This window comes from Octopus bimaculoides, chromosome 11 (assembly GCF_046866305.1).
Source record: "Octopus bimaculoides isolate indiv1 chromosome 11, ASM4686630v1, whole genome shotgun sequence".
NCBI classification, from domain to species: domain Eukaryota; kingdom Metazoa; phylum Mollusca; class Cephalopoda; order Octopoda; family Octopodidae; genus Octopus; species Octopus bimaculoides.
The window spans coordinates 28,964,366-29,071,490 of record NC_142938.1 but is presented as its reverse complement, the minus strand read 5'-3'; the positions used below and the strand labels follow the sequence as shown (position 1 = coordinate 29,071,490).

The 107,125-nt window shown below is 37.5% G+C and overlaps 3 protein-coding genes and 1 non-coding gene across 8 annotated transcripts; 2 read left to right on the top strand and 2 right to left on the bottom strand.

Annotated features, from left to right (window-relative positions):
- The first annotated feature begins 11,424 nt into the window (after nucleotides 1-11,424).
- LOC106874254 (2-hydroxyacylsphingosine 1-beta-galactosyltransferase) lies at nucleotides 11,425-28,774 on the top strand. 2 transcript variants are annotated; one of them, XM_014921910.3, is made up of 2 exons: nucleotides 11,425-12,704; nucleotides 27,154-28,774. In XM_014921910.3, exon 2 carries the CDS (start codon nucleotides 27,177-27,179, stop codon nucleotides 28,704-28,706), a length of 1,530 nt encoding a protein of 509 aa, XP_014777396.1. In that variant the 5' UTR covers nucleotides 11,425-12,704; nucleotides 27,154-27,176; the 3' UTR covers nucleotides 28,707-28,774. The 2 variants fall into 2 exon arrangements, with proteins under 2 accessions (XP_014777396.1, XP_014777397.1); XM_014921911.3 differs by having other exon boundaries at nucleotides 12,306-12,628.
- Nucleotides 28,775-40,477: 11,703 nt separating this feature from the next.
- Nucleotides 40,478-65,923, bottom strand: LOC106874255 (uncharacterized). Of its 4 annotated transcripts, none has more exons than XR_016243627.1 (3): nucleotides 63,917-65,923; nucleotides 51,456-51,570; nucleotides 40,478-43,799 (listed from the first exon to the last, which is right to left on the bottom strand). XR_016243627.1 is itself a non-coding variant. In XM_052971662.2 (3 exons), the coding sequence occupies exon 3, from the start codon at nucleotides 49,375-49,377 to the stop codon at nucleotides 48,208-48,210; it is 1,170 nt and encodes a 389-aa protein (XP_052827622.1). In that variant the 5' UTR covers nucleotides 49,378-49,762; nucleotides 51,456-51,570; nucleotides 63,917-65,923; the 3' UTR covers nucleotides 44,775-48,207. The 4 variants fall into 4 exon arrangements, 3 of the variants coding, with proteins under 3 accessions (XP_052827622.1, XP_089215848.1, XP_089215847.1); XM_052971662.2 differs by lacking the exon at nucleotides 40,478-43,799 and adding an exon at nucleotides 44,775-49,762; XM_089359722.1 differs by lacking the exon at nucleotides 40,478-43,799 and adding an exon at nucleotides 44,775-49,762 and having other exon boundaries at nucleotides 51,456-51,529.
- A 3,611-nt stretch (nucleotides 65,924-69,534) lies between these two features.
- LOC106874258 (signal recognition particle subunit SRP54) lies at nucleotides 69,535-103,495 on the bottom strand. The gene is made up of 15 exons (XM_014921917.3): nucleotides 103,446-103,495; nucleotides 95,406-95,558; nucleotides 90,483-90,574; nucleotides 89,797-89,881; nucleotides 88,973-89,077; nucleotides 86,022-86,146; nucleotides 84,968-85,118; nucleotides 84,052-84,111; nucleotides 81,042-81,130; nucleotides 79,571-79,758; nucleotides 78,229-78,302; nucleotides 76,847-76,955; nucleotides 74,306-74,476; nucleotides 73,332-73,427; nucleotides 69,535-69,950 (listed from the first exon to the last, which is right to left on the bottom strand). Exons 2-15 carry the CDS (start codon nucleotides 95,481-95,483, stop codon nucleotides 69,859-69,861), a joined length of 1,515 nt encoding a protein of 504 aa, XP_014777403.1. The 5' UTR covers nucleotides 95,484-95,558; nucleotides 103,446-103,495; the 3' UTR covers nucleotides 69,535-69,858.
- A 596-nt stretch (nucleotides 103,496-104,091) lies between these two features.
- On the top strand, nucleotides 104,092-104,164 carry Trnav-uac (transfer RNA valine (anticodon UAC)). The gene has a single exon. It is a non-coding gene; the product is annotated as a tRNA-Val (tRNA).
- The last annotated feature ends 2,961 nt before the right edge of the window (nucleotides 104,165-107,125 follow it).

The following is a 107,125-nucleotide window of genomic DNA, read 5'->3' as shown; positions in this document are numbered from 1 at the left end:
GGCAGATCCAGCTGGCTTCCTTGAACATTTCTTAAGCTAAGATGAATGGTGGGTTCTTCAGTTTGAACCAGAGACAAAGAGACAAGCCATGCCTCCTCACCTGCTCCAAAAAAAAAGGCATCTGCAGGTAAGGTGGTGGCCTCAGTTTTTGGGGATGTAAAAGGCATCATGTTTATTGATTATCTTTGAAAAGGCTACACCATCAGCAATGGAGACTGTCATGCCAACTTGCTGAAGAAATTATGAAAGGCCATCATGACCAAATATCCAGGGAAACTAACGAGAGGGGTCTTGTTTCATCAAGACAATGCTTCAGCACACAAATCCTTGGTTTAAATGGCTGTTGTTCATGACTGTGACTTTGAACTGATGGTTGAACACCATCCCTATTCTCCTGACTTGACCCCATTTGACTATCATCTGTTCCCTAACATGAAAAAAGACTTGGTTGGGAACCAGTATTGCAGTGACAATGATGTTGTGTCTGCTATGATGACTTTTTTTTTTTAGCAACAGGGCAAAAGCTTCTTCACTAATGCACTCCAAGCACTGCAACACTGATGGGAGACGTATGTGGACTTCAAGGGGGGACTATGTTGAAAAATAAACGTCATTAGATCATATTCCATGAGAGTATCTTGGTCAGCCTATGAACTTTTCAGCTGACCCTTGTACTTTGCAGATCTGATTTCAAGTTGTTTTGTCATTAAGAACAGTGAGTATTTCAGTGGCAAGTAAATTCTCCTGCCACAGAAACACTCGATGTTTTCCATTCCTTTAAACATGGTTTGCTATTGCAAAATATTTTGTCAAAGTCTTACACAAGTTGAAGTTTGAAAAATAGATTGGAATTTTGAAAAAAATATCAATAAAGCAAGAATTTCAGTTGCTTTAATTGAAGTATAATGGGACCAAAAGGGCTCTTGCTACCACTTCTATCCATAAAACAAATGGCTGCAGCACCTTTTCTAACTAAAATGGTATATTTCTATCCGTTTTGTCAGTATATTTTCTAAATATTTCTTTCCTTGGCAAAGGGGATCATCATTCTCTAGCCTGTGAGTTGAAATACCTCAATGGAAAAAAAATTGTTCAAACTCAACATCACAGAAAACATACTGCCGAAACCAGGAAAGTCTTGTTTTTCCCTAAAACTTATTTAATTCCCATGCTAAACAGAAAAGTTTCTACAGGATGGTAAACATCTCTTTAAAATGTAAATCACAAATCTATCTATCAGAAGTGTTCCAAAATGTGGAATACAATAAAATGACAAAAGAAAAAAAATTTTTTTTAATTGTGGCAGATATTACAAAGGGGAAGTTAATGGGGAGTGTGTGTTTGTGTGGGAAGAGTTGAGATTAAGTCAAGTCATCATCATCATCATCACCATCGAGTATATATTTTATTTATTTCGATATTTTATTATATAGACATCTTTTGTTTAACAACATAAACATTAAAATTACCACAAAAATAATTATGAGTCATGAAGAAAGTTCTCTAACTTATCACTTGACCTGTTGGAAATAGCAGTGAAATCTCACTCAAATTACACTGAACAGCAGGCATATCAAGTAAAGTTCTATAACGTTGGAAATAGCACAAACACAAATGCGGCCCGCGGGTGGCGTAGCTAGGTTTGAAAATGAGGAAATAAAAAAAAATCTTAATAATAAAAACAGAATTATTGATGAACATATATAAGGTTTTAAATGAGGGTTGGGGGAAATGAGGAAATGGGGGTGGGGGGAATCGAAATTTTGAATTTGAGATTTTTGAAAAATTTTTTTCAGAATCGGAATCTCCATAGCCTAAAACGTGGGATTCCGTAAAAAAAAAATTAATAAGGTGGGGAAAGGTTCAGATTACATATAGTCCATCTGGACCGTCAAGGCGTTCAAGAAATGTGAAAATTCGAATGCCTTAGATGGTACAGAAGACGATTGTTTATGGGATGACATGGATAACGAAGAAGTGGATGATGTGCTACCTCGAGCTATGGACAACGAAGATGATGTGCGAGAGTAACAGTAATGCGGGGAAATAAGAAATAATTCGCTTACCGTCTCGTCGTTTTGCCGTCCAGCTGTACTCGATCCAAAACTTGCGCCCAGCCCGCGCACCTAACGATAGCAGTTGCTAGTACCTATCCCTATCAGCTTGCTCGCCTCACGTCTATTCGTCGTGAGCACCCAAGGTAAAAGAGTATGACCGTGGTCTTCCTTCTCTCACTTCCTCTTTCGCCCTTCCTGTTCCGGCCAAGCCCTTTGACCGTTGACGTCACAGCCCTTTCCTTCTGGCTTATCTCATTCCCACAGAAGATGAAGAGAATCCTTACGATGATATCATTCATCCTGATGATTAGGAAGCTTTATCCAGTGCTGAAGATGATGAACAGTGTGATTGTTTAGATTTTAATGAACTTTTGTGTGTAACATGTTTAAGATGTACCATTTACCGTAAAGCTGTATTACCGTAAATTTCTACTTCACTTTTCGTTTGCATAAATAAGAAGTTGATACTCTATTGGTTTTTATTGACATTATTAATCATTTTTGATATTTGTTTTATATTTTGGGCCTTAAACTTTACTGAATTTATAAAAAATAAAAACGCAACAAGGAAATTGGTACGGTAGTCTCTAATCTAGCCACGAGGGAAGTGGTGTTGTGCTTCTACTTCTTTTATCAATTTTGGTATTTAAAACATTAAGTTGCATTTAATTAATTAGAAATAAAAATGCACCCCTAATATACTGTGCCATAATACATTTGTGATGACATTAACCATGAATAGGAAAATAGTGTAATGTTATTGAAGAGTTATGATGTGAAACACGCCTCGTAGGTATCAGATGTATGAACTGTATTACGGTAGGTAGTGGCATGTCGGTACCGGGTAGATATGTTATCGGTGATAATCTATATATATAAAAATGAGAATGTGTGTCTGTCTGTATGTCTGTCTGTCTGTGTGAATCCCTAAAACTCGAGAACTACGCAACCAATTTCATTCAAATTTTACAGATGCCTTACTTAGGGTTCCAGTTGTGTTTTAGTCAAAAAAAATGTTTAACTTCTTGCAGAGTTCGAGCCCACAGCAACATAATATCTCCTCCACTATTTAAGTATTACGTGTCAAAAGTGAAACAAAAACAGTCATGTCAAATACTTTCACTTTAAAAATGAAACTATTCTACTAACTGAAACAATCACATTTCCATACTGTAATGACAGATACTTTCAGAGAGAGAGAGAGAAAGAGAGAAAGAGATGTATATGTATACATATACATGTATATGTACACGTATATGCATAGATATATATATATATAGATATAGATCTATATGCATACATGTATATGTATACACATGTGTAGATGTATATATATATATAGATAGATGTACATGTAATATGTACACATATATACATATATATACATGCATACAGATATCTATACATATATATATACACCCATCACACACAAACACATGCACACAAACACACACATTAGTCATTTGTTTTCTTATCCAAAACTACGTCAAAAGTACTGAACGGATCTTTATGAAATTTGGAAATTATATTCTATGTATAACGGCCATAACTCCCATGAAAATTCATATATTTTTGATGTTGATGAAATTTTAACCCGAACATAACAGATGAGCATTATTTGTAATTCAACGGTACAACAGTGTAAGACTACCCTTTCAGATATACTTTCATTGTGATTTCTGCAATGTAGTGCATAAATTGTCAAGTAAATGAGACGCATCTTTGCCTCCACTGATTCACTTGCAAAGTGTTGAGTAAAATTATTTCGTTGCAGACCTCCTTTGGGTCTTTTTATTATCACTACGACACACATAGTCCCCAGTTGGTAACATTGATTTCAAGGCCCTCCTAGATGAGAGACTGGCGTTCCACTTAATGTCTATGTTCCATGCTGGCATGGATTGGAGAGTTATTAATGTATAAATATGGTATCGTAGCTACTAACAGTTGAGGGTTGCGTAGTCTAGACGGCGTTTTTAGATTTCATTATTCTCTTTAACTCGGGCAAAGCCGGGTATTTCTGCTAGTATAACATAATTATGAGAAATAAACTGATTTCACTCAGCTAGTCTGTTAAGTTTGATGGATACAAATAAAAGAGAAAGTATAAATATTTATAAGAGCTACGCGGTCTATGTATTAGCTTTGTTATTTACTAGGACATGTGTTTTGATGCATAGAATTGGTAATATTACTGTCATACATTGCAAAGCGGCGAGCTGGCAGAAATGTTAGAACGCCGGGCGAAATGCTCAGTGGTATTTCGTCTGTCTTTACGTTCTGCGTTCAAATTCCGCCGCGGTCGACTTTGCTTTTCAGCATCGACAAATTAAGTACCAGTTGCGTACTGGAGTCGATTTAATCAACTGGCTCCTCCTCCCAAAGTTTCGGGCCGTGTGTTTAGAGCATAAAAGAATATTACTGTAGTTCATTATTTTTATTCGCTCAGCGATCAGAGTGGGCTTCTGCTGTTGTTATCGTACTTCGGATTCTAGCTTGAATTTCAGCCCCTCAAAACTAGTATCTATGTAATAGTCGACCCCATAAATTTGACCTTAAAAATGGTCTAAGAAATTCGACTTTTACACGAGTATATACGGTATTTCTGTCTTCATTTGTAAAACACACAGAAGCAAGGAAGATAATCATTGTTAGGGCAGTCCTAGAGTTCAATGAATTACAGAATTTTTTTTTCCGTATTTCTAATACATAAAAATCTATCGGGTTAAATCTCATTCCAATTTTTCGTTCTAAATTTACAACAGCAGAATCATTAGAGAGTTCGACAAATTGTGTCGTAGTACTTCTTCCAGCTCTTTACATTCTGATTTCAAATCACTCGGATCCGGTCTTGTATTTCATTCTTTCCAGGTCGATAAAATAAAGTACTAGTCAAGAACTGGGGACGATGGTATCGACTGTACTTCTCCACAAAATTTCCTTTGCCTTTGCTAGAAATGATAATTCTCTTAGAGATAAAGGTCATACCTTCTAGATCTTTTAATGTTAGGAATACGTGCTCTATAATAGACCAATCAATTTTATGGTTGCGTACATTGTAATCCTTTAAACTCTAGATATATTTGAAGAGTAGAGTGGTGAATTTTTTTTTTCTGAGAGTTATTTTACAAAGCTTTTCTACAAGCTCTATTTTGTTTCATTGGTATTTGGAAGAGAGACCTAAGCTCGAGAGAATAATGTTTTGGAAAGATTCAAGCAACTGCGCGAGAACTTTAATAGCGTTCAGAGAATTTGACATCCTATTACAGCCTTCTGCAGTTTTAAAAAAAGACTGGAACTGATGAATTTCTGAAGGCACTTGCATTGATATATATTGAAGATTTTCATATGCCAAATAAAATAATTTATTTTCCATTTAATGCATTTATCACAACCTGATAGATGCTTACATTTCAAAAAAAAAAAAAAAGAAAAAAAGTTATTAATGAACATTTCTTTCTACTATCGGCATAAGGCCTGAAATTTTGGGGGAAAGCGGTAGTCGATTACATCGAACCCAGTGCTCAAAGAGTACTTATTTTATCGATTCTGAGAGGTAAAGTCGGTGGAATTTGAACTCAGAATGTAAAGCCAGATGAAATGCCGATTAGTATTTTGCCCGGTACAATAACGATTCTGCCAGCCCGCTGCCTTACTTTTTAATGTAACATTAAGACTTCATTAACGATAGCCATTTTTCTTGCCTTTGAGTAATTTTGCATATATAAATATCACGTGTTTTTGCATGTGAATAGATTAATATATCATATGTTCTGTGTATATTCATTGGTGAATGTGCCGCGCATTCGTAACTGTGCTTCCAGTGCTCTATTAAATCTCGATGACTAGTCATATTTCGATGTGTTTATGCATATTTTGATTTCGGTTGTAGTTAAAGCAACGTTACTAAGCACCTACCGATAACCCAAACACTCTCCCTGAAGCAGCATGCGCTATATTTAACATTCATGATATTTTGGAAAGTTTGCCTTTTCGTTGTTTTTTCATCATTAGAGTGCAGAATTTTAAAGATATGTTAAGTCTGATGACTACTAAGAGCACTACATCGAGAGACATCGACTTCATTTAGTGCATTGGCACTCAAGAACTTTTTTCTTATATATATTGCTAGTGACCTTGTTCGGTACATAAATTATTTTAGTGGATTCTACGAAGAAGATACTAGTTGAAAGGAAAATAAATTTACCATATAAAATGGTATTTGTTGTAGATTATAAAGCCGACTATATATACGCAGATAAAATTAGGTTTTAGTAAAAACAAATGCGTAGTTAAAACAAGCTAAACGGATTTGCTAAAACTAAATTTTGTAAATGCGTAATTAATTTAAAGAAAATAAATGAATAAATAAAATGAAACAAAATAAACAAATGCATAGTCTTATGATTGTCACATTATCCAGCGTGAAACCTTGTGACTAGTACACACTCAAATAATTTTTTTAATATCTGTTTGCAGCATTGTTAGTGACTCTTAAGCTTTTGAAAGTGGAAAATTCAACCAGATAAAAACAGATTAAATAAGATAAGGAATATGCAAGTATTTTCATGTTTAGTATAGATACTGATGAAATTAGCTCAGAGTAAATATACAGATTATGATTGTGATTGTACGTGTATGAATTAAAATTTGTGTGGCTCCCCTCAGATACTTGTGGTTTTTCACAATCAGTCTGTAAAATCAGTCTGCGAATCCTCTAGCTGTCCTATTTCGCTTAAATTTGATTTAAATTTATCAGCACCTTATCAGATCTAAATTCAGCGATCTCATTGGAAATTATACGTGACAGATGTTCTCTCAGAAAAGCTTCGGTGGAAATGGCATAGCTTTGCGTGGTTCCGATGAAGTCAAACGCTACCACTTTGTTATAGTCCTTAGAATATTGGATTGTCATAACGCTCACTTCGGTATACAGTATACTTAGTAAAACCAGTAAAAACACAACTACCTCTGACCGCCTACTACGTATTATTTTCTTTATTGGTCACATAGGGCCGAACATAGAGGGTACGATACAGGACATTACATGTGGGGCCGAAAAAAGAAAATATCGAACGAGTAAATGTATGATTAATAAATGAAAAGATGGAACGATGGTCACCCGTGCCCCACAAATGAGGCAACATCATTGACCATTAAAAAAAAAACTGACATAAATTATTAGAGTTTTTCTTTTTCATTTTGCTTGGTGTAGTCACTCAGTTTTTTGTTTTTCTTTTTTTTTGTTCTTTTCGTTTGGTTCTGTTAAATGTTCATGTGTGTTCTTGTTTGTAAAGCCTTGTAATTTTTGACTTTTTTGGTTTGTGGGAGGGGATGGGAGTGGAAACGAGTAATTTTCATTTTTCTCATCCTCCCAGTCACCTACCACTCACCGTTACTTACTTCCGTCGTGCCTGTCTCTCTTCCCAAGTTATATGGGTAGAAGCACCACTTCATCCGTTTTCAAGGCTGTTGCCGAGTGCAGCTTAGCAGTAGCTACCTCCCGGAACTGCGGCTCCACCGTTCCAAACTTTCTTCCTCTGGCAAAGTAAGAAATCCCTTGCTAGATTGGTTTTAATGCCTTTTCGACTTGAGCGGTCATGATTTCAATTTTCCTTGTTCGCTTACTACGAACTCTGGTACTTTACGTACTTCTGTTTACTTATAGTGACTATGTTATTCCATTCGTTACGTGGGAGGGTTGTACCATTATTACTAATTCCCTACAACACTCTTTGGCAACATCTTGATTAGATTTTTAAACTCGGCTTAGAGCAATTTAAAGTTTTCTACCGTTACCTTCTTGTTTGAGTCCGTCCTTACCAGTACAATAACAAGATTTGAAACCGAATCGACGAATTGCCAAGTTAAAATCACAGTTAAGTAACAGTCTTTCAAGTGATCGGCCGAGTTATGGACAAGTGAGTAGCCAAATATCACGTGATGCATCTTTTTAGAAGCATCTAGAATATTCTCCAAACAAGGATTATAAATAGGTACGTTTTGAGCGCCGCCTGCAGCTAAGCTAACTGCATACTCATTTTGTTGCTTTTAACAGTCGTGATATAACGACACCCACTGAATTTAGACATGTAGCTACAGTTCGCTGACGGGATCCCAGTATATTTTCTCCTCTTTCTGTAGCTTAATTACAGAGCCTTTTTAATCAACTATTTGTAAAAGCTACATAAAATTCTTTCCAGTGTGTAAACTTTGTTGTCACAATTTTTTTATCCACGAATAAACATGAAAACATGAAAATTATTTGTGCAGTGAAAAAAAATTCTGTTAATTGTTCACGTGTGTTTTGTGCTCATTATACGCAGCCTGACTACAACTTGACTTTCATCACCTTATATCTTTCATCCTTTGTCTATCGTGGCAACCATCTAGTATACTCCGCTACTGTACCATCACTAACTGACCATTTATGCAACCAAGAACACTCCAAGTCTGTTGAGAATTTTAGTTCATTTTTGCTAAGACTTGGACTAACAAATCTAGAGATCAAACGAAAGAAATGACAGTCTTTTTGTCCCTGCAGTTTCCTCCTTTCATATGTATTCAGTGTGAAGGCGTGTGGCCCAGAGGTTAGGCTGTTGCACCCACGATCGCTAGATCGTGGGTTCGATTCTCAGACCGGGCGGCGCGTTGTGTTCTTGAGCAAAAACTTCATTTCACGTTGCTTCAGTCCCTTTTCGATCAAGGGGGAGCGTTAACCTGCTTGCTTAGCCAACAGGGTGGCGTCATTTGATGGCTAAAACAATGTAAAGCGCATTGTTACCAGCAATGTGTGACATTTGATAGTCTGGTCGGTTACGTGATCACGTGATATGTATCTAGTACTCCTTTTCGACTTTTACATAAGATCGACTATTACTCGAGTATATACGGTATATATTCTTGCATGTAAATACCTGAATACATCACGTGTTCTGCATACAATTGACTAGATGAAAGTACGACGTATTTTCAATTGGTTTCTTAGCAACTATTCATATATTGATGTAGTACTCTAGGCGAATCTAACTTTAACTGAGCAGAAGGAATTTACACTGTCATTATGTGTGAGAGGTTTTTGTTTTGACTCATCTAGGCTTAAATACCCGAATATCGGCTCCAGAGCACTTTTCGTTCCAGGTCGTTTGACCTCGTGATTAAACGAACCTGTTGTTTGTATTGGTCGGTTTCCAGCTGTCCAATCGTGTTGGCGCAATTTTCAAAAGACTGGCTTTACACATTTTCACATGTTTTCACTTTTCAGGACCCCTTTTTTTACATTGTTCCTGTTTCTGATTGTTAAATATTTTGTTCACACATTTTTGACTCAAATATTTTTTGCTTAAAGTTCATACATACATACATACACACATGCTTTCTGCCTTGTAATATCGACTCCAACACATCAATACTGAATTTTCCATTTGGTCCTGAAATGTTTATTTTGCTTTGCTTTTCTTCTGCTTCAACAGATTTTGGACAATTATTTTTTCAATTCTTTTCAACTGTTTATACATTTCTCTGTACCTTGGCAAATTCTCTCATCTGTTACCGATCTCTTTTGGCGTGTCGCACTTTTGTCTATGACAAATATTCTGGTAAGGGAATGACTGTAGCAGAAGTGATTTACACTGTCATTATGTGCGAGATGTTTTTGTTTTGATTTGTAGTGATGTCAGTATGTGACAACCTGCAATCTTATAATTGCATGCGAATTAAGAGGGGTCACCATCTTGTACGTAAAACGACAAGAAAAATAAGAACTTGTGAGACGTTCATAATAAGTCATAACATATTTATTACTGGATGTAATGCGTTAACATATAAGAATGGTTTGAAAGAAAAGGCTTGTAACATATTACATGAACATACTCTGCAACTAGCTGTCCAAACGCGTTTGCGAAACAGTTCATTTTTCCTTACACGGGGAAATTAATCACCAGCTCCTGGAAGCCTACTGATCTCTATAAGAACGGTAATTCTCAACTGCTCTAGGTCTTTGGCTCACGCCACTGACCACACGCAACTCGTCTCCGGCAACGATGTATCTGACACCAGCCAGTCTCCGCTTTCATCAACACCAGACACATCGTTGCTGTATGAAGACCACATGACCAGTAGACCAACGGCTGCCTCTACACACTACCAAACAATACGTCAACTATGTCTACAGATCAACAGTCCAACCTAACCACGAAGTTTCTCGCACATCCTTGTTGTAACCTGTTATATTATGTTAATTCATGTATGGCAATCATTGTATCTTATAACGGAGAATAAATCGTTGCTTAACAGTTCATTTCATCTCAAGTTATATATCCATTTTCCTCATTTACCAACCGTTATAACTATTGTTAGTGAAACTGATGTACATTTCTACTGTACGGCGTTTCAATTCTCTATATATTTGTTTCTGGTTTTAAATGAATGAGTGTACAGTGCGAAACACAGTTTTATGATATTTTAAGTTACATATATGTACATTTTTATTGAATGGTACATCGCTTTTATATGTACTTATTTCTGCATCTAAACGAATGAGTATTCTTTGTGAATTAGGCTTCAAAAGTGTACGTTTTGTACTGAGCGGTGTAACGATTCTTTGTATACTTATTTTTGGAAAATGTGTAATACCACCATGTTAACCAGTAATTCTCAACCTGGGTCGATATGGCCGTTGGTGGTCTAGATAAGATTTTGTTATCAAAATTTATCTACTATAAATTCTACAATACACAATATTTTAACAATTTTTTAACTATAATTTTTAATAATATTTAATTATGAAAATATAACAGGATGTTTTTATTATTATTCAATGGTTATGAGGGTCCACCGAGTAAAATAACAATCAAAGGGATCCATAGGTAAACAAAAAAAATGGTTGAGAACCACTGATATAAACGAATGAGTGTGCTGTGCGAAGTATGCATTAAAGGTGTTCTTGATTAAATAGATGTACATTTTTCTGTATACTGTGCCAATTCTACATCTAACCTGTATATTATTTTCATAGAAATTTTTTTTTTTTTAAATGGCCCCTTATCGTGTCACTACGATTGTATTCAGGTTTATTTGTGTGTCTGGTGTTTATAGATTTCGAGTTGTTGCTGCAGATTTATAATCCTATGTTAGCCATATAGCTGACCATAACAGGATTTTTGTCGGAGGTATAATATTTGTGCAGAGCAGGGAAGTTCATGCTATTAGTATCAAACGGAGATACACATAAATTTCGGTGAAAAATACACCTGATAATTGTTGTATCATTGAAGAGAGAAATATTTTTAAAATTTTGATTCTGACAACAATAGAACCCTATCAAGTAGAGATTTGAACAACAAGCTAAACTAGATTGGGCAAACCATAACAAATAACACCGGATGTAAAACAAACATTATCTTGTTTAACCTTTCCAATAACCCAGAAGGCGATTAATTATACAGACGCACACTCATACACACTTACAAACTCACATACACATCTACAATGCACATATATACGCTCACATATGCATACACATCCCCACCTTCATACGCATACCCTATTTATACACATAAGCAAACTCGTACACACCCACACATTTTGGTACTAAATGTTTATACATAAGAACTATCACAGTGTTGGGTAGAAAATTTCGCAATATTAGTTCTGACGAAGGCGGTGAGCTGTCAGAAACGTTAGCACGCCGGGCGAAATGCTTAGCAGTATTTCGTCTGTCTTTATGTTCTAAGTTCAAATTCTGCCGAGCTCGACTATGCCTTTCATCCTTTCGAAGTCGATAAATTAAGTACCAGTTGCGTATTGGAGTCAATCTAATCGACTGGCTCCCTCCCCAAAAATTTCTGGCTTTGTGCCTAGTGTAGAAATTAAATATTAGTTCCGACTCTTGATGTTCTGAGTTCAAATCTCGCCGAGGTTTACTTTGCCTTTCGTCCTGATGTGGGGAAGGATCGATAAAATGTACCAATCCATGACAGATTGGTGAAACTGAATATCTTGCAGTTTATATTTCAGTTCTAAATGTTCTGTCAGCAGCACCTGAGAAGGCACAGGTTCCGAACTGGATTGGCCCAAATCGGTAGTGTGGAGGGGCGATATTTGCATGTATGAGCAACTGCTAATCTTCCTCACAAACAGTCATACCCAGGCCAACAAATACATGCACAGATGCATGAGCAACTATGGCTGGCTGAAGCTCTAAAAATAAAGGTTCATGCATGTTTATAACCTAGATTCATTTTTCTTAGAGAGACTTGTTTTAATATTGCAACTGTACACCTGATGGCCTTTTCTTTATAGTTATAGGGCTCCTGAGCACTGTATACAACACTTTCCTCCTTCATTTTATAATGTGGATAATTGGAATGCACTCAAGTAAATATCTATTTCAGACTAATATAAATATATGAATGTGTGTTTACAAAAACTCCCAAACGTAAACACACGTGAGTGAGGAGGTGTATACACATAGTGTGCTGTATTGCATAGCAATGTTACCTCCCTTCGCGACCTCATATATATCAACAATTGCTAACATCTAATACAAAGAAAACGTTTATAAAGCTGAGGTATTTATCACTGCATTTCATTCTCGAGTTAAAACTTGCCAGAACAGTCCTCTTTTACGTCCTCCCTCTTTCTACTGTACGTATATATATTTTTTTTAACCATTCAACCTTTTTGATTCATGCCTCATCCTTGTTCATATTTTACAAACTTTTTTAAGTGATTTGTATTGAAAACTTCCATCAAAATATCATGTTAGTTTATTTCAAATACCAGCTTGATAACGACAAAATTATTTTATTAAATTCTTCAATACTTTAAAAATTAATTGAAGCAAAGATAGTGTTTTAAATGTTTAGCTGGTTGTTTAACTCCAGGTCATTTCAAGGCCAGCTGACCTGTAATCAAAGATATCTCTGTTGGCTATCGCTACCTCATTCTTTCTTTCGATCATTATCATCTATGACAACTCCTATCTGCTATTTACCTCTACACTCATTACTGTACGGGAGGCATGTCAGACTGCAGAGTCTCTATGGGCCGCACCTCTCACATACATGTTCTCATAGGGGTCGCATATTTTTAAATACTAGTTTACAACAATTCTTTATTTCTGAGTAAAAATCGGCGAAAGTACAGAATACGCACACCCGGTGTTTAGGGTTAGGGTTTTTGTTACGCTGAAAACGGGTTGTGTACGTATTCGTTACCTCCGCCTAAAAATCTTCTAAAACCTTATATATGTTCATCAATAATTCTGTTTTTATTATTAAGATTTTTTTTTATTTCCTCATTTTCAAACCTAGCTACGCCACCCGCGGGCCGCATTTGTGTTTGTGCTATTTCCAACGTTATAGAACTTTACTTGTTGATTCAGTTATCTTTTGTAATGATATAATGCTTATATTTAAAAGTTGTCCAAACAAGTTGTCTCTATAATAAAAGGCGGAGTTTCGGATCAGGACGCCCACATATGTTGGACTTTCTCCACTTTGCCGGAGGTTTTTCTAATTTTTCTGTATTTGTATACTGTATTGAAACTTCAGCGAATGATGGGAGAGGGGCATTTTTTATGGGGGAAAAATTTTTGAGAATTCGTGATTTTTTTTTTCTTTCCATTTCACCCTCCCCCGCCTCCGGACCGATTTTAGCCAATGTTTTTTTTGTTTTGTTTTTTTCTTGTGCTACACACTTAAAAACAATGGGAGAAGCCTTTTCGGTGAAGAAAATCATTAATTATCCAAAAATTTTTTCATAGAAAGATGCTCCACATCATTTCAAAGAAAAAAATATTGGAAAAATCTCCGTCAAAACGGAAAAATTCCAATTTATGCAGACGTCCTGATCCGAAACTCCACCACCTGAGGGCCGCATTTTTGTTTGGAAGAGCTGTGTGTTTGATATGCCTGCTGTTCAGTGTAATTTGAGTGAGATTTCACTGCTATTTCCAACAGGTCAAGTGATAAGTTAGAGAACTTTCTTCATGACTCATAATTATTTTTGTGGTAATTTTAATGTTTATGTTGTTAAACAAAAGATGTCTATATAATAAAATATCGAAATAAATAAAATATATACTCGATGGTGATGATGATGATGACTTGACTTAATCTCAACTCTTCCCACACAAACACACACTCCCCATTAACTTCCCCTTTGTAATATCTGCCACAATTAAAAAAAATTTTTTTTCTTTTGTCATTTTATTGTATTCCACATTTTGGAACACTTCTGATAGATAGATTTGTGATTTACATTTTAAAGAGATGTTTACCATCCTGTAGAAACTTTTCTGTTTAGCATGGGAATTAAATAAGTTTTAGGGAAAAACAAGACTTTCCTGGTTTCGGCAGTATGTTTTCTGTGATGTTGAGTTTGAACAATTTTTTTTCCATTGAGGTATTTCAACTCACAGGCTAGAGAATGATGATCCCCTTTGCCAAGGAAAGAAATATTTAGAAAATATACTGACAAAACGGATAGAAATATACCATTTTAGTTAGAAAAGGTGCTGCAGCCATTTGTTTTATGGATAGAAGTGGTAGCAAGAGCCCTTTTGGTCCCATTATACTTCAATTAAAGCAACTGAAATTCTTGCTTTATTGATATTTTTTTCAAAATTCCAATCTATTTTTCAAACTTCAACTTGTGTAAGACTTTGACAAAATATTTTGCAATAGCAAACCATGTTTAAAGGAATGGAAAACATCGAGTGTTTCTGTGGCAGGAGAATTTACTTGCCACTGAAATACTCACTGTTCTTAATGACAAAACAACTTGAAATCAGATCTGCAAAGTACAAGGGTCAGCTGAAAAGTTCATAGGCTGACCAAGATACTCTCATGGAATATGATCTAATGACGTTTATTTTTCAACATAGTCCCCCCTTGAAGTCCACATACGTCTCCCATCAGTGTTGCAGTGCTTGGAGTGCATTAGTGAAGAAGCTTTTGCCCTGTTGCTAAAAAAAAAAAGTCATCATAGCAGACACAACATCATTGTCACTGCAATACTGATTCCCAACCAAGTCTTTTTTCATGTTAGGGAACAGATGATAGTCAAATGGGGTCAAGTCAGGAGAATAGGGATGGTGTTCAACCATCAGTTCAAAGTCACAGTCATGAACAACAGCCATTTAAACCAAGGATTTGTGTGCTGAAGCATTGTCTTGATGAAACAAGACCCCTCTCGTTAGTTTCCCTGGATATTTGGTCATGATGGCCTTTCATAATTTCTTCAGCAAGTTGGCATGACAGTCTCCATTGCTGATGGTGTAGCCTTTTCAAAGATAATCAATAAACATGATGCCTTTTACATCCCCAAAAACTGAGGCCACCACCTTACCTGCAGATGCCTTTTTTTTTGGAGCAGGTGAGGAGGCATGGCTTGTCTCTTTGTCTCTGGTTCAAACTGAAGAACCCACCATTCATCTTAGCTTAAGAAATGTTCAAGGAAGCCAGCTGGATCTGCCTCAAACAATGTCAGATTTTCTTGTGATGTGATCAGCCTGGTGCAATTCTGATCAGGTGTCATAAAACTTGGCACCCATCTAGCAGAAACCTTTGTCATGTCAAATTCATAGTGCAGAATATTCTCAACTCGTTCGTGGGATATGCTGACAATATTGGCTATGTGATTTATTGCAAATCATCTGTTATCCATCACCATGTGGTGGACAATGTTTTCCTTAGTGGTATCAGTTGCAGGATGTCCAGATCTTGGGTCATCTTCAAGACTCTTCATTCCCCTCCTAAATTCAGCTGCCCACTTTTGCACTGTTGATGAAACTGAAGCATCACCCACTTATGCAGCAATCATGTCAGCATGAATATCCTTGGGGGCTAAACCCTTTTTTTCTGTAGGTACTTGTTAATACCATAATGTTAAATTTTGCCAATTTTCAAGAGAAGTTATTTCTAGTTACTTTTGAAGTTTTCTTTGAACAGTCAGATGTCAATTTACCCAGAAAGAAACAATGCAGTTATTAATCAGAAGAGTTGAAATTAATGTATGCAAGATGTCACAGCTCTAGCATCACTCCTTTATAGATGGCCTATGAACTTTTCAGCCCACCCTTATACTCTTCTGACAACAAAGTTTGATGGGAAGATGAATAGGTGAAATAACTGAAAAACAATATTTGCTTCATTGTTAATATTGTCATATATTAATCATCATCATCATCATCATTTAACAACCATTGTCTATGCTGGCATGGGCTGGACGGTTTGACCAGGGCTGGCAAGCTGGAAGGCTGTACCAGACTCCAGTCTGATTTGGCATGGTTTCTACAGCTGGATGCCCTTCCTAATGCCAACCACTCCAAAAGTGTAATGGGTGCTTTTATGTGCCACCAGCACAGGTGTCATTTGCATGACACCAGTATATGCCACAACTGCAATTTTACTTGGCTTGATGGGTCTTCTTCTCAAGCATGACATAATGCCAAAGGTCTCAGTCATTCGTTATTACCTCCGTGAAGCCCAACACTCAAAAGGTGATTTTCACATGCCACCGGCATCAGCCACTTTGCCTCCATGAGGCTCAATTCTCAAAAGGTGCCAGTTACATGACACCAACATTGGCCACAGCTATGATTTCGCTTGGCTTGGCGGGTCTTCTCAAGCACAGCGTATCACCAAAGCTCTCAGTCACCAGTCATTGCCTCTATGAGGCCTGAAGTTCAAAGATCATGCTTCATCACGTTGTCCCATATCTTCTTGGGTCTATCTCTACTACAGGTTTCCTCTACAGTTAGTGATCAGCACTTCTTTACACAGCTGTCCTCGTCCATACACATCACATGACCATACCAGCATAGTTATCTCTCTTGCACACCACATCTGATGCCTCTTATGCCCAACTTTTCTCTCAAGATGCTTACACTCTGTCGAACATGCACACTGACATTGCACATCCATTGAAGCATATTGGCTTCATTTCTTTCAAGCCTATGCATGTCCTCGGCTGTCACAGCTCATGTTTCACTCCTGTGTAGCATAGCTGTAAGCACACAATCATCTTCATTAAGTTGATGATTATAATATTAGTCATTACAATATATAAAATATACAACTTCATCAAGTTGTTTGTGTGTACACAGCTTGTTTAGATCTCCATTCTGTATGATAGTTAATTTCATCTCTGTGACTACTAGGGAGAAAGATTGAAAAGGGTTGTATGGAAACAGAAACAGTTAGAGGTCTATGCTCACATACATGGTGAATGTTGTATAGTGAAACTGTATACCCCTCCTGTGGTAAAAAGTGGTAGGAGGCAATTATTATAAATAGACCAGTAGCCAGTCATCAAGAGAGGGTTGAGAGTCGAAGAGTTGAGTCAACAGTTCTAGTCGATGTCTTGTGGAACTATCAGTGACAGTAAGACAGAAGAAGTTAGTGTATTATTATTCAGGTACGAAGAGATACAACAGTATCCAATCACTAGTAACTATTGTGGCTACTAGAGCAAAACTGCAACTATGGTATAACGTCAGTCACACAATCACACCAGTGGGAGGAACCCACTTTACAACAGTGGCAACGAGGAAAAACAAGTTTACACGGAGGGAAAAGCAAAACATTCACATAAAGAGTTTAAACTAATTCGTGTGGAAAATTAAATAATTCGACAAAAAAAAGAAACAAAAATCTTGTGCAAACTCATAAAAATCGTAAAATATGGAAGCTAGGATAGTTGAGTTGCAAGAACAACAACAACAAGGAAAGTAGCAAATGAAGTTGATAACCAAACTAGAGAATACATTTTCGCCTGACCATGTAACAAATTCCATAAGCAAATTCAAATATGACCCCAAAGAAGAAGTAACACTTGAGGCTTACTTTCAAAAATTTCAACAAATTTTTGAAAAAGAATGTCAGGATTGGACGGACGAAATGAAAACTCGTCTAGTTTTAAGAAAACTAGCGACTGCAGAGCATGAGAAGTATAGTAACTTTACATTGCCAAAAAATGTGTTCAACATAAATTTCACCGACACATTTGATATTTTGTGCAAAATGTTTAGTGAAAGAGCTCGCTATTTAATACGAGATGGAAATGTTTAAATATAGAAAAGAGTGAAGATGAAGACTTCATTACTTACACAGGCAGAATCAACAAAGAATATGAAAGATTTAGGCTGGATATGCTAACTCCAGATTCTTTCAAGTGTTTGATTTTGACACAGGGATAGACAGATAAAGAGGATGCAGAAATCCAAATGAAAATTCTAGCGAAACTGGAAATGAACCAGGATTTGACATTGCAGAAACTGTCAGAAGAGTGTGACATGATATTAGAATTAAGGTATGACACAGAAGAAATTCAACAGAAAGGGTGTTTTCACATAAGACCAGTGCAAAAATATTGGGATGTAAATCCATGTATAGCATGTAGTAGAATGCACCTGAAAAAAGATTATCCATATAAAAAAAGCAAAGTGTTTTTACTGCAGGTTTACATGACATATAAAATCACACTGCAAGACTAGAATGATAGGAAGATGGAACAAACAAGATAAAATAAATAGTTTATCAGCAGGAAAAACTGTAACTACAACAAACAGAAAATTCATGAATATGAAAATTGAAACCACTAGTGTCAGAATGTAATTAGACACGGGAAGTGACATCACAATCATAAATGAGAAAAGATGGGAACAAATGGGTAAACCAAAATTATGTAGTTCAAACAAAATAGCATATTGTGTTACAAGAAGAAAATTATATTTCACAGGCAAACACATTTGTAATATAATGTTCAAAGGTTGAACCAAAGAAGTGGATGTTTATATGTTGAAAATATCTATGAATTTATTTAGCACTGAATGTATGGAGAAATTTGATTTATGGGATACACCCATAAGTGCTTTGTGCAATAATGTAAATGGAGTAGGCAAACAATTGACTGAGGTTGATGAACTGAGACAAAAACTGAAAGAAACTTTCCCAAAAGTTTTTTTGAAAGGTTTAGACTGTTGCACAAAAACAAAAGCAAGGATTGCTATCAAAGAAAATTGAACACTTATTTTCAGGCCCAAATAGAACGTGGTGTTTGTGGTGGTAGACCAGATCAACAAAGAATTAGAAAGGTTGGAAACCTGAATATAATTGAAAAGATTGACCATGCAGACTGGGCAGCACTGGTGGTCTATGTAAAAAAAAAAAAAAGCTAAGAGTGTGTGCAGTCTTCTCAACCAGATTAAACGACTGTTTACCCACACACAATTACCCACTACCAAGCTCAGAAGAAGTATTTGCTAAACTGAACAGAGGGAAAATTTTCTCAAAGTTAGACCTCACAGAGGCGTACCTTCAAATTCAGTTAGAGGAAGATTGCACACATCTACTAACAATCAACATGCACTGTGGATTGTACAAGTTCAAACAACTTGTAAAAGTGGCACCCACCATATTCCAACAAATAATGAATGTGATGCTAAGTGACTGTGGCTTTGCCATAGCATACCTTGATGACATTTTGATAAAGAGCGAGACTCAGGTGCAACATATCGAACACATATAGAAAGTATTCGAGAGAATAAGTGAATATGGGCTAAAACTGACAGAAGAAAAATGCGAATTTTTGATGGGAAAAAAACCTAGGTCAAATAATCGACGAAAGTAGGCACAGACCAGACCCCATCAAGGGCAACAGCAATACAAAATATACCACCCCCGACAAACTTGACAATGCTACAAGCATTCCTAGGCTTGATAAATTATTACCAAGTGCATATACCAAATTATTAGCAAGTGTATAGGCTTGGTAAATTATTACCAAGTGTATATCCCACTTAATGAATTACTTTAAAAAAATGCCAAATGGGTTTGGACAGAAATGCCAGAAAGCATTTAATGAGTTAAAAGATGTGTTAACTTCAGACTTGTATCTTACACATTTCAACCCAAAGTTGGAGATAATACTAGCTACAGATGCCAGCAAGTATGGGATAGGAGTTGTGCTCCTACACAAGGATAATGATCAAAAATTTTATATCCACATTGTGTTTCATCAAGCAATATGGAAAAAAGTATTAAGGTTAAACAAAAGAGGAGTAGTGATAGAGAGTTACCCTGGATAATGCCGCATGAAATTCTTACATCCCTGCTTTCAAAGATTCATTCTCACTTTCAAAGTCTGTGTAGTTTTCCATGATTTCATACTTACAGATAAGAATAAGTACCAGTGAAACACTAGGGTCCCCTCCCCCAAAACTTTGGGCCTTGTGCTTATAGTAGAAAAGATTATTATTATTATTATTATTATTATTATTATTATTATTATTATTATTATTGTTATTATTATTGTTATTATTATTATTATTATTATTATTGTGGCAAACAGGCAGAATCATTACCACACCAGACAAAATGTGTAGCAGTATAAAGTCAAATTCTCTAGGGATTGATAAGTACCAGTTGAGTACTGAGGTCTATGTGATTGACTAGTCCCCTCCCCCAGAATTTCAGGCTTTGTGCTTATAGTAGAAAGGATGATTACTATTATTAAAAAGGCAGCGAGATGGCAGAATTATTAGCACACCAAACAAAATGCTAGCCACGGTCAGTTTTGCCTTTCATCCTTTCAGAGTCAATAAGACAAGTACCAGTTGAATATAATTGACTATCCTCCTCCTCAAAACTTCCAGACATTATGCCTACACTAGATGGGATTATTATTAATAATCATAATTATGATTATGATTATTAAGGTGGTGAGCTAGCAGAATCATTGGTATGCTGGGTAAAATGCTTAGTGGCATTTCATCTGTCTTTACATTCTTGAATTCAAATTCTGCCACGGTTGACTTTCCTTTTACCCTTTTAGGGTTTATAAGATAAGTACCAGTTCAGTGCTAGGGTTGATGTAATCAATTTATCCCCCCCACCCACCGACATTGTTGGCCTTGTCTCAAAACTTGAAACCATTATTATGTTTTGTATATTGTCTTGCATGTAGGGACACCATATTTTGTTATGCAGCTATAATATACTACAAAGTACAGGGTTATTCAAAAAGAATGAACTAATTTCATTACACAATATTTTAATAAGGAAAAGCAATAGAAAACTCCAGCTAAGTCACAAGTATTTACTCACAATCAACTTTTATTTCCTGTCTTACAAGTGTTCAATGTGGCCACCACCTGCAGCATGGACAACATCAATGCAATAAGAGAATTCCTCCCAGATGCGTATCAGCATATCACGATCCACTGAGTTGATCACTATTGTTATTCGATGTTTTAGGGCATTGAGGTTAGTGGGTAGTGGTGGAACATAAACATGATCTTTTACATACCCCCACAAGAAAAAATCACACATGGTGCGGTCTGAGGATCTTGCAGGCCAAGCAGATACGCATCTGGGAGGAATTCTCTTATCGCATTGATGATGCCCGTGCTGCAAGTGGTGGCCACATTGAACACTTGTAAGACAGGAAATAAAAGTTGATTGTGAGTAAATACTTGTGACTTAGCTGGAGTTTTCTATTGCTTTTCCTTATTAAAATATTGCATAATGATATTGGTTCATTCTTTTTGAATAACCCTGTATATTAAACACTTTTAATATACTTTATAGTATATCATGGTTGCATAACAAAATATTGTGTCCCTACACATCATTAATGCTAACTAAATACTTTCTTAGTATTGAATCTGTCGCTAACTTCCAACCTATCTTTCTGGGCAATTCTAAGGTTAAGCTCAAGACTTACTTTCTCCACAGATCAAAAACTTCTATCTTCACTTTGTATGTAACACTTAACTTTTGACCTAATTTGTGATCTCAAGATGACCTTCCCTAATCTGTATCTCTATGCAAAGTGATTGGCACTAGGAAGGGCATCTGTTGTTGTTGTTGTTGTTATTATTATTAAAAAATCAATTCTAGCACTTGTCTAACAATATTTACTATTACTGATCCAGAAAGGATAAAAGGTAAAGTTGACATCAGCAGGATTTGAACTTTAAATGTAAAAAGCCAGAACAAATACTGCAGGATGTGTTTTCCAACACTCTAATAATTCTGCCAATCCACTCCCCTAAAATAGTTAGAAGAAGCAGAAACAAGGAAAAACACTGTCAACCTGAGAATATTTGAATCTTTTAAAATCACAGACAGCATAATGAAATTTTAATGGAGTCACAATTCTCTATATTTAGTCTTCTTTTCCTGAAATGTATCATTGCTAGTCATAAATAACCCCTGCAACAAGATGTCTAACTTGTTGTCTCTTGAGGCTGATTTCTGGGTGAGACATGGAACACTTCATATAAAACAAAGCAACAACAACAATGAAAATAATTGTTTCTAATTTTGGTACAAAACTAGCTATTTTAACAGGAAGGGGTTAGTCAACTACATCAACTCCACTACTCAACTACTACTTTATTTTATCAATACTGAAAGGATGAAAGAAAAGCGAAGTCGACTTCAGTGGAATTTGGACTCAGAGCATAAAGAGCTGGAAGAAATGCTGCTAAGCATTTTGCATGATGTGCTAACAATTCTGCCAGGTCACCACCTTAATAATAATAATAATAATAATATTTTTTCTATTATAGGTACAAGGCCTGGAATTTTGGGAGATGGGCCTAGTCAATTACATCAACCCCAGTACTCAACTGGTACTTTCACCTTCCTCTTCAAATGATATTTAAAGAAATTGAAGAGGGTTTGACCAGATAGGAATGTGTCTGTCTTCAAACCTTTCAGACAGGTCCACCACTCAGCCTTTTTTGCCACAGCTGCTAAGCAGAGAAAGGTCTGCCTTGCTTCTCTCCTAAGGGAAGGTGGTGTGTTGAGCTTCACTATTACACTCGGCAGACAGCTAAATTCATCTTACACATGACAACAACTGCTCTACACAATCCCACAACTCTCTAATGTACAGACACTGAATTATTGCATGCAGGACAGTTTCATCCTCCTACAAGTATCTCAGGCAGTTTCGGCTGATGGCACTTCCATGCCTGAAGAGCTTGTCTCAAGTGGGCAATGCACCTCTAGCACTACCATGCCAAAGATTTTTGGAAATTGTCCATGATCTTCAACCCAAAGGTCTTGTAGAAGAGACTACTCAACCTGTTCTCATCAGTGCCTAGATTCAATCCAAGGCCATCATCACTCATACCCTCAACAAGCCCCCAATAGAAATCTTAGGTTGTTTTCCCACTAATACATTTGGGCAGCTGGTACAATGCAGTGAGCACCTGGCAACATTCTATATGTCAAACGCCCAAATTTTTGTCTATATTTGACCAATGACTGCAGCTCTGTCAATGAGATGAACTGCAGAAAGGCATGTCGCACAAAAGACACCTACACCAGTTCACCCTTATCTTCATCATCAACATCTACATCATCGCAGTGATTCAGATATTTCTGTAGGTATACCATCCCCAAGGCATGTGTTTATCAAAAGGTGGTTGACAGCGGCACCACATCATCAAGAATGGCATCCAAAGACCACTACAGGGCAGATGTTGACAGCAGATAGATTTTCTGACCAGTGAAACCTGACCCTTCCGCTAGAACCAGTAAAGCAAGGCTCCAATCTGGTCTGAGTTTTCTTAGAACAAGGTATGACAGCTAGGTGGTTGGTAGTACACTACTGAGGTAATATATGCATTCGCTGCTTCTGCCTAGCCTTTGAGAGACAGCTTCTTTTCTGCCCATTTTTGGGTGAGCTTGGCCACCCTAGTCATGACCTCTTTCCAGTTCCTATCTACCTGGAGATCTGGTCCAAACCAGACTCTGAGCACTTTCACTGGACCCTCTGTCCGGTGACAGAAATCGCTATTAGTCAACTTGCCTCTCCAAGAGCCTAGTTGTTGCCCTGCTGACTTGTCCTGGTTATGAGTGTTCTTGAGTTGATACACCCTGTCAAAAGCTTGGACTGGTCCAAATTGACTGGTGCCCCTTCAAAACCCAATCTATTCCTAACTCATTCTATGCTGTATCACATGAGGTGGAGATTGTTGTGGATAGATCTACCAGGGATCACACAGATTTGTGCATCCCCAACTATGCCACCAGCAACAAGTGCCAGCCTCTTGGTAAGCAACTTAGCTAAAATTTTTAACTCAGTGTTGAGTAGAGTTATGGGCCTGAAGGTTTCAATCACATTCTCTTTGTTTGGATCCTTTCTCAGCAGCATCACCTGGCTCCCACAGCTGGGAATGCTTCCTGTCTGTTACCAGGAGTAATAGACAGCAGCCAAAATGAGAGCAAACAATTCAGACATGTGGGCATATAGTTCATAAGGCAGACCATTCACCCTTGGTGATTTGCGCCCCACACAGTGGCCCAGTACATCTTCCTCCACTGAAATTGGCTTCTCACAGCACTCGATATCCTTGTCCGATAGGCGCAGCATACCCTCAAGGTAAGCCTCAAAGCCTACTGTGTCAAGAATGCCACTCTTCAAAAAGAAGTCAGCGAAATGCTGCCAAAACACCTCACTCATCTGTTTGGAATGAAAATGCACATGGCCACTGCAGTTTGTCACAGAGCAAATCCTAAATTTGTTTCCATGCTGTGCTTCCATTACTCGAGCCCAACCAACAGCTTTTGAGCCTTCATGTTTCAAGGCACACACCCTAGCTCAGACAATACAGCCTTCATGATTTATGTCAAAGAAATAGCCAAGTGCCATTCTCACCACTAGCATGTCATTTGCAATCCCACTTTTATGTGCCTCTTCTAAGTTACTAACTAATTTATTTTCAATTCTGTTGTTTTCTAAAGCAATCTCCTTGCTAAAACTAACTGACACCTCTCTGATTTTCTTTTTTAAGATCTGTTTTTGTAAATATCATTACTGAAGATGCTGTTGTAGCAGTCAACACTTTTGTTGATGCCTATACTGCTGCTAATGGTTATAATATTATTGTTATTGTTGTTGCTGCTGGTTTTGTTACTACTGTTATTGTTGTTGATGTTGTTCTTGCTAATGTCATTATTGTTGTTGTTGGAGTTGTCACGGGTCATGCTGGTGTTAGTGGTCTTGTTTTGGCTATTGGCAATCTTGTTGTTCATGTTGATGGTGATGGTAGTGGTGGTGGTGTTGGAGTTGGTGATGGTGTTATTGTCTGTAGTTTCTTTGCAACCAATACACTTGCTTGACTACTATGCCTTGGGTCAATTAAACACGAGAAAGCAGATACATTTTCTCCTACACCCAATGTTTTCTTTAAACAAGTGCTGGACATGCTGTGAAAAGGGATAGATTGAAAAATATGACTGAGAAAGTTTTTGGAACAGGTTTTCCATCTGTTCCATGATTGAAACGAGGTGAAACTCTTTCAGAAGATACTTGGATACCAAACAATAATTTCAATTTCAGCAGCCAAAAGCAGTAAAAGACAAGCAAAATTGGATAAAACTTATCAGTGATGATTCAAGTGTCAATTCTACACATGAATAATAATAAGAAGAAGAGAACTCAGAGAGCGCAAACCTCCACCAAGGCAACACTAATGCCCTCTCAGCGATTAGCTGGAGATGATTTTTAAAATGAGAATATCTGAAATAAACTCGACTGCTCTCACAAACGAGAATACTAAAACTGAACCTGATTGCTCTCAAAAATTAAGTAAAAAAAAAATGGCAGTACCTGATCAATCCCAATGGTAGTCAGGGAATGCGAAAGTGGCTGTAGAAAATTTAGTAACAGTAATAAATAGTTTATCCTTATCTAATACAAGCCAAAGTTAAACTCACCATTCAAAATAGTTACAGCGTAAAGGGAGATAATTGAGAAAGACTTGAAAGTTAATGTAAGATTGTAATCATGTAAAGTAAATATAACAAATAATCCAGAATCCTTGTCCTGTACCAGATTGATCCAAAATCTAATCAGTTTATGCCAATCATGAAGACAAACTTCCCTGAAAGTTTCATCCAAATCCATCCTGTGGTTCTTGAGATATCTTGTCCACAGACAAACAAACACTACTGAAAACAATACCTCCGCTTTTGCTAAGGCAGAGGTAATAAATAAATGGGCTACAGCAAATATTCTGCTCAATACTACAGATGTGCTTGTCACTTGCTTGACTTTAACCAGTTGTGCATGTCCCATAGTGGCTGACAATAAGTGCATCTCTGATCACAAGCAGAAGTAGTGGGGGGAGCATCATGTGTTGAGATGAATTCTTTGGGGCTTGGATAATTCACCTTTGGAAACATGGGTGTTTCATTCAACATCCTTAACCCTTATTCAGGGACCTTTTGAGCGGGATGGGTTAATCAACCTGAAGAAAATTCTAACTGGGTCCCACCAGCAAGGTCATGCGCTGTTTACATTGATATGAAATCACCATGTCACGCACATATGGTTGTAATGCATGTGTCTGGTGTACCCTTATCAGATGGGTAATCATGATGGCTATACTGGGCTTCGTATATTTTACCCCAGTGTCACTTTGATGGCATGCACTGCTCTCTCACTCAATAATAATGATAATAATAATAAGGATAAATACCCTGATGCAGTACCAGGCAGTGGTTCCCATGGCTTCTGATCTTAACTGATTGGAAGTGTTATCTTGTATATTATTTCGTCTTGGTGTAAAAGATGACTACAGCAAATATTCTGCTCAGTACCACAGATTTGCTTGTCAGTTGTTTGACCTTACCGAGTTGAGCATGTCCCTTAATGGCTGACGATATGTGCATCTCTGATCACAAACAGAAGAGGTTGGGGAGCATCGTGGTCATGTGTTGAGAGGAATTCTTTGGGATTTGAGTAATTCACCTCTGGAAACATGGGTGTTTCATTCAATATCCTTAAACAACCTTTATTCAGCGACCTTTTGAGGAGGATGGGCTAATTGGCCTGAGGAAAATTCTGACTAGGCCCCCACCTGCAAGATCATGCATTGTTAATCTTGATATGAGATTACCATGTTGTGTACATATGGTTGTAATGCATGTGTCTGGTGTACCCGTATCAGACGAGTAGTCATAATGAGTATACGTCACTTTGATGGCGTGCACTGCTCTCTCACTCAATAATTATAATAATAATAATAATAATAATAATAATAATGATAATAATTTCTTTTTATTTTCAGGTATTTGAAGATTTTCTTCCTGAATGGCTGCGTTGTGGTGGAAAATGTCTAGCAGCATAGTATGGCTGTTTCTCATAACTGCAAATAAAATTGCTGAAGCTGACAACATCTTGTTTTTGTCATGGCCACTGTTTAGTCATGCACAAGGTATGAGTTATGTCGCTAAAGAATTGAGCAAATATTCTCATACATGTTACTACCCCATGACAGAGAAACTTGCTGAGCGTTTCAAGTCCTTTGAAGGGATAAAAATTATACCCATGAAAAATAATCCAAGAATTGCCTACTTTGAGAAATTATCAACCCAACAATTTTTAAAGAATTCTAATATAACTTGGAAAATGATGTCACAAGAAATCCATGATATTTGTGACAGCTTTTTACTGGACCAGGAATGGTTTCAGTCGCTAAAAGCAGTCAATGCTACAATTGCTGTTGTAGATTATGTTTTTATGAGTAACTGTCTGACCATTATACCATACAAGCTATCTATTCCATATGTATTCCAAGGAATAAGCGCAGAACATCAGGCAGTTACTCGAATACCATGGCATGCATCTGTTTTTCCCAACATGCTGACACTTTATACAGACCAAATGAATTTCTATGAAAGATTGGTAAACCATATCTTGACAGTGCCTTCATATTTTCTCCCACTATTGGGAAATCCTGCTAAAAGTGTTAAAGCTTACGCTCCAGAGAAACCTGAAATAAGTTTTGAAAAGTTGATGAATCAGGCTGCTTTATATCTTCATGAGTCTGATGTATTATTAGAATTTGCATCACCTTCACTTCCTAATGTTAAACATATTGGTGGCCCAGCAACACGACCAGCAGCACCATTGAAAGGGGACCTACATAAGTTTGTAGAAAAATCTAATCATGGAATCATTGTTGTTTCATTTGGCAGTTTTCTGGACACCTTCCCAGAAGGACATTTAGAGAAGATGGAGATTGCTTTTAAAGAAATAAAATATGATGTCATTTGGAAACATCCAGCTCCAAAGTCCATAGCATCAAACATCTTCTTAACAAAATGGCTACCACAAAATGATCTTTTGGGTCATCCAAAAACAAAACTCTTTATTACACATTGTGGTAATAATGGACAGTTTGAGGCTCTCTACCATGGAGTGCCTATGCTTGGTTTTCCAGTCTTTGCAGATCAGTTTCACAATGGACGTCGAATACAAGTAAAGGGATATGGAATCTCTATGGATATGTTTAATTACACTAAAGATGAGCTTGTTTCAACCATTAATGAACTGATTGTAAATCCCAAATATAAAAACAAGATTAAAAAAGCAAGTGAAATATTCCGTTCTCGTCCTGAGAGTCCTGCTGCAAGAGGTGCACGCTATATAGACCATGTTATTAAATATGGTGGAGACTACTTAAGATCATCCTGTCAAACTATGCCACTTTACCAATTTCTCATGCTAGATATATATGCTGTGTTTCTGGCTGTATTTATTGTCTCACTGTGTTTGGTAAAATTTGTCATTCGAAAATGTTATCGATGTTGTTGTGTAAAAAAGAAGAAAATGGATTAAAATAAACAAAAATAATCTTACAATTATAAATATTTTATAAATAAAGCAGTAAAAAAATCTTCTTTGTCTTATTTATCTATTTATTTATTTTTTGAGAATTTTATATCTGATATGGTGAACAATAGCACTGTTGGTTTAGATTCCCTCTTTTGTCTTGTGTCAGGGAATTTTTTAACCAGTTACCCCAAAATATATTTATTTATGCTAACTTTACCCCCCCCCCCCCTGATTTGAAAGGAAATCATAGATTATTTGAATTCAAAGGGTTTATTGAATCTATTTATATGGAGAATACTATTATAAATATGAAAAATATAAAATAAATTAATATCCTCATTATGAAACAAAAGGATTTTTCTAGAAACTTTTTCACTTCAGGTTTTGGAGAAATGATGTGGTTTCATTTTTGTTACAATTACATCAAAATTGGGGCATTTTGATGCCAAAGCAATTTGGATACAGTCTTCAGGGTTCAATCAATTACTCTGCTTTGCTTTTATGTTCATTAGAGTGGAAAATTCTTGTTCGCAAAGGTAAGTTGTTGCAAAAGGCAGCAACTTTTTGACTGCTTCCTCATGCCAGAAGAACAATTTCTGTCATAACAAGGAACATGTTTCTTTATATAATTTTACTTATGTCTAATGAATCTTCATTAACCCCCAAAATTTTAATTTTTACCCCACTTAAGGTAATTTACTCCTATTCACCGACCCCTGGTCTAGTGCATCATCTTTGACTTTGTAATAGTTGACAATGATAATGATGTTGTCATCTGTCCTTGAATCTGACAGCTTCCTGCACTACCTACTTGACTATATATACCATCCCTATCTTTATATCTTTAATTGCTTTAGCCATCATACAATTAAGATGGATGGCTGATCCCTCTGTTAGATCTTACTCTAGGAAGATGTTCTCTTCATTGAACAACCTACATAACATTTCTCTATCTCTTTCTTTTAAATGTCAGAAGAGCAAGTATGCTATTATCTTATACATACTTCTCTGTTATGTCTCATTTCATTTGAATCCTATGACCTTGCAATCTGGAATATCTCATGCTGTAGAACACTGGCAAAATTCTGATTTTTTACGTCTCAATACCAGTGATGGTAAATTTTGATATTTTCATTAAGAAAAAAACAACTCCGATTTTTTGCATGGAATCAACTACCCTGACCTCCTAATGTGCCGCAAACCCCTTATTTTTGTTTGGAAATATAGGGGGGAACCAGACCCCATCCCGGAATCATTAGAATTTTTTTTTCCCCTGTTGAATGAATTGCGGTAACCTCCTGATATACCACAAAACCCATTTTTTTTGGTCCAGAAACAGAGTGGGGTGGAACCCCCAGAAATTTCACCCCATCCCTATTGGAAAGTACACCACACAATTTTCACTGAGAAAAAAAAACTCAGATTTTTTGCATGGAATCAAACACCCTGACCTAATAATGTGCAACAAACCCCTTATTTTTGTTCGGAAAAAAGAAAGAGTGTGGGAAACCAGACTTCCCCCCATCCTGGAATCATTGGAAATTATTTTTTCGTTGAATGAATTACGATGACCTCCTAATGTGCCTCCAGTGATTTTAAGAGGTATGAAAAAGATATTTTGTTTTAATATTGTACTTTTACTTGTTTCACACAAACATTAATGTGTTTTTTAGATGAATTTTGTATCGTTCTTTATCTCTCCTTAGACTTCGTTACCACTAACTTCTATAACCTCAGCATTTTCACCTATTCTTTTCAACTTGTTTGAATTTTCAATCTAATGTAATCCACACTCTCTCAAAGATGTATTTCTGCAAAATGTTATCTAAAAATATGGGTAAAGAAAGAAGCAACAACAAATATTTGAAAATGGAGGGGGGGTGAAATTTCCAAGGGTTTCACACCCTGTTTTCCAGACCAAAAAAGGTGTTTTGTAGCACATTTGGTCACCATAATTCATTCAATGGAAAAAGAAAAAATTTCCAATGATTCTGGGATAGGGGAGTGTCCAGTTTCCCACCCCATCTTTCTTTCTAAACAAAAATAAGGGGGTTATGACACATTACGAGGTCAGGATACTTGATTCCATGCAAAAAATCTGAGTTTCCTTTTGTTAGTGAAAATCGTGTGGGTGGAAAGTATCAAAATTTACCCCAGTCAGCTAGCTTCTTATTATAGTTCTCTGTTGCCAAATTTTTCCAAGACTATCTCTTCATTGTTATTCTTGTCTTCTTCACTGTGCAACCACCATGTTACCATCAATCTGGCAGGGACCTGGCTCCAACCATTGAATTTGGTGTACAGCCCTGGAAGTTTATCAACTCTCAGTTGTCCTTTAAGTTTCTATCTCCTTTTGTCAACTGGAACTTTTCTTAATTTCTGACTATTCAATGGATCTCTGAGCTTCTATATCTTCCTTCTTAAAACTATTTTGTGTCTCTGAGTCTATCTAGTTCTTATTTTGAAGTTACTTATCTATGTTGGGTAATACATTCTTCACCAAGGGAAGTCTTAATATCACAGGGGAGGATGAAGTCTATCTGGCTTGTGTATTTACCAGATTAATAGGTGACCGGGTGGCTGATTGATTTCCTGAAGTGAATGTTGCAAATTGTCAAGTCATTAGCACTACAGACTGAATCAATCTACTATAATGAATCCATAAATACAGATAAAGCATCCAAGGGTATATTTTTTTCCATCTGAAGATATTATGCTCAGGATAAATTTAAATTTAATATCTACTTAATATTTACTGAGTATTAATTGAAACAGCTGTAAGTGAAAATGATTAATTTGCTGTTAATTTTTCATCTTTTTTTTTCATTTAACGTCCACTTTCCATGCTAGCATGGGTTGGACGATTTGACTGGGGACTGGCTAACCAGATGGCTACACCAGACTCCAATCTGATCTGGCAGAGTTTCTACAGCTGGATGCCCTTCCTAACGCCAACCACTCTGAGAGTGTAGTGGGTGCTTTTTACATGCCGAGCATTCAGCTTTTTCTGAATGACCTGCACAAATGATTTGTTTATAGTGATCAAGTGTTTGTGCCACACATTAGCTCGCTCTCTCCATCAGATCGATATTGTCTGAACAGGTGCTCAGTGTACCACACATCAGAACTCAAAGTGATCGCAGAGCAACGTGAGATGAAGTGTTTCGCTCAAGAACACAATGCACCACCTGATCTAGGAATTGAAATCACAATCTTGCAATTGTGAGTACAACATCTTAATCACTAGCCCATATGCCCTCACACACATGCACATGTGTGTGCGTGTAATTATAATGGTTTCAGATTTTGGTACAAGGCAAGCAATTTTGAGGGAGCGGGTTAGTCGATTACATTGTTCAACTAGTACTTATTTTATTGACCCCAGAAGAATGAAAGGCAAAGTCGACCTCAGCAGAATTTCAACTCAAAATGTAAAGACGGACGAAATGCTACTAAGCATTTCGCCCGGCATGCTAACATTTCTGCTACTTCACCACCTTAATAATAATTATAATGATGATAATAATAATAATAACAATCCTTTCTACTATAGGCACAAGGCCTGAAATTTCAAGAGAGGGAACTAGTCGATTACATCGACCCCAGTGTTTCAATAGCACTTAATTTATCGACCTCGAAAGGATGAAAGGTAAAGTCAACTTTGGCAGAATTTAAACTCAGAACGTAACGACGAGCAAAATACCATTAAGCATTTCGTACAGTGTGCAAATGATTCTGCCAGCTTGCCACCTTTAATCCTTTCTACTCTGGGGACAAGGCCTGAAATTGGGGGGATGATGGGGGCCAGTCGATTAGATCGACCCCAGTACGTAACTGGTACTTAATTTGGCGACCCCGAAAAGATGAAAGGTAAAGTCGTCCTCGGCGGAATTTGAATTCAGAATGTAGCGACGGGCAAAATACAGCTAAGCATTTCGTCCAGCATACTAACAATTCTGCTCGCTTGCTGCCTTAATAATAATAATAATCAACAAAAAAATAAAGGCGAATACCGTTCTGTTTGCCTTATGAAGTTATGTTACGAGAAGCGTTTTCGTTAAAAGTACTCAAAGGTGGTGTTGTCTCAAAAAGTTAATGCTAAACAAACAGATCTATCCCCTAATGTCAATGTCCAAGCTCTTTGCGTCTCAATGACTTCAAAGCAAAATGCACACTGAATCGGCTGTCACCCGGGTCAACAAAGGCCGTGCACCCCAGTGAAGAACCAGACTGGAGGCAAAAAATTACTTGTTCAAATCTTCCCAAAGCATAGGAGTTGGAAGTACCCCACAACCGGAATATTCCAACAGATGGCCATCACCAAATAATTAAAAGAAGAGGAATGAAAAATGGTCAGGGAAGATAATAAAGAAGTTCTTAAGGCCTTCTATCGTACCATTTATTTCCCCACAAATAAGTCCAATACTGAACAAACCTACTTAAACTGGATTGAGAAGCACCTTGGAGTAAGAACTTACATAGACAGTAACAAGCTTGCCAACGTCAGAAGAAACATTACAAAAAAGAAATTACTAACTGAATTAGAGATTGACCAGATTAAGCAATCAGTAAGGGATAAAATGAACGAATTTGCAGCTAAAGAAGATACTACTGAAGAAATAATCACAAACCAACTGAGGTCTGATGAAACGATAGAAAGAGTCAATGTAACTGATAAGCAAAATGAAATACTTTCTGAACCAGCTATAAATATCAAGGAAGATGAAAATAAAATAGTTGATGAAAGTCACACAAAAATTGACCCAACTGGGCGACTTGTGCAATCGCTCATTGCCTCCCTTATTTCAGAGGCTGTAATCGACTTTTTGCAGAATCTCGTGTCCGTCACCGAGTAGTCCTGCTAGGTACGAAGTAAAGTTCACTATCGTCGTCGACCCATCACCCTCCCCAAACATCCGCGCAAAGTGCTGCTGGAAAGCCGCACGCATCTCCTCGGGACTGAGAGGCATGTGTCCGTCCCGATGCGTCAAAGACTTGATCGTGGTTTTGTTTCCACGTCGCGCCTCTACTGTTCGTGCCCATCGGACGGCTTTAATTCCTTCGTGTTTTAGTGCACGAGCCTTAGCTCTGACAATGCACCCTTGGTGTTTCACCTCAAAGAAATGGTCAAGGGCCATTCTTGCCGTTAACACATCGGTCGTGATGCTTTTACTAATAGTCTCTTCTAGTTTGCTAACTAGTTCTCCCTCTATTTCTTTCTATGGCTAAATCTTTGCCAAGCGCTATCGATTCTACTCTAATCGCTCCCTTCAGAGCGATCCACCACCGGTTTTTGACGATAGCCTCCGTCAACTGCCACTTAACTTAGTTCACTAATCCGGTCCCTGTAGTCTTTGCGAGTCAATAAGGACGCATTCAACTTCCAGTAACCGGGTCCTATCTAAATCGACCGAGCATATCACAAATTTGTGATCTGTGTAGCTGACCAATTTAAATTGTGGACAACTTATGCTATCCCTATCCTCTGACCTAACAAATACTCTATCTAAATACAATCTGGATGACCCTCTGTGGTTGCTCCATTGCCACACTGGTACATCAGGGAAATCCATTTTTAGTGCACGAGCCTTAGCTCTGACAATGCACCCTTGGTGTTTCACCTCAAAGAAATGGTCAAGGGCCATTCTTGCCGTTAACACATCGGTCGTGATGCTTTTACTAATAGTTTCTTCTAGTTTGCTAACTAGTTCTCCCTCTATTTCTTTCTATGGCTAAATCTTTGCCAAGCGCTATCGATTCTACTCTAATCGCTCCCTTCAGAGCGATCCACCACTTGTCAGAAAGCTGGAAAGTCCTGAGCAGGTTTTCGAGGCTTTTACACACCTTCTACCATGTACTAAACCCACACAGTCTTTCCGTGCTTCCAAAATACTATTCCAGTCCCCGACTAGTACTAAAGTGCGAGACATTACCAAGAATATTTCTAGACGCCCAAAGAAATCTAGCCTTCCAACCTCTGTTGGAGCATGATCCGCCACCAGTCTAAAGGCGCCACCTTCGCTGCCATTCATGTCCAGGACCACCACCCTACCACTCGAGTCCAAGAAGATAGCTCGTACTTGAAAATCCAAGGATTTCCGGAGTAGCACTGTTACACCGCTACCCGCTCCTGATAGACCACAAGATGAGAATACCTCGTAGTCCTCGAAAATGGATGCTAGACGACCTTGATTTTCGAGAAGCCCGGAAGTTCCGGGCCTCTCTACAAACGAAAATTTTTTAAAACGTCCTTCCAACAGCCTTTTATCAACAAATTTGTTTTAAATCCCCACACTACCTGGGAATTTTTTATTACAGCTTTATAAACGTCTGACGACCTTTTAATTAAGAGTCTGTCCTTGGGGGTTTTGAGGATGAAATCCTCAAATTCCTTTCCCTCTGTCTCTATTTTGTTTTTGTTTTGACTTACAAAATTCATCAATTTACTGTTACACTTGTTCACAACAGTGAAATTGATGGATACATTTCGTCAACAGCCACATGAATATTTTTGAAGTTCTGTAATTGGTTGTTTCTGTGATTTCTTTTACGCAACAAGAACGACCCGTTTCTCAACCGGATTGTGACTTGCGATGAAAAGTGGATTCTTTATGACAACCGGCTCAGCTCAGTGGTTGGACGCCGACGAAGCTCCACGGCACTTACCAAAGCCAAATTTGCACCAAAAGAAGGTCATGGTGACTGTTTGGTGGTCTGCAGCCGGTCTCATCCATCACAGCTTTTTGGATCCAGGCGAAACCATTACGGCGGAGAAGTACTGTCAGCAAATAGATGAAATGCATAAGAAACTCCTACAACAGCCAGTATTGGTCAATAGAAAAGGACCAATTCTTCTCCACGACAACGCTCGTCCGCACGTCACACAACTGACTCTGCAGAAGTTGAACGAATTGGGCTACAAAACCCTGCCTCATCCGCCATACTCACCAGACCTCTCGCCTACCGACTATCACTTTTTCAAGCATCTCGACAACTTCCTGCGTGAGAAATACTTCAAAAGCCTAGACGATGCCAGACATGCCTTCAACGACTTCATCGCCACAAGAACACAGGATTTTTACGCTACTGGCATAAATAAACTTGTTTCGCGTTGGGAAAAGTGTGTTGATTCTGATGGTGTTTATTTCGATTAATATAATTTTGAGCCGAGATATGTGCATCTGAATTTAAAGGTTAAAAACCGCAAGAACTTTCTTGACAACTTAATATAAAATAAAACATACATATATGTATGCACGTATGTATGTGTGTGTGTGCGCGCGCGCGTGTATACGTATACAGAGTACGTGAGCTATTTCAGAACAACACTTTTAAGGATCATATGTGGGCCAAACATAAATATCCCCTTTTTTCAGTCCCAACATGAAACTATCGAATGTAACATAGACAATGAAAAGGTATACCGTTCTCGTCATCATCGGTGCCAACTACAGTGTTTCTGAGATTACAGCTTTCTTAAATGCCATCAAGTTCTTTGAGTTTAAGATCAGAAAAAAAAGCTCCCAGCCTTTGGTGAGAATGTGTCTTCTGAAGTACTCGCTGTTATACCCACCAAGTTTCCATTGTCTGTGATAGTCTTGGAAATCGTTAGCAATGAGGGTCCTATCATGCTTCCTCACTATTCCTGCAAGGTCTTAGGGTCAGTGTCACAGCCCCCATCGAGACAATGGTAGTTAAACCGTGGATTAAAGAAGTTGCTTGAAGGCGGCTGTACGCGTTCCATCAAGATTCTGCCTTTAACACAACCTGCACAAGCCAGAAGTGGATGGCCGAACATTTTTATGATCAAGTCACACCACACTATTGACCTCCTAACGTCGTTGAGAGGGAGACTAACGAGCAAGCCCACAATACCAAGACTCGTTGATGTCTGAAATTAGAGGCGCATTTAATCGTTTCAGAAGCTTTATCGAAGTAGTAATAGAGACTGATGTCCTTACCGAAATAGTAATAGAGACTGATGTCCTTTTTGTTGCATAAGTTTTTGCTATGTGCATGTAAGAATGTGTACCAAATTCTATAAAACTATTAAAAAAATTTCTAATAAACAGCTTTGCTTTTTAATTAATTTTTTTCTCTAATAGCTGACGTACTGTGTGTGGGGTGGTCCGCACACGCAGTACATACACACATATATGTACACAAGAATATAAAAGCATACATATATGTATATAAGAATATAAAAACATACATATATGCATGTATGTATTGAAAACATAATAATATCTTAGATTAATATTATTTATTACGAGATATTTCTCTATAAGCTCTTTATATCTAGTTTGGAATAATAAAGTTTTAAGTCCCTTAACGATTCGAGACCTTGACCTCATCATCTAAATTCAACAATGATAATAATGGAGTATCGTTGTATCATAGGAATATTAGAACTGATAAGACTGCCATCGCTGAATTTAGACTTGTTTAACTTTTAATTCCTGGTTATTTTCATATTGTATTTCACGTGCTGTGTTTTTTAATCTCCAAAAAGACGAAAGCTTTTCTGCCAAGCTTTGTTCTGTACATTGTATTAAATGTTAACATTAATAAACTGTGTTCCAGACAAAATTTGATAAAAGATCGGTCTCATTGGGAGAATCATCATAAATAGGAATTTGTTTAAAACAATGCATTGGTGTGACATGAAGCATGTCATTAATAAATGTTTAAGTAGATAATATAAAAGAAAAGATACAGCTGTTTGCCATAAAATAGGAAAAACGTTATTGTATTGTACGCGTGTGTGTACGTGTATGTGTATGGAAAAATATATGTATTTACATATGTATTAGCCTCAGATTTGGGGTTTCCACATTTATGGTCTTACCCTTTGTCCCTGGGTAAGAGATAGGTGTGTAGCGTGACACATGAAGCCAGCAGCCATTACCATGTCCAAGACAAGAGTGAGATCTCGCCTACAACCATGTTGCCATGGGCGAGGCTCTCGTGGACAACATCTATTTAAGGGGGCGTATTAAGAAAACCCTTCCTCTTTTGCGCTCGCGCTCACGCTGAGCAACACTGCAAACTGGCAGCTCACAGCAGATTCTGGTCCTGCTCTAACTTCACCCGTTATCTCGAGCGGTAATGTGCCTCACGTGAACGGAGCTAAAGCGAGTGAACAGTGATTTTTCTTTTCGCCTGACTCCACATGGCTTGAAAAACGAAAAAAAAACAAACAACGTTGCTTCTATCTATTGTCTTACAGGACAACACACAAGGAAAAAAAATACTACACACACGCACATACATAAAAAAATTTTGCCTGTATTGTTTTTTTTTTTCCTTGCAGCAACGACGTAAGGTTGGTCAACAATATTTTTTTCTACAGACAGTACAAAGCAACACCTTCTGAGGTCTAGCCGCTGACCACAGAGCACACAGCCAGTTCCAGCGACGACACGACAATAGCCTCATGGAGACCCAACACTTCGTTCAGCAGCTTACGGACCTCCATCTTCATCGCCTCCAGCTTCTAAGGGTCAACACCAACTTCTTGCTACGTACACAGCAACCAACAGCACTCGCACAGGTTCTATCTCAACATTGTTTGTGAATTATTTCACCATGGTTAACAGCGAATACAACCTGCGAGAACTCCTGTACCAAGTAACCGGCAGCAGCATTGAAGCCACAACCTCTCACGACATGTGCCTCTCCTCTGGCTCTGTTACGCGGCCTCGACTTCTTGTTACAGCACCTCAACTACTGTGTACCTTAACTACGAACTGATATTTACTATCCTTGTGTCTGGACTTTCTTCTAACACCCTTATAGACTCTTTTCTATGCTCTGTATTACTTGCACACACATGCATCCATGTTTGTATACACATACACTTTGTTTACATGACGGCCTGCCTATTATTGTGTTTATATTGTATTCGCCTAGTGATACAAACGGGAATCATCTCCACCATTTATCGCAACTTTTTCAGCGATTCCGCGCATATAATGTGCACACTGTTTTCTAAAACAGACAAACTCTCTCCTCGTGTTTTCAGTCACCTGGACTATATTTCACAGTCATTTGCCAGGGAAGCACAACATCCCTGTTGATGCTCTCACGAAACTCCCTGTCAATTCTATTTCCTCTCCTGCAACAATTGATTTACTTGTTATTTCGCAGGACCCACCTCTTTTGTCGACGTTAGATTTAACTTCGCCAAAAATTCAACAATTGTAAATTTGCCTATCTTCCACTCCCTTCATCGAAGGCATCGTATACGCACCACCAGCTACCATCCCGCTTCTAATGGGATAGTTGAGCGATTTCATAGGCAACTTAAGGCTGCCTTACGCGCCTCGCCCAACCCGCAGTCTTGGATTGAATTTCTTCCGGTCGTCCTCCTTGGATGCCGGACTGCGGTCAAAGCTGACCTGGATTTCTCCTCGGCGGAGCTTCTTTACGGTACCACACTGGCGTTGCCTGGTACGATGGTGGTACCAGACTCGTCACAACCACCACATCCAGAGTCCTATGTTACTCGGTTGAGGGAGTATTTCTCCAATCTTCCAGCTATGGGTCCCAGACAACAGTCACCTCCCTCTCAAGTGCCAGAAGACATTGAGTCTTGGTCTCATGTGTTTATTAGGGATGATTCTGTCAAAGGACCCCTTGTTTCTCCCTATAAAGGACCCTTTCGTGTGCTTTCTCGCACTCCAAAGTTCTTCAAGGTCGACGCTAATGGTCGTACAGAGATTGTGTATGTCGACCGTCTGAAAAAAAGCGTACCTTGACATACAGTCAGCTTCCGTGGACGACGTGCCCGCTTTTCAAACACCGCACACACCAACATCAACACCATCACAAACACACACACCAGAAACCACTCCACCTTCGTCGTTGCGACAAAACTCAAGTGACCCTTATGTCACTAGATCTGGCCGGACAGTGCATTAGCCAAAGAAACTTTCCAACACAATATACATTTGACATTTTTGTGCCGCCGGCATTTCATTTCTCTGTACAAACAAACATTGTTTTTCTTCCATTTCTGTGCACAGTAACGTGCTAAAAGAAAATATGTACACATTACATATTGTTTCAACCTTTGCATACACATTTGCTCACGCCAACACCTTCGTTGCAACTTTCTTTCACACAGACCCTTTATCTCTAGGTCTGGCTGAACTTTTCATGTTGAACAGAACTTTTTTCTTACTCACATCGTGTAGGATGCAAAAGTTTTGCTTCCATTATTGCATCCGACAGAGCATTGCTTTGCAAATTTATTGAGCTTGTCATTCTTTGTTTTAACAAAGCAATTTTGTTTTTTCATTGTATAATTTTAGCCATGTTTTCTGGGTTCGGCAGCCATCTTGTTTCCGCGCCCTCTACAATCTTTCCTTGTTTCGTGCTATGCACTCGGGGGGAGACATTGTAGTGGCGCGTGTGGCCGCCATCTTGGGAAGTGCCATTGCGCATGTGCAAGGGACTTGCCGTCAGCGGAAGTACCCGGGCACGCATGCACAATGCAACAGGTGGAGAGAGAGCAATAGCGTTGATCTCTTTTCTCTCTAGCAGCTGTCGTGACAACACGTTCTTCCAGTGCTCTCTCAACTCGATACCGACATGTGGTCGAAGCTTCCTTGGTATTCTAGCGGCATGCCTGTTCACCCAGGAACGAAAAGGCTCTACACCAACCTAGAATAAATTATTGATCTGTTGTTACCGTTATCCCTCGTGTTGTTGTATTTCTGGATTTTAATGATTAATATAAGAACTGGGGAGAGACGGTCGAGCCGTCATATCTCATCCAATTCTTATGCGTGTGTGCGCGCGTTATGAATAACGCATTGTTTGAAGTAATATGTATATAGAGAATTTCTATGAATTGATCACTGAGTCGCTATCATTCGGGCAATGCTTTTTAGCATGCACGAACACGTAGGTAGCTCTTGAGTTCCGAAAGTTGTTTGAAATTCGCATTACATGTGACACAGTGTTGTCTTGTATGAGTTATGAACATACATACAGAAAGAAGTGGGAGAGAGGTTTACTTAGAAAAGTAACAATAAATAGATTAAGCAAAATATATTCGATGTTCAAGTTCAACCGAATCTGCTAAACCTTGCTTGAATTTGTAATTTTAAGAACGTTCTAAAATTTGATTTCAGTTACTTTCCCTGTAAATAAAAAAACATGCCAGTTATCTCCCTTAATAGACTGACACTTGTCTCTCAACAGTTGGAAATAGAAGAAAACATCCATACAAAAAATTACAAGGAAATGGGATTTGAAGACATTTTTTTGGATGGCGGAGGTTTATGTTCGATTATATTTCTTTTACCTTTTGAAGCTGACTCAATGATTGTAATATTGTCTTCCTCTTTAACAAACATGATATATGTGTAGCAGAGCTACATATTACATAGTAATATGAGTCGACCTACACGGCAGACGAATATATTGATGAGGCGTCTAGCCTCGCTTTGATACTGTAGCCTCGTTCTGAGACACTAGCCTCAATCTGAGCTACATTATAGAAACGGCCTCAGTTCCTTCCAGGCTTTAGTCAAAGATACATGTCTTCTCTGCAGCTCTACGCGCATTCTCCCACGTGCGACTCACATGTCTATTCACCTCGAAGATATTTATGACACACACACATTCTCAAAATGACTGTTCTCATTACACACATGCATACATACTGTAATGCAAATATATGTTACTTCTTTCAGCGCAAAAGCAAAAATCAAAACTTTCTTTGTATGCAAATACGTTTTTGTATCATACTACATGCGTCCACCACAAAAGGTGAACACAAAATAAACAATATATTTATACACAAAAATGTCTTATGGTGATTCATGCTGTTTTCCCATTTAATAACACGTACTTAATAACAGCCAATAACCCATTTAATAACAGCCAACGATAGCCGCTATATATGTTTATAAATAATTGTTTTTATCATAGTATAGTCACAAGGACCGAAATTTGGGAGAAGGGATAAGACAAAAGTGTATGACTGGTACTTTATTTTATCACCACCCCACCCCTCCCTCACGAAGGGAGGAAAAAACAAAGTTGACTTCAGCGAGATTCGAACGCCAGATGTAAATAGCCAAATAAAGGTTTTTCCCCGCCACTACGAGCTGAAAACCTTAATGCAGTTCTGTAACAATTCTGCCTGCTTTTTTGTTTGCTCTTTTTAAAAACTTCATGAGTCAGAAGGAAGGGGCATGGTACAAGACATTTGAAGGCCCTTCAAGACCAATGAGTTTGATGTTGTTAAGGTTTTGTTAAATTGTTGTAAGTCAATACCTATAGGAAACTAGTGAGGAAAACGATTCCAGTGGATTGATTTTCTGGGAAGAAATAGTTTGTGAACCCAAGCAAGTTCAACCCATCAAGAGTGATAAGAGAAGGAGATTCAAATGGATTGAGGTGCCTGGATGGTGGGGGTCAGTAACCAACCAATTCTGAGGACCAAAAGGAATATAGTAATATAATAGAAAATATTAGGAATTGCATAAAAAAAATTATATTTTGAGCAATGTAGAAATATGATTTATTGCAGACAAGTTTTAATAACAAAATCTGAATCTCTTCAGTTTCGCTCACAGATTTTTTAATTATTCTTTTTTTTTTTTTTAACTAAACAGTTTGAAACTTCGTATACTGGTGTAATTTCTCACGCTGAACACGGTTTACTTTCGACATTTTTGACAAAATTTCGCATTATAGAAGTTATTTCGTGTTAAAGTTGTCGTATTTGGATAATTTTAACCAATCAACATGTATTCAATTGCGGAAAACTTCTGCTGTAATCGAAGAGCAACAACTTCTGGGTTGTCTCTACTAAATGTCACCACTCTGTTCTATTTTATTTTTGTTTACTGCCTGTGCTTCATGCTACACGCTTTTTTTTCTTTTTGCTTTTCGATCTCCGCTTTGTACATTTGAACTTTTACCACTTGTACAAAGGGGCGATCGAAAAGCAAAAAAAAAAACCAAGCGGATCATATGGACTCCGGTTGAGACTTACTAGGCTAGAGTATGTCCATAAGTGATAGAATATGAATTAGCTGAGTGGCCCTTCTCCAAGATGTATAAGAACACCATTCCAGATGTGACAGCAGTACTCCATTATGGGCTTTACCTGAGTCTTGTAGAGTGTCTACAGCTGTTGTGGGGCTGAAATATTTTCTGACTCGTAAAGGAAGGGCCAGCTTGCAGTACTAGTTATGTTAAGGACGTTTTCCCTGGGAGATATCCTCAGTGATAATGAGGCCCGGCATTCAGAACAACTTCAAAAGTTCTAGCTAAGTATACTTCATTTTTAGTGATGGTGGGAGGGGATGCAGTGTAGTAATGTTTTCTTGATGCGAGCAGTGCTTGAGCGGTTTTTTTCTGTCAATAGAGACAAGGTTGGCATGGTTCCACAGAAGGATTCTTCCAAAGTTTTTGCTTATGGAATCAATGCGGGCTCGATGTGTAGTATCTAGGCTGCATGTGAATGATGCACAGTTGGGGAAAGTTAGAGGAGAATGAAGAATTCTGTCATATGAATATATTAAAGAGACAATTGCAAATTGAGATTCAGCTTAACCATAAATTCTTGAAGTAACAGTGTTTTAAATAAAAGTAACAATTAAATTATGTAGGCCATACCAAAAACAGAATCATTTCCGTATCAAATTTTATATCAGGTACTAGCAGAGATACACGACGCTGCTCGGGATTAAAATGGTATAGTTTGTATATATGTATATATATTACAGTTATGTTGAAATAGGTGGAGTAAATGATGGCCTAATTCGACTAAACAACATATATGTCCGTTTGGAGGAGACTATGGCCTAACCAATCATGGAAAATTGGGAGTGGAGGTGTAATTTTTGAAACCATCTAAAAGCTGTTAGTGGATATACTCGCCTTCGAGGGGTCAGCGCTGCATCTAACATAACCCATCCTATGATTGACAGTGAAATCAATGGAGGTATAATGGAGATATTGTACGTAAATGGGTACATTCTGGAAATGGGCTGCAATGGGAGACGGCGTCAGGGAAGTGAACTGTTGAAATGTTGCAGAAGGCGAAGGGTTGACATTGGATTGCTGGTGTTGCTGTAGAATAAGAAACGTAAAGTGAGCCTATGCTGTCACATGAGAATATGTAGTAATAAATTACTTCAAAAAATAAGGCATGGTATGTATATAGTATGTCTGTATTTGTGTACGCAGTGTCAATTAACGAAATATAATCGAAATTGTAGTCGTGGCCAATACTGCCTGACTGGCACCCGTGCTGGTGGCACATAATAAGCACCATTCGAACGTGAGTTGATACTAGTACCGCCTGAATGGCTCCTGTGCTGGTGGCACGTAAAAAGCACCATCTGAATGTGGCCGATGCCAGTGCCCCTTGACTGGCTCCCGTGCCGGCGACTCGTAAAAAGCACCATCTGAACGTGGTCGATGCCAGTACCCCCTGGCTGGCTCCCATGCCGGTGACACGTAAAAAGCACCCACTACACTCGGAGTGGTCGACGTTAGGAAGGGCATCCAGCTGTAGAAACATTGCCAGATCAGATTGGAGCCTGGTGCAGCCCACTGGCATGCCAGACCTCAGTGGAACCGTCCAATCCATGCCAGCACGGAATGTGGACGTTAATCAATAATGATGGTGAAGCAAATGAACGAAATAGAAGTCACTGACAAAATTTTGTGCTGCATCTGAGAAAGTAACGGTCAGTTCATGATATATATGTGTGTATGTATGTGTGCATGTATGTATGTATGTGTGTATGTATGTATGCATGCATGAGTAAATGTGCATGCATGCATGTACGCATACACGTATGTATGTATGTTTGTATGTATGTTTGTGAGCATTTACGTATAAGTATGTAGACGTGTTTGTATGTGTGTATATGTGTATGCACATGTAAATATATGTTTATGTACTGATATGTATGTCTGTTCAAGTTGTATATATAGCTGTTACTCCGTTGAAGGTTGTGTATATATATATATATATATATATATATATATATAGTTAAAAAAAACAATAACAAAAAAACAAAAAAACAACAAAGTGAGGACGTGATATGGATAGTATTATTGGACGCTCAGGAAAGGAAAGAGAGAGTGTATGACGTTTCGGGCGTAGCCCTTCGTCGGAAAGATGGAAAGTTCGGAGAATGGAAGAACGGAGAAAGAGGAAAATGGTACCGATGCCCACGAGGTTACATATATATATATATATATATATATATATATATATATGTTCCAAGCACAGGATCTCGGATCAAGTCAGTTGCTATGTAAGTACATCTATGAAAAAAGAAAGATTATCTCTATAAAATGCTATATTGTTTTAATCGAAATAAATAATAAAATTTCCTATTGACACTTACCAACCTTCACATACATATAGTATGTTTAATAACATACCTAACACGGAAAGACGCACACACTGTGAGACATGCCCACTATCATACACTCATGCACATACATTCAGACAGATACGTAGTCATATACAAAATGTGACATCGTCATTGTCGTCATGGTTAGTAAAAGTATAAAAGTGAAACAATGTATTACATTTCAATATAGATGTTATTCTTTCACTGTTATTCTTCAAGTTTTGACACGTAATACAGAACCAGTGCCAATGTTGCATCGTTTTAATCCAAAAAAATTACATGTTGACACTCCTGGGATGTGATAGTATTACCATGTAAAATTTGATTTGATTTAGTTCAGCCGTTTGAGAATGCATTGGGAACAGACAGAGAGACAAAGTATTTTATATATACTAGCCAACGCACTCCTCCTTTGAACAGTGTAATTATTATAATGGTGCACTCCTGTGGACGGTTTAAGTTGAATTAGCCTGCAGTTAGAAGTCGTTTCAAGTTGATAAACATAAAATGTATAATTAGCATTTTCGTTAGCAGTTTATGATATGGTATTAAGAAACTTAGGTAATGAATAAATTTTTTTGAATGCAAATTTGGCAGTTAGTAATAAATGAAAGTCCATGAAATGGGATTGCAATTGCAGTAGGCATTAGGAATCCTATATCTTACTTGATGCATTTTGCATCATTACTTATTTTTCTCGTAATACCAGACAACCGCATTGAAGTCTTTTTTTTTTTTTTTTCAATGAAAGTCATGTATGATAAAGAAAAGCAAACGTTCATAGCAAACACACAAATAGAAAAATAGCATATACAAAAATAAATGCCAGAGCATGCACGAAGAGGGGTCATTGAAGGTAATGTACTGTTAACAGCAATCAGGGGAATGAAGCAAAATATCAATGAAATGCTTGCAAGAAGTGTGATAGCTAACGGCTACAGTTTGGTGTAGATGTGAAGAATTCAGTAGAGGAATAACTACTGTAGGGCTGTTTTGTAAACGACATTTTTGGTTTTTCCTTCAGGAGCATAGATGAATAAGTTGTCTGGATGGCCAACTCTGGAACAACTGACATAGAACTGTCCATGTGAAAAGCACGATGTTTGAAGGTCCAATCTGACAACTTCAGCAACTAACCTTGTGCTTTGTTAATTGTCATGGCGAAGCTGAGTTTCAGAGGGAATTGAAGTCTCTACATAGTGTAGGGGCAGTCTGTTGGGGTTAGCGGAATTTTCAGAACGAAAACGGTATCGTTTTTGCCCTGTCCGTGATAATTTGGGCTTCAATGACGTGGTCCATCATTTGTTTGACCACAAGATGAGTTCCATTGTATAGTGTGGGTGCGTTTAGTTTGCGCAACCGACTTTAAAGTGAAGTTCATGGGGAAGGAGTCCTGGGGGTTCTTGGAAGTTGAGAAATTCTCTTAGAAATTGTGTAACCTGATCGAGGTCGGTAACGGTGTCAACTGATCTGTAACAATGTTCTAGAGAAGGTAGCTGAGTAAGTCGTAGTTAAGAGTGTTGACAGCTGCATTTGAAGGTGCAAGAACAGCCCTGTCACGAAGCCAGTCTGGTTTTATGCATTCCGTTGTAAGATTTGGGTAAACGGCAGAACATAAGTCAGTGTGACAAATGGTGGTAGTGTCGATGAATCCATTGTCATCGGACGTAATTTGTCCATTGCCGAAAACTGGGTTGTAGGCTGACCAGTCTGTAGGAGTGATCTCATGTTGATGGTAAGTTGTTTCGATTGGACATGCGACCAAAGCAGGGATTTTTTAAGGCAGGCATTATGTTCATCAGCGGTGTTCGTTTGGGTATAATAGAGTTTGTCAAACATTTCCTGCAAGAAGTTGAGTCGCACCTCCAAGGATGTTGTTGTTTGATCTAAGGTCTCACATTGTGGTATGAAGTGCTTGTAGGGAACATTTCTGGGACATAGTTGCTTCATCCCAAACAATGAGTTTACACTTTTACAAAATTGTCGCTTCGTCCGAGGAATGCATTATTCGGCACATTGAGTTTTCCTGATGTGCTACATTGAAAGGCAATTTGAAGGTAAAGTGTGCTGTTCGGCTGCCGTCGAGACTATTCCTGAGCAGGCAACTGCAACAGCAGCTTCGCAAGAAGATTCAGGAGGAATGTTTTTCCAGTTCCACCGGGTTCGTCTAAGATGATTCCGCTAGTGTGTGTAGATGTTTCTGAAGACGAAATTGGGCAATTTTTCAATATGACTCGCAAAAATGTCAAACTAAACATCTGATCCAACAGCTTTTAAGGTAAAGCGTTCGGTCAAATCCGTAAAAAAATTTCATAAATTAATTTTTGTGGGTGGAAATGTACATTTCTCATGATGTCACTTTATGCTGACATCAAACGAAATGTACATTTCCAGCCACAGAAATAAATAAATAAAAATTTTTTACGGAATTTACCGAACTGTGTACGTTGTAGGATGTTTCTGAGATTGAGGCCACACACACACACACACACCTTCCGGTGTAAGGGAGACAATCAATTTTTGCCCGTTACTTAGCAAAGAGTTACCTCTTTTGTCCACAATAATCACTATAGAAGGTTTTTCTGACCTTCTGAACCTAGATGCCCCAGTGACAAATCCAAACAGTGTAGAACTTTCCGTGGAACATAAGTGATATATTTATTTGCAAAGCATGGATGAAATCGAATGAGAAATATTGATAGATAACACATGAAAGAATGAATCTAAGAACAAGAATATGAGTCGTTAAACATAGATCTTATTATTGTATGATGAAATATTTTCATTTATACTTTGTGTATTTATTCATAATATAACTATACAGTGACTTTAGTTATGATATATGAATATATATTTTTACACATCAAATAAAACAGATGTATCACATCTCTCTCATGAAAATACATGTTACACAAAATATGAGTATTCCAGAAGCATGTTATAGTTTCTATTAAAAATATCAATGAGGTAAGTTATCTCACCAGTGAAGATATAGTTGTGGTTATATAGAATTGGTTATTTATCAAAGTTATATCCTGTTTCCTGTGTGAAAAAATTATTGTTAGATAACTTTCATTTTTAAAGAATGTCTGTTGACAACGATATGGTTACTCTTCTGTATGAACATGTCTATGGCTAGTTAAGTTACTTCCTTGAGAGAATGATTTACCACAGATATCACAGTGATATGGTTTTTCTCCTGTATGAATACGTTTGTGTTTAGTTAAGTCACTAGATCCAGAGAATGACTTGCCACAGATATCACAGTGATATGGCTTCTCTCCTGTATGAATACGTATGTGACTAGTTAACCCACCATTTTCAGAAAATGATTTACCACATATATCACAATGAAATGGCTTCTCTCCTGTATGAATATGTTTGTGTTTAGTTAAGACACTACTTAGAGAGAAGGATTTATCACAAATATCACAGTGATATGGCTTCTCCCCTGTGTGAGTGCGTTTGTGAGTAATTAACTTACAACTTATGGAGAATGTTTTACCACAGATATCACACTGATTTGGCTTTTCTCCTGTATGAATACGTTTGTGTTTAGTCAAGTTACAATTTTCAGAGAATGATTTACCACAGATATCACAATGATATGGTTTCTCACCTGTATGAATACGTTTGTGTTTAGTTAAGTGATCATTTTGAGAGAATGACTTACCACAGATATCACAGTAATATGGTTTCTCTCCTGTATGAATATGTCTATGGCTTGTTAGGTTACTTCCTTGAGAGAATGACTTACCACAAACATCACAGTGATATGGTTTCTCTCCGGTATGAATACGTTTGTGTGTAGTTAAGTTACAACTTCCAGAGAATGATTTGCCACAGATATTACAATGGTATGGCTTCTCTCCTGTATGAATATGCTTGTGTATAGTCAAAGTATTTCCATGAGAGAATGATTTACCACAGATATCACAATGATATGGCTTCTCTCCTGTATGAATACGTCTATGTTTAATTAAGCTACTACGTAAAGAGAATGATTTACCACAGATATCACAATGGTATGGCATCTCTCCTGTATGAATGCTCTTGTGTTCAGTCAAATTATTTTTATGAGAGAATGATTTACCACAGATATCACAGTGATATGGTTTCACTCCTGTATGAATATGTTTGTGGGTAGTTAGGTTTCCTTTATGAGAGAATGATTTTTTACAGACTTCACAGTGATATATTTTGACTCCCTCTCCAGAAAAATCAGTCCTTCTCACTGTTTGAAATTTTACCTTGTTCTTACATAATTCACTTTCCATAATTTTCTTTCATTCAGCACCATACAATAGCTTTCTCCTTATTTAATACTAACAAATATTTTTTCGGATATATCTCTATCAACTGTACAACTGTGGTCTTTGCTGATATCTAAAGAGGCTACAAACTTCTTGATAAATTTGACCAAGTTTATTTGAAAACAAAATCATTTTGTTCCACACATTCCAAATAGTGAAGTAGAGAAATCTTTGTTATTAATCTCATTCAGAAGAAATATTTTGTAGTAATTCGACCATAAATTTCTATAAAGAGGACTATATCAGTCTATTCAGTATAACATCTTGCCTTTAGTTTTTAAAAGATGATAAATAATGATGATGTATCTGAAGTATAAAAATTCCTTTGACGCCAGTGTCATCTGATATTCTGAAATAATAGAGAAATGAAGAAAGATATTTAAAGAGTAAGCATTCAACAAAGGAAAGTTCCAATCATTTCTTATTTTACCAAAATGGTGAAATAATTTACTAGTGAAATGTAAAATAGAAACAAAAATCTACTTTGTTTTCATATTTACTAATGATTTCAATAACTGCTCTCATAAATAATACAAAGGCATTCTAAACATGACCATCCAGTTAATGCATCATTTAATGTACACATACACATGCGCACGTGTGTGTGTGTGTTTGGTGAACTCACCTGTTGTAAATAACAGATGAAAGCTCTGCATTGCACAGGTGTACAGTATACCACATATTAGATGTGTCTAAGTGATAACAAAGCAATGTGAAAAGTACTTTACTCAAGAATACATTGCAATAGGAATTGAAAGCCTGATTCTATGATCATGAGTGCAACACCCTAAGCACTCAGCCATGTGCTTTACAGGAAAAAACTTTTCATATTCTTTAAGCATTTCAGTCTCTCTCTCTCTTCAGAGAAAATGATTATACTAAGGTTAGTATTTCCTTGATGTTACTCCAGATCTAAATACTGGACTATACCAACCATATAAACTGAAAGAGTGCATAAGTTATGTAAATAAAAATTCTAATCATCCTAGAAGCATCATAAATTCTATTATTGAAAATATATCAACTTGTATTTTGAGGCTTTCTGCTAACCATGCATTATCTGAAGCTGGGTATAAGGACAAAATTTTCTATATCCAGAATCAAAATACTGATAAAATTCCCTATAATGGTAGGATATTAAATATGATGAAACTTGATAGTGAGTGCAATAAAAATAAATACACCAAGCAATCTTATTTAAGTAAGTGGTAGTAAGAATAATGATACAAATAAGATTGGTAAAAAAGGAAATATTGAAGATAAACATATTAATATTAATAAGCATAAAGGCTGTGAGCTGGCAAAATCTTAAGCACACCAGACAAAATGTCAAATGGCATTTCATAAATCCTAACATTCTGGGTTCAAATGCTGCTGGGGTTGACTTTGCCTTTCATCCTTGCAGAATTGGTAAAATAAGTACCAGTTGAGCACTGAGATCAATTTAATTGATTTAGCCCCTCCCTCAAAATCACTGGCCTAATGCCAAAATTTGAAACCAATAATAAAAAGCATGGATTTAACTCTGTAGATACTAAATGTATGATTGGTATAAACATTAACAACATCAATAATAATAATAATAATCCTTTCTATGATAGGCACAAGGCCTGCAGTTTGAGGGGAGGGGATTGTTGATCACATCAACTCAGTATTTGACTGGTATTTAATTTATCGACCCCAAAAGAATGAAAGGCAAAGTCAACCTTGACAGAATCTGAACTCAGAACTAGCAACAAGCGAAATACTGCTAAGCATTTCGCCCAGTGTGCTAACGATTCTGCCAGCTCACCACCTTTATAATAATAATAATAATAATAATAATAATAATAATAATAATAATAATAATGATGATGATGAGTCTATAGATATGTATAACTTTAAGCATAAACATTATGGCAAGAGAACAGCTCAGAATTAAGAACTGTGAAAATGTTGATAATGCTGATATTAAGAAAAACATATATATAGATAACAGAAAAACTAAATTAAGGAATATTATCCAGTGTAATGCACCACTTGCATCTTACATAGCTACTAACCTTTCTTGGAAATTCTTTGCTGCGCTGGATAAATATTTCCCACCTTTAAGTATGTACAGGAAATTATTTAATCACTATAGAGTAAAATTTTCCAATTCAATCACCAGAAATTTGGCTGAAATTATAGCAACACATAAAAAAAGAAAAATTAGACAGTATCTCAACTTGAAATTAATAAACATAAGTAGAACTGATAGTGTAAATTGTGAAATTAACTCTAATGGTAATTTTTCTGAACTGCATTCTAATACTTTAGGTAAAAGTAATTCTGACTGTAAAATTGATAATACCTTTAAGATAACACCTCATAATAATACTGATTATAATACTGCTAATAATGCTTCACCTACTGAGAGGAAATTTAGTATTAATTCCTTTAACCATGAGTTTCACATACGAGTAAGTAAATGCCTTTGTAATTTCAAAAACAAAATTATGTCTTTTAGAAACTCAAAATTGTCAGAGTGTAAGTATCTTGAGAGAAAAGCTGAACATAAGAAGCATCAGTAGTGGTGTGCAAGAGAGACGATTGCGCTGGTTTGGACATGTGGTGAGAATGAATGAGGATAGCTGCGTGAAAAAGTGCCACTCCCTAACAGTTGAGGGAACCCGTGGAAGAGGTAGGCCCAGGAAGACCTGGGCTGAGGTGGTGAGGCAAGACCTTCGAACATTGGGCCTCACCGAGGCGATGACTACTGACCGAGACCTTTGGAAATGTGCTATGCGTGAGAAGACCCGGCAAGCCAAGTGAGATCGTTGCCAGGGCCCCTGGACTGGCTCTTGTGCGGGTGGCACATAAGATGTACCATCCTGAGCGTGACCGTTGCCAGTACCGCCTGACTGGCCTTGTAGGGTTTTCGAGCGAGATCGTTGCCAGTGCCCCTGGACTGGCTCTTGTGCGGGTGGCACATAAAAAACACCATTTCGAGCGTGGCCGTTTTCGTGCGGGTGACACGTAAAAGCACCCACTACACTCTCTGAGTGGTTGGCGTTAGGAAGGGCATCCAGCTGTAGAAACTCTGCCAAATTAGATTGGAGCCTGGTGTTGCCATCCGGTTTCACCAGTCCTCAGTCAAATCGTCCAACCCATGCTAGCATGGAAAGCGGACGTTAAACGATGATGATGATGATGATGAATGTAAGGTCATTACATAGGATCATACATATTATTACATAGGTTCTTCTGCTAGAATTTGGAAATCTAGATCACAATATCATTCTTCTTTAGTTTAGAAGAAAATGTAATTCTACAAATCTTAGTAAATGCATTTGGGATTTTAAAAAAGAGGAACATTAACTATGATACAAAGTTGTCCATTATTAGTTGCACACCATTGCACAATACTGGTAATTTTAAATGTGATCTTTGCCTCGAGGAAATGTATTATATAAATACTTCAAAATTAGAATTATTAAATTGTAGAAACAATCTTAAATAAAAATGTTCTCATAAATCTAGAAAAGCATTTAAATATTTCAGTAGTAAATAATGCATTGATTATAATTGTTTTTCTCTTAATCTAATAAGCATAATTTTCTAAACAAATTTTTTAACATGTTTAATATACAGCTAACTAATTGTCATGATGTAGAATCTCTGTTCACATTTTATTCTTTTGTTATTTTCTGAAATCATCAAAAGTTAAATTAGTAAACTGGCTTTTCCTAGAATATTATATTTCTTCTTAATGTTCTTTTTGTATGCATTCATCTATTGGAGATATTTTCTTAGTGCACTTTGAATTTAGCCCACTTGGGGTTGTCTTGATAATGTTGTGTTAGTATATATTTTCAGATATATTAATCTAACTGGTATTTTATACTTTTTTCTAGTATCTAAATATGATGGCACAAAAGACACGATTGTTGGTAATGCATAGTGTAATCAATTAAAGATGTGATTTTCTCCATTCTTGATTTTGTTGTCTTATACGCCAAATGTCTCGAACTTCTGCTAAGTAATATTTGGAGTTACTTGTCATACATGGACACTGGATGTTAATTTTACTTGAATTTATTGATATCTGACTGATATAGTCAACGAAATTTGTTTCACACTGAATGCTTTATTGATATTCGCCTGGATTTATTATTCTCTTTAGTGGGGGGGGGGGGGCACTTCAAGATGTGGCATGAAATAAATCAGTTATGGAAGAAACTCAGAGCGAGTAAGGTTATAAATATTAGCACATAACTTAAAACAAAAAAAAAAAAAAACTGGTGTGGGGGAATGTTTGGTGGGTAGCTGAAAATGCAGGTTGGGTCAGGTGTGTGTATATATACATACATACATATATAGAGAGAGTTTTAGGTGAACAGGTGACTGGCAGGTTTCCTAAAGTTAGTATCACAAACCATATGATTTGCATCGCAGAACTCCAGCAGCTGGATTCCCTCCTCATTGCGGGAACCAAAACCATAGCCTCCATGTATGCCATGGAAGCCCCCTGCATGTTATCCAACATGCCCATTGAAGTTGTCAGCCACAAAGGGAAGGTCCCTGTCATTCATCAACAAGGTAGTCTGCAAGAGGGTGTCATAAAATCAGTCTTTCTATTCATCAGATAGCCCTGGAACCTCCTTAGAGGTAATGAATAATTTCTGCTACCTAGGGGACCAAATTAGTAATGGGGGAGGATATACAGAGAGAATAAGAAAAATGGGAGAAAATTCAGAGATCTTTCACCTCTGTTATGAGCCAAAGGTTTCTTTCTCCAGGCAAAGGGAATATTGTATGATGCATCCATGCACACAGCAATTCTACATTGTAGTGAGATGTGAGCCCTGAATGCAGAGGACATGTAAAGGCTAGGGAGGAATGAGACTAGTATGCTTCACTGGGTCTGTTATGTAAGTGTACATGTGCAACAGTGTGCTAGAAATTAGACATAAGAGGAATTAGACACAGTGAGCAAGAGTGCAGATTGCACTGGTTTGATCATGTGATACAGATGGATGCTGATAGCTCCATAAGAAGTGCTGATCTCTCAAACTGGATGGAACTTGTGGAAGACGGACACCCAAGAAGACATGGGAGGAGGAAGAACTGAAGGATGACCTCAGAAAACTGAACCTTTCAGATGAGATGACAAAGGACTGAGATACCTGGCACTTTGCTGTACTCAAGAAGACCCTTCCTCCACAGCAGAAGTTTTAAAACAGCATCCCTTTGTGAAGTGGATTAGCTTGAAAAAATCCTGTGCAGGTGTCAGGTAAAAAGCATTTGTGCAAGTACCATGTAAAAGGCACTTGTGCCAGTGGCATCTTATTAACACTTGCACTGGTAGCACATTAGAAGCACCCAGCACATACTGTAAAGTGGTTGGTGTTAGGAAAGGCATCTAGCCACAGAAACCAAGCTAACTCAGACTGGAACCTGATGCAGTTTTCATCATCATCATCATCTTATATATTTACACATACATTTATATAGTTGAGCACTATATAATTGGTTACCAATAGTTTCATGTCAACCATTGCACTTGACAATATCGATAACTCTTCAAACTGCTGACCAAAAATGCATACTTTTATGCAGGATATATATATATATATATATATATATATATATATATATGTAGATAGATAGAGAGATAGAGAGATACACATAATATATATATATATATATATATATATATATATATATATATATACATACATACATATATATATATATACATACATATATATACATACATACATACATACATACATATATATATATATATACACACATACATACACACATATATACACACATATGTACACACACATATATATATACACACATATATATATATACACACACATATCTATATATACATATGCACACACACACAAACACATATAGTTAATTAAAAAAACACTTATCAGAAAAGCTCACTCAACAAAATTTAATATAGAGTTACCCAAGGTTTCGCACCCACAAAGGCAAGCCTTGTGGACAGGTCGTCAGACTCTATATGAATACAAAATTTTAAAATATCTATGTCACAGATGTGAGGGAACGCTCGGAACGAAAAAACGTTAATGAGTATAGCATATTTCCCCTTGATCAGAGGGCAAAAAAATGCTTAATAGACTCAGAGAGGCCTAACAAGCAAACAGGGAGATTCAGTTTTCTAGTAAGTAGTGCTTGAAGTGGATAAATTTAGAAAACACTTCTTTACGGCTCTTTAATGCACCAAGCTTCTGATAGTATTTTAAGAATTTTGGTTCTCTCAACAATGCAGATCTTGCAACGGCCACTTCTATTAATATATGGGCCTGGATAATCAATTAATTTCCATCTGACATCACATGATATCCCTTGATCTAAGGTGCCACACATGGCAGGCCAGGGATGTGACAAACTGCCACAGATAATGAACAAACTACAGAAGCAGATTGAGTGACCAGTACAAATGCCACACCTAGAAATAATGACCTATCCAGAACCAACAACTTGGAGGTATCTGCCCTACCCCAGTTCTGCCATATCAGACGAGGACCAATCATTCATCTTCAACACCGATGGGATGACCAGCCCCATGCCATATGTTGCCAGGAGTGCGAATAGGGCCACATCCCATGTTTATAAATATATTAGTTTAGCAAGTACTTCTTTGAAAAAACGTTTTCTTAACCATGAGTCCTTCAGAGTTCAGCAAAGATGGTTTGTCATGTCCTTGGCTCACCATGTGTGGCACCTCAGAGATCAAGGGTCCCCGTGTGCTGTCAAGTGGAAATTGATTATCTGGGCCTGTATATTAATAGAAGTGGTTGTTGCAAGATTTACATCACGGAGAAAACCAAAATTCTTAAAACCTATAAGAAGCCTGGCACATTAAACAGATGTAAAGGAGTGTTTTCTAAATGTATCCACTTCAAGCACTACTTGGATCTCCCAGTTTGCTCGTTAGACCTCTCCAAGTCTATTAAGGTTCCTCCCCTCTGATCAAGAGGAAATAACCCATACTCATTAACGTTTTTTTCTATTCCTCATGTTCTGAGCATTTCCTCACATCTGCGACATAGATATTTTAAAATTTTGTATTCATATAGAGTCTGATGAGCTGTCCACCATGCTTGCCTTTGTAGGTGCAAAATCTTAGGTAACTCTATATTAAAGTTTTGTTGTTATATATATGCGTATGTGTGTATACACACACATATACAGGCATACCTGTATATAGATACATAAATATATATGTATATATATATATATATATATGTCACGTAACTGTCACACAAAAAGCGTTGGGCCTCACGGAGGCAAAGTGGGCAATGCCGGTGGCATGTGGAAAGCTCCTTTCAAGTGTTAGGCTTCAGAGAGGCAATGATGAACAACTGAGACCATGGTATTATGTCATGCTTGAGAAGAAGACCCATCAAGCCGAGTAAAATCACAGTCGAGGCAGATACTGGTGTCATGCAAATGGCACCCATGTCAATGGCTTATAAAAGTACCCATTATACTCTCAGAGTGGTTGGCATTAGGAAGGGCATCCAGCCGTAGAAACTATGCCAAATCAGACTGGAATCTGGTGCAGCCTTCCAGCTTGCCAGCCCTGGTCAAACTGTCCAACCCATGCCAGCATGGACAATGGTTGTTAAATGATGATGATGATGATAGATAGATAGATAGATAGATATAGATATATATTCATATATAAATTGGAAGCAGCTTGAGAGATATAAACAATATCAAACACATATACACAAGGTATGCATTTTGCTAGTTCGTAGGTGATCTGTGTTTATAGGCATAAGAGAATATATTATCAATTTGCCTGGTGTTACAACACTTAGAAGTCATAGACAAGTGAGATAACTCGCATCTGGTCCCATTCAGGAATGACAGACATCTATGAGTTGTCATTTTTGAAACTTGTTAATACCACATGCCCAAAACAAGACCTAATGTAAACTAAATTGCTGTCTATGACTATATGCAAAATGGTATAAGAACCATCTGCTGGAATGCCCTACCATTTCACAGCATGGAAAACAAATTCAAATCTAAATAAGAAGCAGCGCAAGGGATATAATCAATATTGAACACACATATATTATATAGTCTTGGTTTGCTCAGGAATAGAAAAAAAAGAACTGGAATGGAAAAGGCGTGAAAAGTAGTGACATTTTTCCAGCAGGGAGAGAAGTTTTCTCCCAAGGAACAATGTCAACTGTGGCCAAAAGCTGTCAGCTGCGCATGTGTACATATTTGTCATTCTCTTGACTAAAGAAGGGGAACAACCATGTTATCAAAACAAATACACATGTACATATGCACAGCTGACAGTATTCCATGGGAGAAAACTCATCTTCTGTCCTCAAAATTTATCTATACATACATATATATATTTATTTATTTATTTATTTATGTGTAGGTGTCTGTGTTTGTCCCCCTGCCATCGCTTGACAACTGATGCTGGTGTGTTTATGTCCCCATACAGGGGCAGACCCAGGGGTGGGGCTGATGGGCGCATGCCCATCTCAAGAAAAGAAGTGCACCCTTCTAAATAATGTTATTACGTCCTTTTCTCCTGGAATTGTATTCCCTTTTGACCTTGTGCGGTCCCTTCAAAAAATTCCTGGGACCATACCTGCCATAATTTAGTGGTTCAGCAAAAGAGACCAATAGAATAAGTACTAGGCTTACAAAGAATAAGTCCTGAGATTTATTTCTTTGACTAAAAACCCTTTAAGGTGGTGCTACAGCATGGCCACAATCAAATGACTGAAGCAAGTAAAAGAATAAAAGAATATATATATATATCCCTCCAGCATAAAAGAGGCTATGCTATGTGCTTGCTGCCTGCATGTCTGAAGATTTATCAATATTGCCAAGTCGGTCCAAAAACATCAGTAATATTCTAACCAATAATATACTACTCAACAATATAAAAACATAACCCTGTATTTTCTTTTTACAAAGGTGAGCTGAAAAATTTATAGGCTGACTATGAAGGAGTGGTGCTAGAGCTGTGAAATCTAGCAATGTATTAATTTCAACACTTCTCATTAATAATTGCATTTTTTCTTTCCATGTGAACTGACATCTGATTGTTCACAGAAGACTTCAAAAGTAACTGGTAGCAACAGACATGATGTCATCATCACTGCGATAGTGGTTCCCAGCCAAGTGTTTTTTTCATTCTGGGGAACAGATTACAGTCAGGTGGGGCCCAATCAGGAGAATAGGAAGGATGATCAACCAGTTCAAAGCTACAGTCAGCCACAGCAGCCATTGAAAACAAGGACTTCTGTGCTGGAGCATTGTCCTGATGAAACAAAACCCCATTCAATAGCCTTCCTGGGCATTTAGTCTCAATAGCCTTTTGTAACTGCCTTGGCAAGTTGGAATAGTATTCCCAAAAAACTGAGGCCATCACCTGCAAATGAAATGACGTTCGCCTTCTTTGGAGCAAGCAAGGAGGGATGTTTCCACAGCATGGAAACATCCACGTTTCCTTACTTTTTTCAAATATATCCAAAGAAAAGATCTCTTTTGTGTTGCATCAACAATTTGTGATCTGACATTGTTATTTTGAAGTAGAATATTCTCCTCTTGAGATACCCTAACCAGTCGGTCATCTGTAGTGGAAACAAAATTATGTCCACATCTCTATGCATATTTAGGCATCAGTTTCAGTCGCTTTGCCTTGGTTTCATCTGATTCAGTTGCCTGTCTTTCCCTCTGCCGTTATGCCTTTGCTGCTAAATTTTCTTTTTCAGTCGCATATTATACATAAATGAAACCTCATTAAAAACTATATTGTTTAGCGTACTAGAAATCGTGTGTTGAAACAGATATTGTACTTCGGGATGGTCATTTTTGTTTGTGCCAAATAAACACATGCACTATATATTTTTTCTTCATTCATTTATTACTGTTCTTATTTTATTATTTTAACTCACGTCCATTGTCCAGAAATATTTTGTCACACATCTGTTACCTCTTCAGTGTGTCCTTGTTTGTGTGTGTGTGTGCATGCATGTGTGTGTGTGTGTATGCATGTGTGTGTTCTATAGTTTTTAGCAGCTGTGTGGTCTTCCCCTCAGCCCCATCCTCTCACCCTAAGGTGTGAACGAGTGAAAAAATTATATACAGTGCAGGTGTTTATTTGGCAAAAAAAAAAATGACCGTCCCAAAATACAACAATATATATATATATATATATATATGTTGTTGTTGTATTTTGGAACGGTCATTTTGTTTTGGTGGTATTTTTTCACCAAATAATTGAACTACCTAGCAGGTTTAGGAGTAGCACAATTAACCTAGGAATGGAAAATGAAATTGAAGGGTGGTTATTGTGGAGGTCATTGCACTTTAATGATCATAGAACATATAAGTTTGCAAGCATTGGAAAGTAGAGCTACTGAAGTGTTTTTGGTGTAGATTACGGATAATGACTACAAAATATAGTTGTTTTAGATGAAAGCAAAATTTCTTGTCAGAAACAGCCACATAAATGGTGTAAGGAAATTGAAGAAAGACATTGAAACTTCCTAACTGTGAGTTTATGGCGTCTGCCATGTCCGCCTATATAATCATATATCTATATATATATATATTTATATATATATATATATATATACAGCATTCCCTCACCATATCACGGTTCACCTATCATGGGTTATTATTTAAGCCTATGTCGATTCCTCCATGGTGTTTTTATGCATTTATAATAAAATAAATATATATAGTGGTATGTGTAGCAAAAGGTGTTGTTGATGGTTCAATGTACATTGTCGGGTGTAGCAGATGAAGATAGGTGTGTTGGACAACATCAAAGGAAAACAATGAAGAAAGCATCAGAATGTAGTTTAAATAACTTATTTGATCAACAGTTGCATATATGTCTTGGATACACAAAGCTTGATTCAAAATGTCAATAAAAGCCACTACATAAAGTCAACTGCTTTGAGTTGACTAACGTAAAAAAAAAGCAACAGCAGAAATAGAATGTTGATGTGATGAGATAGTACAAGGCATCTTTTGTGTCTGTGTTTGTCATTTGGTCAGGTCTTGTTGTTTTTCTCTCCTGTCCGTTCGTGTTCTGCAGCTGCTATTGTGTTGTTTCACTGGTCACTGCTTGCTCAGCCTGCCATCTGGCTCACTCGTGACTGCTTGCCTGTTGCTAGCTGTCTGGCTATTTGTCGCGTGTTTAAGGAAACTGTATTTATAATGGTCATCCTAGGGTAGAAGAATAGATATACCATAGGAGTTTCTATTTATCTAGGTTACCTGCTGTCCAGTTGAACCTTCAGTAACGCAACTCAGGTTGGAAGTCAAATGGAAATCCATCCATCACTTTTTGACAGGACAAAGAAATTTCTTTCACGCCTGTTTGGCCAGTGGTGGATCAGGCAAGAGAGAATCCTCAGATTTGGTTTCAAATCTCAGCTCAGAAAATGAAATGTTCGTTTTTACATATATACAAATTATAAAAATAATTTTTAAAATATGCAGTGCAGTACTGTTTCTACTTCGCAGATTTTAGCCTATCACGGGGGTTTGAGAACACCTGTGATAGTCAAGGGATTACTGTATATATGTATATCCTCATCATCATCATCATCGTTTGACATCCACTTTTCCAAGCTTGCATGGGTTGGACAGAATTTATTGAGGTACATTTTCTACAGCTGGACGCCCTTCCTGTTGCCAACCTTCACCTCGGACTTGTCTCAGAACACTGGAAACAAAGGATTCTGATGGCATGATAGTGTGATATTCAGTTACAACTATCATGTGATGTCAAGGCAAAATGACAATAATACACACACACTCTAACACTACATACATGTACACACAGATAGACAGAAAGGTAGGATATGTTTTCTTTCAGTTTGTTTGTGCCAAATCATCATTTAATATAATACTGAAACCCTAAAATAAAAATAAAAGGAAATATTTTTTGATTGGATAGATAATAAACGACCTAATCATACACGCACACACACACACATACACACAGTTATACATCCTCCAAGAGAAACTGGGGCTCACTTCCAGATGTCTTTGTCATCGGTGGAAAGTTTGATTAACAAAATTTCCTACTTATGTTTAGCCTACTACATTATGTTTCGAAAGAATTGGTTAATGTTTACAATTTGACCCGGAAACGAAAATCAGAAAAAAATAGTACAACGGATGTAAAAAAAATGTGTAGGAAACGAATATTAAAAAAGAATGCAGGCAAAGCAATGGGAAGGTGGAAAGAGGACCTCGGAAAATTCACAAGATCCAAGTTTTTCCCTCATAACTTTTAGGAAAATGGGGTTTGTATATATATATAGATGTATACAGATGTATGTATATGTAGTGAAACTAACACCTCGATCGCCATTATATACAATGAAACCATCTTCTCTCACTATAAATATACAAACACGCGAGCGTAGTAGAAAACATCTTTCCTTGTCATCACCTGACTGACTATTATTTGAAGCGGCAACTACTTCGTACCGTTCCCGCCAGAACGTAAACTGACCAATCACAGCCCTTAATAAGGTCACATGATAGTGTTCTTCTAATGCCTTCTGTGGAGCCTACTTTCAGCTATAAATAGCCTGCTAGATACCCAGCTAATTTGTCTCGGTTCAGATCTCTTAGACATCTGTTCCGTGTACCACACAGCAGCAGCAGCAGTTCCAGCGACAACATCAACACCACTACAACTACGACTACCAGCATCGCCGCCGCCAGTCAACACGACACTACTACTACCAGCGTCAACACGATTCTACGTACACCAGCTAAGCATATATATATATATGGGCGTTGCCAGTGCCACTGAACTGGCTCCTGTGCAGGTGACACATAAAAACACCATTTGAGCGTGGACGTTGCCAGTACTGCCTGACTGGCCCTCGTGCCGGTGACACGTAAAAAGCACCCACTACACTCTCAGAGTGATTGACGTTAGGAAGGGTATCCAGCTGTAGAAACTCTGCCAGATCAGATTGGAGCCTGGTACAGCCATCTGGCTCTGCTCACCAGTCCTCAGTTCAACCGTCCAACCCATGCCAGCATGGAAAGCGGACGTTAAACGATGATGATGATATATGTGTGTATCTTTCTCTCTCTCTCTCTCCATATATATATATAGAGAGAGAGAGAGAGAGAGTAATAAGTGAATGAGAATAATGACGGAAGGGTTAAAAAAGCGTAAAAATAATTGAAGGTAAAATGAAACAAAATTGAAGCCAAAACATTAAAAATTATTGAAAGTGGGTAGAAATAAACACTACGTAAGTGTACTAGTACTACACTAGGATATCTGTAGAAAGTTGAATATGATTTCGGAAGATAACAAGGAAAAATTCGGATCTTGGGAAGTTTCCGAAAGTCTTCTCCCCACCTCAAGATTTTGTCGCAAATTACTTTATAATTGTAATGTATGCCATATGAAAGGTATTTAAACAAAATTTCAAAAACAAAAAAAAAACATTTTCTTACGATTCAGATTTTGGCAAGACTTCTACATCCCCCCCCCCCCACCCACCAAAAAAAACTACCCTTTTTTTTCATTGACACAAACCCCCCCTTTTTGGCTACGGGGAATACGAATCTGCAAAAATAAATGGCAAAAATCGGCATTTTTTTTAAATAAACAAATTTGGGAGAAAATTGGGAGCGGGGACGGGCAGAAGTTTTTCCAAGATTTTCCCCACGAATTTCTTTATAATCGTAATGTATGAAGTTTGAAAGGTATTTATACAAAGTTTCATTTAAAAGAAAACCCAATTTTCCTAAAAGTTATGACGGAAAAACTCGGATCTTGTGAATTTTCAGAGGTCCTCTCCCCGCCCTACTGTTGCTTTGCGCGCATTTTTTTTTTTTTTTTTTTTCATATTCGTTTCCTACACATTTTTTTTTACACTCGTTGCACTATCTTTTTCTGATTTTCGTTTCCGGGTTAAGTTGTAAACATTAAGAGAGAGAGAGAATAGGAAAGAAAAAAAACCATTAATTCAACATCAAATGTCTCAATTGGTACCACACTACAAGGTTCAACGGAACCTACTGAAGCAAGCCTCGCGGCATTACCACAGGCGATGGCAAGTCTAAGACGTTAGAACAGCCAAGCACTTTCGCCAGCATTACCTGATACCTCGGTAAGGCAAGCCGTCAACGACGGTTAAAACTTCGCTGTTGGCGGTCCAGTCCCTACAAACGTCACAGGCAGGAAGAAATGGTTCACTGATAACTCATCATGTTGCGTAATGACCATGAGTAAGTTATTGGAGAGTTAAAAAGTAAAGACTTCTTTGCCTTTCTGAATTGTTATAATTATTATTATAAATTAGAAATAATATCCTTTGTCGAATACGCCCCTGATGTATAGGCACCCCACCAACCTTCAACTCCACCACAAAACAATGTAACCGTCTAAGCCGACGCACGATATAGTTATGAACGTTGTTCACACGTGATGAACTAAAATTAATTAAACTGACTTAATTACCGTTTAAAAGTATATTTGATGATTACATACATTGTACATCGGTGCTCAAAGTTCTTCCATGCGTAACCACATTTTACTGTGTTAGCAAAGACATTATTTACGTCACTTCCGCTTCGTAGTGACGGTAAAGGGCTTTCCTATAAGTAGGTTATCTCCCTTGGCTAGGCGGCGCTCCATGTAGACAATTAAACTTCCGCAGACAATCCACGCTATTGTTATTGTTTTACGTCTTATCATGGACTAGCAGTATAGCCCGGCGCTGCTCGGGATTAAGCTAGGATTATTAAATGATTAAGTGCTTTATTTCAAACCAAAATAAGTAACATCGACATCAGAATTGGTTTGCTGGCAATTTGATTGGGAAATCTCATAAGGAATCAGTTTATTGGTTATTTTCACTCATTGACTCTTTTTTTAAATGTTGCATTAGAGATCTGCATAGGAAAAGGTTGATCTGAAGGTTTGCATTGGGGATCTGGATTGGAGTAACTTAGGAAAGCTTACCAACAACCTTAACCAAAAAATAAGGGGCCTGTCCCTTCTAGGTTAACTCTAACCCTAACCCTAATCCTAATCCTAACCGTAACACCCTAGTGGAAATCGTGCGGGTGTTAATCTGAAAAATTACCAAACCGTTTTTGTGGTCCGAAAAACGGGTTGGGGGGGGGGGGCTGACAAATTGTTATATACGTTTTTGTTTCATAGTTGTGAAATATAAACAAAACTCTTTCGCTCCCAAAGTAGTATATGTGCGTATGTGTGAGAATGAGAGGGGGGAGAAAGATGAACGATTTAAAATAAATAAATGATTTAAAATAAATATATTTTAATTGTTATGTGAGAAAGTATATATAATCTTATTATAGAATATAGTGTCTTTCAAAAACATCTTATATTTGAAACTATATCTCATGTTTAAGAAAAGAAATGCATTTTACTCTGTCTTCCTTAGCTACATTTTCTTTCGTAATACGCTTTGTCTCCCTCTTCCACTTGTTCGTTCCTTTTTTTATTTTTTGTTAGACGCTGTCTTGGTGAGAGAAATTTTTTTCCTTAGCCGCTTTGTCTCCCTCTTCCACTTTTTCATTTTTTTTTTTTAGACGCTTGGCAAACTGTTTCTCCCCTTGTCACAAACACACTATTTCTTTCTTTCTCTCTCTCTTTCTTTCTTTCTCTCTCTCTTTCTTTCTTTCTTTCTCTCTCTCTCTCCTTCACGCGTGTACACACAGATTTGACTTCGCCATGTCAAACTTCAAAATTGGTAAAAGTTTATCGATTTTTACAGCTATACGCGGATGCCTCTGAGAGAAAAAGTTGACAGAAACACAGATAGGGTCATGAACAATGTCCTCCTAAAATTGGAGCGACATGCGTGCTAATTTGTGGACGTGCATAACCCACATCACGTACACACACACACACAAACATCTTGTGTTTTATAGATATTGATATAAAGCAGCTAGATGATTCAGCTATCGAAGTACTTACTGTGCCCGAGTTAAAGAAATATTTAAGATTATATGGACAGTATGTTACTGGAAGAAAGGCGGACTTGATTGAAAGGTTGAAAGGTATAAAAATTCTGTCGAAGAAGAATGTCAACAAAGTAAATTGATCGGACGTTAAGTCTGAAGTATCGGACGATACTTCAGACAGGAATAAGCAGAAGCTTATATCTCCTCTCGGTGAAGTATTGCCTGATCCCAATCTGCTTTCAGCAGATTGGACTAAAGATCTTTGTAAGTTGCCGAATTTCACAGATAATGACATTTATAATTACCTCGTGTTACGGATGAAGGCAAAGCAACAGTTAAGGAGTGGCATATTTTACCACGACAGACACGTACACAGCATCGAATACCACGATGTTAGTGAAAGCTGCTCTCACTGTATTGTCCGGTGTCTGGTAATCCCTTCGATACTGACATCAAACCAAAAAAAGAATCCTGACCACAGAGTGTGGGTAATTATGTCAAAGGTCACTGGCAATGTGCATTCAGCTGATTGCAACTGCACTGCAGGGTAAGAGCCTGTTTAATTATTCTGACTTTTTTCCCTTGTATAATAAATTGAATTTTTTATGGATGTAAGGAAATAAATTTATAATCAAAACAATAAATTAATGAGTCTTAATTTTGAATTTTTTTTTTTATTCGTCATATTTATCAAATACAAATGCACATACACATATCTCAAGTTTATCTAATAGTCTATTTCTTATTTTAGACAAGAAGCCTGTAACCATATCGGAGCTTTATTACATGCCCTTGTGGACATAGCTACCAATAAGAAACGTGGGACCTTGGCACCAACTTCTATGAAATGCAAGTGGAATAATCCAAGAAAGCTGAACAACTGTCATTTGGAAAAAACCTTAGCGATAGTTTTTCAAGTGTAGCAGGTGATACAACTGCAAAGCCCTTTGAGGCTACTGTAAATTTAGTACGTTTCAAAGAAAGATTACGCAAAGGTGATTCAAATGCAGGGTGGCTAACTAATTTTGAGAAAGTCAGCAAACTTGATAACACTCCAGACCAAGGTGTCTCTGCGACGACACAAGTCCCTAATATTAAAGACAACATTGACTTTCAATTTCACGACAGCACAAATTTAGATGCTGAATCTGAAGCCAAATACGACAAATAGCTACGTTTGCAGGGTATCTATGTAGTGAAATAACTTTGCCGTCTACATTCTTCCCTCTATAGTGGCTGCATATACAGCAGTATTTGCGTGATTTCTTCGGAGACATATTAACCGGTCAGTACAGTATGTGAGTCGTTAGTCTGTGGAAGTTAAAGCAAGTCACTGAGTATGCGTACATGTCATACGGGAGAGTTCCAATCAGGGGTGGATAACAACCTTATCGGAACCCCCTAAAGGTCAACTATTTATTACGAACGTGTTCGGCAAGCTCATCTAAATACATTATATAAACTGACAGTAATTATTTTGTTAGTAAAAGTGGAAAACTAAGACGTAATTTATTTTGGCAATTTTTAATCATATAAATACTAAGAATTAATGATGTATAAAAGTCAATAATGAACAGCCATTTTGTTTCGATATTTCATGTAAACCAGGATGTTTTTACAGATTCCACTACTTCCAACAACTTGATTAAACAGTGGATTTGGCTGAACTTTGTCGCCATCCTGGTGATGTGCACTTGGAAAGAGGTATCATCACTCATGTCGATACCCAGGTCCCTCACTGATTTAGTCTCTGGGATTGTAATTCCCTGTGAACCAGTGTACCCTGTAAGTTTCATATTCAGTTTTGGACACTGGTAGAGCAGGGCTTGGAATTTTTCAACATTAAACTGCATATTATTATCCTCAGCCCATCTGTAAATTGTAAATTGAGTCCATTGTAAATTGCTGCAGATGTGCAACATCGCTGGGGCTCTGTATTTTCTGAGACTTTCGTATCATCTGCATAGCTGGCAATCTGGGCAATTGAGGGCATATCTGATTATTTATATATATATATATATAATTTTTCCAAAGTATGTATTGCATTGTGTTGATGGGCTTGCACTTAAAATTCTCATATTTTTAATCAAAATTTGTTAGTTACTATGGTGACAACACTATTTTTCACATAAATTCTCTCTCAACAACTTTTTCTTCTCCCCTTTTTACTGCCTAAATATGTTGTGACGGGGGTTATCTCCTATTTATTCCTTCTCTTCTTTCCTCCTTTTATATAGATGTTGCTACAGACAGACAGATGGAGATCAGCTTCTCTTTTATGTCTAACTTTAGCACAAGAAACAGTTTTGGAGTAGCAATACAGATAATTTAATCTTCTTTAATGTATGACTTTATTTTATCCAGACCCAAAAGATGAACAGGAATGTTTCGACTGAACAATTTAAAGATAGATAACTAAATATTGCAAGAGAATCTTGTTCATCATTCTATTTTGTTAATCTCCACTGAACATCTCAGAAATTTCAAATCGATTCATTTTCATTAAACTTGCAATTATTCACATTTTGATCCAATATGTCAAAATATTTCACTTGAGAATCTGCATATTCTTAAAATAATTTTCAGTCGTGTTATATATGGGAAGAGTTGTAATTAATAGAATTGTGAGCATGTGTGATTCTTTGTTTGTTTTTGGACTCCTTGTATCATTCGACATTAGGAAGGGCATCTAGCTGTAGAAACCATGCCAAATCAGACGGTAACATGGTGCAGCTTTCCAGCTTACCTGTTCCGGTCAAACCATCTAACCCATACCAGCATGGAAAGCAGATACTAAATGATGATGATTTCCTTTTTTTAAAATATCATATCATCATCCTCATCGTTTAACGTCTGCTTTCCATGCTAGCAGGGGTTGGACTGGTGAGCCAGATGGCTACACCAAGCTCCAATCTGATTTGGCAGAGTTTCTACGGCTGGATGCCCTTCCTAATGTCAACCACTCTGAGAGTGTAGTGGGTGCTTTTACGTGCCACCGGCACGAGGGCCAGTCAGGCGGTACTGGCAACGGCCATGCTCAAAATGGTGTATTTTATATGCCACCTGCACTGGCAACGACCTCGCTCAAATGTCTTTTCATGTGCCACCGGCACAAGTACCAGGAAAGCGACGCTGGTAACGATCACGCTCAAATGGTGCATATATTCTCAATTAAATAAAATTATTTTGTCTTAAATCTTTATTCCAGATTTATTGCCAAAAGATTTAATGCATTAATGAAATTGCAGAACAGGCAAGTGTTTCTTCATAAGAGATGGGGTTTTTTTTCTTTCTTTTTGTTTTCTTTTCTTGTAATGCCCTCTGAATTTGCTTCAGGCACAACAGTGCTGAGAGCTTTATGGAGCTGCAAGATGAAATATGTAATCAGGCGTAAAGTTTAATATCAACATGACAGACTAAATGAAAATTGAGATATGCAATCAACCACATACCTACTTCTCTAACAACCTCATTTAAGAACACACATCATGGGTTGGGGACACTTCAACATATAATCCAGCAAAAGAAGGTCTTATAGGCCTGAGTTAATATAGTGATTTCAAATTTTAGCACAAGGCCAGCAATTTCAGTGGAGAGGTAAGTTGATTACATTGACCCCAGTCTTCAACTAATATTTATTTGTTGACCATGTAAGGATGAAAGGCAAAGTCAACCTTGGCAGAATTTGAACTCAGAATGTGAAGATAGATGAAATTCCTCTAATCCCAGTGTGCTAATGATTCTGCTAGCTCACTGCCTTAGAACTGAGTTAATATATTGCCAGAAATACAGCATAAGAGAATTCAAAGAACTAACCAAAAAACAGTTTGTTAATATCCAAATATGAACACACTTTAACCCTTTTGATACCAACCGAAGACTACTTCTGGTTCTGGGATACAAATTTTCTGTTTTAAAATTATCTAAAAGAAAAACTTTCCATCAAAATTTCATGTTAATTTATGTTCCAAACACCAGCTTCATTATGACAAAGGTATTTTAATAAATTCTTCATTATTGTCAAAATTAACAGGAACAAAGTCAGTGCATTTCAACAGAAATATGGTAACAAAAGGGTCAAACTGACACTTCAAATCACACATTATGTACAGATCAATATGAATTATAGTAAAAACATCCAGCTACCAGTCTGAATCAAATATATTTAATATAAAAATCTTTTAATTTCTAAAATTTAAATAAGCAAATTCATAGGAATTAGTCAACCATTTGTGGTGTTCAAGATCAAAGCTCATAAACATCCAAATGTATTGGAAGAAATGGTAAAGGATATTGTTTTACAAATAATTAGAAATATTCTGTTAATTTTGGGTTTCAAAAAAATACATTTTATTATTTTTTCTTCTCAATGTGGGAGACGATGTAGACGTAATTGTCTAGTCGTGTGTTTGTTTATAGTTGTGTATGTAATAATATATAAACAATTCATTATACTAATTATTGCCATTAACGCTCTCCCATGTTGAACATATTTCCAAGTTTTCCAGCAGCACCTTGTTGGAACTGACGCATCATGGATTGTAGTCCTTGCATTCCACCTGGAAAAACAGATAAGATTTTTATTGCTTGTCAATACTGAATATGAAATGAAATGAGGTTAATAAATGCTAGAGACACATAAATGGCACCAGTACCAGTTACACATAAAAGGCACCCATACCAGTGACATGTAAAAGACACTCCGTGGAGTGGTTAGCATTAGGAAGGTCACCCAGCCATAGAAATGAAGACTAAACAGACTGGAACCTGGTGCAGCTCTCCAGCTTATCAGCTAGTCAAATTTTCTAACCTATGCCAACATGTAAAATGCATCTTTGATGATGATGATGAAATGGCTACATGTTTTTAAAGCTGTTCATTAATTTTTACCCCATGTGATGGATTCCTCTTTTTTGGAGAAGGAATTTTTCCTGTCATTAGCCAATCATGCAATAAAAAAGGGTAGTTTTATTTTGTCAGTCAGAGCATTGTTTAGGGTCACAACACAAGTTACAGTATAGTCTGAAGTCATAAAACTAATAAAAGGACACTTTGTCAGTCGTTGAGAAGTATTCAGTTCAAACACTGGTTCAGTCTCAGAACTTTAACAGTACACTTAATTTGATAAGCTGGATGTTCAGTTGATGAAACAACTGAATGTTCACCATCAAAACTGACAGAGGATCCCTGATATAAAGGCGTTGTGGAATACATGGGTGAGTGGTGAGTGAAAGAGGAAGTTGATGAAGCTAGAGGTTTTCATGAATGATAAAAAGTTGTTTAGCTCCCTTGGTTAGTTTACGGTCAAAGATGTTCCAGCTGTAACCATCTCATCTTTTTCTATATCAAGGTCTACATTGACATCTACATTAACCATTGTGTCCTCGTTTATGGTAGGCTCTGACTACAAGTCATGTGACAATGTGTTGACTTCTTTGTTGGTTTGGTGATAATATGAGGAGTGTTTATAGTTAGTAGTAGTAGGAGGAGCAGGAGGGAGGCAACCATGAATATTGCAGGTCATCCCAAATTGATAACATTGACACAGTGGTGTGATTAAGGTGAAACACAGCTGAGGTGATACATAGAGGAGGCATATGAGATATGAGGTGGGGCTCAGAAGAAAGAGACGAAATAGTATATATTTCTGTGCTAAAGGTTGTAGTACATTAGTAAATGAGTGACAGCTAATCAACTGGTTGGTCTTGTTTCACAAGTGATCAAAGATGTACGTGTGTGTGTAACAGTAGCATAGCTTCCTAATAGATGGGATTTATACTTTAATCTTTATAGAAGATTGTCATTTGATCAGAATTTAGACCAGAAGAGGAAATATGGTTGTTGAGCTGCAATCTTTGGTGACTGCGTGCATGTATGTGTGTTTGTATATATCATAGTATCACAGTATCAACCAGACTGCCAGATACTGTTATACACTGCTGACCACAATGCACTTCCAATTTTATCTTGATTGCACCATTCTTTTCTATCTTGACCTGAATTGCTTGACTAGATTATCTTCCCATATCATGGAAGCCTTCCAGGTAGCCCTTTCCAATCTCTTGGATACGACTTGGCAACTTGCATGGGTCCACCTGTTGTCTGTGAATATTGCAACATGTCTGGCCCAACGCAACTTGTGCTATCGGTACTCTATAATCACATTGTTCACTCTGCTCCATTCTGAGATCTCATTTCCAGTGTGCTCCCTTTGTGATGCTTCTAACATGGATCTTTCCATACCCCTTTGCGTTGTAGCTAATCCTCTTTGTAATAACCCACATCTCATTTGCATATGAGAACACAGGTAAAATAGTGCTATTGAAGAGTCTGGCACATATGGTATTGTCTGGCTTTGTTCCAAGTACATCCTTTATTGAGTTAGATGCCTTCCATTCTGCCCTTGTTCTCTTTAAGATTTCAGTATCCATATCTCGACACATATTCATTGCATGCGCTAACTAGATATACACCTTTACCTCCTTGATTTCATCACTTCCCACTTCTATTCAGCCATGTGCTAAAGATAGCAACACGGCTCTCAGCAAAATTCTTAAAAGAAAGGGATCTTTTAGTGGGTAACATGTGAGTCTGTTGGATTTGGTTCTACAGTAGGAGGAAGTGTTTATGACTGTTTCCATACTCTTTAAGATGGTGGAAATGAGAACAATTGATCAGAAATGGTAGGATCAGAGAGCTTAATCTAAGGGGTGATGGGAGACACTTTAGAATTTTGTCATAAATAAAATGGAACTCCTACTGAGTCTAGCAAAGATAGCAGCTAGATTTCAAGGACATGGAATATAGTGGAAGGGACATTGCTAAATTTTTGAAATCAGTGTCACATGTGAGCATGGTGGTGAGACTGGTATCACTTTTATTTCATTAAATATACAGTGAACCCAAACTTTCCTATGATAGACTTAGCATGCTACCCAATTTAATCTTACAGCATTCAAACCAACCACATCCAGCCCGAATATTTTACCTGTTTTATGTTCAAACCGCCCAGATCTGGCCTTACACACCTATCCTACAATGTAATTCTAAAAATTAAACCATCACATAATTGAAATCTCAAAGTTACTGGATAATGCATGATTAATTTAAAACAATGTGAATAAATAAGCATTACAGTTAAAAAGAGAAATACAAATGCTAGAGGGTTACTACCACCTCCAGGACCTAGGATGTCTTTTGTGGAGTCCACTATGCTTCAGGCCTTCCAATATGAAAATAACCCAAACCTTAATACACTGCTTCTTACCACAGAAGTTAACCTATGAGATGTAGCTTCTTCGTGCCTTTCACCCAACAGTTTCAGACCACTACTGTTCATGTATATGCCAGAGTCACTATCCCCACTCACTTCCCTCGAACAAAGTGATATATATATATAATAAAATAATTTCATATCAATCTCCCAAATGGAGTTACAGTTTATGAATACATTTACTTAAAAATATATCGATGAGGACTTCATTATAATAGCAGATGGGAGACAATGGAGAAACAAAATTGATGAGAAAGAAGTGATACAGTAGGCTTAGCAGTTAAATAGACAAACTAATTCGTAGTTATCTCCCTTAGATTAATTTTGTTATACGAGAACATGTCCAAGTATGGAATGTATGCCGTAACTGGCGTTTCAAACCAGTACCACAAGATATCAAACAGAAAGGTTCATATTAATATGACAGCTTTTATCAGCGAATGTGAGATCAAAATAGCTGAAGGCTGCAGCAGAACACTGGAAAAGTTTCTTAATAGCATCATGTTAATTATACAACTTAATTATGTATCTCGTTACTTATACATCCCTTGATTTATAGCAACACCTCATAAATAGATGCAGTACTTGATTAATGTAACCATGTAATTATTAAAGATCTTAATCTCACCCAACAAATCTGCAATGTAAATAATATAAAACTACTCACCCATTTGTTGCAAAACTTTTGGGTTCATCATTTTGGCCATTTGTTGATTGAGTTTTGTCATTTGAGCAGAATTGACATTTTTGTTGATGTCTCCACCTAGAATAAAAAGATTTCAGGGGAAATTTTAGATCAATCAAGTAAAGTGATAATTTCTATAACTAATTAGGGATAAAATGTTACAAAAAGGTTTCTGTAGAAATGGTCTCGACTGGAAAAAAAATTGACTGGTTTAATAAATATGTTTATTATTCAAAGTTCGATAATCTGATGTCTATTTATGAAAGCAGATTAAGTTCAAGCACATTCCAAGTGTGAAAATTTAGAGTTTGTTATAATGTAAATGGAAAATATATTTTCATGATTGATAAATTCTGTCTGGCATCACTGAATATAAGAAAAGTGGGTAGTAATAAAAAAAGAAAAATTTTTTAACTCAGGTGTATAACATGATGACGAACATCATTGTATTCAGTCAGGTTTAAAAATGAATGCGAGTTGTAACTCATAGTTCAAAGTAATATTATAGCATTTCAAACAGGATTATACTGAGTGATATGACTGCACTTACCAGTGTATTATGAGGAAGAGGAATCTCCTGGCAAATACAGTTGTCCAGTTATGACAATGATGGCTATACAAAAGCTGTAGGTAAGGCTTAATCACCAGTAAATGTTCAACATTTACTGTATTGGATAAGAAAGACATCTATCTAATCTTGCTTCTCACTGAAAACATCATGTGATTACTAATTCACATAATTCTTCTTAATTGTCCACACTAATAACACACACAATCTCATCTCATAACTATCTTTAATAGTTATGACCTGAGACCGTGACGATTAGACAGGTTTTTTTACAGTGGCAATAACTTCTTGGGACTTAAATATATTTGGCCTTGGACATTTCTCAATGCAAGTTTTACTTTCTACAACAAAATAATTATGAAAATGAAAATATAAAATTGAAACATACCTTTGAAAAGTCCCTTAATACCTCCCATCTTCTTCACCATTTGGGCAAACTTCTTATATTGTTGTAAGAGTTCACTAACTTCTCGAACAGATACACCTGCCCCTCGAGCAACTCTCTGGTATCGTGATGGCTGCCTGGCAAATAGTTTTTCTCCCTCTAAACTGTCAAGTTCTGTTACAAATAATAAAAAAAAAGAGCTACAAAATTCTATAGAAAAAATTTTCTTAACACAAAAGCAATGTACAAAATGAGATGTATGATTTTATCAACGTATTGTACTCATTCCTTAAAGTACAAGAGATATGCAGCACACTCACATTTTAGCATTGTACTACATACACACTGACAAATAAACTGGTAGGATTTGTAGTATCTTATCCTCATTCTCTTCAATAACACGTCATCTTGTCCTGTAAAGCTCAACAATTTCAGATTAAGCTTTACTACTCCTTACTGTATCTTCCCTGTCTCCCCTACATTAACTAGTTCCACTCTCAACATAAGCAACCCTTCCACTTCATAGCTCGTCAACTTCCCTTTCATGTCCTAAACTAGGAAAGCTATCTCTCCTCCACACATTACTTGATGTCTTTAGAACATATTTTTGCCAATTTATTTCTCTCCAGCCTCTGAAGACATCTTTTACATATAGCACCTTGAAGCATCCTACTCTCACATGTACCATATATTGTCTATTGTTTTTCACAGAAAGAAAATCATTTTGTTATCCAACACAGGTAACAACAATTACTTCTGTTTTGTTCCTTTGTTATTTTAGGGGAACTCACATCGATTACTAAAAATACCTGTACAGGTAAAGAATACACAAAACCAGCACTGAAAAAAAAATAGCAATTCCACTTACCAAATTTTAACTGCAAAAATTTAAATTTTTGTTGCCAAAAGTTACAAATTTCATCTGAAGCATAAAAACTTCTGGTCCTCAAGTAGTCAGACCAAACAGACTCTTCCATTTCATGAATAAAATTCTTTGACAGTCATACAGTCACCTCTTTCTCTCTCTCTATCACACACACACAAATGGAACAACATATTAAAACACAAACTATTTCTGCTGTGTGCTAGCTTCGCTAACTTCATCTTATATTTATATTTGTCATCATCATCCTTTAACATTTGTTTTCCATCATAGACTGGGTTAAACAGTTTTACCAGAGCTGGTCAGCTGGGAAGCTGCACCAGGTTCCAGTCTGATTTGGCTTGGTTTCTATGGCCTTTCTTAATGACAATCACTTTGCAATGTGTGCTGGGTGTTTTTAACATGCCACTGGCACAAGCATTTTCTGAGTGGCACTGGCACAAGTGCTTTTTATGTGGCAATCTCTTCAAAATCAGTACACCATAATAATAAATATATCATATTGAACAATACAGAATAAAACAGAACACAAAACATCACAGCAGACCATAAATTAACACGAATAATTAGTTGGATATTAGAGTAATCAGATGAAGTGTATGGGAGAGGTGTTTGTGTGGAGACATGATATTTATGGAAGAGGATGGCTGTATTAACAAATGGCAAGTGCTTGAAAACTGGAACCTATTAGAAGAAGGAGATAGAGCAAAACATGGAGCAAAATGATGAAGACTGAACTCAAGAAACTAAGTCTCATGATGAATGGAGGCTCAAAGGGTGCTGGAGAAGATCCAAACATGGCAATGGTCATTAAAATAGTATTGAAGGTGAAGGTTAGAATGTATGACATATCTATTATATTTCAATTAAGTCTTTATCTACTAACATATTCATTACCCTCTCTTTAATTACTCTTTCTCTCTCTCTCTCTCTCTACTATCATTGTATTATGCCACTTGTATAATGAGGAATGGCATTTAATCTACACTTACTCAGTCTCTCAACCATCACCACTCTATCATTTTACCTCTCTTCTACTACTCTCCTTTACCATCACCCATCCCTATTGCTATCTATCACGTAACTGATGTTATTCATTATTCAACCTCCTTACCAATAACCAACATATAGCTATCACTGTTTCTACTCCATTATTCCCTCCTCTATCATCTTCACACTTTTATTATTGCCCCGCCCCCATTGTCCTCATACTCTCTCTCTCTCTTTACGGTGTTAATCATCACTGTTTTCTATTCACTACCTCCATCCATCAGTCATGTTTGCTTTGAAAGAACAGAGGCAAAGTAGAAATAGGAAGAGGCTCTAGTCTTGCAGGGGACAAGACAACCTATCTATTGTCGGTGTCCCTTTAAAATGCACCCATTTGTAAAGTGGTTGGGTTTAGGAATGGCATCCAGCCATAGAAACCATGCTAGGAAGTGGAATGTACAAGTGAGATGTGATCCTTAAATTTGCTTGGGAGCGCAATAATTCTGAATAAGGACTAGCACATTGAGGATCAGTCTGACCCCATGCCTGTACGGAAAATGCAAAACAATGAATGACAGCTACAAACCATTAGTCTTCTAGAACAAAGTGAATTAACACTACCAAATATTGAGACAAAACAAACATCAAATTGAGTAAATTTAAAAACTGACCTTCATCATTCATACTGTCCATAATAGTCATAAACTTTTTGAGTCGAGCCATTGACTCTTGTTCACTGCCTTTACTCATAAATTCACTGCCAAAACCAGGTATCATACCCTGACAAAAGAAAAAGTAGAATAATTATTTTTAGGGCATACATGTGAGATGTGTATTCTGATGTGGAGAAAGTATAGTTGGATATGTAGGGAAGTGTGTAAAGTAGGCATGTAAACAGGTGTGTTAAGTAGGTGTACAGATAGGTGCATAACTAGATGTATAGTTGAGTAGTTATGTTATTCAAAATTGAAATAAAATCCTTTCAGAAACTCTTCAAACAACAATGTTAAAAAGATAAAATTATTATAAAGAGTGAACTTATATTGCTGAAACTGTCATTATTAGGAAACTTGTAGATAAAGGTGTCTTTATAAAGAAATTCTTAAAGACATTTAACTTTATAAGAAAGATCTTAGAAGTAGTTACCTTTATTAGGAAACTCTATGAGATACTTATCTTCATTAGGGAATTCTTAGAGATAGCTATCTATATAAGGAAACTCTCAGAGATAGCTATTTTTCTATCTTTGTAAGGAAAATATTCCAAAGTTAGTAATTTTCTCTTCTCACAACTAAAGTTTTCATTTCTATTTTCATTGTTCTACACATTTTTCTACTATCATGGGAATGAATGTTTTTGTTGGCGCCATTGTTTTGCCTCCCTACAAGCTCAGTAACAACAAGAAAAACAATATCTACAGATTATCCCCGGTCCCTGAAATAAGTTTAGGAAAGGATGGAAATGAACCAAGATTCAGGGCTTACTGCAGTCAGAAGAAATACATCAAGAGATCTTGAGTTATACTCATTTAGAATTAGTCAGAATATTTACAATGGAGTGGGCACCTCTAAAAGCACTTAAGGTATTATACACGCAATTTGACACACACAATGTTATGTACCTGTAGGCACACTGCAACGGTTGTGGCGATTTACTAAGAATTGATTTAAAATATCTTGTCCAACTCCACAGATCTAGTAATCAAAAGTACCCAGCTTCCTTCCACTCCCAACTAGTTTCAGTAGCACAAAGATACCTTTGAGCCAACGAGGGAGCTTCTATATAGTTGGATTGCTACAAACAGCAGCTAAATGTACCTCAAATTGCATCCTAGCATTTTCAAACAGGAAGGATACATTAGATTATATACTCTTAGATGACCCTATAGAAAAATAAAGTGGTTATGACTAGAAAGTTTTTATTCATAGTTCTCTCCTCAGTCAATGCTGACCTGGAGGTAAACCACAAAGACACCCTAGCAAGATATACAGTTACCTCTCTCTCTCTCTCTCTCCAAATGTTACATTAACAAACAGCCATGTTAAACCCTTACCATAATTTGTCCAAATGGTCCCATTTTCATGATATTTTGAAACTGTTCATACATGTCACGCAGAGTGAACTGACCTGGAAAATCAAAGAAATATGGTTAAGTTCCCTATCTTTGTCAAATATGTCAATTTTTGCCAAATCTAGTCAATGGAAACACAACATTCCCAAGAAAATCTCTGACTCCCCATCAACCTTCAACCAATGAATCTCACTCCTACCACATCAAATGCAATAGAAACACTCATAAACAGCCAACTCCTCCTTAACACTCTGAGTTTCTCTTTCTCTTCCCCCTCTATGGTCATCATTATGATTTTCATAAAACCAGATCTACAATTATATATAGTACAATATACTATTGGCTTTACCATTATTTATATCTAGTATTGGAATTTTTTTTTATTAACCAGTTTCCTCACAACATACATAAATGGAGCTCTCTCGTTCACATTCTATCAACTATGTGTACTCCAGGGTTCAGTCATATCTTTCCTATTCTTCCTTCCGTACATTAATCCGTCTTACTGTTAGACTTCCTTCCATATTTAGACATCATTCACATACAACCTAGCTACCTCACACTATACATGCACTTCTGTAAACAAGAGAACCAAAATTATATTGAGGGCTTCACCATTAATCCCTTTTGGCTACTCAATCCTATAGTAAGGAAACTATTCTATAACCGCTTTACACATGAACAACAGACAGCTAAAATCTATAAAGTCACTACCATTGAATGACACATCTATATCATCACCAAACTTCAACCCAAATTTAGGCTTCTTTCTTATTCAGAGCCAGAAAATACTTCAGACTTGATCAACAGTTAGACCCTCAACAAAGATTAGTTACAACTTGTTTTGGAGTATTACTCACATGTGCTGCTGCTACTATTATTACATAAATATCTTCTGACATTTCAAATATTCACACACAACTTCTGGCTCACAGACGTACTGTTTCATCTATTACAACAGTTTCTGTTTCTCTGAACTAACAAATCCCTGCATCTTTTCAAAGCCCATCCTTTCATTCCAATATCACCCTAACTGTCTCCCTCAACAAACCCCTCACAACACATCTTGCTTAGCTGTCTCCCTAAAACATGCAGTCCTCTGAAATTCCCTCTCAACCCACATTTTCTGTACAATTATCAACTTACATGAGTTCAAAGACAAAACATAAACCACAAGTCATCTAAATACAGAAATCATAACACAGGTCTGAAACCAATGAACCAGGTCCCAGAACAATAAATAGTTAGTATGAAGCTAATAAGTTAAATACTATAGGAGTCACTCAATTTCCCTGAAGAATGTCACAAACAGAGATGTTCTTACCCTGCTTTAGTTTCTTCATAAGTTCCTCATTGTCATCCAACTTCAGTTCATTGACTCGGTCAATCAAGCCCTCTATGTCACCCATTCCAAGAAGTTTACTAACAAATGGTTGAACTTTAAATGGTTCAAAATCATCAATATGTTCTCCAGTTCCAATGAAAATTACTGGACTTTTTGTTGCAGCCACTCTGCAAACAGAAACAGACATTAGCTTGGTTGTTCAGTGACAATTTTTTCCTCACTTATTCAACACACACACAACTGAACCAATGAACAATACTGTTACAAGAAATAGCAAACAAAGCTCCCTCATATTACACTTAACCATTTTGAAAAGATGGGAGGATTGTAATTTGTTTAATACAGTTCTAGATCTACAGTGCTGGAGGGAAGGACAGAGTGGTTATGGCTGGAACTCTTAATAACAAGTTAGCTCAGCCAGGTCTGATTTGTAGCAAAAAAGAACAACAATCAAATATAAAGACTATTTAGAATGTAAAGAAGTTTTCTTTTTTATCAATAACACAGCAAATCAAATCTAAGACTAAAATAGATACTCTCTTGCTTGTTTCAGTCTTTTGACTGTGGACATGCTGGAGCACAGCCTTTAGTCGAGCAAATCAACCCCAGGACTTGTTCTTTGTAAGCCTAGTACTTATTCTATTTTTCTCTTAGGCCGAACCGCTAAGTGACGGGGATGTAAACACACCAGCATTGGTTGTCAAGCGATATTGGGGGACAAACATATACACACACATACATATATATGACGGACTTCTTTCAGTTTCCGTCTACCAAATCCACTCACAAGGCTTTGGTCAGCCCGAAGCTATAGTAGAAGACACTTGCCCAAGGTGCCATGCAGTGGGACTGAACCCGGAACCATGTGATTGGTAAGCAAGCTACTTACCACACAGCCACTCCTGCGCTTATATTCAATAATTATATAATAAAATATATCATAAAATATGATTTAATTCTTTAAGGATACATGGATATGGAATTTACTTTGTTACATTGAAGTCTCAAGCTTTATCTCAGTGGGACACTTTGGGCAAGTGTCTTCTACAATAGCATTGGACCAACAAATGTCTTGTGAGCATCCACAGATGCTTGCTGTGCAAGTATATGTGGGTGGGCAGGTAGCAAGATAGGTAGATATGCAGATGTGTGTATGTGCATATGTATATTTATATGTATGTCTGTGTGTGTTTACATGAAAAGCACTGAGTGAAAATTGGTTATGGTTGTTGACATTTTGTGATAACAAACAATTGCATTGCTTTGCACTTTGGTGTTAGAAAGGATATCCAGCATTAAAACAATGTCACAGTAAGTATTCATTTATCCCATGTTATGAAAACAGATGTAAGACAAATGAATGATATTAATTATATCAACATTAATGACTGGCCATACTAAATAAAAAAACATATAAAGTATAAATAAAAAGAAAGTTGTGTCAACTTACGCACTTAAAGCTCCACCACCTTTTGCATGACTGTCAAGTTTAGTTATAATTACAGAACCAATATCTACTTTTTCTTTGAAAGCACGGGCCTGGAATAAAAAAAACATAACATCAAAGAGTGTACAGTGATGCCCCTCTTCTGTTGCCTAAATATTCTCTACCTTTTCCTAGCTATCATCGTATTTTGGTTTTTTGCCCCACGTGTATCACCTCTACACAGTTTGTTCACAGAATTTCACTGTAGTTAACATAATTATACAAGAATGGACAAATTTTATAATTATTATTTTTAATTTTTGTAAATCTCAGATATTTAGATGTTAAACAGTCAGCAACAAGTTGACAAAGGTCTCTTACTGTTTCCTTTCCTGTGCCTTACATAGACAAGATTTTCCTTAAAATCCTTGAAGTACCAAGAAGTGCTGTCCTCAGCATGATCTGTAACCTTGCATCAATTCCAGTTTTATTTACACAGTCCCCAAAACTATCTGATATGCATCCCAATGCTCTGATCACCACTGGAATCACTAAAACCTTCTCCGTTCCCCACAACTTTCCAACTTCCTCTTCAGAGACTCATACTTCTCCATCTCTTCCTGCTCTTTATCTTTCACTCACCTATCTCCTGGAATAGAGACATTGATAATTTGGGCCTCTTTTTCTTTCTTTTTGACAACTGCAATATCTGGCCTTCTTGCCTCAGTCATTCTATCACACTGAATGGTGAAGTCCCACAAAAGCTTAAATTTATCGTTCTCTAACACCCTTCTGGTTTCTGCTCATACCATTTAGCTGTTCTGACAAACCCACGCTTCTCTGATATCTTCTTTTGGCCTTTCACTATGCCAGCTTAGTACATTCATTTACAAGATGGCTGACCGTTTCTCCTTTTGCTCCACACATTCTACAAAATGATACTTTCATTTTGTCAACATGATGTCTACTGTAGTTAGTTCAGAGAGCCTGCTCCTGGGCACTGCATGCCAGGCCTTCAGTGCATACTTCCAGATCACCAATTCTAAGCCATGACCAGCTCTTATTGCAATCAATGCCTACTTTATTTCTAGTGTACTGCCCATGCATAAGTTTGTCCTTTCATTCCTTTTCAAGTCCTTTTTTCACTCTCTTTTTGTATTTATTAAGGTTTCAATGTGTCATGGTCTCTTACATTTTTAAAGTAACAAACTAGGCTGTTTTCAATACTTTTGACACAATTTTCACAATATATTAGTCCTCAACTTCCTTTCTGGCACTTCAGTAAATTTCAGGCACTCTAATATCCAGCTGTGGAGGACCATGTCATAGACTTTCTTACAAGGCACTCATGCCATGACTAAATTCTTGTGACTCTTTCTACAATCCACATGGATTGTTTTATCAATCAGAAGTCTTTTGTACTACCACTGTTCTTTTCTGCTTTTCCAGCAGAATTTCATTGCTCGCAAGGAATTTATATATGGTCTCAAAGATGATCCCAGCCATAAGTCTCTACATAAGTGACAAGCAGGATATGAGTCTATAATTATCTACTGTGTTGCCTTTAGCAGGGTCCTTCTCTCAGAGAACAGTCATCCATATGGGGATCTCAGCTCAGTTGCTTGACAAGTCGTTCATTTGATAATATATTATTATCATTATTTAAGGTGGCAGACTGACAAAACCATTAGCAAGTCAGACAAATTATTTAGTGGCATTTCTTTCAGATCTTCATGTTCTGAGTTCAAATTCCACCACAATCAACTTTGTCTTTCATCCTTTCAGGATTGATAAATTAAGTACCAGTTGAGCATTGAGATTGATATAATTGACTTACCCACTTCCTCTTAAAATTGCTGCAATTTGAAACCATTATCATTACTAAGAAGCGTCAGTAGTGGTGTGCAAGAGAGATGATTGCGCTGGTTTGGACATGTGGTGAGAATGAATGAGGATAGCTGCGTGAAAAAGTTCCACTCCCTAACAGTTGAGGGAACCCGTGGAAGAGGTAGGCCCAGGAAGACCTGGGCTGAGGTGGTGAGGCAAGACCTTCGAACATTGGGCCTCACCGAGGCGATGACTACTGACTGAGACCTTTGGAAATGTGCTGTGCGTGAGAAGACCTGGCAAGCCAAGTGAGATCGTTGCCAGTGCCCCTGGACTGGCTCTTGTGCGGGTGGCACATAAGATGTACCATCCTGAGCGTGACCGTTGCCAGTACCGCCTGACTGGCCTTGTAGGGTTTTCGAGCGAGATCATTGCCAGTGCCCCTGGACTGGCTCTTGTGCGGGTGGCACATAAAAGACACCATTTCGAGCGTGGCCGTTTTCGTGCGGGTGACACGTAAAAGCACCCACTACACTCTCTGAGTGGTTGGCGTTAGGAAGGGCATCCAGCTGTAGAAACTCTGCCAAATTAGATTGGAGCCTGGTGTAGCCATCCGGTTGCACCAGTCCTCAGTCAAATCATCCAACCCATGCTAGCATGGAAAGCGGACGTTAAACGATGATGATGATGATGATGATGATTATTTAAGGTAGCAAGCTGGTAGAATCATTAGAATGCTTGGTGGTATTTATCCATCTTAAAACATTCTGAGTTCAAATTCCACCAAGGTCGACTTTGCCTTTCATCCTTTCAGGTTCAATAAATTAAGTACCATTGAAACACTGGGGTCAATGTAATCAACTCACCCCTTCCCCAAAAATTTCAGGCCTTGTGCCTATAGTAGTAGAAAGGATTATTAAAGCAGCAAGCTGGTAGACTCGTTAGCATGCTAGGCAAAATACTTAGTGGTATTTCGTCCATCCTTACATTCTGAGACCAAATTCCACTCAGGTCGACTTTGCCTTTCATCCTTTCAGGGTTGATGAAATGACGACTAGTTATGCTCTGGAGTCAATGTAATCAACTAACCCCCTCCTGCAAAATTTCAGGCCCTGTGCCTATAGTAAAAAAGGTTCGTTATTATTATTATTTAAGTCAGCAAGCCTGAGAAAACATTAAGAAAGTAGGAAACATTAAGATAACATACCTGAGCTTCACAAGCTTGACCAATGGAAGCATCCATAACAAAGACCACATTATTTGGATGCTGCAAGTAGAGATATAGCAAATAATAATCTGCAATACAACAGTATATGGAATATAGTCAGTATTTCAAATATTCAGGTCTTTTGTACCATAGACCTTCAAGAGATTTGATCCCTGTTTCTTCTCCCTCCCTTAACTATAGCTGGCATATACATCAGAGTAGTCATTATGATGTCGTCGTCGTCCAGCTTGTTCATTAATGTTATTAGTTATAGGACCAAAGTCACTGTCATCATTTATAAAAGTGGCCTGCAAGATGACCTCATTGAAACGGTCCTGATTATGGTAGATATGCAGAAATCACTGTCACTGTGTTTCCCACAACAAGTCTAAACTTAATTATTCCATCACATACTCCTAGTATCTTCAATTTATTTATTTATTTTTCTGCCTATTCCATGAACTCCAGTAATGTTACATACTCAGAATAATTTATACCCATGTTCCTTACCCACAAAGAATCTAGTTAAAGTTTCCCACTTCCATCTTACCTCTTCTACAAAACACATCTATTCTCCTCCACTCTAGCATATCTGTAATTTCTCCAGATCTACATATCATCACAATAATGCTGACAGCAGTAGCCAAACAGTATTATAGCTAACATGGAAAGATTTCTGGTGATGTCTTAGTTGTTTGATATTTATTTTTCTCAATCTAAAAAGAAGAGAATTGGTGAGATTGCTGGATAACATTTATGGGGTTCTCACAGTTGGCCATCACTCTACACCACTTTGCATGAACATAAACACACAACTTTACTAGACATACACAACACTCTGCAATACCCAATACTATACTACACACAAACACACAAATGGAAACCTAAATTACTTCACCAGTGGTATTGTACTTACAATGGAATTGTAAACCTGTAACATTTCTTCAAACAAAGTATCTTCTTGTTTGTGTCGGCCACTAGTATCAACAACAATTATTTCAAAATTCTCAGCTTTAAATTTTTCAACACCTTCTTGAGCAATAACAACTGGATCGATTTCTGTATAACTGCAAAAGAAACATTTAACAATGTTAAAACTCTACAAGGAAAATATCTAAATCATAAATATATTGAGACTATGGGTTATATGTTCTATCTTTCAACAGGATACTCAGATAGTCTATGACTCCATTTAGCTGTATCGGGATAGAGGTACAAAGTCTTTTCAATAAAGTAACATATGTTAGGTTGATTTTCTGTTAAAAAAAGAAGACTTTACATTATATTGTCTAAAGAGCACAAAAAAAAAAAAGAAACAAACAATAAAAACCCCAAAACAGACAGTGATCATATGGAACCCTATGGTTTGCTTGAGAAGATACATCAAGCTGAATGAAATCTTAGTTGTGGCCAGTGTCAGTGACACATACAAGGTGTCCATGCCGGTGACGCATAAAAGGTACCTGTCCCAGTGAAACATAAGAGGCACCTGTGCCGGTTACATATGAAATGCACCCATGCCAGAGATACGTAAAAGGCACCTGTGCCAGTGACATGTAAAAGGGACCCAGTACACTATGAAGTGGTTGGTGTTAGAAACCAAACCAAATCAGACTGTAGTCTGGTGCAGTGCTCAAGAAATATAGGTTTTATTTAAACCAACAGAGATGGAAGTGATAAAGAAGAATGAAACATGTAGACAAAAAAGAGGAGGATACTTAGATGATATGAGCCTCAACCAATAAAGACACTGAGTAATGATAATATCACATAACACAGTATTCTTTTAACATACCAGTCCCTTTATATTTTGGACAACTAAACATTATCCCAGTAAATAGAGGTAGGAGAGAAGACAGTTCCTGTGATATTTAGAATAGCTTCAAGACAACAAATTGGTAAATAACATCTATCAATTCTTTACAGGGATTGAATGTAAAGGTTACAATAAAATCAAAAGGTTTACTTACCTCCCATAAAACGGTATCCTAGCTTTTGTGGCGTTTTGCTTCAGCTGATCAAAGGCACCAGCACGAAATGTGTCAGCACAGATAAGACAGGTTTTCCAACCTTTCTTATGATAATAATAGGCCAGCTAATAATGATAATAAAAAAAATAATAATGTTTTCTTTATTCACTACAAGGGTTTACAAAAAATATTTGGGGATGATATACAGATCAATATGATGTGGGGTTACATAAAGAAGCATGAAAAAACAAAAACAGTAACAATATAAATACTAACAAAGATTGATTCCCCATAAGTGGGAGACTTCTTAGGGCTGCTAGTGGAAATGTTACAAAAACACAGTTGCCCTGATCACTAGGGCAAGTGCTCTCTTCACATCATCTACAGGTGCATGCTTAGAGTAGGCCAGTTCACTCAGACCGTTCTTGCCACATTCACCTATCTTTCAACAAAATTGCTGAGAGGCAGTACTTTATCCTCTTCATTTTTCTTTTCAAGTGAAACTAAAAAAAATTAATGAGGGCTTGGCCAAAGAGGAAAATATCTGTTTTCAGCCCTTTCAATCTGGTTCAAACACAACCTCTTTTGCTAAGGCTACCAGACAAATAAACACTGGTGATGATTTTATATACATATGTGTGTGTGTGTGTATATCATCATCATCGTTTAACGTCCGCTTTCCATGCTAGCATGGGTTGGACGATTTGACTGAGGACTGGTGAAACCGGATGGCAACACCAGGCTCCAGTATATATATATATATATATATATATATTTAATGGGCTTCCAAACATGAGGTTTGAAAAAAATCATGGGAATTTTAAAGTAATTGTAAACAACAAAGTGTAACGTATGTATCTAAAATATGTGGCAAGAGCCTTTTGCAGTCCTTGTACACTCATCATTGTGAACAAAAGGTATTCAGCATCTCCAAAATTTTAACATTAAATGTAATGAAATTGCTTTCTTATATAGGCACAAGGTCAGAAATTTTTAGGGAGGAGAGTCATTTATACCACTCCCAGTACTTAACTGGTCCTTTATCGCTCCTGGAAGTATAAGTTGTCCACAGAAGGATTTGAACTCTAAATAAAATTAAATTCCTACCAGATAATACATGTCTATTGTCTATTCTATAGTACCCACTTATTTTCCCTCACTGTAAGGTGGTTGGTGTTAGGAAGGGCATCCAGCTACAAAAACCATGCCCAAACAAACAATGAAGTCTGGTGCAGCCTTCTTCCTAGCCAGCTTCTATCAAACCATCCAACACATGCAACATGAAAAATGGATATTAAATGAAGATGATGATGATATTCTTCATATATATATATATATATATATATATATATGATGATGATATTCTTCATATATATATATATATATATATATATAGCAAATGCCAACATTGCTAAACATGATGAAGGGTTACTCAACACTCCCAGACAAAATGAATGGATACACTAACAATGCCAGACATGAAGTGATACACCAACAATGCAAGACATGTTGAAAGGGTACATAGGAAGAATATGTTTGGGAACCCCTGCAAAAGATACTTGCCCAAGGTGTCACACAATGGGGATCAAACCTAAGACCTTGGGATTCTGAAACGAATACTGTAACCACATAGCTATATTGGTGGTTAATATTAAGACAGCTGGGAAGGTGGTGAGCTGGCAGAATTGTTAGCACATGGGGCAAAATGCTTAGCAGCGTTTCAGCCATCTTTACATTCTGAGTTCAAATTCCACCAAGGTCAACTCTCCCTTTTCTCCTGGAGGGGATGATAAAATAAGCACCAGTTGAACACAGAGGTCAATGTACTCAACTAGTCTCTTCCCCAAAACTTGCTGGCTTTGTGCCAAAATTTGAAACCAATATTAAGAGAACAGAGGGTGGCATTACAATAAGTAACATACTAATATCAATTACACAGTTGTAATTGTACTTTACAATAATATTTTATGGCACCTGTACCAGTGGAGCACTAAGAGCACCGTCCAAGCGTGATCGTTGCCAGAGCAGCTGTCTGGCTTCTGGGCCAGTGGCATGTAAATAGCACCAGTGTCGCCTTCCTGGCACTTGTGCCAGTGGCACGTGAAAAGACATCCGAGCGAGATCGTTGCCAGTGCTGCCGAACTGGCTCCTGTGCGGGTGGCACATAAAATACACCATTTCAAGCGTGGCCGTTGCCAGTACCCGCCTGACTGGCCCTCGTGCCGGTGGCACGTAAAAGCATCCACTACACTCTCCGAGTGGTTGGCGTTGGGAAGGGCATCCAGCTGTAGAAACTCTGATTGGAGCCTGGTGTCGCCTCCTGGTCCACCAGTCCTCAGTCAAATCGTCCAACCCATGCTAGCATGGAAAACGGACATTAAATGACGATGATATTTGATACTGTTTGGAATATTATTGTTGCATCTAAACCCAAGTTAGCTCAGATACAACAGAGCAACATTCCAGATGTCATCATCCTGTCTATTCTTTTCAGGCATTGTGTATCTAGGAACATATTATCCACTGTATCTGATCTTTCGCTTGAGATATTAAATTGTTATATGAGGCAAATGTGGCAGTTATTTCTGATAGCTCAAGTGTCAAGGTACAGGATTCCTCATTAGCCTGTGATGATGATGACATCAACTTCTTGTTAAATGTTACCGATTCCTTCAATTTTGTAGAAATAATTTAAAGAATCTTGGTGGTGAAATGTGACTGTCATGAAAGTAAGTAAAGGAAGAAGAGATTAATCCAGATCCGAAAACACTGAGCTTCCCTTATGAGATGGTACAGGATCAAGATGTATAGAGTTGTTGTCATGCACCACCCATAGCATCTGACAAATGAAGATGAAGTGGTGGCTCATCAAATATTAAGATGATCCCACTAAAAACATTAAAGAAAATTTTTTTAAATGATTCGGCAAACAACTTGTTGAATGAACTTACCTTTGTACATGTAGTTGTCTTACCACTTCCTTGTAATCCAACAAACATGATCACATTAGATTTGCCCTTGCTTGGCTGCCATGCACGCACTTTAGGATCAATAAGCTACAAGTGGAAAAGAAAGACACATTAAGGAACTGATGAGGTCTAACAAGAGTCTAAGTTGCAACTCACTCAGTCTCTTTCTCACTGTTTTCATTTCACCCATTTTCTGACAGCTGATGATCCAACACCCCTTTTAATCTGGACATAATTATTTAAAAACATTTAAATTTTCCACAACCAAGCTTTTTGCAATACGGGTGACTAAGCTATATATAGTATATATAAAAGACTATACTATAAGGATAAAAATCACGTTAATGATTTTTATCAAGTATATTTCATTGCTGATCTGAGTTTCTTGCTTTCTGCATTGTTTCAGACAACAAAATGATGACCAAAAATAAACCCTGCTCCAAATACTGAGTACCCCTTCTATTTATATACTACATATAAAACAATTACACTGTAGAAGAGTAATGGTAAACATTAAAAATACACTTAGGGCATTATATCGTCTTGTATGCCTCAGCCACAGGACCATTTTCTGTGATCTGATCCATGATTGGGGCTTTTGACAGATGCTACCACCCCAGACCAGAGATGGACCTGGAAGTACAGGTGACTAAGGGGTACTCCACACTTCTAAGGCTTCTTGAAATTCTATGCTGGGGTCTCAGTGCTGGATGCAGTTAAACATCCTGTTCATTACTACTATTGTGATGTTAATATTTTTTTTTTAATTTACTCAAAGAAAATTAAAAAACCAGAAAAAATCAAACCTTCATTAACTCTTTAAAAACAGCTGACTGAATCATACGCCTTTTGTTTAAACCTCCTGCCATTTCATCAAAATCTATCACAGATCTGAAATCAACAAGCAGAAGTACATAATGATGATAAGAATAAAACATGACTGAAAGAATACACAACAATGATGAAATAATATAAGATAATGATTAAAAAGTACATAAGCATTTCAGATACATGAGTTTGTTTTTGAACACATCAACAATTTGAGTAAAATCATCAAAATTTTTCACAGCTTTATCCTGTCTGCCATTTTTTTTTTTAAAGTTTTAATCAATACTGGTTTCAAATTTTGACACAAGGCTAGCAAGTTCAAGGGACGAGGTAAGTTGATTACATCAACCCTACCATTGCCCAACTGATATTTATTTTATCGATTCCCAAAAAGATGAAAGACAAAGTCGACCTTGGTAGAATTTGAACTCAGAATGTAAAGGCAGATCATGAGCTGCTAAGCATTTTAGCCAGCATGCTAACGATTCTGCCAGCTCACTGCCTAGTTTTAACCAATATTAAAAATGATGGAACACGTCCCAATAAACATATCACTGAAACATATACAAACTCACTATGATATTTGTAAACTCTTCACATTCTTCCTTTGCTGTTTCACAAACAATCAAAACAAAAAAAAAGTTTGGTTGTCACATGACTTTACCTGACATTTTCTCTAAGTTCTTTTACTAATATCACATTAACATCAGCTTCCAAAAGAGCAGCACAAATTTCTTTAAGCATTCCATCTAGAACCTTGAACAGAAAGAAAATATCATTGTGTTGCAATATAACTACAGAAGACTATAACATTCTACAGTAATATCTGGAAACTATTTAAAAGATGACTGAATAAATAATTTCTTTTTTTTTTTTTGTAGAAAAGTAGTAGCTGCAACATCAACTGGGATTATGGATTGTTAGGTTAAAATTTTCAAGAATGACTGAAGATAAATTGTATAAGAAACAGTAGAACTAAAGTTGTAGTAGCAATCTTGTCTGAACAAAGAAAACAGGTATACATATATATATATATATATATATATATAGGTGTGTGTGGGTATACATACACACACATAATACATGCTCTGGCAACATGAAGAATCACACCATCATTATTTCCATGGTTGTTAGCAAAAGAAAGATAACTTGGTACAACAATTTAGAAGCAAATGAAGAATTATCAAAGGCTACCAATGAGATAAATTGATTGCAATGACCCCACTGCCCCAGTGCTTAACTTGTTTTTTTATTTTATCAACTCCAGGAAAATTAAATGCAAAGTTAACCTTGTTGAGATTTGTACACAGAATGTAAAAAGCCAGGACAAATAGCACAACATGCATTTTGTCTGACATTCAAATGAGTTCACCAATATGATGCTTTTTAACAATAATAATAATCCTTTTTACTATAGGCACAAGGCCTGGAATTTGAGGGAAAGGAGATAATTGATCGCATTGATTCCAAAAGGATGAAAGGCAAAGTCAACCTCAGTGGAATTTGAACTCGGAACATAGCAATGTGTGTGTGTGCGTATGTTACTAAACTATATTTTCATTCACATATTTGCATTTCAAAAATTTAACATTGTCATTTTTCTTTTAGTCACATCATAAACGACATTTTATATCACCACCACAATGACGATGACATCACATTTTCTATATGAGTGTGTTCGCGTGTTCGTTACCTATGTTAGGCCAATGACTGACAAGTATATGTGTGTGATGGTGTGTGTCACAGTATATATACATTTTTATGACAACTGACACACACATCTAAAGACAGAAACAGACACACACAGGGACAGAGATAGGCTTCAGGTGTGCATTAATGTACATGTGTGTGTCTTTTAGTTTATGTATGTAACTCCCCACTCACAACATGCTGATATTAAGTTTACTTGTGGCCTGGACTTCAAACAAACAACAACGTTCACTTTCAAGTAGTATCAACATGAAGATTTCGCTGATTTTAACACCACTCACAATACTCGCAAATATATCGGGAAAAAAATATTATTCTGGTTATTATAACAAATTCGGGAACTTGGCGAAGTAGAAAGCCTCAGTGACTCTTTCAATATAATTACAGAAATGTTATTCCACTCCTAACCAGTTTCAGGATAACGTTTCTTTTTAACAGTCCTTGTATTCTTCATCACTGTGAGTATCAACGTCGCACAACTGTTTTACTGTGTTAGTCAGTATTTATTCTACAGCCTATAACGTTACACAGTTCAAAAATATATAGTAATATCAAATTAATTTATATCTTGCTACATACATCCTTCAGCAAATATTTTAAATTAACATTGACAACAACAGCATCTTCCTTTTTATACACTTGGTTCAACGTTTATTTCAAAATTGTAAAATAAATTATTTTTGTAAGAAAAATTGAATTATGTCTTCTGAATTTTCTTGGACTTTCACTTTCTTCACCGTGCCATTCATTCAATCGTGAATTTTATAACATTTAGTAAATGTTCCACATAAATGTTGACTTTCTGTACTTTCTTACATTGGTGACACATAGTAATTTTTGCTAAATTGGTGACTTTCCATTTTTTTTATAGCATAATTATGCTACAGAAAGTATGTTTTGCACCTATATTGACTACATTTCATTTTGCTTGAACTTTATGTGTGTACGTTTTGTTGTTTTCAATATTATCAATTCTATGAGTGTGTGAGTGTTTCTGCATTCGTTACATCTTTAGTAAACTATAGTAAAGAACATCATCGTCGTCGTCGTCGTTTAACGTCCGCTTTCCATACTAGCATGGGTTGGACGATTTGACTGAGGACTGGTGAAACCAGATGGCTACACCAGGCTCCAATCTGATTTGGCAGAGTTTCTACAGCTGGATGCCCTTCCTAACGCCAACCACTCAGAGAGTGTAGTGGGTGCTTTTATGTGCCACCGGCACGAAGGCCTATCAGGCGGTATTGGCAACGGCTACGCTCAAAATGGTGTATTTTACGTGCTACCTGCACAGGAGCCAGTTCGGCAGCACTGGCAACGATCTCGCTCGAATGTCTTTACACGTGCCAGGAAGGCGATGCTGGGCACAGGTGCCATGACGGTTTCACTTTTGCTTGCCCCAATAGGTCTTCGCAAGCTGAGTTTCGTTTCCAATGAAGGAGACGACGTTGGCATGGGTGCCAGTCGTCGAGTTTAATTCGATTTTGATTTCAGTTTACACTTTTTAATGAGCCCAGTTCTAATGAAGTAGCCATCCTTATGGTTGGTGATCCCATTGAAAATCATGATATTCTCATTCGTGCTCAAGATAACAAACTTAAACATGCTTCACAGACTCATCCCTTTTAGGATGCTCTCCAGTATACTCTTATTCTGTGGAATGGACAAGATGGGAATTATTTCAATACTCTTTGGATTGAACCTGGAACAGGATAGCCAATTACAAACAAAAGGGTGTCGTCAAATGACTTCTTACCAGCTGATGTTAAGACCTGAATAATCAAATCCTTTCTACTATAGGCACAAGGCCTGAAATTTCGGGGAAGGGGACCAGTCGATTACATCAACCCCAGTGTCTCACATGTACTTAATTTATTGACCCTAAAAGGATGAAAGGCAAAGTTGACCCCGGCAGCATTTGAACTCAGAATGTAAAGACAAGCAAAATACCGCTCAAGCATTTTGCCCAGCATTCTAACGATTTTGCCAGCTTTCCACCTTCCAGAACAATCAAATCAATTCCACACGTCAAATAAACTTTATTTTCATTTACATATTTCAATGTTATCTCAATAACCAGCTATAGTTATTTCGAATACACTTCGCTACAACAACCAGGTTTCATTAGAAAATGAAAATAGTTTCACACTTTCAATTTGAACCAAAATTACAAAGTGTTGCATTACGAGAGTGATGATGTGTGAATAATGAAAGTAATGTTTCTTCGAATTAGTCACATCTGTATGGTAATAAAGAAAGCTGCTTATTATCTATCTACCAAATAAGCTATGTTTTTGACTCAACAAATCTTTTTTTACAACTAAAATAACCTCAGCAACTAGATTGGGTTACACAATTTTGAGGTCATTTTTGGACAATATTTTGATTTGCTTCTAATGTATTACTTTTGTCCGATGTTTCACACATGCGTAGAATTCTACTCAGACAAGCATTTATTAAAATGTACACATAAATATTGTATTAAAATAAGTCACAACCAAAAAAATTGCATTAAAAGACATCAATTTTTCTATATGTTATGAGGAAATACAGCCTCACTCTCTCTCATACACAAAAAAAGATGTATGCATATGTATTTAGGGGCGAAGGTCAAGGATACGCACTCCAGGTGTTTAAGGTTAGGGTTATGTCAAAAACAGGTGGTGTGTGTATTCTTTACCTCTGCCTATTTGCATGTATATGAAAGATGTGTGAGAGAGAGAGAGAGAGAGAGAAAGACTGAGTGCCACTTGCACATACATGCAAAAAAATCCATACATCACAACATACACCTTCACTCACTCACTCTCTCTTTCTCTCATGTCCATTTTATATACATCTTACACTTTCTCCTCTCACTTCAAAGCAAATGTCATCTTTTCACTTTAACCTCTCTTTCAATTTCTGCTCTCTTCAAAGCATACAGAAATTAAAACAATTTTACGGAAATTAACAAACAATCATATGATCCCATATATGTTGAGTTGACAACTTTGCTTCTTCCAATGAAAGAATGCCATAAAATAACTTCCTTTGACACACACACACACACACACATACACACACACACTCTAGGTAAAACTTCTGTACAAATTATGTTAATTCTTGCAGTGTGCATGTGCAAATTTACGGCTCAAATCCAATGGAAATGATCTTTTTAAACCTGATCTTCGACATTAACTTAAAAGGAAGTTTCCCCAGAAATTCTGTCCTTTACCTCTTCTTTCTAGCATGTCCAAAGTGACATTTCTGTCCCCGCCCTTATTATTTTTCCTAAATTTCTTCCAATTCTTATGTTTACGATACAGGAGATTCGAATTTCACCCACAAACATATTCTCAATATTCTAATTTTCTCCCTCTCCACACAAAATTCATTTTTTACTTTTTTTTAGATGTCTGTTCTTGGTAATCCATGGAGGAAAAACAGAGAGTACGAATCTTTACGAATTTTACCTATCACCTCATATATATATATTTCCCAGATTCATAATCTCGGTATTTTTCTATGTAGATAACAAAAAAAAAAATTTGAAAACAAGTTACAAATTAAGAAATTGCAGTGGGGATAACGGAAAATTAAAATTTTAAAAACGTGATTTCTGGACAAAATCGTATTAACCCCCGTTTATATGATGAAATAATACATAGTTTCTGATCCTTCTTAAGAACAGAAAGCACTTCCATGCAAGCCCATACAAATTGTACCCTCACCTTTCACTATTAAACAAAAAATAACTTCCATTATTCCATTAACTATATATCAGCTGTGCCGATTCTGCCCATAAGAAAGGAACAAATAATACAATGTGCTTGTAGGTCATAACACCTGGATGCACTGCTAGTCAATAATAATAACAATAATAATAATTTCTTACCTCTTTGTTTATAACTGTGGCATGGCTTAAAGAGCGCAGGGCAGAAGTAATTTTTCTCCCAAGGTCGGCTAACACCATTTTGAGAGCAGATGGTGTTTAAAACAAGTAAAAACAATTTCTGTAGCAGTATAAACCCCAGAATATGTTGAATACCTGCAATAGAAAGTTAAAAAGGAACAGTTTGAATGTAGATGACAATGAGAGAAGGTGGAGAGGATAAGAGTGAAAACAACACAACAGGATGATGATGATGAAAATGATCATGTCAAGTAGTGGTGCAGGACAAACACAAACACAATGACACACACACACACACATATATTGGGCCATCTCATAAATAATGCGGTTTTTTCAATTGCATGAACTAAAAGTCAGAGAAGGATGGGATAAACTACCTGCATCAACATGCTATCCCTTGTCTCAAGGTCTCACAGGCCCACACCTCCCACACCCTCAGGGTTGGTATACTTAACGTTGGCACACTGAAAGGTAGGTCTAGTGAGATTATTGAGGTGTCTAAACAGAGACATGTAGATTTGTGCTGCATCCAAGAAGTAAGGTGGAGAGGAAGTTCTGCTAGGTTCCTCACAGGCGAAGAGCATAAGTACAAGATTTTCTGGGCAGGGAACACTGACGGGGTTGGGGGTGTGGGTATACTCTTGTGGAGAAATAGGTTGATAAGGTAATCGAGGTAGTCGGAATCTGTGATAAAATAGATTAGATTAGTGCTGCAACATGGTTTAGCAACCATTATCTTGGCCTATGCCCCTCAACCGGGGTTACCTGATGAACAGAAAGACTGATTTTATGACACCCTCTTGCAGACTACCTTGTTGATGAATGACAGGGGTTTTCCATGGTATACATGGAGGCTATGGTTTTGGTTCCCACAATGAAGAGGGAACCAGGCTGCTGGAGTTCTGCGATGCAAATGATCTTATGGTTTGTAATACTAACTTCAGGAAACCTGCCAGCCACCTATTAACCAACCAATCTGGTGGACACACTAGTCAAATTGATTACATCCTTGCCAGGAAACAGGAAAGATGGCTACTTATAAATGCCAAAACTTTCCCAGGCGAAGAATGTACCCCTCAACATAGATTAGTAGTTAGCGACTTCAGGATCAGGGCTAAATGGATGCCCAGAAGATGACCAGCATAGAGGAGAAGGGTCTGGAAGCTTAAGGATCCTGTGAATGGACAGAGATTTAGAGACGTTTTACTCGAAGCTTTTGACAAAATAGAGGGGGATATAGACTCTGGGAAAAAGAGTCTGCCAAATGTCGACCCAACAGAGGGACCAGCTATCTGAATTGACAGTACTTTGGTAGATAAAGCTAACTGCTGCAGCTGCAGGAGAAATACCTAGCCAAAGATAAACCTCAGTACCTGGTTTACGTTGACAAGGAGAAAGCCTTTGACAGAGTCCCCCAGTCCCTTATCTGGTGATCAATGCAGAAACTAGGGATAGATGAGTGGTTAGTGAGAGCTGTACAAGCCATGTACAGGGACGCTGTCAGTAAGGTGAAGGTTAGCAACGAATACAGTGAAGAATTCTGCGTAGGAGTAGGGGTCCACCAAGGATCAGTCCTCAGCCCCCTCTTATTCATCATAGTCCTCCAGGCAATAACAGAAGAATTCAAGACAGGATACCCCTGGGAGCTTCTTTGTGCTCATGACCTGTGTGTGGCAAATGCTCAGGGGCAGTAAACACTGGAAATGTGCAGAAAACAGCTTCTGTGACATTCCAGGGGGAAAAACTATAAGTAGTTGATAGCTTCTGTTACCTAGGTGACCAAGTCAGTAGCGGGGGTGTAACTGCTAGAATAAAAATAGGTTGGGCAAAATCCAGAGAGCTCCTACCTCTGCTGGTAACAAAGGGCCTCTCGCTCATAGTAAAAGACTGTGTGACGCAGAGTAAAAGACTGTATGGGTCATCCCATACATGTATGATGCATGTATGGGATGACCCAATACATACATACATATAACATACAAGGGCCGTGACTGCTGAGGACATGCATAAGCTTGCAAGGAATGAAGCTAGTATGCATCAATGGATGTGTAATGCCAATGTGCATACACAACAGAGTGTAAGCGCCCTGAGAGAAAAGTTGGACATAAGAAGCATCAGATGTGGTATGCAAGAGAGATGACTGCGCTGGTATGGTCATGTGTTGGGTATGGATGAGGACAGCTGTGTGAAAAAGTGTCACACCCTAGCAGTAGAGGGAACCTGTGGAAGAGGTAGACCTAGAAAGACCTGGGATGAGGTGGTGAAGCATGACCTTCGAACATTGGGGCTCACCGAGGCGATGACAAGTGACCAAGACCTTTGGAGATATGCTGTGCTTGAGAAGACCTGGCAAACCGAGTGAGACCGTAACCGTGGCCTAGGCCAGTCAGCATAACCAGCCCATTTAAGAACACCCTTCAATCATTGGGCAATAATCTGTGCTTGCGAAGACCTGTTGAAGCAAGTGAAGTCGTTGTCATGGCCAATGACAGTACCGCCTGATTGGCACCCGTGCTGGTGGCATGTAAAAAGCACCATTCGAGTGTGGTCGATGCCAGTGCCACCTGACTGGCTCCCATGCCAGTGGTACATAGAAGGTACCATTCGAGCATGGTCAATGCCAGTGCCGGCTGACTGGTCAGTACTGGTGGCACATAAAAAGCACTATTTGAGCATGGTCATTGCCAGTGCCACGTGACTGGATCCCGTGCTGATTGGCCCCACTACACTCTCAGAGTGGTTGGCATTAGGAAGGGCATCCAACTGTAGAAACATTGCCAGATCGGATTGGAGCCTGGTGCAGCCTACTGGCTCACCAGCCATCAGTCAAACCGTCCATCCCATGCCAGCTTGGATGGAAAGCGGACGTTAAATGATGATGATGATACGGATCGGACAATAAGCATAAGCCAGTGTCAACAGTGGTTTCAGAAATTCCAAGCTGGAAACTACAGCCTAAAAGACAAGCTTCATCCTGGAAGATCTGTAGAGCTCAACAAGGATGTCCTGCAAACCCTGGTGGAACAAAATCCTATCATAACTGTTGAGGAACTAACAGAGAAGCTTGGATTTGGTCATTCAACCATACATCGACACTTGCATGCCATCAGAAAAGTCACCAAATTGGGTCAATGGGTTTCTCACAAACTTTCCGAGTCTAATCGCACACAAAGTGAATGTGTGCTCTTCTTTGCTGTCACATGTCACAAATGAAACTTTTTTGGACTGAACAGTGACTGGTGACAAGAAATGGGTTCTCTATAAAAATGTCAAGTGCTGAAGACAGTGGCTAGGGAAAGGAGAAACACTGGCACCCCTGGCTAAAGAAGGTCTTCATTCAAGTAAGGTATTGTTATTTGTTTGGTGGGATATGAAAGGTTTAGTCCACTTTGAACTTTTAAACCCAAACCAAACAATAACAAAGGAGATCTACTGCAAGCAGCCTGAGCAGCTTAAGTCAGCGCTAGAAGGAAAATGGCCATCATTAGTTTCAAGACAAGGTGTTCTTCCATCAGGATAATGCTTGGCCACATACAGAGAGGATGACATTCCAAAGACTGGAGCAGTTTGAATGGGAAACGATGCGCCACCCACCATATTCACCAGATATTGCCCTATCTGGTTATCATTTATTACGCAGTCTTCAAAATCATTAGGACAGAAAAAATATGAATTCTGTAGAGAAGGTCAGAACAGTACTGGAGGAGTATTTTTTGACACAGACAAGTAAGTTTTGGAAGAGGGACCTTGCAAGTCAACCAGATAGCTGGAAGAGTATTGTAGAAAGTGAAGGAGAGTATATTTTACATTAAAAAAGAACTTTATCTTAATTTTGAAAAATAAAAGTAGTATAAAAAAAAGTATTAAAAAAATGCATCATTTATGGGATGAACCAATACATACATACTGGCAAGCTGAGGGGCTGCAGCACACTCCAGTCTAATTTTCCCTTTCCTAACATCAACTACTCTGAGAGTGTAATGGGTGCTTTTATGTGTCATTGGCACAGGTACCAGTCGCATGACACCTGTATTTACCATGACTATGATTTCATATTGCCGAAGGTCTTGGTCATTTGTCACAGCCATGTGTGAGGCCCAACGCTCAAAAGGTGTTTTTCATGTACCACCAACACAGATGCTAGCTGCACAAAACCAGCACAAGTGCTAGTTACGCAACACAGGCATTGGCCAAATTGCCTCCATGAGGCCCAATGTTCGAAAGGTGCTTTTTAATAATAATAATAATAGAAAGTCTTATGCTCTTCGAGAGAAAGGATTAAGAGGTAAAAAAGCAGAGAGAAGAAAAAAATGTACAGAGTTCAATGGCCCAACACGACAAGATATGCACACACATCGTTACCATTATAGGTACAAAGCTGGCAACTGTGAGAGTGGGGACCAGTCAATTACATCAAACCCAGAGCTTAAGTGGTACTTATTTCATTGACTCTGAAACAATTAAAGGCAATGACAACCTCAGTGGAATTTGAATACAGATCATAAAGACAGACAAAATGCTGCTAAGCATTTTGTCCATTGTGCAAACAATTCTGCCAATTCACTACCTTATTAAAGATAAAAACTCTCTTTGTATGTAACATGGTAATGCAACTAGAAAGTTACTCTGCAAGGCACAAGTCTGGGCATGGTTGTTTATGGAAGACCAGCAGTCACCCATGCTTACCAGCTTCCCTCTCCATGCCACCGACGTTATCGAAAGGAAAAGCAAAAGCTGATACAGCTTGGTGCCAATGACATCACAACTCAGTTCTACAGCTGACTGAACTGGAGCAATGTAAAATAAAGTGTCTTGCTCAAGAACACAACACACAGTCTGGTCTAGGAATCAAACTCTCACTACTTCATGATTCTTGGACCAGACTGTGTGTTGTGTTCTTGAACAAGACACACAGCTGATTCCTCTTCATACTCTCAGTTTTTTTTCTCAGTTCATTCGTTGTTCCATCATTCATACACACTAACATTAGATATCTGCTCGCCTTATTTCTTCCAAAGCTTCACACATCTTCCACATTAAATGCTCATATTTCACTATATTGTGCCACTGTACTTCATATGCAAAAAAGAATCCTATTACTGCCAACAGCAGCAGCAATAACTCCCTGAACATATTCATGTTGTTCTTAGTTTGGCTTTTTTGCAAAATTACCTTCCATTACTACGTTGATCACTGAAGTTCTCTACAACTTCCACGCCATCATCCCAGAGTTTCAAACAATTTACTTAATGGGTACTTCTACCACTAATTATTCTTACATATTTGCAAGACATGAAATCCTTCACCACCTTTCATCTCTCTACCACTGGTTTTTCTTTGCTACCATTAATCTTTCCCACTTCCTGGAACCATTTCATTTGATATCCATCCTTCATCCTTAATACTGTTCTCTCCAGCAATATTTTGTCTCCCATCCAAGCCACCAAATCATCTCACATTCTACACAACCATACATCTCTCATTCTACCCAGACACTACACTTGACTTTCTCTCCCCTTCCTACATTCTTGCAACCTACTCAATCACTTGTCTCTCTCTCTCTCTCTCTCTCTTTCATCCTTTCTGTCTATTGTCTCACCATTACCATTCTGTTACTCTTCACTTCCATGCATCATTGGCCACCCCACCCCTAGTCAAGCATTCACTACATCCACCGCTCAATCCAGCCCAATCTCTACAGTTGTCACCTACTCTTCCCTACCTTTCCTAATTACCATCCACTCAACACTTGTTCTTCATGCATAATATTCACTGTTGCACTCATTCCCCATCTCTCACTCTCCCATACATTCTAGCAATCTCCACCCATCAATACTCCCAGTTCTGTCTTCATTCACTTCTACCCACCTGGTATCTTGAGAGTCCACACAGATGCCTCATCACCACAATTTTTATCTCTTCCACGCTCCACATCAATCACTCCCTCTCTTCTAAATGTAAGTAGCCACATCACTCCTCTAATGAAAAGAAACCTGTTGTGTTCTGGCCTCCTCTTTCATATTTAAGCCCTCATCTCCTAGCATAAAGCCACATCTCTCAAGCTGCATGGTGACACCATTAGTGCTGGTGTGATGAAAAAGCTTCCAGTACATGCCATAAAGTGACTTGTTAGGAAGGGCATCAAGCCACATAAACCAAGCCAAAGTAGACAGTGGAACACAATGTAGTCTCTTAACACATCAGAACCTATCAAACCATAGAACATGGATGTTAAATGACAATGATGATGATGATGATATTGACATCATCATCATCGTTTAATGTCCATTTTCCATGTTGACGTGGGTTGGACGGTTTGACTGAAGATTGGCAAGTCATTAAGCTGCACCTTCCTAACGCCAACCATTCCAAGCGTAGTGGATGCTTATTACGTGCCACAGGCACAGGAGCCAGTCAGGCAGCACTGGCATTAACCACGTTTAGATGGTGCTTTTTACGTGCCACCAGCACAGGAGCCAGTCAGGGGCACTGGCATCAACCATGTTCGGAAGGTGCTTTTTATGTGCCACTGGCACGGGAGCCAGTTGGGAGGCACTGGCATCAACCATGTTCGGAAGGTGCTTTTTATGTGCCACTAGCACGGGAGCCAGTTGGGAGGCACTGGCATCGACGTGGGATATATATTTGCTATCCTTTTTGTTTTGCAAAGTACTTGGTGACCATATCGGTGATGGTGTCACATAAAAAGCACCAAGTACACTCTATAAAGTGGTTAGCACTAGAAAGGGCATCCAGCAGTAGAAATCATTCCAAAACAGACATTGGAACATGGTGTGACTCTTAGCCTTATCAGCTCCTGTCAAACCGTTGAACCAATGCCAGCATAGAAAACGGACATTACAAGATGATGATAACTAGATAGATAGATAGATACAGTAAAGTGGGAGAGTAGTTGTTTATTCCATTTGTTTGCAACTGTTTCATAATCTTGATAATTATATTAGATATCACATCAACATGCATATAAAAAGTACACACACACACACACATATATATATAAATAAATAAATATATATATATATATATATATATATATATATATATTCACCCATTTATGCAAGGAGACTGAGAAGGGAACTAACAGACTAACCATTGGAACGATTCTTGGTAGCTGAAAACATATATATATCGTAATGGAAGAGTTATAAAGTATACAAAAATATATTGTACACAGTACAAACAGAACTCAATACGTTAGGTAAAGTCTGTAGATGCGTATATTATTATACCAAAATTTGAATTTACGTCAGATTATTGACTGTTTACAACAGTTGCGAATAGTGTGGAGCAAAACTCGGAGTAGACTGTCAAATTTTATAATAAACATATCTACACACACTTTTACATATATATATCAGAATTGTCGTGTTTGACATATAACTTGATCAGAGATCAAATATTGAAATTAAAATAATTACACTGCGGAAGAACCGTGTTAGTCATTTAATAACACAAGAAAACTGTTATATAAGTCACTTTCGTTTATTTCTTAACATTGCTGTAAATAAAAAGTACCGAAAAATTTCATCACATTTTTAACACCTGTTCACCAACGCAACACAGCTTCATATATATATATATATATATATATATATATATATATATATATATATATATATATATATATACACAGGGCAGGGAATCGTCAATTAGTAATAAAATTAATAATTAACAATTTTGCTGGGTAGCTCAGTATGAATTTCTGAATTCTCAGTATGTTGGAGAAGCAGGATACTGCTAATCCCTATATATTTATGTTGTCTACGGATATATATATATATATATATATATATATATATATATATATATATATATATATATATATCCGTAGACAACAAGTATTACGTTATATACAATATGTTACATTAAAACAGTAGTTTGAAGCTGATGTTAGCTATGAACTGTATCACGTATAAACACTTATGTAAAGTGTCAACGACATCTAATACAATGTTTCGTTAGACATACAACAGAGATAACAGTTTAGAAAAGGTAACATACTTGTCAGCAAATCTTCCAGGTGGATCGTCAGCAAGAAACGGTGTTATGTCACATGACTAGACGGTGTCGTTATGAGTACTTACACTGTATATTTAATTCCTATATGTTAGTGGCTGCAAAAGACACGTAATTTAGTGACCACTCGATTTAATTTAATAATTTATTTATTGATATATTTTAATCTACTCTACATCTTAGTTTCATTTTTCAGTGACTGTGACATTAAAGAATGACTTGTATGTAACCACAACACATACACTGTTCCTGCCATATGTAATCGCGACACGCCGTTTCTTCCATGTGGTTCTTTTAGAGAAAGTACTTTTTACATTTAATGTCGTTTGTGCCTTTCTCAGGTGCATTAAATATCATAGATAGAGATGGTAATACAGGAGATACAGAATGTAATAATATTTGGCTAATACAATATATGGCTATACTATAAAGTGAAGTTGCGGAGATAGTCCTGAGAATTTTTAATTCAGTTGCACTTCACTTTTGTTATTAAACGTCAGTCATTCCACAGGCAATCTCGTGTAAAATAACTCAAATTAAATCTCTAAATATTTAGTTCTGTACAATATGACAGACTGCCATTCATAAATAATAACATCTATTACTTATTTCAGAATGCAAGGTATCTGTCGGTTCTATGGTGTAGTGGTTATCACGTCTGCTTTACACGCAGAAGGTCGCGAGTTCGAACCTCGCTAGAACCTGCTTTTTTCTTTATTTTTATTATTTATTTATTCTAATAGTGTTGTAAATGGATTTTATCTTTGGCATAAAGTCACTTACTCGGGGAGAGTATTATACTAAATCATTGATACTGATTAATTTATGTAGAATTAGAACCTCAGATTTACTGCATAATGCACAAAGAAAACAATATACTTATTGGACGGTCATTTGGCCAATAAACACAAGCACTATTTAATTGATTTTTCACTTTTGCTTTATTATTACTTATTTCAACACACGATTCAAGAATCGGAAAAAAAAATACATAAAACGTAAAAAAAAAAGCTTTGATACTTATAAATGAAGTAAAAATTAACAAAAACAAGTATGGAAACTGAAAAACTTGGCATAAAATAACATTTTATATTTTTCATGAAATTTTTGAATATTTTTTTTAACATTGTATTGTGAGTTGTCATATTTAATTCTCACAAACGCACTCAATCACATGTAAACTTTTTTTTACCTTTTTACTTGTTTCAGTCACTGGGCTGTGTCCACGCTGGGGCATCACTTTGAAAGGTTTTATTTGAATGAATTGCCCGCAAGACTTTTTTTTAAAGCCTGCTAAAGTGGAGGAGTGTAAACAAAGAATGATTAAGTGGGGGTAGAACACCAACACACACACAAATGCGTGTTTTTCTACACACACAATCACACACACACACATATATAGTAAGAGGATGGATATAATATCCAGGCAGATACCAAATTTCTCTGAATGAAAAGCCAAGACTGGTTCCTTCAGATGGTGTGTTTTAAGTAAATTTCTTTTAGCTCCCAGATGTTACAATTTATTTCTTGGCTGCTTAGAGTGTAAAGTACAATATTGACAATAAAGAGAATGAAGAATTTGAACATTCAAACTTTGCTTATTTCCAGTTAGTTTATTTGTAATAATTGTCTGACACATGCTCCAATCACACTAACTTTGCTGTTAGTTTGAATTAGTTTAGAAAATCATCTCATCATAGAATGTCATGGATTACTACTACCACCAAGCTTAAGAGTGGAGGAAAATTCCTCTTTCAACAATGTCATACTTATATACCCTGAAGAGATCATACTAATAATACATAAATTGTTGCATATCAATATGCAACAAAATCAGTTAGTGCGGTAGAAACACGTGTTGGACAATTATTATGAATAAACTAACTGGAAATAAACAAAATCTGAATGTTCAAATTCTTCATTCTCCTTATTATCAGTATCATGCCAAGATGGAAGGCGGACATTAAATGATGATCATCATCATCATCATTGTTTAACATCCACTTTCCATGCTAGCATGGGTTGGACGATTTGACTGAGGACTGGCGAACCAGATGGCTGCACCAGGCTCCAATCTGATCCGACAGAGTTTCTACAGCTGGATACCCTTCCTAACACCAACCACTCCGAGAATGTAGTGAGTGCTTTTATATGCCACCGGCACGAGGGCCAGTCAGGCAGTACTGGCAACAGCCACACTCAAATGGTGTTTCTTACGTGCCACCTGCACAGGAGCCAGTCCAGTGGCACTGGCAACGACCTTGCTCTAATGTTTTCTCACATGCCACTAGCACAAGCACCAGTAAGGCGACGCTGGTAACGATCATGCTCAAATGGTGTTATTTACATGCCACCGGCATGGAAGCCAGACAGCTGCTCTGGCAATGGTCACGCTCAGACAGTGCTCTTAGTGCTCCACTGGCACGGGAGCCAGTCATCGAATTTGGTTCAATTACGATTTCGATTTCACTTGCCCCAACAGGTCTTAGCAAGCAGAGTTTAGTGTCCAATGAAGGAAAGGTTGTCATGGGTACCAGTCATCGAATTTGGTTCAATTTTAATTTCACTTGCCTCAACAGGTCTTCGCAAACAGAGTTTAGTGTCCAATGAAGGTGTAGTGAAACCTCTCTCTCAGGTATTTATTTACGAATGATAACATAGCGGCTAACATCTAGCCTTCGGCCGCTTGGACCGTGTTGTGCCCATCACCCTGATTGGCTCTTATTTGTGCGGCATTTGTCACCAGTTCTATTTTGCGCCAGGGTGCATACTGACCAATCGTGACTTTCTGTTAAGGTCACGTGAGAGAGTGTTTTTCTGCTGTTTCTGGAGCCCTTTTTATCTATAAATAGCCCTGTTTTATCCATGCCAGTTTGTCGCAACCTCAGACCTTTTCAGGTCTGGTCATAGACCACAAACAGAACACAGCTCCAGCCAGTTTCCAGCGATGACGTCAACACCACTGTTCTACTGTCTTCTACAGTCCCATCTCCAGCGCCAACACCACCACCAGAGTACACGCTACCAACAGCAACTGCGGTTCCTTCTCAACACTGTTTGTGTGGATTGTTTCCACCTCAAAAATAACAGCCAGAACAACCTGCAAGGATCTTCTGTACCAAGTAACCGGTCGCAGCATCGAAGCTCAACTTTACACACATGTGACACTTCAGCTCTGCTATTCGGCCACGACCTCTTGTGTACAGACATTCTATCTACTGTGTTACAGACTATGAACTGGTATTTCTCTATCTTTGTTTAGGACACTTATCGTCTATGTTACAGACTCTTATTTCATGCTCTGTATTTCTCATTCACACACATACACATATTATTGTATACACCCTCTTCTTTATACAAAGGCCTGTCTTACATATTGTGTTATTTATATTGCCGCATGGACGTACACACAGACACAGTTGATTACCCTAATAAACTTACTAACGGTTGTGTCTCTCTCTTTCCTTGCTGGCACTTGCTCGCTTCTCACATGTGAGCCCTCTTATGTTATATTACATGTTTTGTGTCGACCGTGTGACGCATTAAAAGGAGCCTCTCCTGTCCGTCGCCATCTCCTTGGTTTGCATGGTCGTTCTCTACAAAGGAAAGGTACGCATAAGTGGGCTGGCTACACCCCTGGCAAAGGCCACAGGTTATGGTCTCAC

What these genes read in the sequence shown, in the direction of transcription:
- LOC106874255 (XM_052971662.2), bottom strand. Translation starts at nt 49,377, where the DNA reads ATGGAAAGTGAATTATGTAAGAACAAGGTAAAATTTCAAACAGTGAGA.
- LOC106874258 (XM_014921917.3), bottom strand. Translation starts at nt 95,483, where the DNA reads ATGGTGTTAGCCGACCTTGGGAGAAAAATTACTTCTGCCCTGCGCTCT. An exon ending in AGGATACCGTTTTATGGGAG is followed by an intron (nt 85,119 to 86,021) that starts GTAAGTAAACCT and finishes TTTCTTTTGCAG; the next exon opens with TTATACAGAAATCGATCCAG. An exon ending in AAAAGTTTTGCAACAAATGG is followed by an intron (nt 69,951 to 73,331) that starts GTGAGTAGTTTT and finishes CTGTTTTTCCAG; the next exon opens with GTGGAATGCAAGGACTACAA.
- LOC106874254 (XM_014921910.3), top strand. Translation starts at nt 27,177, where the DNA reads ATGGCTGCGTTGTGGTGGAAAATGTCTAGCAGCATAGTATGGCTGTTT.